Source organism: Seriola dumerili, unplaced genomic scaffold, assembly GCF_002260705.1.
Source record: "Seriola dumerili isolate Sdu_G_001 unplaced genomic scaffold, Sdu_1.0 BDQW01000068.1, whole genome shotgun sequence".
Lineage (NCBI taxonomy): Eukaryota > Metazoa > Chordata > Actinopteri > Carangiformes > Carangidae > Seriola > Seriola dumerili.
The window spans coordinates 9,609,855-9,731,750 of NW_019174323.1; the positions used below are offsets into that span (position 1 = coordinate 9,609,855).

Genomic DNA, 121,896 nt, shown 5'->3' on the forward strand with positions numbered 1-121,896 from the left:
TATAAAAACTGAGAAAATGTCACAGTTTTTCCTTAGCATTTGGATCTATGACCACTTTAGAATATTTTAAATGGCTTCTTTTACTATAGCGTTGTGCTGCTGAAAGCACCTGTGAGACTCTCTGTGGTCTTCTTTTCCATTAACTTGAAGACAGTGGAGCTTTTTTGTTGGAATAGGCCCCTCACTTGATGTTTCTGGTTCCTCCTAAAGCTCGCGCTGCACATATGCAAAACCGATGGTCTCTTGAAGTAATTGGACATTGTTCATCATAGAAATGAGACAAAATGAGAAATTCCAAGGAAGCCAGAGATCGCAGTGTTCGTCCTATTTGCCGTGCAACATTGAAGCATCTCATTTATTCAACTTGTTAATTAGATTGTAGCCTCGTCCACCTGGAAACCAGCAGAGCTGCACGTCATTGTGTGACCGATAGTGGACACTAAACTGTGGCTGTAATTACCAAGAATACAAAACAATGGTACATAGAGGTTGCTGTGAGATTTTGCCAGGGACAGGAATGTGACCCTCTGACATTTGACCCTAAAAGAGATAAACAGGAAAGTATGTAACTGAATAAACTCCATTATGTCCATCCTTCAAGCAACATTTACGTGGTACCACAGTTGGTGGTACAAATCAAAACAAAGGGATGAGGATGTAACCAAATATAAGCTCTTGTGTATATAGATCATTGGATGATTCAAAAAGACTTTGTTTGTGTCGACAGAGAAATGTATCTGTGGTTAAGTTTTACACAAACACTATTTCTTCCTTTTCCACTAAAACACAAAGTTAATGTGTGCAAGCGCCACATTATGAGGGACTTTAAAATTCCTACTGATATTTACACTGCCTGTCCTGGCATTGTTTTCTTATGTAAGTTTCCGCCGTCATGGATTTTTTCTTATAATACATCCAGTAATGATTGCAAGTCATGGCTCGTTGCAGGTTGTTAGGTAAATATTGTTGGCATTTCTCAGAGTTTGGGAGCTTGTATGAAGTTAATCTCAAGTAGCTTCATGTCCCAACTGAGCACCCACACACACATTCCCACACACACACACACACACACACACACACACATTCACATGGAGAGTTGTCCATGTGATCATTTGAGCAAAGCCACTCCCTGCTCTCTAAAAACTTGGCTTGATATGAGGAGGGCCCCCGCTATTCTTGTTGCCCTGGCGACTGTGCATTCTGCTGTGAACTTTGGAGCAGAAAGCACACAGCACTGATTGTGTCTGACCTCAGAGTGCTCGGTGCAGGGCAAACTTTTTTTTTGACTTTGCATGGCCATTAGTGCAGCACGCTGACTGTAGACGGTGAATTCAGAGAAGTGTTACATGAAAACTGGTTTTGCTGCAGTTGTGCAAAAGAGATAAATCTTATAAAGAGAGAAAAAGAAAGAATATTCTTGTGTTTGTAGATTATATATATATATATATATTATTGGAAATATCCTTAAATATCCTAAACTTGGGAAGACTTCGGGGTATATGTTGAATCCAAGTCTCATCATTTTTGATAGATTTCAGCCTGTCAGAGGAGGAGCCTGGTCAGGTGTCAGCAGATTGTGAAACATGAAACAGACCCATCACAGAACTGGACCTGACTGGACTGGATCTATCCTTCTTTAGTATAACTTCCAATAGATGTTCAAGTAGCTAAATGTGAGTTCATGAGTCATAGCAACATTAGAACTCGAAGGAGGCAAAACCAGAGCGGCCATTCTCTGACTCTTCACAACAAATACTTCAAGATCTGAAATATGAAACTACAATAAGATCATTAAGTCTTGTGACAACTGATAGTTTCAGTATCATAGGCATGAATATGATGTACAGAGATCAACATGTGTATTGAGGATAGATAATGTAACATTGTAACTTTAAAAGGCAAAGATAAAGGCTGGCGAAGCATGAGGCTCACAACAGGTAAACTGTGTTCACATTAGAGAAGTGACAAACTAAAGTTTACTCCAATCAGACGGCATGCAGATAAAAACCTTTGATTTTTGAGTGTGCTGCTGATGCACACTATTCTCCCACAATGCAATGCACGAAGGAAATGGAGGGGCCTGCTCACAGCTGGAAAAAATGAATAAATTGTGGGTGGCTCGTGAAACAATGCCAAAAAAATAGAGAAAACAAAACAGTAAAAAAAAGTAATAAAACTTAGGAAAAAAATTTTTTGTTGTCTCCTTGTGAAGTTCAGTTGGTCGTAACTTTTGACTCACATCCAACTTCACATGTTTCGTATCATTTCCTGTGAGTATAGAACGGCGAAGTATGTGGATATTTTTGTTTACTAACACAGTATAATATGAAGGATGGTATGTAATGTGGATTTGGGACACCTGTTCTGTGACTCCAGCTCCAGGTTTTAATGTCTGCCAGAGTGGTGGTCCTCCCTGGTGTGTGTGTGTGTGTCTGTGTCTGTGTGTGTGTAATCACAGTGGGTTCCCATCCATTCTCATGGTAATTGGAGCTCTGGAATGGAGTTGTTGCAGCAGGACGCACAGTCCTCCACAAGGCTCAGGAGCTGGACTTCAGATTGACAATGGACTATCTTAGAATGGATGGCGTTGTTTGAACCATCATGTGTGTGTGTGTGTGTGGAGAGAGAGGAGGGGCGTGTTTGTTTTTGAAGGGGTTTGAAGAAAGTTGCGAGCAGCAGGTGGGTGACGCCTCATCATCTTCTCCTTTCTCTCTCTCTCTGTACGAGGCAGTGAAAATGTAGAGGCTTGGAGGGCGTCAGTGAATTCTAGGGAAAATGTTTCTTCTGATGTTTGTTTTTACAGGAAAGCTGATAAAGGACTGTAAAATTAAATCTGCAATTATCAACATGCCATTCTTTGATCTTTTTTTTTTTTTTTTTTTTTTTTTTTTTTTTTTTGCCTAGTGATACCCAGGGATTCATCTCACAAACCCTCCAGTCGCAGTCTCACTAATCTTTTGGAAAGCTTATTTTCTCACTGAGCTGTCATTTGTTTGCTCGAGCTGATATCCACTACTTTGTTTTAGTCAAACCCTTGATGACCCGTGCTAATATATCTGCTGTGACTGTGACTGTAGTCATACTGGGTGTCTGAAGATAGGAGGCGAGGCGTAGTGGGAGATGATGTCTGGTTTGTGTCATTTTATGTTGCCATAAAATATACTCCCTGTTGTGACAGACCCAGATGAGTCTGCTTAGTGCGAGCTTAGTGTTGAACATGATTCATAAGGAGTTGGGTAAGGATAAAGAGCTGGTTTCAACTTAAAAGCATTTACAAAATTTTTAAGGCTCCTGTTTTAAGAAGCAGGTTTGCCGAAGTCTCTGGATAACTGAGTAAATCCAAACCTCCCCAAATCTGGAACATGGACTGATTTTAAAATGAGCTATTCCATGTTTTACTACTGCAAAGATATATGAGATTCTCTGACTGTGCTGTTTTTTTGGAAACCGGCCCCTGCTCTACTCTACAGTATTGATTCCACCTGTTGAAGCCTGTGACTTAGGGCTGGGAGTTTGTGTTCAAGTGAGGCTTGAGTAGGGCAAAAAGAAAAGATACACATTGTCTGATTATCTTTTACCACTTTGAAACAAACAGTCCACCAGGTTGCTTCAACATTTGTTGACTGCATTTATTGTGGGTTTTCTACATTTCCTCAAGCTTGTGCAAGTACATTTGTTAACATTGAAGCCTTAACAGAAAGTTTTTCCTGCACAGATGTTGTCTTTAGGGTTTTTGCCGTTTACATTTGTGTTCTTGTATATGCTGAGGCTTTCTTTTCAATGAAGCAGCTCAGTTTTTGCTCCACAGAGAGCAATAAAAACCAAAGTAATTCTGTAGGACCTGTCAGAAAAAGGGTACATAAAGATTCAGATGACAACTAATTAGTAATGGAATCAGAATCAATTAAAAGACTTTTTCAATTCCTGTCTGCATTACGGGTGGACAGGGAGAAAAGACAGAGTGAAGGGAGGGAATCAAAGGAGCACAGTTCTCCTGCCTTCATTAACCTAATTAATCCATAACCCTGTACATTTCAACAGACTACACAGGCAATCTCTTTGTTTTATTTTCCAAACTCTCTAATATGTGGAACCAGGTCAGTGTTTGAATGTAACTCATTTATTAACCCTCATGCTGCCAGATCTCTGTACAGACACCCATAACCCCCTGCAGAGTCATGGCCCCTCTTTCCCCCCTTCTCTAGAGGTTTTTCTCACCGTAATATTGATTACACGAAAACGTATTTCTTCTGTGTCGCTCTAATTCTTTATGTGTGTGTGTCTGAGTCTACTGTATAGAGCTAAGGCTTACTGTGTGCTGTACAAGGTCCACACACATCCAGATCTATTCAAACACTTCGCCCTCACCTCCCTTTATGCTGAGGTGAGACTACAAGAACAGCACTGCCATTTTTTGGTCGGTTTAATTAAGAGTGATGGATGCTGTTGAGTTTTTTTTTTTTTTGTATAATTACTTCACACATTAGGTCCTCTATCCCTCACATTATTGCAGATATTGAATTGGTTAGCAATCAACAGGTGCTAAAAATCAGCCTGCAGCTAGACAGTAATGAAGTGACAGCTGACTGGACTTAATCGACAGGGAAATGAGCTGGCCTGAGTTCAGCTCAGAGATTTTCTGACTTTGGAGACTCAAGCAACAGCTGGGAATAAAATTCATAGAGCAATAATTCGAAAACTAGTTTGACTATTTGAATTTGCTGGCCTCGTACCACGTTGAGGTTTTCAACAGCAGGTTGTTGTTTGCACTGAGTAATTAGTCTCTCTGATCGCTGGCATTCATTCACAGGTGCGTGTGATTCACTGATACTAAGTGTTTGTCATACAGGTGTTGGCTAGGTGACACCTGACCGTATGAGCTCCTGTGATTTAGTGTTTGGTCGTTTATAGAACCTCATTTCTCTCAAATTCAGTTGTAAGATATAAAATACTTTGGAATAAATTCTCAATCACCAACTAATGAATTGCAGCTTTGCTTTAGGTTAGATTGTAAATGAACTGTGTGTGTGTGTGTGTGTGTGTGTGTCTGTCTGTCTTGCAGTCGTGCAAACGTGTGTGATGCCTGTACTCTCTTTATAATACTTCACAGAACAATTAACAGTGGAATTACAAAGAAGTGGGTCAAAACATGGCAATGCAGTTTCACATGTTGCTTTTTATGGAAATAACCACGTATTTAAGCATGTGAAGTGGAGCATATGATGTGGTTGTGTGCCTGTGTGTGTGTGTGTGTGTGTGTGTGTGTGTGTGTGTGTGTGTGTGTGTGTGTGTGTGTGTGTGTGTGTGTGTGTGTGTATATAGAGGATCAAACGTGGGAATGAGCCGATTGATTCCAATTAAATTCTGAATCTTTTGTTGTCAGTGTCTCTTTGTATTGTGCTGCCGCTCTGACTTTTGAAACCCATCAGCGAACTACTTTCTCACCAGAGGGGGGAAATGGTGGTGGTGGGTGGGGGGGGGGTTGCTGCGTTGTCAGAGCAGCAGCGATGGATGCTGCAGAGGGTACATGGTGCAAGCGGTGAGAAAAGCTCCTTTGAGTTGAGCTTTAGCCAAGTCACGTGAAAAGAGAGAGAGAGAGAGAGAGAGAGAGAGAGAGGGTGGGAGGGAGGGAGACAAAAGGCAGGTGGCCAAGTATCTGAAATACATTTCCGCTCACAAAATCTCATACATACATTTTGAAAATTTTGTCTGAAAATTAAAAAAAAAAAAAAAATTGGGCTATAAACTTTGATTCCTATTCAATATTCCCTTGAGAAATGGGGTTTTAATAGGGATTACTGCTTTTGTGTGAATTGAACAGCAAAACTGCAAGGTTGTAGCAGTCTGGTTGTGTGTGTGTGTGTGTGTGTGTGTCTGTCTGTCTGTGTGTGTGCGTGCGTGTGTGTGTGTGTTTGCAAATTCCTGCGTGGGGTAACAGGAGGGTAAGCAGAGTTAACTTCATTAGCCTCTGACAGCATCTGTTCGGTGGTGACGCCACCTTCATCCATCGACGCAACGCAGCACATGCTGAGTCTCCCCTCTCTCTCTCTCTGAGCTATTAAAGGTCCCCACACTGAAATATACACAACCTCTCACTACAGCGGTGATTCACTCGTGGTGGCCTCTTCTACTGCCCAGTACCTGTCATCGTCACAAATAACCCAAGATCCTATTGTGCTCGTTGAGCATTCAAAGATACTGTAAATACTGTATATAGATATATTATAATAGTCAGCAGTGGTGGAAAGTAACTAAGTATTTGTACTTGAGTATTTCCATCTCATGCTACTTCATAATACTTATTCATCCTGCTTAATGGGTACTTTTACTTTTGATGCTAATAACGTAATACTTTTTTTAATTGTAGAGTATATTTTTGTGGTGTTTCTTCTTTTACTTAAGAAACACACACAGCAGACGTACAGTACAGCGTCCGTGATGTGCCACACACACTGGTCCTGGTTCGCATCACTCGTCATCACTCTCGAGCGCCCTTATCTCTCTCCCCTCGGTCCCCTCTCTAACTGCCTCTTCTTTAATGTCTGCCCGGGGTCCCCCGAGAGCCTGTATGTCTGTAGTTGCTGTCACAGGCCATTGTGCCGCACACAAAGAGCCCGAGTCCACTCCAGTTTTGGGTCCATTCATAAAAAGCAGCGGTGCGTGAACCGGGCTCTCCCTCCAGTCCCAGGAACCAGTGATAGCAGAGACGTTGATCAAAAGCCAGTCAGACAAGACGAAGAGTAAAGGGCGGACTGGGTGGGTGGGCGGGAGTATGTTTGGTTGCAATGAATGAAGACATGGGCTGGGAAAGGTTTCTCTGGAGCTTAGAATAGTCCCCCTCTCTTGTCACTTTTTTTTTTGCTACAACAAGCTTTGTGTTTATGCCAGAACCATGGTAATTAATGAGCAGAAATGAATGCATTCATGAGAGGAATTCATATGTTTGCCTTAAATACTGTTTATCAAAAACATCATAATGCATTATATTTGAAAATTGTGTTTAATAGATCTTGATGAAAGAGAAGCAGCTGTAAGATTTAGCACCGATCTCAAAACATTTTCATTTAAAACGTCTCCTTTCCCGCCTTTCCAGAGATGACGCTCCTGTCGTCCCAACCCAAATCCCTGGACTCCACCCCAACCTCGGACTCCACCCCCACCTCCGGCACGGGCACCGAGGACCCAGAGCAGAGGATGCTGGAGAAGAGGTCGAAGGTCATCGAGGAGCTGCTGCAGACGGAGAAGGACTACATCAAAGACCTGCAGATGTGTGTCAAGGAGATCATCGAGCCGCTGCAGAAGAAGCAGGTAGAAAAACACGTGAACATTGTGCGGCTGAAGGTCTGACACCATACAAAACGTTGGATCTACATGTTCGATCAGATGCATTTAGAATTGTAGGATGGAGTGGACACGACGTGTGTGAAATACGATATCCACTTTCAATGGAAACTGTTTTACAATAGAGAAGAGAAATGAGCAGAAAGTTTGAAAGAGAGAAAGTTTTTGATCATATTTAGGATAAGGCGATTACCTGGGAAATAGAAAACCCTGGATATTTAAATAAAACAGAATAATAAAATAATAATAAAAGAAATTGAGAAAATCTCTCCGCACTGACTGACTTACCTTAGCAGCTGAGGATTAACTCGGTTTAGTTTCTGACTGCGTGGCCTTCTCCTCTGCATATTTCTTTTTTGTTTTACCGACCAACTGCTAACTTGAGTTGAGGAGGCACCTGGGAACGTGGGAGAGAATGATGAGAGACATAGATAAGGTGTTTACATACCACAGTGTCATGCTTTTTATCTGAGCACTCCAGCTGGTATCACCACGTTTCTCAGAAGTGGAATAAGGGCTTAACACAAAACTGTTTACATGCACAAAACATAAGCAGGACACTCCAGGGTACTACTGTGTCAGTTAACAGCACATTGTTTTAACTCTTTCTTTCTGCCTTTCCTGAAGGTGAAGAACGTGGACTTTGATGGGCTCTTTGGCAACATCAGCTCTGTGATCGACTTGTCGCAGCGCCTGCTCGACACACTGCAGGAGACAGACTCTATTGGTAAGGAGCCAGTTTTTGAAAGACGCGTGAAGTCGTCTGAAGTTATTGTTTTACCAACGGGCCAATCAGACGGCTTCTTTCAGCATGCTGTGCTTGTACTTGATTAGTTTCAACCACGAGCTGTCACCTGATCATGTTTTATTGGCTGAGCAAGACTTTGAACACAATTTGAACCGTTAGAAGACGTAAAGGGAAGGATGATAATAAACAGTTATGTTTGATTATTCAATGATTTATGGAAAGAATGATCAATAATCACAGATATGTGTTTTTAATTCTTTGTTTACATGGAAACTGCCAACCCAAAAATTCAGATTTTTGTCTTTATTGACCCAATTTCTTTGTGTGTGTGTGTGTGTGGGTGTAATTATTTGTGTTATATCATTTTTGTCCTTTCCTGTTTAAATAAACTCTTGGCCTTATGTCTCTGTATCCTGTCGTCTCAGGAAAAGTATTTGTGGACTTCAAAGCCGAGCTGGAGGAGGTGTACAAGATCTACTGTCAGAACCACGACGATGCCATCTCTCTGCTGGAGAGCTACGAGAAAGACGAAAACATCCAGCGCCATGTGTTGGAGTGTCTGGACAGACTGAGGTGAGTCACTGAGAGGAAGGGAAAAAAAAAAAAAAAAAAAACAGTGTGAAAAGGTTCACTCACTAGTTTTAGCTCTGGATTTCTGCTTTGACCTGTGTGTTTGACTTAGAAAAAATTCTTGTGCATGTGCGTGAACAATGACGTGCACGTTCGTGTGTGTATAAGCATGAAGACAAAGCAAGACCGGCCACTAATACAAAGTCAAACATTAACTGTAAAAGGCTCGTGATCATGTTTGTAGCAAAGGGAGTTGTTCTGTTCAGCGTGTGTTACCTTAAACCCCGTCAAAATTGGACTTTGGTTTGAATAAGATTCACTGTAGTAAATAATTTTCCCACGGGGATTTTTCATGTTTTGAAAATGTGACATTGTTATGGAGTTCAAGACCACTGCAAGGTTTCCTGTTAGCACATATTCACATGGAATTAATTTATGACGGGATTTCAAAGCAGACTTTGAACTTTAATGTGTGGGCAGGTTAGGAGAAGGAAGAACAGTCACAGCAAATCTTTAAAAGGAAGAAATGCTTTTTTTTTTCTTTTTTTTTTTTTTTGTCTGAAACATATTTGTGCTTATAGTCTATAACCTGCCATTTTTCTGTGCGCACTCCATCTCATAGTGTTTCTATAGCTCTCAGTAATGCGGAGCAGTTAAAGAATGTGCCCTGCCCCGGTTTCACCTGTCTAGTTTCACCATCAGTGACTCAGACGTGTTTCTGGGAAATATGGTCAGCAATTCCTGTTTGAAGATAAACACAGGTTTGTTAGACCGGAAGCTTTAAGGAAAAAGAAAAAGAAAAGGGCGACGGTTCCAAGAACGAATCTGCATAAAGAAAAGTAAAAGGACAATATACAGCTCAGAGTGTCCACACTGACAAACCCCTGTTGTTTTTCTATACATTTTAGTAAATTTACCGTTAAGTTTGCAGCCTCATTATTGGCTGTGTGTGTGTGTGTGTGCGAACCTATTCAGCTTTGAGAAGGTCATGTGTGCTGCCACCTCTTAGAAACAACATGTTTTACTGCCTCTCTGGGCCTCTGTCCACGTTTAAGAGAGAATTCACGAAACAAAACCATAACAACCACGAGTGCAGTTGCCGTGAGCAAAGTCCAAGTGAAATTCTGTGGGTTTAAACTGATCACGGAAACACATCCTGTAGATTTTTTTTTTTTTTTTAAAGTTCTGCAGAATTAAAGATTTCATGAACGTTGTCATCAGGTCACGGCTTATAAATCCTGTCTTTGTTATCTTTCTATCCCTTTTCCATTCTTCCCCCCGACAGGGCCATGTACCGAGAGTGGTAAGTCGTGTCGTCATGATTTCCAGCATGAGAATCATCGTGACCGCATGCCTTTTGCTCACTAACCCCTGAGGAAATGACCCCTTTGTGTGTGTGTGTGTGTGTGTGTGTGTGTGTGTGTGTGTGTGTGTGTGTGTGTGTGTGTGTGTGTGTGTGTGTGTGTGTGTGTGTGTGTGTCTGATAACTAAAAATCTAAGTGTGCTGAGTGTGGAAGACTTTAAAAGCATTTGCGCTGGGATTTATCAGGCCATTTCAGTGTCCTTCCCTGGATCGAGATGGACTCATAACCATACTCTGTCGTTTGTGTTTGCATGTGCATGTGTGTGTTGTGTGGTATTGTTGTGAAAAGAAATATCCAACATTGTCCATGACACTGTTCTCTTCCCCTCTTATAATGTAACTGTTGATCCTGGGAAACACATTTAATGCCATCTTCTGGACTAAAACAGCATCAGCAATTCACAGATAATGTTTTCTTAATATTATGAGATGATTTTTTTTTTTTTTTTGTCATTGTTAGATCTTTTCTCATTTTTTATGAGAGTGCTGTAAACATGATTGTCTGAAAGTTCTCTGATTAAATGTAAAATGTGTGCACTCACATGTTTTACTTGTTCAGAGCTGGAAATGACTTTTCCTTGGCAAACAAGACGCCTTAAATCAAACACCAGTTTTCCAATAAAAAGATATTATCTTGTCCTAATAAGATCATTCTTTTCTGCCATGCATCAAATCAAATCCCATTTTGACTCTAAACAACCAAACTATGGAGTTGATTTGTTTGAAGTTCCTGAGCTGTTTGTCCTCTAGATTGCATTATAACTAAGCAAATCAATTTTGTTTAACATATTGTGCCTTCCCTGTTCTCTCATGTCTCCCAAAAACTCTATTTGTCATCATCAGAATATATGCATATATGATGATGTTGTATATCATTGGATCATGTAATCCACATGATACAAAGACGTGTTACATGAACATGGGAAGAAACATTTCACATTAGTTGTGCCTGTGACCTTAATGCTGCCTGTGTGAGAGGCTCTCATACTTATTCTCATTCCTCTGCGGTCTCCTAATCTTTTGTTTTTTCCAGGGGTAAAACGAATTACATCAATCTCGGTTCCTTCCTCATCAAGCCGGTGCAGCGGGTCATGCGTTACCCGCTGCTGCTGATGGAGCTGCTGGGGGCCACGCCGGAGAGCCACCACGACCGGCCCCAGCTGCATCAGGCTCTGCAGGCCGTCAAGGAGATCAACGTAAACATCAACGAATACAAACGCAGGAAGGACCTTGGTAAAAAAAAAAAAAAAAAAAAATCCCTCACAATCTTCTGTGCTCGCTGTTTTTGCCGTTGTATGTAAAATGTGTGAGTCCTGAGTTTCCTGTCTCAAGCTTTCCCTCTGCTGTCCACAGTGGTGAAGTACAGGAAAGGGGACGAGGACACGTTCATTGACAAGATCTCTAAGCTGAGCATGCACTCCATCATCAAGAAGTCCAACCGAGTCAGCAGCCACCTCAAGCACCTCACGGGAATTTCACCCCAGGTACATCACTGCCCCGAGCTGACGTCTTAACCCAAATGAAATTCCGTATCCAGGTTGAGGAAAGACTATCGGAGTGTTGTGAATGAAAACATGCCGGCTCAAACCTTCTGCCTTTCCCTCCAGATTAAAGATGAAGCATTTGACGAGGCTGAGAAGAAGTTCAGGCTGCAGGAGAGACTCATCAAATCTTTTATCAGGGACATTTCCTTGTACCTGCAACACATCAGGGTAAGAGCCTGTTACCATAGTGACAGAACAACTCATTTTGTGATACAGAACCTGAAAGTGGTTTTACTCAGAAATACTGTGTTTGTTTGTTTCATGCCATTTTGTGAATGTCCATGTTCGTATTTAAATATTTTGTATTAATTTACTGTTTGAGCATAATATTCATATGAGCAAAGACATACGGCGAACGTTAAAGGTGGAAAGTTAGAAACGATATGTCCAACGTTTGTAAATGACATATATGTTCAATAACTCTTAATTTATAATGATATGGCTCAATATTGTGTTATACTACACCAACACTGTTCATCAGAATAATAATGTAAAATTATCCTGCGAGAGGAAAAGATTCATAGATGGATTATCTGCAATATAAAATGTGCGATATATTTTATTTTAATTTATGTATTTAACACATACATATTTTGTAATATAATATTTTTGGATTGTAACTGAAAATCCATCTCTTCAGGAGTCAGCGTCCGTGAAGGTCTTGGCCGCCATCAGTTTCTGTGACATCTACACAGAGCGCAGTGTGCTGGACCCCGAGCGCTTCCAGAGAGCTCACCGCTGCATCAGCGACAAACAGTTCACACAGTTTGTAAGTCTTTCGGTTCAGCCTCACTCAGTTGCTGTAAAAGTGCATTTTTGGAATGACCACTGATCACATCAAATTATCTGTCAACCCCCTCCCCTCAATTGCCTGAGTAGAAGGAGCGCACAGAGGCCTTAGTCATCAACCCGCTCACCCAGCTGCTCCTCATGTTCGCTGGGCCGCACAAACTCATCCAGAAGCGCTTTGACAAGCTGCTGGACTACGACAACTGCAAGGAGCGAGCCGACCGCCTCAAGGACCGCCGTGTCCAGGAGGACCTGCAGGTGGCGCGCAACAACTACGAGGCGCTCAACGCGCAACTTCTCGATGAGCTCCCCAAGTTCCACAGTGCAGCGGAGGACCTGTTCACCGGCTGTGTGAGGGCCTTCGCTCAGTCTCAGAAAGACTTCATGAAGACGACGCTGGGAGAGCTGAAGCCCCTCCTCCAGGTTGTGAGTGTGTCTTTGTTTATGGGGGATTTTTTTTTTTTTTTCATGAATATTTGTGGACATTATTAAATGCACTCATTGCGCTACTAATGCCTTTCTCTTTACCCGGATCTCCAGTTTTCGAACAAAGTCGGCATGGAGGGCAACCTCATCGCACAGTTCCAAGAAGAGTACGGTCGAGTTCTCCAGCTTCTGCAGAGCTTTAGCTTCTGCCCGGAGAACCTGCCTCCAGCCGCCTCCACAAAGAAGCCCTTTGAGAAGAAGACCCTGGAGAAGCAGACCTCTAAAAAGCAACTGCAGGGACCCGTGAGTTGAACTCTCATCCCATTTCTGCAATTTCATATTTTTTAATAACCGCTGTCACATGAACTAATCGGGAGTCTCGTCCTTTTCGCTCTCAGCCAAACTACATCATGCAGACAGAGGAGCACCGCGCAGGACTTCTGGTACGCTACGGCCCTGAGAAGCTTTTCCAGGCTGAGAGGAACTTCAATGCTGCCCAGGATCTGGATGTCTCTATACTAGAGGGAGATCTTGTTGGTGTGATCAAGCAGCAGGACCCCATGGGAAGCCACAACCGCTGGCTAATTGATAATGGAGGTTGGTCATTTGTATTCCAAGACCTGACTTAATATATTTCACAAATCAGCCACTTGTTTTTATGCCTTAGCCTCTGCCAGTAGAAAAGAATGTTGCAGCAATAAAATCTATTTCCTTGTCTTTTTTTGCAGTCACCAAGGGTTTTGTGTACAGCTCCTTCCTCAAACCTTACAACCCACGCAGAAGCCAGTCAGACGTGTCCATCGAGAGCCAGTCCTCTAATGAGTCGGGCTACGGCGGCTCCTCCCCGGTTTTCTCCCGCCAGAACAGCAACAGCACTCTGACCTTTAACCAGGAAACAGCCACCGTCAGCTTTTCCACATCGCAGCATCAGAGCCATTCGTCGCCGCACCCGTCGCTGGACTCAGCCTCCTATCGGAGGAGTCACCACAGGGATGCGCTCAACCCCGACTCTGCCAGTCAGAGCAACTCCATAAACTCCTCTCCCCGAAATCCCTCAAACCGAAGGGAATTTTTAGACCAAACACACCGAAACTCCCCGAGTCACAGAGACACAGAGCCTTCATACCGCCACTCAGGCAATCACAGAGACTCCTATGATACGAGTTATGCAAGTTCCAGCAGCCACAAGGAAACGTCGGACCTCTCGGAGACCGACTCTTCCTCTTCGCACAGGAACAATCACTCACAGCGATATGGGCACACAGATAAATCCTACAGTTCGTACCAGTGGAGAAATGGAGATAATGGTGGCCAGAAGAAGTCCGTTTACTCCAGAGATGAGTACATCGAGCCGGAACCAGAACCAGAACCAGAACCAGAACCAGAACCAGAACCAGAACCAGAACCAGAACTAGAACCAGAACTAGACCCAGAACCAGAACCAGAACCAGAACCAGAGCATGACAGTGAATTGGATGGTCATCAGGTGAGATTTTGTTTGATACTAAGATGTATTGTGTGTTTATAATAAGACTTTTACCATACCAAAAGTTTTGTCTGATAAAAGTGGATTAACCAGCTTTTAAAAGATAAAATCTATTGAATGAAAGCGTATTATCACTTGACTCTGCGCTTTCTCTCAGATCTATGGGGCCTTTTAGTTTCTTTAAGCTCATTTTTTAAATTTTATTCTGTTCACGGCCTGCAGCTTTAAAGTTTGTTCTCACTGCTCTGATCAAGCTTGTTTCCACCAGAAGCAGGCAACTGTTTTCAACAGATCAAGAACAAATATGATCACAGAAAATCAAACATGAACAAACAACAGAACAGCAGAACAAACTAGCAAGCAAACAAATGAGGGAGACGGCTCATCTTGGCTCGACCGCTAATGAGAATGAATATGTTTTAAGCTGAGATTTGAAAGTGTTGATGGGTGGGGCAGATCTGATCGACATGCGGAAGCTCAGTCACCTCCAGTGCGTTTAAAGTCGGCACAAGGGTCGGTCAGGAGGTCCTTGTCTGACAATCTGAGGGGCCTTTAATAGGTCATTGATGTAGGGAGGGGCTAATCCATTCATGGCTTTTAACACAAACAGTAAGACCTTTAAAATCAATGCTAAAATGAACTGGCAGTCAATGGAGAGAGGTCAGCATAGGGGTCCAGTATACAGGGAGTTACACTAGTGAAGCCAGAATAGAATATGAGAACATGGATAACTTTTTTGTAAGTCACTGAATGAGAGGAAAGGTTTTGTTTTGGTGATGGTACGAGGCTGAAAGAAACTACAGCAAAAGGCTCCTGGGGGAGCCCCAGGAGCTGCTGGAGATCAAGAACAGAGCTACAATGAGAATAAATGTTGGACATAAATTTGTTAGGTGGCCAGAAACAGGGCTCCAAATGAATACTAATGTTACACTATGTCTGGTGATGTTTAAAACAACCGCTTATTGCTAACACTTACAACCTTGATTATATGTCAGTGTTGCTGCCACCAATCAGAAAAAAATGATTAATACTATTTTAAAACACAAACTAAGGATCACATTGTGTTTATTTTTATTTTTTCAGATTTACTACGCCCTCTACTCCTTCAACGCCCGCTGCGCCAACGAACTGAGCATCTCAGCCAATCAGCGGCTGCGGATACTGGAGTTCCAGGACATGAACGGCAACAGCGAATGGTGGCTGGGCGAGGCGGGAGGCCGACGAGGCTATGTGCCTTCCAATTACATTCGCAAATCAGAATACACATGAACAGCTGATATCACGCGGATGACACCTGAGACTGCACTTCGACCTTAAGAAGACTCACTCTGTGAGCGAGCAGAACAAAAAGACAAACAAGCATGTTTGCGTGGTGGCGTATTTTTGATCTGTTGTCATGCAGTTTGATTAGTGAGAAGGACTGACTTGCTGCTGACTCTGCTCCTGAAAGTTAGCATTATATGCCTATATTTATAGACTTTTTTTAAAGTTTTTTTTTTTTTTTACTTTCCGGAAACTGGACCCCACCCCCATTTGTTTCCAGTGGAAAACCTGTGAATTGCACCAGACTTTTGCCATATACTCTGGAGCTGAAGACAATGAATTGTATGTTTAAGAGAGCGGCCTTTAAGGTTGGCACGTTGGGAGATTACAATGGAAATGTGAAGGTTTTGGGTTCAGATTGCTTCCTGTAACATCAAGTGATATGCACAGAGACTGAACACCTGAACACTGTGTTAATTACTCTTTTCTTCATGTGGTTCATGACATCACTAGAATGACGCATGAATATTAGATACATTTACACCATACTGTTCAACAATCAAGGTTTGAGGCACTTATGATGGTCATCCATTGGTTGCAAGTTTGAAGTGTCTGTGGAGCCATCAACAAGAATGTGGAGTGTTGTATGAAATTAACATTGACTGTTTGAATGAAGACCAAGGACAAAGTTGAATGGCATATGTAATACAGTTTACAAATACTCCCCTTGAACTTTTTGAATACATTTTTTTACTGGGTTGACACTGTGTAAACAGGTGATGACCCATTTTACCTGTAAGAGGAGGTTAACGAACAGGGAGAGAGAGACTGTGGTCTGATCTTAACTATGATTTCTCCACATGCTCCCCATGTACATTATATATATATATACATATATATAATGTAATATATATATATATATATATATAGTGCTGTACAGTTTAAAAATGCTATTGCACCCACTGTAAAGTGATCACTGTTTGAATAAAAGACAGCTCAGCTGACAAATATTGACAGTCTGAAATGGGTTTTTGTTCACGTTTTATCTGTAATATCAAAGATCAGTGTTGGCACACTGTCATAGTGTCATATACTGTTTATATACTTGGCTTTTTTTAGGGTCATTAATGACAGACCACAAAATGATGTAATCAGCCATCATTACATTTCAGAGCTTCCCAACAGCACATGAACTCACCACATAGACATTTTTAAAAATAAATCTACTCTTTCAACTGTTCAACAATGATGCAAATTTGACAAAAATAAACATGCATAACATGTTCTTCTGTGATATACTGTATAGTTTAAGCAGATTTCTAAATTGCATGTTCCATCTGAAAAATATAAGATATATATTTTAAAACATATTTAAGCAATTTAAAAAAGTATGATATAATCTGTAAGACGTTAAACAAATAAAGCTACTGTATGCTAAAACATCAGTATGGTTCTATGGTTCAAGTATAGTAGCAATTACTTTCACAGTTTATTATTATATTAACATTTTACTGCAGCCATGAAGAAGAATATGTACAGTTAAATACAGAACAATGGTGTTTGCATATTGCAAAACACAAAGAAATACATAAAGATTGCAAATTGCAAATCATTTGACAGAATATCAGCTGCTCGCTTTAGCAAAGCAAATCTCCTGTGCATTGAGAAACCTCAGGTCACTCAGTACAAAACTGATGACTACAAACAGACTTTAAAGATTTTAAGGAGAACTTTACTCAAGTCAATTTTTAAATCGTACAAACTGTGACAACAGTTTAGTCTAGCATATTTCTTTATAGTAAATGAGAGCTACTTGCTAATTAATTTTTTCTGATGACCTAAACAAAAAGAAAAGTCACAGGACAAAGAAAAATGCAAAGTGAATGACATGTAAAATCAATGTAAAATCAATGCAGGGTACTGATGATTAACAGGTGGGTGGAGTGGTTTGAGGTCCTCATGTTTGAGGGGGATTATTTAAAACTGCCTGAGCAAAAAGCAAAGCATAGTCTTATTCTGGCCCCATCATGGCCAACATGGTCTGCTTAATAGCTTTGCTCACACAACTGTGTGCACTCACTGCGTTTGGACAGGACCTATTTGTAAGTATGCATACATGCAGTTTGTCTGAAATGTGGAATCTGAGCATTTATTAATATTTTGGAAGGGATATAATGCTTCAGAGCAAAACTGAGTCAGGTTGATAAATAAGAGACACATTTTGATTTTGTTACAGGTAATCACAGAACCAGAAGACACTGATGGTAAAGACGCTTTAAGCTTTGCTTAGTTTGCAGTTAACCAAAATTCCACTTTACTGAACGTCTTAATGGCTCTTTTTCCTCACAGCTTATGAATACTATTATGATTATGGTACTGAAAGCCCAGCAGAAGATGCTGATTTGACTGCAGATGACTGGTTGTACGATCTAATGGATATCACAAGTAAGCACTCAAATAGGAACAGTGAGAGTTTGATTACCTGCATACACTGAATGCAGTTTAACTCAGATATCCTCTGTCTTAAGATGTATTGATCAAGTCATCTACCTGATGCAGATACAATCTATCGCACTTTGACTCCTGACTAAATTTTTTCTTTTTCTTTAGTCTTTTTGTCGACAGGTAAAACTTTACATGAGGAATCCATGTTAACAAGCATTTCACATAATTCTATCTCCATTTAGACGAGTGTGATCCAAACCCATGTTTGAATGGAGGTAGCTGTGACACTGCTACTCATGGGGGCTTCGTATGCGTGTGCCCTGAGCCTTACTCAGGGAAGAAGTGTCAGACAGGTAGGACTGTCTACCTGTGCTCATCCATGTGACTCAAGAGAGGGATCTGGTTAAACATCTGAGACGAATATGTCTTTGTAATTATTGTGTGTCGATATTCTTCACTGACATGAGTGGCAGAAAGTAACTAAGGGTTGTGCATTTACTGAAATATATTTAAGTACAATTTTGAGGTACTCTACAAATTAAAACTTCACATCGACAAACATATGATAAACTTATAAAATACCGTGTAACACTCCATACAAGAAGCAATCAGCCCCTTTTCACAGGTTCCATTTGTCTATGAAATGTTAGCAGTTCCAATAACTTTTTTTTAGATATCCAAAACTTTAATACAAGTTTGTGTAGCAGAACTTTTTTTTGTGGTCTTTCTGACCTTATTAATCATCTCACAAGCCCTGAGATTTATGCAGTGACCCATTAATGGGGCCCAACCCCTATGTTGGGAACCATGGGACTAAACTACTTAAAAAGAGTAGTTAAAACTACCTACACATTGACCAGTGACAACAGTAAAATGCTTATGTTCTTTTACTTACATGTAAGTATAGAATAAGGACTTTTGCTTGTAGTGGAATATTTTTACATTGTTGTGTTGGTATTTTTACTCAAGTAAAGGTTTAGAGTACTTTAGCTTTCAATTCAATATCCTGAGATTTTTAACATTTCCTAATTTAGGGCTGACCAAAAAAAATCTGACAATTTGTGAGAAATAGAAGCATAATTCTGCCTGTATACTACAATATTGCTACAGTGAAGCTGCAGCACTGTGTGTAGTATCAAAAAAATCCCAACTTTGGTGACCCCTAGTGGAAATGTCAAAAACAACATCCTGTGAGTAGGAAAAAAATCCTCACATATTATGTTATAATAAAAAGAATTTGTTCTAAATTCAGCTTTTAATTATACTTATTCCTGTATGGATCGGGTTAAAGTTAATATGAACTAAATCAAATGAATGTACCATGTGGTTTTTTTTTTCAGTGAAAGATGTTTGTAAGAATGTGAAATGTGGCCACGGAAGTTGTGTTGTCACATCTACTCCTCCATTCCACGAGTGCAAGTGCAAGCCTCCATTCAAACCACCCAACTGCAAGAAAGGTCTGCTTTATCATGGGATCATTTTAGTGAATAATTAACATGACAACATTTTGTTTGCAATAAAGTTCTTTGCAGTCAGAGGGAGACACTTATTCTTTTACCTGTGTCCACAGCTTCTCCCTGCAGGCCCAATCCCTGTCAGAATGGAGGCTCTTGCCTAAAGGGCCCTAAACGCTCCTCGTTCCAGTGTTCCTGCCCTGAAGGACACAGTGGGAAATTCTGCGAAGTTGGTGAATACAATTCTCTTCCTGTCCTAAATAGAAAAACCACACTTTAAAACCAGCGTAGCTTTTCCACCTTCTAAGAGCCCAGATATTACCCGGCTGCAGAGCAATTAAAAGTCAGTGGCACACTGTGATTCTAGGACCAAACGACTGTTACCAAGAGGACGGAGAGTTTTACCGCGGCATGGTGAGTGTGACACTTGAAGGGGAGGAGTGTCTGGACTGGAATTCCTATTTCATCCTGCAGAACGGAGGAGATCCCTTCAACGAGTATGCAGGCTATGATGGAATAGGACCGCACAATTACTGCAGGTGAGGAGTCATCTTGTGTAAATACTGCATATGTCAGCTATTGATATAATCTTGTGTGTGTCCATTTGTACATGTGAGGTATGCACTGTGCAAAACTTGTGTTTGCTGATGCAATTACATGAAAATGTGCAGCTTCTTTAAATGTTTTTGTTAAAATGAGATCATTATAGATTAAGTAATAGGCTGTTGAAATGCAGATTGTTTTTTGTTTTTTTGCTGTATCTTGTGACTTTAAAAAAGATGGAATAAATGTGGTATTGAGCTTTTTAATCCTTGTACTGAAATCTTTCTGCATTCAAGGAACCCTGATGGAGATGATCAGCCCTGGTGCTTCATTAACAAAAATGGCAAACTGAAGTGGAACTATTGTAAAGTCAGGAAATGTTCTGCAAGTAAGCACATGTAAACACACACACACACACAACACACAGATCCTTCCTCTCATTTGATCTTTTTACGTTTCCCTCCCAGCTCCAGCTACCTCGCCAACCATAAGTGTAACAGATCCAGTGCCAGTCAAGCCGGAGGTCACCATTGCTGAGCAGTTCTCCGAGTGTGGGAGGCCGCAGCCCGGCCGCTCGGCCAGGATCTTCGGAGGGAAGAAGTCTCTTCCTGGGGCTCATCCTTGGCAGGTTTCCCTGCAGACCAGACCCAAAGGCTCCTCCGGGCCCTTCAGCCACATCTGTGGTGGCATCCTCCTGGAGTCCTGCTGGGTTCTCACTGCTGCACACTGCATGTAAGCTCCAGTATCCCTGTTGTTTTGACATATACAAGCTGTTTGATCATTGTTTGATGTAGATTTGTACGTGGACACACTCTTGATTGAATTTTCCTTGGGGACGGTTTGTTTGTCCAGTAAAAATGGAGTGGAAATGCAGGTGGTGCTGGGAGGAGTGGACATAGAGAAGGATGAAGTATACGATCAGGTCATTGCTGTGGAGAAGGCCGTTGTGCATGAGGAGTACAAGGAGACGCCCTTTGCCCTTCATAATGATATTGGTGAGGTGCTGTTGTGTGTAATTATGATCGACTGATTCTGCAGCTTGGTAAATTTAATGCAAGAGATGTTACTGATGATCCGTTCTTTGCTGTGTGCCTCTCCTGTGCAGCCATGCTTCAGCTGAAAGTCACAGACAAACCGTACTGTGCCAAAGAAACCCGCTTTGTGAAGACAGCCTGCCTACCGAGGCAGACCTTCAGCAGCGGCACGGAGTGCGTGATCTCAGGATGGGGTGTGACTGAAACACGTAAGTGTCATTTCAATGTGTACTATCAGCTACTGACTGCACATCATCAGTCTGAGTTGATGGGGTCAGTGTTTGCAGAATGGTAGTTAGTATTTAGCCAAAACTATAGATTAAGTAGTTTTGAGAACATCAAATGAAAAGAACAAGATTAAACCAATAAAACGGACAATGTTTTGAACCTTGGCAGCTCATGGATATTCAGCCAATTCACCTAGGCCTATATCACGCATTTACATCGGAAAACAGGGTAATGTCATTTTTACTCATTCATTTCAAAGTCTGTCATTTCAAGTACTGTTATGTTTTCCTTTTCTAAATGTCAGAAAACAAATCACTGCAAAAGACATTAGTTAATTAGATAGTCAACAGCCATGAGAGTTTGAAAAATACTTATTAGTCTGCCCCAGAGAGCCGTTTAAATATTGACATGATATTGTATCAGATTTTGTTTTGATTACTAAAGTGAATAATATGATTGTGTCAGCAATGTCCAATGTGTATTTCTGTGCATTTATTATGGTGTACAGTTCATTTTCTTCTTCAAACCACTTACCTTGTAAGTGTAAAGTGTAAGTGCCAACAATGTATACACACTCTTAAGTATTTGCCAACACTGTTCACATGACAAAGGTAACCACAAGGCAAGGTATCATACCAAAATGACTTTTAAAATGTAGCATATGGGAAACATTTGCAGCACGTCAGAATGTTTATGAACCCTGCAATTACACAACTCACACAAAGGAAAATTAATGAAAAATGACAGTTGTTTCTTTAGTTCTCTAGCTTAGGACCTGACTAAATAAATGCATTTGAACTTCATAGTTAATCTTTCTTTTTCAGAGAAGTACGGTACCAACCAGCTGCTGGATGCTCGTGTCCTCCTGATCTCTCAGGAGAAATGTAAAGAGCCCCATGTGTATGGAGACACTCTGGACGACAGCATGTTCTGTGCGGGGAACATGAAAGGAGGCGTTGACTCCTGCCAGGTGTGTGCATGTGCATGACATGTTTGCTTTTTTTCTATGCGGGAGAGATGTGATCATTGTTAAGCCTCCTCTCTGTCCCCCCTCCCCCCTGCAGGGTGACTCTGGTGGCCCTCTGGTGTGTGAGCGTAACGGGACGCATTATGTTGTTGGTGTGGTGAGTTGGGGCGACGGCTGCGGGAAGAAGTACAAGCCTGGCGTCTACACCAACGTCCGCAGATTTGATGACTGGATCGCTTATCATTTACTCACACAATTTCGCACTTAAGAATTACAGACAAGCTTCCAATATCCTGTTGTAAAAAACAAAAACAAAACAAAAACAATCCCCTACCTCCATAAAAATGACTTAGAGCTCTCACTCCATCACCAGGATGACAATGCCAAACTTGTGGCACATTACCTCATATATGTATCATTGTTGTAAGTCATAAATACCTCACTGTGGTGTATTTACATTACTATTCCACTGCTATAGTTCTCTCAGTTTTTGTAAGCTTGCTTGCAACAACACCGAATAAAGAGTCATATAAAAGGAACTTCAGGATTTCCGAGTGAGTCACTTAATCCGACACATTTATCAATAATTTGTTCATCCTTGTGAATCTTATGAGTTCATATTAAAAGGGATACACAAGCTGTGTAAATTACAATGATGATTGCAATAATTGGTTTTTAAGATGTTGTGCCCACATTTGTTGAGTTTGCTTTGAACGTTATTGACCCTGGCTATCATATTTTTTAAAAAGCAAAGTCTCTGTCATGTGTGTTGAGTTTAATCCATTCTATTTACACGCTGGTCTATGTGGGCTCTTTCAGTTAAGTAAAGGCCTGGCAGCTACAATAATACCTCTTACAGTCACAACAAACTCAGCTTAAATCTCGCACTCTGGTGGAGTGAGATTTGATAAATGATTTTTCCCCTAAGAGACACATTTGTGGGGATTCTAGTACTTGTGGTTGTTTATGCCTGCTTTTGAGTTCTCTCTTTTTTTTTCTCCTGTAGCTACAGTAAGGTTTAAGTAAGGTGTAAAAGTTCTATAATGTTCAATGTTCTCAAGAAAGCTTTTTAAATATAATTCCTCTGATCATAGATATGCCCTGTTAATATTCATTCTACAAATGCAAACAAAACTGCTGAGTGAAAGTTTGCTCATAAAGAGTTTAAAGTCTGAATTGGCAGGCATTGTATAAAGGTAAGTAAGACAAGGTTAAATACATGAAACCATGGGCCAGAATGAGTGAGCAATGGCCTAAAACACACAGACTCCCACAGAATCAATGCAGCTAGCTAAAGATTGACAAGTATGAGGGCTGAGCAGGATATTGAGGAGGTTCGGGATATTAAAGTCAAACACAGGATCTTTGGTCTTACAAATTGAGAGAGTTACATTCAGCACCATGTTGGCTGCAGGGGCCCTGCTCATAAGCCTGAGTGTACTTACTGTTCATGGACATGACCTGACTGTAAGTTTCTTCATGTCTTTATGAATAAATCAATCAGGGGGATTTTTTGAATCATACAGATTATGTAACGAAATCTTACTGATTTGTTCTGTGCTGTGATTTTGTCATTTCAGCTGGACAACATGTGTAAGAATCTTTTCAGTACTTGATCTACTACTACTGATTTATATTTCCAAAAAATCCTTCTTCAAATCTTGGGACTTGTAATATTTTGTTTACCTCTTTTTTGAAATAAGAAATTCAATGGTTTCAATGCTTAAAAGTTGTATTTCTCTTTTTTGCCATATCTATGTTACCTATACCATGTGGTTTGTTTCATCCTGTATTGTATTATCCTGCACTACATGCTTGTATAAACCCCTGTGTTTAAACAACTATTTGCATATGGCAGACATAGATTATGCAGACTACACCACAGATGCCCCGGACATTCTTTTTGATGAAAATGACTGGTTGTTTGACCTCCTGGAGGAATCCAGTAAGTGGCCCTGGAAGACTGTGCGTAATTGTGTTTCCATCTTGTTGTTTAGATCCATCCAGAGTTTCACTTTCACACTTTTTTGCCTTTTCCAGATGTTTGTGACCCAAACCCTTGTTACAATGGTGGCTCATGCCAAACTAAACCAGATGAACAATTCGAATGCTCGTGTCCTCCACCTTACAGAGGCAAGAGGTGTCAAAAAGGTAGGTAGGGATTCATGATAAGGTAATTTTGTTATTTTTTCTTTTTTATGTATAGGTCTGGTTTAATTGGTTACAAAACATGTAATTGGATATAAAATGTTTATGTGCAAGACTAACACATATGGTGCTTATGGTTAACTGATGACTTGTTTTGCTCTTCAGTCAGAAACATTTGTGAAAATGTCAAATGTGGTCATGGTGACTGTGTCATCAACCTAAATAAATCCCCATATTACGAGTGCAAGTGCAAACCTCCATTCCAAGGCCCAAACTGCAAGTCATGTGAGTAATCTCAAAAATCTCTTAGACTAGACTCTGCACAATAATGTATTCACCCATTATATACAACCCATATAAAACAGGAAAATAACCAATAACCACATCTACATATAAACAGTAATTTAACCTCAAACGCTGGATCCCACATCTTGAAGTCATCAGTGTCAAACAACTGTGCAACTGTCCAGACTTCCTTGCTACACCCCTACTATTACATATACTAATCAATTGTTTGTCTTGTCTGCATCAGTGCCAGCTTCTCCCTGTGAACCCAATCCTTGCCAGAATGGAGGTTCTTGCGTTAAAGGGAACCGTCGTTTCCGCTGTGTTTGTCCTGATGGATATACCGGGATATTCTGTAAAACTGGTAAAGACTTTATAAAGGACACAGCCAGCCATAAGTCCCACTGATATAACCCCATTCCTTTAAAGGTTGTGTTTGTAGTTACATTTAAGATAATAGAATAAGAATCACATTTTCACAATCTTTTTCTATAGCTAGCAGTGACTGTTATGTAGAGAATGGAGAGACATACAGGGGTGATGTCAGTACAACAGAACAAGGGGTGGAGTGTCTGGACTGGCATTCCAATTTCATCATGTTACATGGGGAGGATCCTTTCAACATGTACTCAGACTTCACTGGACTGGAATATAACAACCACTGCAGGTATTAGACCTTTCACCTTTTCACCCCCCCCCAGGCATAAAAAATGTCATCAAAACGTTATAGTATAGTAAGGCATAAAAAATGTGATAAAAATGTCATAGTATAGTAAGGCATAAAAAAGGTAATACAAATTTAATAGTATAGTAAGGCATAAAAACATCATAGTATGGTAAGGCATGAAAACAGCATAGTATAGTAAGGCATGAATACCTCATAGTACAGTGAGGCATCAAAAACATCATAGTATTGTAAGGCAATAAAAAATGTCATAGTATAGTAAGGGATAAACACTTCATAGTATAGTAAGGCATGAAGAACGTCATAAAAATGTCATAGTATAGTAAGGCATAAAAAATTCATACTATAGTAAGGCATAAAAACATCATAAAAACATCATAAAAAGGTCATAGTATAGTAAGACAAAAAAAAACTTCATACTATAGTAAGGCATAAAGAATGTAATAAAAATGTCATAGTATAGTAAGGCATAATTCATCATAAAAACGTCATAGTATAGTAAGGCATAAAAATATCATAAAAACATCATAGTATAGTAAGGCATAAAAACCTCATAGTACAGTATGGCATCAAATACATCATAGTATAGTAAGGCATAAAAACATCATAAAAACATCATAGTATAGTAAGGCATAAAAACCTCATAGTACAGTAAGGCATCAAATACATCATAATATTGTAAGGCATAAAAAAATGTCATAAAAACGTCATAGTGTAGTAAGGCATAAAAACTTCATACTATAGTAAGGATAGGGGAACGTCATAAAAATGTCATAGTATAGTAAGGCATAAAAACTTCATACTATAGTAAGGCATAAAAAATCATAAAAATGTCATAGTATAGTAAGGCATAAAAAACATCATAAAAACATCATAGTATAGTAAGGCATAAAAACATCATAAAAATGTCAGAGAATAGTAAGGCATAAAAACATCATACTATAGTAAGGTATTAAAATGTCATAGTATAGTAAGGCATGAAAAACATCATAAAAATGTCATAGAATGGTAAGGCATAAAAACATCATAGTATAGTAAGGCATAAAAACATCATACTATAGTAAGGTATTAAAATGTCATAGTATAGTAAGCCATTAAAACTTCATAGTATAGTAAGGAATAAAAACGTCAAAGTATAGTGAGGCATAAAAACCTCATAGTACAGTAAGGCATCAAAAACATCATAATATTGTAAGGCATAAAAAAATCATAAAAATGTAATAGTATAGTAAGGCATAAAAAAGGTAATAAAAATGTCATAGTATAGTAAGGCATAAAAACATCATACTATAGTAAGGTATAAAAATGTCATAAAAATGTCATAGTATAGTAGGGCATAAAGAATTCATACTATAGTAAGGAATAAAGAACGTCATAAAAACATCATAGTATAGTAAGGCATAAAAACATCATACTATAGTAAGGTATTAAAATGTCATAGTATAGTAAGCCATTAAAACTTCATAGTATAGTAAGGAATAAAAACGTCAAAGTATAGTGAGGCATAAAAACCTCATAGTACAGTAAGGCATCAAAAACATCATAATATTGTAAGGCATAAAAAAATCATAAAAATGTAATAGTATAGTAAGGCATAAAAAAGGTAATAAAAATGTCATAGTATAGTAAGGCATAAAAACATCATAAAAACATCATAGTATAGTAAGGCATAAAAAAATGTTATAAAAACGTCATAGTATAGTAAGGCATAAAAACATCATAAAATAGTAAGGCATGAAAACGTCACTGTATAATAAGGTATAAAAATGTCACAGTATAGTAAGGTATAAAAAAAACGTTATAGTATAGTAGGGCATAAAAAGTTAGAGTATAGTAAGGTACAGTATATTAAAATTTATGATATGATGATTTTTTAAAATAGCATACATTTAAAAATTCTATGTTTTTCTTATTAATTTCATGAATTTTAATGTCTATCTTCCCATTCTGGGAAAGTGGTCTCAGACTCATGGACCCTACTGTATATAATATCAACATACATTGATGGGCTTGATATGTACATATATTACATTTATGTATGAGGGGAAACAATACTTTTAATAATATAGTTGTTTCATTATTTTCGCTACAATTTAGGAACCCAGATGGGGATGACAAGCCTTGGTGTTTTTTTAAAAAGCAAAAACAACTGGGGTGGGATTACTGCAAAGTGAAGAAATGTTCTGAAGGTGATCACTCTCACACACACAGCACCCAGTACACAGTACACAGTACACAGTACACAGTACACAGTAAACAGTACACACACAGTATATACTATGTTTGCCCAAACTTTACTATTTTCTGATGTTCCTCAGTCCCAGCAACCCCACCTACACCAGTCAAACCACAGCCAGACCCTTCCCAGTTCTCCCAGTGCGGAATATCACAGCCTTCTCGCACTAACAGGATTTTTGGGGGCAGCAAGTCCTTCCCGGGTGCCCACCCCTGGCAGGTGTCGGTGCAGACCAGACCCATAGGCGCGTCCTATGAGTTTAGCCACATGTGTGGTGGGATCCTGCTCACATCCTGCTGGGTCCTCACTGCTGCCCACTGTGTGTAGGTTCTGTGTTTTGTGTGTATGCCATTTAAAGTCTGTACAATTTTATAGTATAAGCATTTTACAGTTTTCGTTTTGTTCCAGTGAACCCACTGATGAATTCCAAGTGGTATTGGGAGGAGTGAATATAGAGAAACAGGAGGGGATGGACCAGACCATTCCAGTGATACAAACAATTGTTCATGAGAACTACAGGGATACTCCTAGAGCACTTTACAACGACATTGGTTTGTAACATTTTTCAAATAAAGTGTAATTTTTAAACTAGACAGACCATAAACCATAAGAATATATAGATTGTGTAATTATTGTCTCAGTTGTCTATCATATAACTGATAATACAATGTACAGTATACACAATATGTAGTGTAACTTAGATTACTTCAATCCAAACCTTCAAGTCATTCATTGATTAGTTTCTATTGTGTTTATCTTATTTCACCCAGATTGTAACACTATATAATTTTAAAATGTTTTATAAAACGTTGGGGTTTTATGCTTTGAGACCTGTTTCACGAAAAGTCATTTGATTACTTTAGAAATCAATGATTCATGCCACTCACTGTTTGTGTCAACTTCCTGTGTAGCTCTGCTTAAACTCAAAGTGACGGACAGTCCTTACTGTGCCAAGGAAACTCGCTTTGTGAAGACAGTGTGTCTACCAGACCAGCCCTTCCCAGCTGGAAAGCTGTGTGTTATCTCGGGATGGGGGGCAACTGAAAAAAGTAATGAACTATTTATTAAAAATCCTTTTTTTTTCTTAATGCATTTCTTCAGAAAAAAAAAAAAAATTGTATTGATTTAATGCTCCTACTATCTCTGACAAACCTGAATTATTTACATTCCTTAGCCAACTTAATACTCATTGAAATTTGCTTGGACCTCCACTTTTCAGAGGCGCACAGCAGCCAGCTGTTGAATGCTCATGTGTTGCTGATATCTGAAGAGCGATGCAAAGCTTCTCACGTCTATGGAAACCTACTGGACAACAGCATGCTCTGTGCAGGAACTATGAATGGGGGCATCGACTCCTGTCAGGTATGTATGTAATTGCATTATGTGTGGCATCTTAATGAAAATTGCTCAAAACATTTTTTTTCCTAACTGTTTTCAAGGCCTATTAAAGGTCCCATATTTTACAATTTTTTTATTTGAAGTTTATATATCCATAAGAAATATATATTTGTGTTTTTAAGCAACAAAAACCATATTAATAATATAGTAGATTTCAGGTAAACTCTCAGAGAAACCACATCCTGCAAGGTTGGATGGTGGGTGGCATGGTCGAGAATGGTGACTGCTTTTTTGTCACATCACAAAGTTACAGAAGTCCTGGCGGCTCGTTTTATTTCTGAATACAGGCTGTGTGCATTTCTCTGTGGACTAAGCGCTTTGATACTTAAACAGTAATAATATAGCACCTAGACCTGCTTTATAATCAAAACAGACACACTATACACATTATGTAATATGGGACCTTTAAGTTCAAACCATCAGGCATCAGGCCTGTGCTGATATATTAGTCCTGTAGCAGTGACCTTCCCCACAGGAAATATCATAATCTTAATTCTCCATAATTCTGCAGGGTGACTCAGGTGGCCCGTTGGTGTGTGAGCAAAATGGCACACACTACATCACTGGTGTGGTGAGCTGGGGTCATGGCTGTGGTGTGAAGAACAAGCCTGGTGTCTACGCCAACGTCCAAACATTCCTCAACTGGATCAAGAGCAAGATCAACTGAACATTAGTCGACTGATCTGCATTACTGATACACTGGCCTGAGAAATCCTTCTGACTTTGGAAAGACAAAGAGATGACAGCTTAGTTTGCCTTGAAAAAAAGTAAAACTGTTTATTTTTATTTTTTTATCAGTGATAAAACCAAGCATTTACTCTGAGTCCAGCTTTGAGTTAAAAGAGGCACTGTTACAAACTCACAAAGCTGAACCTGCCAGACAAAATGTAGATCACACATCATTTCAGTGGGTCTGTACTTAATTCTCACTGAGCCTAGCTCAAAGTGAACCACATTATCAGACCTCGTACGAAAATGTTTTTGCATGGCTGCAACAAGGTTTTGTCAGCACCTCCATGTGTTCTTCTCTAAAGATAAAAAAGAAAATGATGAAAAAATATTCTGAAGTGCTGGCCATATATATGCTCTGTATGTTCTGAACAGACCAATATACAAAAGTAATTGCAAACTTTCCTTCCAGCATTTCATCCAGTATCTAAAAAAATCTGAATTAATTCTTGATGTTTTTGCCTGAACTTAACATTCATGATCTCCTGGGCTGTATAACCCAGCCTGAAACTTTGATAAACAGTAAAAAACACTTGCATTGAATCTGAAAATAGTTTTTTTTTCTGAATTCCCTTTTGTTCACCACATACTTCGACAATCCTTTCAACAAACATGACAAGTCCTGTTCCAATTCCACATGCTTAATCGCCTTCGTAATCGTTTAAACAATTATTTTACAGTTCATTCTTGCACCTACAGTAGCTCTGTTGGACATTGGTGTGGCATCTTATGTAACTAGACTACAACAGTCAATTTCATCAAAACAGATACCAAAAACACCGCCTGGAAAGTAAACCCCTCAGTAAAAGTTCACCTCACCTTCCGAAAGTGGCCATCTTTAACAATCTCTAAACACTATCATCTATAAAACCTCCTCTGATCTATGCGTCTTCTATCGCAGCAGCTTTACTAGACATAGACGTCGTGACTGTGTTCTGGAGGGCAGCCGACGAGGAGGACGAGCTGGTGCTGGATTTCTTCTCCATGGATCTGAATGAGGTTGTGGTGCTGCTGGTCGACTTTTTCTGGACGGTCTGAATGGTCTTCTTCCTCTTGACGTGAAGGACCTCCATGGCGTCCATGTTGACACCTTGTTGAATTTCCTCGCTTGTCTCCGCCTGCTGAGACATCTGCTGCTGCTGCTGCTGCTGCTGCTGCTCCATCTGCTGCTGGTGATACACCTGAAACAAGGACAAAATGATCATTTAAAATTGATCGTTTATTCCATATAGAAAAAGTCGATCTACAGATCTACAAATTACTAGAATTCATCTTCCCAGTTCTCTCACCATCATCATGTGCTGGTACTTTGCGATAGCCTCGTCAGTGCTAACTCCCTCGGCCAGTCCCAGCTCTGCAGCCCGGCGGGCAAGCTCAGCCTTGTGGGAGCCGGGAGGGGTCCAGCCCACTCCCCTGATCCAGTTCAGGTCTGATTTGTAGTTCACCTACAACAAAATGCAGCGGCAATTGGATTGGGACATCGACATCGTACAAATTAAATCTGTAGAAGTGGGCCTGAAGGACAAAAAACAAAACCTTTCACCAATATGTGCTACTTGCACCATGACGTACATCACTCTGCAGCTTGTAGGCCTGCTTGGCATGCTTGACATTGAGCTGCTCGGGGTCGCAGGTGTAGTCGTGGAGCTTGTGGCGGTAGGAGAGGTCACTGGCCTGCGCCTGACTCTTCTTGGCCTGCAGAAACTCAGGCTGGTCAGCATGGATCTTGTACTGGCCGCGCTCCTCCTTGGACTGACGCTTGTACTCCAGGTTGCTCTGGAGCTTGCTGGCTGCCAGAGAGTGCACCATCTTAGGGTCGTCCTCCACACAGCGCAGCCCCACCTGCTGGCCCTTCTCTTTCAGATGGGACTCCTTGTAACGGAACTGTTGAAGGGAGAAATAGAGGGTTTAAATATTTAAATTTAAATTTAAATATTTAATATTTAATTTAGATTTAGGGGTTTAAATTAAGAACTGCATGTATCTTTTTCAGAATGCCTTTGTAAGATTAGTGAAATACTTTGTTATTTATGCCACTTTCAGAATACATGAGCAAAACTTTCCCATTGTAAATAATAAAAGTAGTAAATAAGTAAGTAAATAATAGTAGTAAATGAAATTTTAGCTGCAATTAAAAGAATGGGCTGTAAACATAAAATCTTAAAGAAGACGAATTTTCTGTAGATAAATTAAGCATTAGGTAGGAGTTGTTCAAGATTAACAGGCCAAGTAAAAAACAAAAGGTGCATACAAACTAAACTGCTCATAAATCCTTATTTGTGCTTAAAAATTTCTCAGGAAAGGCTGAAGGGACTTAAATCTTGTGACAAACTGAACTCACGTCACTGGCGATTTCTCTGGAGGTCTTGGCAGTTTGGAAAGGAATGGCGTCGAGCCTCAGGTCGTAGCCTGACGTCTTTACCTGCTCCCCAGACGCCTTGTAAACTTTCTTTATAGGAAAAGAATGTTGAAGGCAAGAAATGTCACAAAGAGATATCGACATCTTTCCATGGTGATTTTAAGTCGTTTGCGTGTATTTGTGATGGTGAGAAGTGTCTGAAGAGCGGCTTACATCACTAATCTGCTGGGCATTCATCTTGGCTCGAACAAAGTCCGGATCATCTGAGTGTAAGGTGTACTTATGCATGTCATCATTCTTTCCAGATTTGTACAGCCTCTGCAGTGGACAGAAGACAAATACATGATATCAAACAGGATATCAACAGGTTCTTACAGATACAATAACACAAGTTCCTTAAAGTAGCATGAATGATTTCTAAAGCATATTAATTTTGTCACCCTACCTCACTGCACTGTTGATAGCTCGTCTTGGCATGGACAATATCAGGAGAGTCAGCCACTGAGGTGAACTTCAGATGGCCAGGCAGCTGACGGTACTTCTTCTGCACGAAGGAAGACCACATAAACTTTAACAGTGGGAAATAAAAATGGCTGAGACTTGCGGTAAAGTCATATTGAAAGTGGGATGTCCTCCAGGCTTAATTAAATAAACTTCCAGCTGTCAGTCACTGCATTAGAATTTCCAGTAAAATTGACTCCCAAAAGTCAAATATCTCACCTGTCATAAAAATGTTTTATTAATGTCACACTGACTTTAAAAAGAGGACAAATTATAATCAACAAAAATAACAACGACTGTGACTTTATATACGAGCAGGAATGTAGCTACCGGCATCTATGGTTTTATTTTATTGTATTTCATCACTTTCCAGCAGGGAGCTTCATTAAAAACTTACATGTAATGGGTATTTTATGGACTAATTCCAGTATTTACAGATGCAACAACAACATCAACAACTTCCAGGCCAACGCAATAATAAATAAATAAATATTTCAGTCAGAAAGCTTTGAAATAGCATTTAGACCTTCATGTAAGGGAGTCAAATTTAGCCAAAGTAGAACTGAACACTTGAAGATTGAATAAATCAAATATCAAAAATCCAGATGATTAAAAAAATATATTTTTAGGTATTTTTACTTTTTGGTCCTATTATGACATAGACATGTATTTTAACCACTTAATACCATTTTTTCACATAAACTCACATCACTGATAAGTTCTCCAGCCTTCTTGGCCGACTCCAGCTGAGGTGCACCCACTCCGTCCCAGGCCACGCCCTTCATGAAACTGAGGTCTGACTTGTAGAGTTTCTAGACATAAGGCAATAACATTTGTACACAGAGTTTGCCTTATCAGTACAATCTCTCATCTTTTCTCTGTATCTCGTTCCCTCACCTCACTCTGCAGGTCGTAAGCCTTTTTGGCCCACTTGACCTTCATGTCATCAGGGAGCACTGTGTACTCATGCAGCCTCTTCCTGTAGTCCTGATCGCTGGCCAGGGCCTGGGCGTTCTTAGCTGTCACCAGATTAATCATGTCTGGGGTGAGGTGGTACTGACCGCTGGCTGTCAGTGCGTCCTTGCGGTATTCCTGGTCGCTGGCCAGCCGGCCCGCCTGCAGGCAGTGCAGGAGACGTGGGTCTTCCAAGACGCTCTTGACACCAATGTGTTTCCCCTTTTCCAGAAGGTGGTTGTGTTTGTACTGGTACTGCAGAGAGACGGAGGTTACAGCTGGAGTTAGTTTCAGTTTTTGACCGATAACAAAACACCATACAAGAAGAACACGCAAAAAGCAACATCTATAGGTTCTGATGCAGTCTACTTTGTTGTGGTGTTTTATTATACTCTTGTTCTTATGGTATTCTTATATTAATATATGCATTCAGTATTTTCATGTGGCCTCTCTTCAGGTGGATATTTTCAATTAATATTCATCTATATTTTGTGTTTTTTGTCTCTTACATCACTGGCGATGCCTGTGGAGCTCTTGGCAGCCTGGAAGGGGATGTCCTGCATGGTGAGTTTGTAGCCTTGAGCCCTCAGGGTGTGCCAGGACTCTCTGTACTTGATCTGCAGCAGAGAGACAAAGAGCAAATGGTCATTAACCTTAAAAAAAAAAAAACCGCGCACAGAGAGACAGTAGAATGAGTCATGGATGTTTACAGATGTTGTGCAGTGCTGAGGTCACAGGAACTAAGAGTACCTCGCTAAAGTTGGCTGCATTGATCTTTGCTTGTGTAATCTCTGGTCTCTCAGTTGTTATAGTGTAGTTGTGTTGGTCATTCACCCCCTTCTCTTTGTACAAACGCTGGGAGTGAGAGAGATAGAGGACATTTCATCATCATCATCATCATCATCATTAACTAAGAAAATCAAAAACAACAAAACAGAAAATCCTGGAGGAAGCTTATGAGAACAGAACTAAGAACAATAAGCTTATTGTCTCACTTCGTTTGTGATCTGTCCACTGAGTTTGGCGTGGACGATATCTGGAGAGTCAGCGACAGAGGTGTGCTTGAAGTTGTACGGCTGCTGGCGGTAATTTTTCTGTTACAGAAGAACCATCACAAGTTAGCCCCTGTTATGTTTTTGTAGGTCAAAGTATAAATCAAATCATCGCTTTGTATTCTGAACAAGGAAGTCATCATTCATAGTGAGTATCAACACACAACTATATACTGTAGATTGGACTTTTTAAGATCCGGGCCTACATGTAGGCATGGGCAGCATATAGTGCTGTATGTGCACAAAAAAATGATAAAAGAGGAACAAAAAAAAACAACAAGGACATCTCACATCACTGATGAGGTCTGTGGCCCTCTTGGAGCCTTCAATCTGCAAAGCCCCAGTGGCGATCCAGGCGGCACCACGCAGGTAGTTCAGGTCAGAGCGATACACATTCTGTGACAAACACATACGTCAAAAATAAATATTTTCAATGACACAAAACATTATAAAAATCTTACTTTCAAAAATCAAAGTGGCATACTTCCTATGATAAATTACTGATGATGCAACATTTAATTGCTGTAGTGAAAATCACATTTATTTCACCATGTGATGGCTGAGTAGCCCTTGAGACTTTATATATAATTAAGGTGGCACTGCTTTGTAAGTGCTGACTAAATCACTTGTGTAGTATTATAAACTAACCGTTGGTTCCCTTAATCAATTTTTTTTGATATTTTAGCCTAAAAATCTGCAGTGTTTTTTTTTTCACATTTCACAATTATAACAGAAGCTGTGCCTGCAGCAGTGCACTGTCCCTCTCACCTCGCTCTGGAGGGCGTACGCTCTCTTGGCCGCCTGCACCTTCATGTCATCGGGCAGGGAGGTGTACTGATGCAGGGTGAGTCTGTAGTCCTGCTCGCTGACCAGCGACTGGGCCTTTTTAGCATGGGCGACCTCCATCATGTCCATGGACAGGTGGACCTTTGAGAGCTCCTTCGTTGAATCCTGCTTGTACTTAATCTGGAGAGAGACAAACGGATAAAAGAAAGTCTTGTATGTATGTATGTTTTTGAACACTTTTTTTCTGCTAAGTTATAGTAAAAAAAAAACAAAAAACACTCACGTCGCTCTGTAGCTTGCTGGCATGGACCGAGTGAGCAATGTTCAAATCATCCTGCAGTCCCTTAAGTCCGATCATCTTCCCTTTAGTCTTCTCAAACTCCTCTTTGTACTTTTGCTGAAATTGCAAATCAGTGACATCAGCTGAGTAAAAATGAGATGTTTAAAGTTTGTGTAAAATTGTCTGAGATCTTGTCAGTGTGTTGAACAGTCAATTCACCATTAAACAAAACAAGTGATCTGCTACAAATTTTACAAAAATAATCACAGCTGTTGCAGATCAAGATTTTTTAAGCCATGGTGAAAATGACAAACATTAAAAAATGTTTATTTATGCAATAAATAAATATTACATGAATAAATATTCATCCAATATTAATTTGTCGTAATCTCACATCGCTGAGGATCTCTGCAGATGCTTTGGCAGACTGGAAAGGAATAGCATCCAGACGCAGCTTGTAACCACCATCACGTATCTTGGTCCAGGATTCCTTGTAATGGCTCTGAAAATACAACACAGCAGATGCACAAACTCAGTTCCCCCATGGTTACACCTCACAAACGCAGCTTTCATTGTCTGTTTTATAGATGTTTATGTGTGAGTTCTTAAAAACTTAGTTCTTTACCTCACTGATGTTCATAGCATTGAGCTTGGCCTGCACCATCTCCGGCAGCTCTCCACTGAGCGTGTAGTTGTGCTTCAAGTTTTCACCCTTCTCCCTGTACAACCTCTGTGAAGGAGAAAGCGCGCAGCATCACTGACTCAGTTTACCTCAGATATTTGATCACACTCAGGTGCTGCATGACATTATAAGCTTCCTCTGTCTGTTTACACACTTCATATTTACAGTATTTATTATGGTGAGCTGTGGTTAAGACAAGCTTCGGTTCAACCAAAAAAGTATAAAGAAGTAAAATGGTGAAAACCAGTGAAACAAATGCGTATTTCACAGCATTTTTTTATTGTGCGTCTTCTCCATTAAATAAAGGACAAAGAGCACAAACGGCAACTCAACTTACATCAATGGCCAGTTTGTTGCTGAGTTTGGCTTGGACCATCTCCGGAGTGTTTTCAACACTGGTAAACCTCAGAGCGCTCACATCCTGGCGGTACTTTTTCTACAGATAAACAAAATACCACATAAAGTACCAAAGTGACGAGTATCAAGACACAGCCATGGAAAACCAGGTGCACATGCATTTGATGAGCAGTAGAGGGCACAACAGTATGACAAACATTCCTACTAAAAAATATATGCCATGTGTCAAAATAAAAAACTATTTTGCTTTATTTTCTTGATAGATAGATACACACATAACTACATATACATATAGATACAAATATAGATGATAAAAACCTGTTCTGGAGGGACTCAAGGCTCTGTTCTATTTGTGTTCTGTCATTTCATGGTCTAATGTTGGTAACCATGACTGGAATGACTCTTAAAATAAGTGGCTGCTTATATAGAGGTTATGAATAGAGTCTGGTGTTGCCAGTCTGTCACAGATATGTCACAGAAATATCTTTATACACCATTTATAGGCATTTACAAAAAAGTGTTTATAAAAGAATCAATGGATAAGAAGGTTGTTTCATTTCAAAATATTTAAACTAAATGATTGCTATGCCAAATGGTATTGTGATAAAGTAGGAGCAGGTTGAAAGGACAGGACAATGTTTCACTATAGAGGCCAAATTATTATAATAATCATGATTCATCAGTTATCCCTGATCAGGATGTTTCAAACTGTTTGAGTTCTTCCGTTTTCTCTACTAAATCAGTTAAATATGAAGGTAAATCAAATGACCAAAGTTCATAATTAGAGACGATTTCAGAGTCAGGAAGTTTCTGTAACACAGCCCCCTGAGCCCCGTGTGGACATTGCGCACTAAGAAGATCTGGGGGCCGAGAAGCTTTTAGGAAACTGACACTCGACATTAATGGAGAACACGAACAGCTTTCTGTTTGAAGGTCTGGATGGCACAAATAACATACATCGATGCATCATGTATTTCCTCATCTACCTTTCTAAAAAACTGTAAGGCAATATATCAATGTAAGCAGTGTGGACCCATGAACCAAATCAATTTAGTAAAGATAAAGAAACCAGGAAAAACAAGCATAAAACTGATTTCACCTAATTGGCGAAGTGGAATCTTTGTGATACCTAATAGCTTCAGTAACTGTAATCAGCCTGGTCTCTTGTTATAGCTGGGGTGCTGTCCACGTACTTAACCCAGTTTCAAGAGAACAGGAATGATCCTGCGGCCGCAGCTCTTTAAATACAGTCTGACCTAAGCCGTAAACCTAGATATGAGCCTTCCAGTCATATGTTACACAGTCATGCTTATCACTTTCTCATGCTCTCTGTGCCAATTTACCTACATAGCTCTCATAGCTATTAATAATAATCATACACTGCATGATAAGTGGTTTAAATTACATTTGACTCTCTCTCTCTGTAATTACCATTAATGAGGGAAATGTTAATGAAGGTCAAGGACTGAAACACTTTTTTTTGGTCTGTTGCTGTGGGATAGTATTTAACCATATACTGTAAGTGGTGACATTTATCTTTTATTTAATATTACCAAGAATCATCACACCCCTTAACTTGCAGCTCATTTCAGCAATGCATTCTGGGTCACAGAATCAGAAGTTACCTCGCTGACGAGTTCTCCGGCTTTCTTGGCCTGCTGGACGTCCAGAGATTTTGAGGCCTCCCAGCCAACGCCCTTCATCCAGTTCAGATCTGACCTGTACTGTTTCTGAAGACACACATTCAGACACACGTTTCAATTTCAAAGGCCAAATTCTACATTCTTGTAGTTAACAAGTCAGCTTCTCATAAAAAACAAGTTGTTATTTGAACGTCAGACGATGAGACTTACATCGCTCTGTAGTCCATAGGCCTTCTTAGCCCAGGCAACATTCATGTCAGTTGGCAGCGTGGTGTACTCATGGAGGAAAGTCCTGTATTTGGTCTCGGTTGCCAGGTCTTGAGCTTTCTTGGCATGGCTGATGTTCATCATATCCAAAGAAACACTGGGGACAAGATTCATTTCATTAAGTAAATGGAGTTTTGTTCCAAAATGACAGAAGATTTAAGGGAAGTTTTGCTGGTAATAAACTGAATCAGAGCTCTTTGATTACTGGGGTAATTCCCCCTCACTACAGCACTTCATCTTGATTTGGACTTTATCAGAGTGATGACATGTGTGATCTTTGTAGCTTCAGCAAAGGATTCGTTTATTTGTAATAAGATACCTATGATTTTCACTCAGTGTTTTCCCCTTCAATTCATGTTGAATGTTGAAGTAAAACCATTTGCCTCTTTTAGACAACACACACAACCTCCCCCCTCTGAGGAAAACATTTCTTTCACCAGAGGTCAGAGAATGAGGCCTTAATGATCTCTCTAATTAGCAATCCATTCAACTAAGTGGATTTTATGTAAAAACCTGCTTTAAATCAGAGTTCACTGATTGAGCGCGCTGCTATTTATCTTACAGTCAAGTACACTTAACTTTATTTACCTGGTGTTTCAGGTGTGAAACTATTCCTGATCAGATGCATATGGGTGTGAGAGATGCACATTAGAGTTGTCTGTAAGTCACCTGTATTTGGTCTTTGTGTCCTCGTAGTTCTTCTTGTAGTGGCGGTCACTCTGTAGTTTGGTGGCCAGAGCAGAGTGGGCCATCTGAGAGTCGTCGCTGACTGACTTAATACCGATCACCTTGCCTTTGTTTTTCTCATACTTCTCCTTGTATTTCACCTGCAGGCAGATGAGATATCAGAGTTTGAAAGTGGAATATAAAATACACGATTGCAATTTTTTCTCCTCAGGCTAATATTAAAGATGCAGACTGTTTTTATAATAACTCACATCACTGGCCAGGTCCCTCTTAGCTTTGGCGGTGAGTATAGCGAGAGAGTCCAAACTCAGCTCAAAGCCCTTCTCCCTCTGCTTCTCCCAGTTGCTCTTGTACACTTTCTAGAAAAAAAAAATGAACATCAGTCACCTAACATGTACAGTATGCAAACAGAAAGGTCGGAAAACATTACAGAAATACTTTTTTTATATGTTGTGTGCTTTTTGCTTCAAATAATTATGAAGAAAAATGCAAGATGCAGAAATAACATGAAGACAAAATGGGTAATACACATTAAGCCTGATGTGTGATGATCTGATGAGTTTTTAGTCTTCTTCTTCTTCTTCTTCTTCTTCTCTCATAGTAATCTTTGTTTCCATTCATTTTAAGCTAAAGACTTTTAAGTAATCAGAAACCCAATGAGCACCTCAAATAAATATATTATACAATTTAACTAAAATGGATGTGTTTAAAGTAAAAGGTTTTCCAGATATTTTACCCCCAAGTGCACAGATAAACTACATGCAAAGTACTCGTGTGAAAACAGAATGCAAAGTTGCACAATAGCTCTTTACTGTACCTGTAAATGAACTGATTTTCTTTATGTTTTGGCCACATGCAAGGCAGATTGGCCATGAAAGACCAAACACTGTGTGTGGATCTAATGCCAGTTAAACGTCTCAACAGTTAAACTGCATTATGTCAGTCAGGATTTGATTGATTTTCAGTACTAATGTAATTGTGCTAATGTCCAAATAATGGACTAAGTCCTCGGTTAATCAACTTTATTTTGTGCCTCATGGGAAAAGTAAATAACTAAGAATCCTTAGTTTAAGGTTTGAATTTGGTTTGAAGTGATTCATCCTTCTGAGGGCAGCAGCCTGATGAACCAGTAGTCAGGTCACAAAATCCGAAATGTATGATACTCTACTGTGTGAGTACATCACCATGGAAACGTCTCGCTCAGTATTAATTGTTGACCTTCTGCAATTGAAGTGAAGGGGCATGACTCCAAGAAACAAGGTTGCTACTGTACTGTGAGTTCATTATATTACCAACGTAGGCTGTAAATGGAAGAGAGCATCGCAGTAATTAAAGTGCAACTGATCAAAAACCCTGACAACATTCTCTCAATAACAAAATCTAATTTTTACAACAGTAACTAAATCTCATAGTTCAACAGATAAGCAACTCACAAATATATTTACTAAAGTTCATTTTGCTGTAATCACAAAAGATATGATGCACGATGAAGCTCTTGTATACGCCATTGTTCTTATAAACAGTGTAACGCACACACAGTAACATTCACTGAACTTACCCCGCTGAGAAGCTCAGCATTAGCCTTGGCTTGTCTGAAGAGAGGCTCGTCCTTTGTCATGGTGTACTGGTGTATGATCTGCTCTGTGTTTGCCTTGTACACCAGCTGAAAGTCAGAAGCAGACGGACATATATTGTGAGAGCGCACCGTAGTTAGACGTACAAGATTACAGCTTTGAAGTGAAGACCTTACGTCGCTCTGCAGTTCCTGGCTCTTCTTGGCGTGTTTGATGGAGAGATCATCCGCCACCTGGGTGAACTTGATGCTGTCTGCCTTCTGACGGTATTTGGTCTGAAAGGGGGAGAGAGGGCAGATACAGCAGATAAACAGTCTGCCTAATACAACTAACTAAAATATGCACACACAAATCATAATCGTACTGACATCACTAAGCAGCTCTCCAGCTTTCTTGGCCTGGGTTATGTTCAGACATCCTTCAGCCTCCCAGCCCACTCCTTTCATCCAGCTCAGGTCTGAACGATACTGGTTCTGTGGAGCAAAGGACAAGAAGTTAATCATTAACCTGGTAAAATTCACTTGTATAGCATTAAACATATAAATGACAGCCTAGGGTTCATTCCTTTCTCCTGTCCCGTACCTCGCTTTGAAGGGCATACGCCTTTTTGGCCTGCTGGACCTTGATGTCATCCGGCATGACGGTGTACTCGTGGAGCTTTGTGCGATATTCCAGGTCACTGGCGAGGGCTTGAGCCTTTTTGGCGTGGCTCAGGTTGACCATGTCCATGGGGAGGGTGTACTGAGCCTGGCTCTCCTTGGAGCCCTTCTTGTATTCAATCTGAAGAGGCGACAATAAATATAAGTACATAAAAAGTGGTATGTGAATGTCTCGTTTGTGTCAGATAATTCTTAATGCCTGTAATCACTGATCAAAACAACTTACATCGCTGCTCATCTTGGCCACTTGAAGAGAGTGCAGAGTCTTGGAGTCGCTCATGTTGACCCCCACTGCCTTTTCCTTGTTCTTCATGTAGATCTCTTTGTATTTAATCTGAAACACATGCCCATCTGACTTAATTTCATTTTGCCACAAATTTCATTTGCCAAGTATTACACCCACTTTTTTTGCTCAGCCATTAGCTCTGTCCCCCTCAGATTATATCTCCTTGCAGTGGAGAAGAATGTGTGTTCACTTACATCACTGGCGAGGTCTCGAGAAGCTTTGGCTGCTTTGATACTCAGGTCGTCCATGCCGATGTCGCAGGCTTTAGACTTGGATTTTTCCCACTCCTCTTTATATTTAATCTGGAAAGATGAATATGAATTGTCAAATCATGACTTAATGAATGAGAAGTGATTTCCTGTGATCATGTGAATTAGTTTTGACGTGTGTATGAATCCTAAAAGCGTGAACGCAGCAGGCTCGTGCATGCATATTTGAGAAAGTGCCTGTGTGTTAACTTACATCGCTGCACAGAGCAGCGTTGGCTTTGGCCTTTTGGATTTGGGGCAGATCCTGGGACAGTGTGTACTGGTGCTTCGTCTTTTCATAGCCTGCTTTGTAATTCAGCTAAAGGACACACGAATTACAAATTCAAATACCAGGGTCAGCTCAGTGCTCGTAAGTAGTGTGCAGCTGGAAAGTGCTCATAGAAGTTGGTGTTAGTCAAAGTGCTCAATATCAATCATTGGTAGCTTATGTTGTCATTATGCTGTTTACTTACATTGCTGACAAGCTGAGCGTTTTTCTTTGCTAGAATAATCTCAGGCGTGTCTGTCACTGGACTGTACTTGACCTGGTCAATATGTTGCCTGTAGTTCTTCTGCAATCACATAGGAAATATTTTTGATAAACAAGAAATCAATCATAAAAGACATCCCTCTACTTGAGAAATATACTTAATATGTATTTGCATAAGGCCTATACATTGATTTCAACTGTTAAAAATTACACATGGATTTAATTTGAGAGAACTCACGTCTTTGAGTGGGTCCAGTTTCCTTTGGCTTTGGTAACCTGGTGTGAGGGTGGCTGGGTAGTTGTATTCACCCTGCTCCTGCTCACAGCCTTGTTTGTAAGAAATCTGAAATGTACAAGAGGACTATCTCAGCAAAATCATGGGCACAGCAACAAGCTCAACTTATATAGGTTTTACAAATCAGTTCTTATCAACCATATGTACGTATATGTATGTTAGAGTAAACATTTATGCATATGATGAATGTAATATTTGTAATTCATCATTCGATTAGTCATTCAATATGATAAGAAAAATTCACTTTTTTTTGCCAATGACAGAGAATACCAGGTGTAGAATAACTATTAGGAATTAAACATTCAAAATGTCAAGGCAGCCATTTAATATGAAACCGTATTAAAGCTGAGATAATATGTGGAGTTCACAAATATATTTTTTTTATATATTATGGCTAGTGAATAAAAAAACAAGACTTACATCACTCGCCAGCTTCCTGGCTTTCATGGCATGCATGGTCTTCTTATCAATTCCCGAGTCTTCATAGTGGCCCTTCATATTGCTGGTGTACTTCTCTTTGTATTTGTTCTTTTAAAGGTATAGAAAGATGAAGAAAAAATGAGTATACAGAACCCTCTAGTGTAGGTTTTGCTGAAAAGAAACATGGTGTTTTCTCTCTGCAAAAATGTAAAAAAAAGTGTCATACTTACATCACTGGTGAATTTTGCAACTTTGGCAGCATTTTGAAACTGTGGTGTCTCACAGAAATTGATGCTGTGGCCTTTGGTGTTCTCCAAGTCCTTCTTATACTCCACCTGTTGGAGAATACGTAAAATTAAAGCGGCTGTTTTGTAAAATTTTTCAGCCCTTACGTTGTTGTTGAACAGTCACAGCTCTGCGGTGCCAGCCATTCCAGTTCATGTTATGTGCTATATATACAGTAAAGTGCCTGCAACTAATCAGTGACCTCAATGAGTGACACTCCATCATAACTCAAGAGTCACTGAGACAAACAAGAGTTAAACAATGGCAGCGTGACACCATTTAATTTTTTTCCCAGCCAAACACTCAAGAAAACTTAAGATATTGTTCTTATTAAATCAAAAACTGTTGCGGTTGGATAATATCTCAGTACGGTTTTAGACATTGATAACATGTATATGTCATATTCCCTAGGCTAAGAATAGTTGCTCAAGACTGAAGCACTGTGTTCGTATGTGAGGTAACAGTAGTTTGACAGGACGTCCTGTGGCCTTGGAGGTAAGCTGTAACCCCATCGGACAGGCATGTCAGAGATGCCAAAAATGTAGGTTGAGTGGCTTCATGTCGGCTGGACACTGACACAGTATGCCCAGTATTTCCAGCTCTTGAAAAACACACACACACACACACACACACACACACACACACACACACACACACACACACACACACACACACACACACACACACACACACACTTACACTGAGCAGCAGGATTTCTATCTGGAAAATGCTTTGTCATAAACTTTAGCATAGATTTAATGATATTGATAAAACCAGCATCTTGGAGAAAAGCTAGAAATAAGACTAAAAGGCAGATGTGCTGACTGAAGATCTGGTCTTTGCCTTGAGAGCCCGACAATCACTGACAAACTGACCTCACTGACAAGCTTGTTGATCTTGCGGGCGTTCTTCAGAGCCAGGTTGTCCTCGGATGTCAAGCTGTGGAAATGCGAGGTGCCCTTCATCTTGCTTAAGTCCTTTCTGTATTTCAGCTGCAAAAGGGATGAAAGATGACTTAGAGCGCATACAGTAGAAGGACAACATGTTGTGTTACTGTAGGATCAGGAGATTAGCAGTACACACATATACACACAAACACACAGGGTCTAATTCAGTCAGGGTGAAGAGTTTAAAGAATGACGACATGGGGAGGCCCTCTCATTGTGGTTCCTCATCTATTCTGCCCAGTGATGACAAAGCCATATGATGGATGAAGCTGAAGCTCTTACACTCTACTATTGTTTTCACAGCATTTGCAACCTGTTCACATGGTTGCACAAGTGATCCAGGCTCCATTTTTAACTGCACACACCAACCTTTGAACTTCTGCATGTTTGATTCAACAACTATTTACGTCTTGTTAAGGATCTAGTTCATGTTTGCGTTGATACTCACATTACTTGCATTTTCCTGGGCCTTTTTTGCCAGATAATAACCAGGAGTGATCATTGCAGGGAAGCTTCCTTTGCCTCGTTGCTGCTCATACTCCTCAGTATATGCAATCTGCAATCAGAAGAATTGTTTGTCAGGCATTGGAAACTATTTTCCTTATAGCACTTAACACTGAGGTGCAAATGCAACATTCTGAGGGCTGAGTCCCAGAAAATCTCAAAAATAAAGATGTGTCCAGGTGATGTATTGTTCTAAGGAGCATACCAAGCAGTATTAAGTATTTGAATCAGTCTGTCCGTTGCATCCTCTTCTCTCTCTCTCTCTCTACAGTAGATTCTCTGTAATTCTCTGTCTTCTATTGAATAAAGGCAAAGCAGCATTCCATGATGAAGTGTCCTTTGTTAGAGTAACTTCCTCACCTGGCTGAAGTTCTCTGCATTTTCTCTGGCGTGAACTGCTTCAGCTACTGCAGCCTCGGTGCTGGCTTTACCCTTCATCTCCTGTTCATACATCTGACGATACTTTATCTGGTCGGATATAAAAACGTTATCCTCTGTAAACCAAGGATCAGGGCTCTATAACAGTGTTTGAATACATACAGTATGCGTTTTTATTTCGCTACTTACATCACTGGCCTGCTCACTGGCTTTCTTTGACATCTTGTATCCAGGTGTAAGATGTGCAGGGAAACTGCCTTTGCCTCTCTGCTGCTCATACTCTTCTGTATATGCATACTGGAGGAAGAAAGCAATGATTCAGGCACACAAGAATGTCTGCTTTTTAAGTTGACTGAGTTAACAGAAAAAGGCCATGTTTTATCTGATCTAATGTAAAATTAAAATAAAGCTTACATCGCTGACAATTTGTCCTTGTTTCTTGGCCAGAATCACCTCTGGGCGGTCAACAAATGTGGTGTACTTGGAAAGTCTCTCCTCATGTCCCTTTTTATATTCCAGCTGCAGAGGAAGAAAATGAAGAACTTGATGTGGCTCATTGGTCACAACAACCACCGACAAAACTGTTGATATGAATTACATATGACAACTTTGATAGTTTTTTTTTTTTTTGATTTCAAAAAAATCCACTTACATTACTGGCCAAGGTGTTGGCGTTCTTAGCAGCCTGGTAACCTGGTGTGATCATGGCAGGGAAGCTGCCTTTTCCTTTGGACTGCTCATACTCCTCTGTGTACTTCACCTGTCACCAAACAAAATCAGTCACGACATTTGACCTGTACTGAGAGTTTATAGTTTTAGCGTTGACCCAGTCTTCACCACAAAAAAAGACATTCGTATTAAATTGTGTTTGTCATACTAATTTAGAGCGTTAAATGTGAATCAAATAAAAACAGAATTGTCTCTTTAATTAGAAAATAAATGACAATAACCGTGTATTATAAAATTTATACCCTAAAAAATTTTGTTGAGGGAACAAAAAGTGTACTCACATCACTGACGGCCTTCTGTGCCTGAGACATTGTTACTATCTCCTGGCTGGTCACCATGCCTGAATACCATGTCTGCTGCTGTGAGAACTCAGACTGAGAATGAAAGGCCTGTTTGGACATTGAAAACAAAGCTGATCATTTTCATACATTCACTGTACTATTTCATTCCTTAAATGAATTAAATCAGCCACCCAACCCTGTCTACTTCTTCTCTGGTTTACGTAGCCTCTATCAAGTGATGGTAACAAGAGCAAATAAACCTGTGTCTGTACAGCAGAGTTGTGGAGTTGTTTACCAAATAGAAGAGAGAGGAGATGAGGTTTTATGCATTAAAATCTATTGTACAGCCTGTTAAAAGGCTTTACTATACCACTGTCCTCCACGATCACTGAAATCATACACTTCCAACATTTCCAAATCAAATTAAATCAAATATTACTTTTGATAATTGGTTGTAATATCTCGGATCACTGCACACATTTATTTGTAAAGATCAAGGGACAAAAGTGTAGAGGAGAAGGGTTGTTTGCTTTATATATTAAAGACATGTAAAACAAACGGATGAACTACTTTTTATTACTTGAGTAAAGATCAAGATTTGGGCTTGAACTCTTTTTGACTGGGGGTAAAGGCCAGCTGCTCTGCCGGGAGCTCACCTGGCTGGCCATCTGTTTGGCTAGGAGAGCCTTCTCCAGCTCCATGGACCTCATGTCATAGTGGAAGGTGGACATAAAGCGCTCGCCATCTTCGCGATACTTCAGCTACAAGTGCACATAGACGACAAGCATTAAGCCAAGGCCAGCACACAGTTGCACATGCGCGCACTAGACATGTGTTTGCAGCATCTACGTGCGTGTTTTAATGCACAGAATCAACAAAAAGTAATAATCAAAACCTGACAGCCCTGACTGATATTACCCTGACTTCAGAGCCACAGCACCAAACATCACTCTATTCTTATGTAGTCAGGTTGAACCCAGACAACCTGCAACTCCCATTCTTAATGATGAAGGGATAATATTAGCGTGCTGTTATTAATAACTAAGATGTTCCAATCGAGATGAAGCTGGACCTGCTAGGAAGGATCCAGAATGGAGCACTGAGTGATGGATCTCTGAGCTGTTTGCTAATCATCCTTAAGCCGTTGAAGCGTTCGAAACTAATATTAGAATAGTTGTATTGCAGGGGATACAAGACAGCACTGATGAATGACTTCTCTGGAGCATCATCGCTAAAGGGCGAACAATAAACTCATTCTTGTATCAGACCATAAACTATGTTAAATTTTACACCAGAGCCAAATTTTAAGAACTCAGCGAAAACAAGTCAATCTCATTAAAAAGAAAAAATAATGAAAATATAAAAACAAAAGCATTGCCTGTTAACTAGAGCATTTTTTTCAGCATGGTCTGAGGTCAGCCCTCAGATCAAATATCAACAAGTTAAGTCCTATGTCTCTCTAGTGGCATATAACAGTAGCTGATGAGCTCGCTAGCCTACTGCTAATATAAGCCTAGGAGCACTGCATGAACTCGTAGACACAGGCGACAGACTCAGACAGACAGGAACAGGTGGCAGGGCAGAGGAGAGGAAGGGATGTGAGGCTGTTTTTCCTGACCTATAATTTTAGCCCCCTGAAGCATAAAGTGGGCTCAGCAGAGGGGTTGTCTCGCCTCTGTCACAGTCACAGAAATAACCCGAGCCGCACTCTCCATTCCACACCACTGCCGTCACCAGTGACTCAGAGCAGCAGTCCACCTCTCTCTCTCGCTCTCTCTCTCTCTCTCTCTCTCTTTGGCAACTTGTAAAGTGGGAATGAGATCTTTTGGATCTGACAGAACGGGATACATGTGCTTAGGATCGGCTCTTGAGCTTTCTGGCTATATGTATGTTTACAGGTCAATAGAGCTGAGTCCTCTGTGATGTCACCAGTGGCTTTGTGTGATACGGAGTGAAACACTGAAAAGCAGAATTGGCTGTTTTTCAACTAGATTTGGGGATTTTAAAACAACGTATCCATCAAAAAATCTTATCATTCTATTATGAATTTTATTATTATTATTATTATTATTATTATTATTATTATTATTATTATTATGAATAACATTGATTTACTATAAACAAATGAGGGTCTATTTAAATTAATTTGTAATGCATGTATCAATCCCTTTTTTTAAAACATCAATGATGATCTAAACCAACACAATGACCACTCTGAATAGCAATCCCCACAGCAAATCCAGTCATGACCAACCACTGATGAATGATCATTTCTCACGTGGCATAGACAGTGACTTATGTCAGCCTGTCAGTAATACACCTTGAGTTAGACCAAGGCCAAAATACTTCATCTCATGTTGCTGCTGCTGTGTTTTTGCGTGTGACATCATCATACCTCACTGCTCGCCTTGGTTTGCTTCTTCGCATTGATGTTGATGGGCGTCTCATAGACACTTGTGAACGTGTTGTTCCTCGGATTGTGTCTGACGGAGTATAGAAATGGTCATCAATAAGTGCCATTGTAAAAAAGGAAGGGATCTATTTTCATGCCAAAATGGAACCTAAAGGTTGATGTTTGATCAGATTTTGGGACTATGCTCAAATCAAAACTTAAAATATCAGGTGTTACTGGTGCCTCATACTTACACGGAGCAGTATGGCCTCTTCTTGTGGCTGACAAAGTTGTTGGCGGTGAGAACCATCTTACAGACATCGCAGTGAAAACAAGCTTTGTGCCAGTTCTGACAGATGAAAAGACAAATCACGTTATTCTAAGCATCCAAGCTCTTATCTCAAACTTAGGAAACGTGACTTCAATGTTGCTTATCATACTGGGAACATAAAATGAAAATAAAAAAACATTTTGCACAGGTAATTTTACACAGATTAATGAGATAGCTTTAATTGAACTAGGCCCAAAATAACGACAGCGGTCACAGTGTGTTCTTCCAACTGGACTCGCTGACTCGTTCTCAGATGTAGCTTTTATCTGGCTGTTAAACTGTATACCTCTTCATTTCTGTCTAACAAGTTTTTTTTTTGTTTTCTTTAAAAAGACATCGCATCACAGACACCAATCAATGTAAAAATACAAGGATGCTTTTCATGCTGAAGCAGTTACAATATTGCAAGTGGTAAAACATGTTACATCAATAATCTGTCTGTGAGAAGGAATCGCTTCGTGTTTTGGATCAAACATATGCTCAGACCCATATAGTACATTAAAAACTGTATATTAAGTGGGATGTAATTTTAGCCTTTATACACTTTTTTGTGTATTTTTCAAGAACAGTTTGGCAGATGCTGTATTCCATTATTGACACCTTTTTGCACACTGACACATGTGCTGTATTTGACACAGAAATAGATAAATTGCTGTGTTTTTCAGTGGTAAATAATTGGGTTGGATTATTATTATAAAATATCTCCAAATGCCTCCAAACACCTAATTTTATGTGTTTTGTAAAAGGTGGATTTTGAACATATTACATATAAAAACTAGTGCCACCATTCTCTTGTTTGGTCTCTGTTTGTACCATACTCTTACATGTGTAATGACTTTCCTGTTACTTTTACTTTAAAGTTGCTTTTGCTGAAAGTATTTCAGAATAGATATTTAAGACTAAATTTGTCACTCAAGCATCTCTAGAAACTTGTTCTAACGATCTTTCGGTTTTACCTGGTCAATGCAGTTGATCTTCTCAGCGGGGTAGACCACAAACCTACACCTGGCACAGGACTGCATGGTGACTGCTTGTCCTTTTCCCAAAAAACCTTCAGAAAAATGAAACTTGAATGAGATACTGGCCAAGAACCAGCGTCAGGTCAGGCAGGCAGGCAGGCAGGAGTTTAGTGGAGGAACTGGCAGTGACTCCCGGACAGTGGTGATAGTCCTTCTCTGATGGCGGTAAACTTAGCTCTGTGACTGTGAAACTCTGAAACTGTCTCTTACTTGACACCATGTCCGATGCTGGACCAACCCCCTTCCATGTCTCATGCTAGAAGACTGGTCGGGCCCAGCTGTCTGTCTGCAGGAAGAGAGAGAGAGAGACAGAGAGTGACAGGGAGTTCAGATGTCACTGTATATGTGTAATGATCCTGAGTTGGACAGCTAGTTCAACTTTGGGCATTTTGCCACGACACTGAGAAATGAGAGTGTAATACATTGTATAGTAGTTAGAATAGAACAAAGAGCAGGAAGAAGTATGGGCAAACTGTTACTGTCTGCTTGTTGTATGGTAATGCTGGAATAAATGTTGTGTTGTTGGGACATGGACATATATGGTTTATACAGTTTTTAAGATACTTTCACTGACATAAATGAGGTGTACAAAATAATAGAGATACCTGTCAGCGTTTATGGTACAATTTCAAAACATAGCTCCAAAATGAAAGTGAGTGTACAATAACTATACAATGTTTTGGGGTGTTTCTTTACTCTCTTATGATGTCTCATTGCTATTCAGATAGTTAACGATGTTTTATTATGGTGTATAATTTTAATTTCAAATATATATGACTGACTGCGTACCTGGTCTTCACATGTTCATATGAACATCAAACTCACATCCATGGTCAAACCTGGCAGACCTGTGTGACGCAGAGCTCTGACGTCCTTACGCACCATGGGAATTGTGGCTGAACGTACTTTCGTTTTCTTTACTAACTTTTCCAAGGAACAGAAACTTGACGAAAACTGTGAGTAAAGGAAATGACTCAGTGCCAACCTTTGCGCCATAACTACTCTGACAGAGCATAATACACGAATAATAGAGTGTAAGTTAATGCTAACGCTGAAAGTAGGTTTGTTTTAAACTAGCGAGTCTTGGCAGTTTGTGTTTGTGCTAATCGGACTGCCCAGCTAGCAAGTTGGGTTTCACTAATAACGTTAACTTATTACACTGATGATTGAACTAACGACTTAATGTAGTGGCAGTTTAGTTAGAAAATAGTTTATAATGCTTTTAACCCGTTTGAACAGCCGCTTATAACCGTTGTTGACGTTAGCAGTGATTAATGGGAAATAATGCAGCGAAGTTAGCATTAAAATAATGTTAGCCATAGCACAGTTGTTTTTGAAACAATGCAAACCATAATCTAAAGTGCAATACGTGTGGTAACTGCAGATGGCTGGAGAACCTACTGAGAGACCTGAACTGGGAGATGAAGGAGAAGAAGGAGACGCGACAGATGCCAAACCTGACCGCAGGGGGAGATTTCTGCTGTTTGGGAGGTGACTTCCTTTTCAACTCATTTACTGTGTCTGCAGAGGGAAACCTATACATCCATGAGGGAGACTCACATAGTATAGGCCTTAAGGGATTGAATTCACTTAAATTCACTTCAGCAGACCATCTATATGAATATGCGTTGTTCTTTAGCTTTAGCTTTCACTTTCATTATCATTCTCTCCCTAGTTAGTGAGAATAGAACAGTACCAGTGGAAAAAGGGGAACAAAAAAGACAAACCACCAATTGCTGAGCAACCCTGTCAGTGAAGAAGACAGTTAATACTGGACGAAAGGTTGAAAAAAAAAAAAAACAGAGTGACGTAATTTAATAGAGAATAACAACCAGAAGAAAGAGGAACAGGGTTGCAGCTGCAAAGCAGTCAAGTCATGCATATCTAGTTATGCACAGCCTTCTCAATGTTACACAAATGAAATTACAACAGATAAAAATAATCACTAGGAAAATATCAACAACCAAAATACACACATATTAAGCAACAGATGATAGTTTGATAAAGCACCCATATCTTGTTGTGCCATTGAAATAACAAGTACAGTTTACTGTTTTATTCTGCAGTTTAGAAGAAACAGAAATGGGCTGTGCTTTGTTTTTGGCATGTAAGTTTCATATTATAATTGTACCTCTTCTCAAATAATGTAAAACTAAATGTGCATAGACACTTATTTGCTGAAACAGTTACCTATTACAATGAGAAAGCATAACAAAATTCACACAAGGATGCACTTTCAGTAAGATTAACAGTTCTGTACATGAAGGTGACATTGGTTCCTCTTTGCCTCAACTAATCAAAACTTTAAAAAACAAGAGATATTCCCTTGATTTGACACAGCAACCTAGTTTTGGATAGTCTAATTAGTATAATGGGGCAAGGAACGTGAACACAATCTTAAAACTCAATTTTGGGACTGGGGTCAGTCCTCGAGTGGCTGCTCAAAATTAGACTGTACTACAGCAGGGTCTAAAAAAGTCATTAAATCCTAGAGTGTGGGCCTTGTTATAACGTCTTGTGCCTGACGTTGTTCTGTAAAGGTGTAAACAAGGCATCATTAAGGGAGTAGCCTCTGTTTATTCCAGTCTGACTCACAAGGTGGCACTGTGAGCCTTTGTATTGGAGGGACATTTGTCATCCATGTTTCTTCCAGACACTGGTAACCAAACGCAAAGTCTGTGTCCTCTGTCAGGTATTTAGGTTTTTACTCCAAACTGTCAGGATAACAATGGATGATTTTTATTTTTTTTTAAATCATAAAACTACATTAAGAAGATTCTCATATTATATACTATAGAGAGTGTCTTTATTAAATCAAATTGTTTAAATACAAAATATGTCATAGTATATGAAGAAATTAGCATTTAACATTTAACATTTAAAAACTGTATTCCCAATCTGTTGAGTTTGTGTTTTGCATAGCCGCTAGTCATGGCTACTTTATGACAAACATGGGCGCTATATTTACAAGTATGATGTAAGACTAATGTCACCTTATTTACAGTATGAGAGTGTGTTTCAAAAGATCAAATTGTGATCCCTCTTTAGTCATGCATGTCATGCTGAGTCATCTCTAAAGAAATTGTGTATAATATAATGAAGACAATGATGATAATCATGTGATAATCAAGACAATTATGATAATCATAATCATTAAGTGGTTGAATTTCAGCCAAGTCTTGTTTTAACCATCACAGAAATGATTCATCTCAAAGAGTCTTTGGTTAGTTGTAGTATGTTGAGGTGTTTAATGAGGGTTCTCAGGAATTTATGTTTTTTTAGTTGTATTCCTTATAGTCAGGCACTCACAGTATGTATGTCGGTACAGGTGGATTCTGTGCCTGTCAGCAGAGGAGCAACTTGTTGCCCTGTCTGACCTCAGCAGGGAGCGAGGTGCAGGGGCCATGTGTGAATAGGCCTTTAGAAAGCGCTGGTGTGGTGGCGAGGGTGCTGACTCAGGGGGCCACAGTGCGCCGCCCCTGTCCTCAGCACCCGCTGGACCAGTCAGGTCTCCATCCAGTACAGAGAGCATGTCAGTATCCTAGCACACAGCCAAAAATTAAGCTGCCAGGTCTGGAGAAACATACTCTTTTGGGGGAAAAAAAGAAACGAGACAAAACCAACGCATTTCAGATGCAGAGTGGCGTAGCGCTTAATGACGAACCCAGGTAAGACCGACCGAACCGCCTCATATTCCTCTTCACCGTCCTCCTACCTGCTGCTCTTTCTGCCATGCCCAGCCCACAGGAAAACAGAGTTGAAGCTCTTTGCCCACCCTCGTGCAATTGTTTGGTACGGTATGTTGGCACAATTCGGAGGCGGGAGGGGGGCTTCAAAAAGTTCTGGATCACATGTTTGTTAGAATATGGCTGTGCTGCCTGTGAGTGTATGTGCATGAGACTGTTGGTTCGCATTGCTGTGTATTGTTCCCATGCTTGAGTAACCTGATGACTAGGCTCTTCTGGAACAAGCCTGGATTTTGTGAGCCCCCAGTGGGCCACTGTTGGCTTAGCTATCTGGATGGATCTTTTAAAGAATGGAAATATGACAGGTCTGTGAGAATTGCCACTCGTGGAAGATTTCCTCTCGCTCAATCTACATTGATGTGGTTATAATTTTTTAAAATCTGCGCAGAGCGAAAATGTTCTAGTTTCTTCTTTAACCTGACGGTGGATTACTGCAACCAAATTTGGCCGTGACATTAATGCCTTATTTGAAAATGTATGTACTCTTTGGTTTCGGAGTAAGTGGTTCAGAGTGTTTTCAGTTTCATGTGAGTTTTACTTGTATTGGATGTACATTTACTTGTGCTGAAGTAACTGCTATGTGTAAAAACATTTCAGCTTAGAAGACACTGTCATATTCTTTAAGAGCCAAGAATATTTTCTTGGAAACTTTTGATGTACAAGACGCTGTCATGTACAGTAAGAGTCAACATTATGGAAGTTCTATCTGAGCTTATGGACTTAAAGATTAGCATGTTTTTCAAACTTGTAGCATCTAAGAATTTAGGCTTGACTGGATCATAATTTTTTTTTTTTAATTGAAAGGCCAGTGTATTTGTTATTCTTATGAATATTATCATTTTCATTCCTATTTTTAGTCTTATTTATGTTTGATCTAAAAAAAAAAAACATAGGAATATTGTTATGAATGTTATCTGTTACATTGTGTACATTTATTTTATATTCTGTCTTTTGAAAATGTAGTTGAACTTAAGAATGTCTGTGTTACTGCTCATAAGTAAATAATATTGCAGTAGTGTAGTGTTGTATTTTGCCTTAATATTTTATTTCTCTCTGATTCCTCTAGTAAGAAGAATAAGGATGGCCAGACGCGGGAGCAGGACTACTCTTCTGAAAGCCATTACAGAATTGTTTCACCAACATTCCAGTATAAGATGAGCCACCAGCGAGTGGGCAAGTGCATCATCATCAACAACAAAAACTTTGATGAAAAGACAGGTACAGCAAACATGTTTCAAAGACATCACACATCTAATTTTGCTCAATATTATTGCATAAAGAGCGCGTATTCTAAGCATCTTGTTTCGACAGGGATGAATGTACGCAATGGCACGGACCGAGACGCAGGTGAGCTGTTCAAGTGCTTCAAGAGCCTGGGCTTCGATGTCTGTATTTACAATGATCAGACATGTGAGAAGATGGAGCGTCTTCTCAGAGAAGGTGAGTAGTAAAGCCCTCTGTCGCTCAGTGTTGGCACCTAAGATTTTTCATCCTCGCCTCTTTCTCTCAAACTGGACAAAGTATAAAACAACCACGGTTCCCACGGTCACAGATAAGGTCATTTGAACTTTGTCTATGTACAACATGGAAAACATGCCCAAGAAAATGGTTGTTCCCGCGTAGTGTTGGTCTCACAGTAGTTGCTGGCAGATCTAGTAATCTTGAAAGGAATGATGGCCCACCATAAAAATGCCTTTATTGATGCACATAAACATAAACATTTTCTCTGGCTCAATATGGGCATGCATCTAGCCTTCATTATGTAGTGATTGCCGATAATTTGAACTTGTTGATAATTTGAAAATTTCAGCTATCCTCTGTAGCTCTCACTAGCGGCTGTCTACACACAAGTTCACTTTTAAGACTGTTAATCTTAATGAATGTTGTATTTTTTCCTAAAATCACCAGGGCAGACACCAGGTGGGGCCGTTGTGAAACTAATTGCCTAAATGCTAGTGACTAGCATGGCTTTGACCTTGAATTGTGAAGACAGTTGAAAGGTCACCTCTCATGACATCTGCCTATAGAAACTACAGTGAACCTTTTGTTTTATACAATGTGACATTTTAATGCCTGCCATTCTTTAGAATCTGTACAGTTGCTGGTAGTTTTCCAGTCTGTCTTTATGTCTGTCAGCCAGACAGCTACCGGACAGATGCCATTAATCTCAGTACTGATAATGTTGAGCCCTGGAGAATGAAACACAATAATTTTTTCTTGCTTTACAATCAATTCAAACCTTTATCATTATCATCACCTTTAGCAACATTTTGTCTCACAGTCTCTTGTAAAATTAATGGCTGGATTTTCATGACATTATTATTTATACTCATGGTGCCCAATGGACAGATCCTAATGATTTTGGATACGCATAACCTTTTTTCCAGTGTCAACAAAAAGCCAAAAAATTTGAGTTCTACACAAGAAATGTCAAAATCTAATAGAAAGATTACAATTAATTTTCATCTACACAATAATGCTCCCCTGAGGACAAACATGGCATTTTGTACACAAGTGGTTTTAAACTCTTTAATATCATTATAAATGTAAAAGGTGAACGGCTAAAGGAATTCTAGATGAGGCCATTAAGTTACTGAGATTGCACATTAATTTAGAGAAGTTTCACGAGGCCCGAGCTAAGCGTTGAGTATTTGTTTGTGTGTGTATGGGTCAGCCTCGGAGGAAGACCATAGTGACAGCTCGTGTTTCGCCTGTATCCTGCTAAGCCACGGTGAGGAGGGCATGATCTACGGCACAGATGGAGCCATGCCCATCAAGACCATGACCTCGCTGTTCAGGGGGGACATGTGCAAAAGCTTAGTCGGAAAGCCAAAACTCTTCTTCATCCAGGTACGCAGCTCTGAAGACTTTCATTTATAAATGATGACGTGATATACAAAAAAAAATGTAGTGGTTATCTAACATTAATGCTACAGTTGTTGACAACTCATAGATTTATGTATCAAACCAACAACCTTTGGCCCAGATGGTCAGCCTAGAGGTTGAATGACAAAAAATTTAACTTTTGCAGTTGCTGTTGTTGAGAGGACAGATTTGAATGGCTTGCAGTAGCTCCCCATGGACAGATGATGGTTGCTGTGTAAAAAAAAAAAAATTTGCCCATCCCAGCTTTTAAAAATAGTTAATGTTTTAATTGCTTCACCAGGTCATCGTTGAGAAAGCTACTCAGGATCACAATGAAATGTCATTTCATTTACTTCACCAGGCTTGTCGGGGTTCCGAATTTGATGATGGTATACAGACAGATTCGGGTCCGCCGAACGACACCCTGGAGACCGATGCTAATCCGAGACATAAGATCCCTGTAGAGGCAGATTTCCTCTTTGCCTACTCCACTGTGCCAGGTAAAGCGCTGATTTGAAGTGAAGTCTCATTTTAAAGTATATGTTTTTATTGCCAAAAGTGTTTTGGGTATGTATGATGTTCTTGCGCTGGACGTATCAGCATTGCTTCAGTGGTGACTCGTGTTGATTTTTCCAGGGTATTACTCATGGAGGAACCCTGGACGCGGCTCCTGGTTTGTCCAGGCGCTCTGCAACGTCCTCAACGAGTTTGGCAAGCAGCTGGAGATAATGCAGATCCTGACACGGGTCAACTACATGGTGGCCACCAGCTTTGAGTCCTGGTCTGAAGACCCACGCTTCAGTGAGAAGAAGCAGATTCCCTGCGTGGTCTCTATGCTGACGAAAGAACTGTATTTCAACTGACCGCCAACCTAACTGACCGGACTGTATGCTATCAAAGACTGACTGACTGACTGACTAGACTGACTGTTTCAGGTACTGGCTAAGCGGTCAAAGCATTCAGGGATGATTCAGGCCCAGCAGGACACTGCACATTCGGAGCACATAACATTTTGCATGTGTAGTTGGGCCCGAAAACCAGCACTCGTAAGAAAAAAAAAAAATTTTACAGTGGCACTCCGCGTTCATGTGTTGATGGTGAAATTTATTCCACTTCTTCAGGTTGTTCTTCAGAAAAATGGCGTCACATTTGATCTGATCTTTGTCGACAGGCATTGTGAAATATCCATGTTATTCTACCGGCCCGGAAAATTTGCTGCCAGTTTTTGTGGGTTTGGGGAATCATATCTGAATATGTGTCTCTCTATTTTCCAGCATTTGCAGTAGATGTTTTAAGGGACTGTACCTACTGGACAAGGGCAAGCAAGGACGGGTAAAAGTTGGCAGTAGCAATTACTGCCATGGAATCAGCTTCTGAGTAACTGAAATAATTGTTGTTCTGAGAGTAGTCTCTCCAGAAACTGATCATAAACCTGTCTAATGCAGTCCAGTGCATCTGTAGAGTGTACAATACTCTATCACTATTACACAGTAAAATAAATTATAAACTAGGTGAGAGTTGAATGTTTTAAAGCATTAATTCATCTTGTCCTTTTATATTTATACAATATGATTTTTTAAAAAACAATAAGTGAAGGCTCTTTTGAGATGCACTAAGAGGTGTATAGAAATTTTCTCTATGAGAGTGAATAGAGTGATTACAAATTCAAATGGGAGAGATGAGGGACCTGCCTTGATTATAAACACTGAATTGTTATTATCATCTGGAAAATGGATTAGATCATTTTCAGCTATCCGTGTTTTAATGTTTTCAGCTGTCAGTTGTCAAAAACAAAAGAGACAAAAGAAAAAGACAACACTCCTCTGAGCAGAAACATATCACGATGCTCTTGCCAAAGGCTCAGTGTCTCAGCCTTCCTAGCAAGTTTAAGTTGGTAGCAGCATGCTGGCATCCTCAGGTTCTTTAATGTCCCATGAAGTGGGTAAATGTAATGTTAAAGAATTTCATATACGTATGGCTAGGAAGGTGTGATCTTTTGCTGTGTAGTGATTAGTTCTATGAGATTTTGGGTCAAGTGCATAGTTCATAGTCCACCCCCATGAAGGCAATAATCATTTGCAATTTTGCGAGTTTTCACAGCGTGATGTTGAAGACTTCACTTGCTTGTCATTCAAGCACGAGAAGGTGAAGTTCGTGTATTTGCATCCGATCAAAAATAATGCACTTGTCTTATTTATTAGTCAAATCAGTTTTATGAATTTCCCTTTTTGAAATCTTTCAAATTAGACATTCCTCTTAAATACCTTTATGGAATGATAGAATACACGCTGCTGGGTTTTTACACCAGATAGAGAATTTAAGAATGTCTAAAACTGTTATAAACTTGGGAAATATCATATTGTAAAGCTGGACTGGGGCCCAAAGCACAAATGCCACATCATTTCACTGTATATTAGTGTTGTACATTGTCATACTCTACACTGTAGTAACAGGTGCCAAGCAATGTCTTACTATTCTAACTTTAAAAATTGAGATTTGCTTTCGAGTGATTTTAAAAACCCAAACGATTAAAAATAAAAAAATAAAATAGATTTATATATTATTTTTAAGCACTTTGTGCACTTTGCCAAGTTTTTTTCCAAAAATATTGCATAATTTAGTAAGTGAATTACTATGACAAATTATATGGTAAAATCTGAAAATATGTTGTTTCATATATAAAAGACATTTGCTGCTGGTCCTTACAATTTACACAAAGTTTGTTTATGCAGATACACTCTTATTGTTCCCAAGTCTGTCATTCACAGAGGCAGCTATTACTGGTGGTGACAAGTCTGAACATACACAATCCACATGTCTGCAATACACACACACACACGCGCACACACACACACTGTTGCTGCAATGTTTTTAAATTATTCACGATTGCATGTATATAATTTAGGGGGAAAGGTCAGCAGTAGCTTTCATTTTCTTATTACACTTTCTCCTTTTCTCGCTTTGTATTTTTTTATCAGTCATTTTTAATTATTTTAATAACACTTACATAATATTTATAGGTGCCAGGAGTGTGATCAATACTGGCATTGCCCATTCTTGTCCAATACAGCCACAACTCTTGAGCCCTCTCGACACATGGATCTCTGATCAGTGATGTGGTGCCCAACCTGTGCTGAAAGGAGTGTTTGCTCCACTTGTTTTGGAATGGAATTGAAGGAGGGAAAAAATTATTTTTAGGGGTAAAATTTTAATGCTTTCCGGTGTTAAATGCTGTTGTCCTCAGGAATATATTTGAAAATATTTGGAAAAATGAATGAATGAATTACATTGAAATTATAATCTGGCCCGATATTTTATTCATTTGGGGCAATACCTTGTTTAAATAACTTCAAAACAGAGGAATGCTTATGTAAACAATTTATTGTATTAAACATAAAGAATTTATTGTGTAATAAGTTGTGTGTCATTTTTTCTTGCACATCTGTAAACACAGACCACATTGAAAGGCTACTATTTTTTGACACCAGGATGATATTGATACAATTAACACATTTATTTTAATTTACTTCACCAAATATTAAAGACTCTTAAAAGTAAGAAGTTACTCTCGGCGTTAGGTTAAATTTTTAGCAGTCCATAGTTTTAATACTAGACAAACCATGTCAGCCTTCTGTTTAACCTTGAAGGATAAAGCTGGAGGTATTTATATTTTCCGTATGGTATACAAATCCCATAATAAACCAAAACCAACAATGAGTTTATAATATTTGTACATTTATGTAAAGAAAGACTGGTATAGCTTATTCCTCTGCCACATAGACCCTATTGCTTTGCAAAAACTATTAAAACACATCAGTGAGCCACACTGTTGAGCTGAGTGACATGTTGCTTCATTATGATAAATATGGCAGTGTTAATTTTGAGTTGAACACAGAGCATCTTGCTATTGTAAATAGTCACTAGAGCACTAAATGTGTATCAATCCACAACTAAAAGTAGTCCCCAACAAATGCACTGTTTACTGCTGTTTGAGTAATATGATAGCCTAATTAACATGATTCACGGTACCCAGCTGTTTTAGGAAATTACGTATGGCTGTTAATATACTGTATATCTTAAAAAATATCATTTTAAAAGTTTTAATGGAAACAAATGGGCTTGTGGCTGGGTTTGAAAGTTTAAAAGTATTCAGAGGTGGACTAATGCATTGTTGCTTTTTGTATTTTCATGAGATGAATTGATAAGAAGAAAAATATAGAATAACACCAGCTTTACTCCTAAAGTTAAAGCCATGGTAGACAAGTCCAAAATCTTGATCAGGTGCTAAAAGCAGGTCTGAAATAAAAGGTTATTTATTATTCTTTCTTTCTTTGGCAACTCAACTTCTGTCTTCCTCAATTCTTCATCTATGTATTCTGATTCATCATGGCTTAAAAATAAACTACCCTTTGCCAAAGGTGGAGGTAAGAGGGAGCAGCTCTTACATCACGTTAGCTTCGGTATGTCCACTATAAAGAAAGGCATGAATGACTGGAAATGAACCACACCTGATTTAACATTGATATAGACCTGAAAAGTTCACCTCCAAGGTATTTTGACTAACCTGACATGCACCAACTCTGATCAGGCACCTGATGCGCATGCCCCGGGGTGCAGCACATTCTTGACCACCTCTGCCCCCATTCTTCCTGCCTGAATGCCCCAGCTCAGAGAACAGGAGGTGATCGGGAAGCATCACAGATTTTAAGGGACTTCCAGTTTGTGCCCTCATTGTCATGACCAGGACATATCGCTTGATATAAAGTGGCAGTGAAGGTCCCGGCACAGAAGCAGTGGAGGGGGGTCATCGTATCAGCTCCAACGAAGCACACCAACCCCCCGGGGAAGCTGCAGTATACCCCAATGCGTGTGAACTGTCTTCCTGCCAGCAGAGGCAGCTCATGCTGCACACCACCATGCCACGCAGTGTAGTCTCCATTGAAGTATTCCACACACCAAGACTCTTTGCCTCGGCCCAGCCAGCATTCCTCCTCGCGGCCTTTGCGTGGGATGCTCGGGTAGGTGAGCCCCAGCTCCCAGTAGGTCTTCCCACTCACCTCCACCTCCCAGTACTGGCGGCCCTCGCTGAAGCCCTCCTGGCTGATTACGTTTAGGGTGTTGTTGAAGCGGGTGGGAGTCTCACGGACATCTTGCCAGGTGTCTATGTAGGTGGCTGAGTCACCTTTGGGAGAGATAATCAGCTTGGGGTGTGCGGTGTCAGCGTCGAGGACAACATCTGCAGCATCTGTGTGAGAGACATCAGAAAAATTGAGTGGAGTCGCAACCTTTGACATAGCTGGGAGCAAGACTCCTTCACATGTCAGTCTTCCTGTGTTTTTGGGTGAACTCACAGCTCTGAAACAGCTTCTTGGTGACAGGGACCTGGGATCTGATGAACAGCAGCAGGTTGATGGTAAGACTCAGCAGTTGTTCGTTCTTGAACTCATCCATCTGGATCAGGTCAGGGTCAGTCAGCTTCAGAGTCTCAGAAATTCTAAACACAAACAAAACAAAACAGTTGCTACCACTCACCGGGCTGCAAACATCAATTAAGTCTTCGCTTTTGTCATTTCAATTAAACCAGTAATAACCCATGTGACGAATTTCCCAATTACCGCGCACAAATATGAACATATACTTGATGCAAACATAACTGTGAAAACAAACAATAATGAGACATTTAGAATTGACACTGACAAATACTTCTAATGATAATTGTTCTATTATTTAACAGTTCTAACAACAAATAATAAATATACATGAGTCATAGAATTTAATAAGCGTAGCATTTTAATTTGAAATTTGCTATATGAGCGTGATCACGTGTAGTGTTAAATAGGAACCAGTCTGTCCTTCACATTGACAAGGAAATGTTGTTTATAAAAATAAAGTGTTAATATTGTGTCAGTGGGAAACTTGCTGTGCCCTGTGAGTAACTGTTCTAGATAAATTACGCAACTCCAATTTTGTTTGAATTTTCCACTTTGGTGTTTTCAGTTTGTCAGAAGAAAGGTGTGTGGTATGTTTGGTAGCTACTGATGCAGGCTGATCTACTGTAGGTGCCTAATCAAACATGAGCATGTTAACCTCACACAAGAGGATTCTGTAGCTGCTTATATTGAAGTGTAAACATACCTTTTTTCTGTTTCAGCAGTCTGTAGAAGATATAAGAGAGAAGACATAATCACTGATCTTTACACCACTGAAAGAGCCTGAGACACGCAGTAAAATGTGTTGCCTCAAATCACAACTTAAATTCGTCCTTGTGTTAACCTGAAAGTCAGTTTCTTGCGTGTCCTTTATCACGTGGGCGCTAAGGTTGTCCAGTTCCTGGTTCAGCTCCTGGGTGAGGTGGTAGCAGTCCTCTATCCTCTCCTCCACTAACTTCTCTGTGGCCTCGTGCTCTGTGTCCAGCTGAGTCAGAGTGATACGAAGATCCTCGTCCAAGACCCTCTTCATGTCCTCATACTTCTTCCTGATTTTCTCCTTCACTGCGTTAGTCTTTTTCTAAGATGAGAGAAATACATTTGTAACAGTGAACCATATTGGCACAATTATATCCATTGTGAGATCATGAATATAACCACCGAACACAATAGAGCTATTTTCATTCTCAGTTAACTGACAATTATTGTCTCAATCAATCCGTTAATTGTGTGGCCTATAGAATATCAGTTTCTACTATCACATATGATGAAGAAAAACAGCTGATCCTAACAACTGAGGATATACATTGCAGCAACTGTTGGATGTTTTCGCTTGAAAATGACTTAGATGATTGATGATGATTATCAGAATAGTTGCAGATTCATTTTCTGCCAAAAGACTTATCAATTAATTGTCTAATCATTTCAGCTCAGAGCACAGTATGTTAATTTGGCACATGAGCAACAAGGAAAGTAACTATAAAATGAGCTTCCAGGCAGCACAGATTCTACAGAGTGCAATAAACAAAAACAAGCCAGTCGATGGAAGAGCACAGGAAAATGGCAAAACAAAAAACAAAACAAAACAAAAAAAAAATTGGCAGGATCCATAACTCCACAATCCATAACTCATTTACCCTTGAGGTGAATGTGCTTCAGCAGCACAAAGACATATGCTCCACTGCTGTCAGCTAAAATCAAGAATATGAGGCACTGAACAAACTAAACAAATGAGGGCTTCAGGTTACACAGCATGCATCATGATTTTAGGAATGTGACAATGACCCTTGGGATGTTGTGGAACATAATGTCCACAGCAGACACTGCCTCTTATGGGACGACATTGGCCAACCTCTCCGTTGTTTTTGATGTAATACCCCAAAGAATTCAGACCCTTCTCACCAACGTTTATTACATTTTGATCTTATCTGTGGAGAAGGTACAGACACTACTGATTGCAAAGTCACATTTTCTCCCCCCATGTGGTGTTTGTTTGATGTTAGCCGGCAATCTAATGGCAAAAAAGGTGAGAAATGACTAACTAATCCCACATGTCAGCAAGCAATTTATGTTGTATTTGCAAGTCAAACAAGATGACAGACTTACAGTTATCTCCTCCTGCTTAGCTGCCAGCTTCTTCATCCTGTAGGCAATGACATCTCTTTGTCGCTGCAGGTGCTGCTGATGTCTCAGAAGGATTTCCTTTAAAAAAAAAAAAAAAAAACACACACACACACACACACACACACACACACACACACACACACACACACACACACACACACACACACACACACACAGGCAGGAAAATCATAAGAAAGAGTTCAAGAATTGCAGGTAAAAGGAAGTGAAAAGATAGGCCTTAGGGTGGTGGGTCAACAGTGTCATTGTAATTTCTTCTAAAGAGAAGAAAAAAAAGAGAAGAAAACAAAAGAAAAAAAAAGAGAGGAAGTGCTTACTTCGTATGTGACCTTCCCTCCTACCTTACTATTCATCTTCTGTAGAGTAGTGCAGATTAAACTCCACCAACCAGCGACCACACGACCACGAGGGCTTTTATAGGCCTGCCGCAGATGTGAAGGCTTTGTCACGGGGGAGGCGCATGCTTGCGAGTGCACTGTCCTGGTGCACTTGCAAGCATGCGCCTTGTTTTATTTAGGAGATACCATGAATCTAGATGTGGGAGACAAGAGGAAGGAAACATGGTTTAAGGCGGAGAAGGGCTACTGGAGCGGGACACGGGCAAACTGTCAGACTTGAAGAGTTATTTCATGTCCTACTGATCGAGATGCCCGTGAGAGCTCTCTCTATATTTATATACCAGCCTGACATGACCTTGATGCCATGATGTATGTGTGTGAGAGTGTGTGTGTGTTTATGTGTTGACCCACTTGCTATTTGAAGGAGTTTGTGGAGTGTATAAGACGCTGTTGTTGTTTTTGTTCATACACAGTGCTTTTTTCGCAAATATTACATGTACATGGGGGACTTAGGTTTCTTAAGAAATTATATTTGTCTCAGCTGATGCCTGTTTAAATACTCGCCATGACCCATGACCTTTTACATGCATTGCACAAATGGCCAGTGCGTATGCAAGAGCAGAGAGACGTCAAACGCACCAAAAGCAGCTGACTCCCGTTCATCTAATGACTAACATAACTAATGTCAAATTTTAGGCACGCTCACACAGAGTATCCCTTAAATCTGCTTCTTCAGACTCTAACTGACCTACTCCACTCTCCTACTCCCAGTTATCCTGACATATTTCTCATCACAGGACATGGGAAAAGTGGGATGGCATTGCAGGGCCACATGCTACATTGACTGTGATCACTCTACGGACTGACATGCCCATTTGCAAGATCATTTCTGAATTGGGGATGACTAAAGCAGCAGCTTCAGAGACAGATTTACTTGACTTCTTAGAGCATGGGATACATACGACTGTGACTCTGCAGATATCCTTATCAGTATTCATGAGATGTCAAAAGTTGGCATCAATCTTTTCTTTTGTGTTCAGAGATCTTTAATGTGATGCCTTAAATTCTCAAATCTTTTTCTCACAATAGTCTGTTGGAGCCCAGCCAAATGAACTTTAACACATTTTACTCTTGTAACACTGAAAGACAGACTTGTGTGCATAACTTTTTTTTGTTTTCTGAGGGGGTTTCAAAAGGTTTTTATACATGGATGTTACATGCGTCTCGCTTCAGTGATGAGATTTGTGACATTTTACACAACAGTACGTCTGTAATCTACATGAGCACGCAATCACTTCCTAAATTTCCCAAAAATATTCACTCAAAAAAGAGGGACTACTTTTTGTTGTTGTTTTTTGTCTTGTTTTTTTGTCGGGGGGGGGGGAGAGGTCCTTAAACCAAACAACACAGCAGGTACAGCATAAAAAGAACCAGAAACTCCAGTTCTAATGACGAATACCTTGTTACTGTTCGCCAGGAACAGGAGAGCATCCAGCTTCCTCGTGCAGCACTTACCTTTGTTAGAGCCAGTGAGGTGAGCAGAGTGAACAGGTGCTCCACAGGTAAGCATGTTATGTTTACATACATATTATAGCTTTTTTTTTTCATTCATACTTAAAGGCAACAGTCATAAAATCTTATTTTCCTCATACATTTACATGTGAACCTTACAAGGCTTCTTTTTGTGCATTGAGCTCTAGTTCCTGCTCTGCTTACACAGAGGCATGAGACTATTTTTAAACCCTACAGTGTTAGTTTAAAAGGTTAACTATTTACCCCTGGATATTTTATGCTGTTTTGAAGAGACAGAGACTGATTGATTCCTGTGTTATTTTTGTTCAGGTCCGGTGTCACAATGCATAAGCAGAAGAGCATAGGTAATGTGTTAATTCTGGAAAGCTGATTTATGGTTATTGTGGTTATTTTCTCGTGTCTTTGGGCATCAGAAAACCTGTTTTTACAGCTGATCTGCGGGAATGTGCTGATGTTTTAATCGCTTCCTTTTTGTTCTAGTTATTATCTTTTAGTTATTTTCAGTTACTTGTATTTTCCCCCTTTGTGAATCATTTGCTGGTTTTCCCAAATGGAGCCTACAGGAAGGTAAAGGTACAGATTTCTGTAAACAAAGATTTGAACAACTGATCACAAACAACGAGCTTTTCTTTTGCTCTTAGGCGGAAATGCGGTTTTCTACAGACCAGCTGAAGTATCGACTGAAATAAGATCTGGATATTTGTACAAGTCTCCTCCTCCAAAACGATTGAAGGCAGAGGTGACAGTAAGCAGAATTAATGCAATATATTGCGGATATTTATGTGTGTGTGTTCATTACATTTCATAATTTATTTCATTATGTTTGTCCTGCAGAAATCATGGAAGAAGAGATATTTCGTCCTGTTCAAAGTCAGTGATCAGGAACATCATCTAAAGTACTTCAGGAGTTCGGAAGAACAGGACAGGCCACTTGGAGGGATCGACTTAGCACAGTATGTCATCAAACAGGCCATTTAATAGCAATTTAGTTTTTATTTTCTATGTAACCTCTAAAGAATAAAACAATAAGAATATAAAACATACTACTTCAACTATTTTTTACCAAAATCTCCTTATAAGCCTGTATGCATGTTGTTTTTTTACATTCCTTTTAGGACTAAATGTTATTTTTTTCATTTCACATCCGTATCTTTTGTGTTCTTGTATTAAGAGTCTCACAGTTGCATGGGAGCCCTCAACACCACCAGAGATGGGGATGGATCCAGAAGAGCTTCAAGTGCTCCCCTTCATGCGTGCTCTTCATCAGGGCTGCAGACCGGGACTACTTCTTCGTGGGGGAAAACAGGTCAGTTATCTGATTTTGAAGGGTTATATAAAGCACAAAGATGGAATTTATAGCTCCTTTAACAACTCCAATGCATTTTATGATGCTGTGCTGTAAAAACACCTGACATACCACACATAAACAAAAATGTCTTTTATTATGAACCTTTTATTATGACTCACCCCTTTATTGGTGCTGGTTTTGGGGGAGTGTAGGAAAATGTGGGAGTGAAGTCAATGTCTGGATGAGCACCCAGCAGCCCAAAAACCCCATCTAAAATCTTAATGAATTAAAAGCCTGTTATTAATCCACATTAATCACACTTTATCTGTGTATTTTTCAAAATAAAGTTCCATCTCTAACCATTTTTGCTCTCACCACATTTGGAAGAGATTGGCTTTGTATTTTGCAGTGGCAATGTGCAGAAGAACAGTCCTAAATGCATGAATTGCATTGATTTGAAAGCCAGTGATGGTGTAACCAAGTTTAAGGCCACAGCTGGGTTGGCCAATCCTCCTCTCAAGGCCCCTAATGACACTTTCACAGTGCCTCATAAAACACTTCCCACTGCCCTTTATACCATCTACTATTTTGGGAGGTCTAACAATCAAAATTAAATTATGATGTTGCCTTCGTGTTTAGTAACAGTCTAGCAGCTGATAATGGCTTTGCCTTCCACTTTGCCCACAACTAAATTGTTGCAAAATGTCACTATTACCACTCTATATTTGACTTTAGAATTGAATTTTAAATTGAATGTAATAGCCATAATTTGTCCCTCTTTCTTCTAGTTATGAAGTGGACGGCTGGTTCTCTGACCTGTTTAATGCCCTCAAAAACCGGCCACATAAATTTATGAGTTCAGAGGTACATTTAGATCTTTTTTATGATATTTTGTAACAGCTTATGGAGTCAAAAGAATCTCTTGCACTGTACTTTTTTGTATCTATCATATTTGCTTACCAGCTACTTTTCTCACTTCTTAAGGAATTGTGTAATGGGCAGCGAACAGTTGAGGTAAATATTCAAGACACCAGGCTCAAATGAATGCCAACAAGATTTTTTTATGCAATAATATGCTTTTTTGTTCTGTCGCTCCTTTCCTTTTAATTGTTTCAGTTACAGCCTCTGCCTCCAATCTCACAGCACTACATGTGCTCACTTTAAATTCTCCCAGTGTCACTGATGAATTCATGTAAAGTCCTCACTGTACAGATTCATCAGTCCTCTACTAAGCGTGCTTATCCATCAGCTCTCTACTTTTAAAAATAGACTTTCTCTCCCTGTTTTACCAGGTTATTTCAAACCCTTTCATGCGGAAAAAGAATTCAGCCATTGAGCCTGAAAAGGTTGGTCCATTGCATCTAAAGCTCAGCATGAATTGGCAAATTCTTTCTGCATGGATCCTGTCAACCTATTACTAACTCAGGCTTACTGAGACTGTCCCAAATCAATCAATCACAACATTCCTTTGGGTGATGCACTCAAGAGTCAATTGTGCATACTCATCTAGAGAGCAAAGGGCTTGTTAAAAAGGGCTTGCCTACTTAGGGGGACGCTATAGCTTCTGTCTGCATGTTGACGGACTCCTGGAATTTTCATGGCTGCCTTTTTGAGTCCACCTGTTGGACGACTGGATGGCTCTGTGGTGCTGACTGACTTCTTGTTCCAATCCCTTTTTTCATTTCAACACATTTAACATTTCGCTGGCATGAATGGTTGCAGTGCATGTCACATAACTGCCACACCAATGGTTTGATCCCTGCTGGGAATCCATGTTGCATAACAAACACTCCCCTCTCAAAAAGTTAATTAAATATAAACTCTAATTAAATATTAACCTACATGCATTTATAGCAGCTTGTTGGCAGATTTGTTATTCAATTTTTGTGAAATTCCCCCAGAAGAGTCCAAGCGTTGTTATTCAGTGACTCACTGTTACATGACACCTTTATATATCTTGATATAGCCATACATTCACTATATTAACTTAAATCCACACTTATAACCAGTGCATCCAACCCAGGCACACTGAGGTGAAGGGGCTGAAAGCAGCACATACACTGCTTCCAGAATAATGTGGAACTTGCTGTAATCACACTAAAACTGTACACAAGCATGTTTTAATATGTGTTTTTGTTTTCTTTTTCAGCCAGCATTAAAAATACGGTCCACGTCTGATCCAACCCCAAATGTTCTGGGTCTCACTGGAAAATCAAAGGTGCAACATCTTGACCTGACTGTTTGTAATTTGTAAGCGTTATTTTCCTTCTGGTGACATACAGACACGTTGCTTTCTGATTGGCCAACAGGATGAAGATTATTCCAGAAGACCTTCATCAGAGCCTCCAATCTATGACTATCCGAGATCCTACTTGAGACAAGTACAAGTAGGGCTGCAGTTGTTAATTACTTTCAATATAAATTAGCCTGCAAGTTATTTTAATATATATAATTTGATTGATCAATTAAAAAATACATTAAAAATATATATTTTTTAAAAATAGAGGAAGGTGTCCCAGAGTCCACAGAGAGGTCTTCCAAAGGTCCATAATCCAAACATATTCACCTTTACTATCATATATGAAAAAGTAAAGCATCAAATCCTCACTGGACAAGTGGGAAGCAGAGAATGCATTTTTCCTTTAAAAAATGACTAAAACAATTAATCGATTATTGAAATAGTTGCAGATTCATTTTTTGTCCATCAACTAATTGATTAATCAACTTAGCCCTTGAACTTGGCCATGTGTCTCGTACCAGTCAAGCTGAATTTAATATTGTGATTAATTTAATTCAGCTTAGCTCCTTAATTGTGGCACTGTAACTAATGTGTACTGTAAGTAATAATATTTGTAACTTTTTCCTATTTTTGTGAATGAGGTCTGGGAAAATGGTTCCACCGTTGGCAAGAGCATGGAGTCAGTGTGAGTGTTAATTACTTTTTCCCTTTGTCAGAGAAAAATGATCACGCGTCACGTTTGTTCATGTGGAATTCTGACAGTATTTCCTGTTGTTTGATTGTTTGCTAATTAGAATATCTATCTCTTGTAGATATGAAACAATGGAGGAAATTAGACATAATGAGCAAGTAGCTCAGGCAGTGTAAGTTTGATACACAGAGTGCTAGATCACTGAGAAAAAAAAAATCACATTTCCTAATAATGATAATTGCTAATTATTGTTTAAGTGAAAGCTATTGATTGTTCCAAATGCCTCTAGGGACCGTGAAGTTGAAGAAGTTACCAGTGGCAGTCTGATGAGGTCTGTCACTCAGGCCTTTAAGAAACTGAAGACCCAGATTTCTCCACTGCCCCCGTTCAATGAGGAGACGGACACTGAAGACAGGTAGATCTCTGATTAACTGCATGGTCTTTTTTTCTTTTCTGTGGGCCTTATGTGTATTTTTGACTTTTCGCTTTGTCTCCGGTGTCAGTGCCCTACGCTCGTTGTGCGACATGTTTTGTCAGTGCCCTAGATACCAAAATAGCTCACTCATCAGAAGTAACCATGACCTCATTGGCTCAGACACCTAAACTGACAATAACAAGGGTGTTTTTATACCACGAAACTGTTGACACTCCAAGACGAGTCAAGAATCTAAGAGAGGCACCTGAGAGCCTGTTTGGCAACTTAGGCTCTTGGCTAGATATAAAGAATCCTTTCATGTTATTAAATGGTTTCAACTGAGCAAAATGGTACTGATAAGCTTCACTGATTTATATACAAATGAGCCATGAAAATATATCATGTGATGCTGATTCTTCAGACCTTGTAGGAGCAGAACTTGGTCTTACAGGTCAGGCGTGACTGATTAACATCTCCGCAGTGTTGGCTGTTATTTTGTTATTGTTAGATCCCCAATAAGCTACATGGCTTTCTGCAATCACAGTGGACTGCACTGCAACTCATATGCGCTAATGCTAATCAGATGCTAACCAGATGTTTTCACACTAATGCAAAGCACTGTATTAAGTATTTAATGTCAAATTTCTGGGACGTTTGCCAAAACTACAGACACTTTGGCCCACAAGTGATTATCATCAAATAATGTAAATATTAGCCACCATACACTACCACTCCACTCCAGGCTAAGTGTAGCTGGAAAACTCCTGTGTGTAGTGAACTGAAAAAAAGTTTGTTCAATTGTTTAGAGTCAGCTTTTAATTTGGAAGAGGAATCTCTTCCTTTAACGTTACTACCAAATAAATTAGAAAAACAAATCTTTTGAATTAGCGAGGCTCTTACAATGCTAACAATGCCGAGGGCGTAGATCCAGCTTTGTGTCTAGGGAGCATGTTAGGGCAGGTTTTAGCCAATCACATTTGACCTTCCTGTTTATTCAGACAAGTGTGTTATTCACCAGCACAACAGGCGATCACTTCCCCTTGCTCTTCCATGCCATCATCTCCTGTGTAAACATACTCTCCTCTGCTGTTTGCTTTGTTAAATGTGCTGTAATATCAAACTATGCGATAATGTTGTGCCTCACACTGATGTCTGATTTCTTTCTAAGTGGCCAACCACTGTGCTGCCACACTGAAGACCATCTTCTCCACTGCATTTGGCATATGGGTCAAAAGACTTGTTTCTAAAGTGCCTCTTAATTAGAATTCCTCTTGCGCCTCCACAGTGATTAGGGAATTATTTGCTTCTCCCATGCTGCTTTTATGAACTACTTTTTAAAAACCTCAAGACATCTGCTCCCCTTTTTAATGCAACTGAGAGAAACCTATTCTGGTTTTTGGCATATACAATGCTCTTGCACCTTTTATCAATCATCTCTTCCTTCTTTATTGCTGTTATCTTCCGCCACAAGGACAAATGTGGATTTCTCTCTATCTAAAGCATCTAATACAGTGCCAGAATCTGCTGTTATGCTATCCGTCTGTGAGTCCCCCCCCCCCCCCATGTTAGTGCATGCAGATTCAGATGGTTCTTCCTCTGTGTCATTCTGTGGCTTCAGTGGGAGTCATCAACATAAAGCATTGGCCTTGGCTCCTGATGCACGACAGCCTCTGTGCGGTTTATTCCCACTGTCTCCCCAAGCTGTCTCATGGTCTTTTGTTTAGGTGCCAGCCAAGAATACATAAGTGGCTACCAGCTGAATGTAACTGAGACATGTACCCTTATAAGATCCCTCATGATATCACTTGCTTTTACAGAGAAGAAACACATCTGTCAGACTTCAGCAGCAGCTCCAGCGACAACGGGGCAATCTCTCCTGTGGAGAGTCCAAATATGCTCACCCTGGAAAATCAAAGCTCTACTGAGAGGTGAGATGCTGAAGCAACTGACCTTGAATCCAAAAAACATAGCAGCCAAGTGGGAGGCACTGTTTGAATTTTGGGTAATAAGACAAACACTAGAGACATTTATGTAGGATGAGATGATCACCTGAATAAGAGACGTTAAAGTGAGGCATGAGTACGCTCGTTCAACAGTTGCTCTACTTGTAAATAGTACAAGCAGACATTTGAACCCCCCACCCCACTGTGGCACCATCTGTGCCAATCAAAAAGTCAGAAACAGCTTTGTAATGGTTCCACAGAACAAATAAAATATAGACATGGCCACATTTAAGGTGACTCAGAATCCTGGGACCGGCACTGACATGTTGCAGGACGGGTTAGAGTAGTTTCTGGAGGTTTCTGCGAGCAGACGGTGGTATAAGAATAGTCGAATAATAATAAGCAGCACTTGACATTAAACATTAATAACTCGTGTGACTTTGCAGCCAGAATTTAAATGAGTTGTTCAAAGAAAATTAGAGGTGCTTATCTATACAGACACTCATGCCTATATAATGGAGGAAGGAGAAAATAACTACAAATGTCTGCTTTTATGTTTGTTCACCACATATAAGCAGACTTTTTTTTTCTTATTAGAAGGCATTTTGTGCCTTTGAGTCAAGGAGTAGGTTTGGTAACATATGCCAATTATTTTACCAACCAATACTAAAATTAGTATGCAACGCAAACCTAGAGATGTAGGAGGATCTTAGGAAAATTTTTCTCCTTACAATGCTGACGAGCAAACTATTCTTAATGCATTAAGGGTTAAGATTTGGATGCGTTTCTTTGTAGCATGTCAAAATATATACAGTGCCATTGAATAAAGCTATTGTTATTTTTCTTTCTAGTCTTAACCCCATCACCCCAGAGGAAAGAGATATTGAGGTCAGGCAGGCAGATTTGAAAAAACACCTGACTCTAACAGAAGTGGATAGGAAACCAAGGTAAGTTGACATCTCACATATTAGATTTCTTTGACTGAAATATGTGGAAAGGCTTAAGCAATGCAACACAAAGAAAAGAAAATACAGATACAAATGTACTGTCCAGTAGTTTTTGTTTTTTTCCCGTGTCTATTAATATCAATGAAAACACAAAAACCCACAGATGTGTGCGCCACATTCACTCCTGACTGTTCTACTGCAGATTTGTCTTCATCCCAGAAATTACAGACTCCGTTTGTTTGAAAGCATAGTTCACATCAGGCAGTGCCGGTGGTGATGCTGCACGTCCTTGTTTGCTTTTTTTTTTGCATTTGAGAAAAGTCCAGCTTGATGCTGCGGTGCAGGGGCTGTCTTTTCATTTGTGCTGGATGGTTCAGAGCTTTCAGCTGTATTGTACCGTGTGGAAATTAGGGCATGTATCTACACTGAGATTTACAAACTGCTCTTTGGATTAATTCATTTATTTGCACAAAATCTAAATTCTCAATATAATGTAGAGAAAAAAATGTTAGTTCTTAGCTGCTTTTTTCATGTCAGGCTCAGTTAAGTTGTTGATTCTGCTTTATTATTATTATCTTGGTTGAGTTGTCATGTCAGGCCTGGCCCTTTATTGGACTTCTATCTATAGTTCTTAGTCTGCAGTCTCAACTACTTGAAAGGTTAAGGCAGCAGTAACTGGTAGTGAAGGCAGCACTGTTGGCAGAGCAGCCTGTCTAGACAGGATGTGTTCATGCACAGGGTTCAGTGTAGGTCACCCAAAATGCAAGCCGTTATGTGGCCTGTGTAGACAGCTGGATTGATCAAATAAAAGCACATCCGTTCTGTCAGACGTAGGAGACGGACAAGCCAACAACACGACCGAAACGCCTACTGTGTAGACAAGCCTTAAAACACGAGTCGAACCTGCAGTAGAACAGACAGTAGTGATCAAGTGGCTACAGCCATTACATGAAAATGGTGATGATTAAATAGGCTCACAGCTGGAGAGGGACGATAAAGGAGCACAGAATGCCTAGCTGTGCCTCTGTTCTTACTAGCAACTGCCTTGTCATACTGGATCTAGAAGGGTGAAGTGAAAGGCAACTTTACTCAAAGCGACAGTTTGTCATTAAAAAGCAAGAATGTCAAATACTGCGTGTATTGTGCATGTGTCACAGTGTGTCCGGGTGGACAGGCCAGCCACAGACAGTGTGTCTCTTCCACAAAGGAGACCAAATCCTGGCAATCAATGACTTGCACGTCAGCAGCGTGGAGGAGTTCAACACGTACATCAGCAAGTCACTGAAGAACGAGGTACATTCCTTACTCGCAAACTGCAAAGGCGCCAACACATTGTCCGTATTCATTGTGTCGCTGTTTTGTATGCATCCACGCAGTCTGTGATCTGAGAGGCAAATTTCTTCTCTTTTCAGGTGAAACTGACCATCCTGCGTCTACCAGGACACCCACACCTGCATTCTCCAAACTGTCCCTGCAGTGACTGGCCGCAAGCTGACAGTTAGAGATGAGAGTTACTTCTACTATTGTATCTGGGTGTGTTTAAATCAGTCTTTAGGAGCACTTCCTGCCTACAGTTGGTGAGTTTGTACCAAATTCTGTTCCTGTTGATCTGTCGTTCTACTACTTTACTCGATTTAAAAAAAAAATAAAAAATAAAAAAAAATAAAAGGGACGGTAAAGGTTAAACAAGACAGATATAACTTACTTTACCAATCTTGTACATGTCTCACAATGTATGTACACATATACAGTATGTTCTGTGTAAACGACATGCAGCTTTAACAGAGCATGATTTATGACTTGACTGACGACTGTTGTATTTGCTATAGATTGCCCCATTATAAGAGCCTATCAGAGAGGGGGGTAAACAATGCCTTACAAGGCATTTTTAAATGTAAAATGCCCCTAGAAAGTAAGACCATATATTTTGGGCATATACCTCAAGAGTGGAGATATTAATATTTAATGAATTTTCTGGTGGATGGTAAAAAAGTCTTACCAGGAAATTGTTATCACAGGAGGGCCCAGCTTTAAATGCATGAATGGACATTTACATAGAAATTAATGTTATCTGCTTCACACTGGGAAAATAGTCTTATTTTCACAAATCATTGATTATGTTGTAAAGAAACGATCACTTATACTTGTACAGCATCTCCCTTTGTTTTTTCTTTCTATATGTGTACACCTTCGATAAGTACTAGCCTATTTTGAAACTTGTGGCAAACATGAATTTATTATATATACACACAGTATCTGACATATATCTGATGGAAATATTTGTTTGATTCTGAAAGTCAATTAAAATAAAAGAAAAAAAAAAAAAAAAAAAAAAAATGTGTTCAGAGGGAAACAAATAGTTTTACCGAAACGTTTCCTCATAGCACTATGGTGCCAAGAAGGGGATATTCATGACACAAGCTTCTGTACCCAGGACAAAAGAGTATGCGGGACAAAACTCAAACAGTGCATGGCATGTAGTGGAAAAATGTCGGAATATGCAGACAACTTGTAAATACCCTGACAGCAAAGGTTTCTGATTTTTTTTAAACATTATTTTACCTTTATTTACCCAGGCAAGATGTTAGGAACAAATTCTTATATACAATGGCGGCCTGGCAAAAGGCAAGAGCCTCCTGAGGAAAAGGGGGTAGGGACCAACTCTCACTCTGTGACCTCTGCAGGGAAGCAATTTTTAATAATTAACTTTAATCTGAGATGACAGGAAGCAACAGTGATCATAATTGTTTTAAAGAACAAAGATTAAGTTATACATAAGCAAGGATGCGCTCTAACATTTATGATCCCACTATAGTAAACCACTTTTTATTCATATCTATTTGTGTCTTAGCTTGAGGAAGAACATGTGAGCTGCACCCAGCAATGCTGATTCATTTCCAGTTTGCAGCACGCGATTACATTTCTTTGTAGGCCATTTCCGGCTAATGACACCTAATGACATTTTTAGAGCACACATAGATTGGTAAACACAGCATGTTAAAATGTCTCCTCTATGTACATGCTGTTAGTATTTGTTTATATGAAAAAAAGAACTCCATACATCAGGATTTTTAACTTTACTTCTTATTTATCTTATGAATACCTCCCGACAGTAATTAGGGGTGGACGAATTACAAGAGATGTAGAGACCAGTGTTTAGTGTCGCCCACACCTCAGGCAGACTCTTGTGAACTGATGGGCAGACAGAATGGTGTTGCTCCTCAGGCTATGTTTCACCTATTTCTCTCTGATTTGAATAAGAAATGTAATCTTAACATGACTTGGGAAGATGGTTTTCCACTTTAAATTATGTCGATTGATTAATGTCACTCCTGAACTAAGACAATAAGACATCTAGTGACAAGGACAAAGCGCGCTTATAAACTAACATCACATATTACCAGATACTGTTAATATTGAGAGGAGTCCTTTACTCATGATGTCGCATCAGCCTTTCCATTGTGAATGTTTCAAGTTTTAACATTCAATAGATATGAGAAACTAGTCAGGACCTTTGTTTTTCAAGTCCATTCTTAAACTGTGATATTCAAGCTGTGCTGTATTATAAATACACTCCATTATAAGTACATGCATACTTTGCAAGGGTGTTGCAAATGCAGGTTACACTGGGAAAAAATGTTTTATTTGTAAAATGATTATGTATAAATTTGATTTGTTAAAAACACTGACCTTTTGTATTTCTTTACTAAGTTTAACTGGGTATGAGGAATGTAAAATACACTGTACATAAAACAGGCTGCCGAGTTTATGCAGTAAAATGACATAATTCACTGGAATTGTAACAAATTGATTATTTCCAGTTGCTCGACCTCCAAAAATCAATAAAGTTAAGTTAAATCTGCTATCTAGACTACACATTACAAACTTAAGGTTTATTATCTGTCATTTTTCTTTTTTTTTTTTAATCTTTGTGGTAACTTGTTAATAAAAAGACATCTGAACACATTCTTACACACAGCATTTTTGACCAGTTTCATAAAACCCTCTTATTTTTCAAAATATCACCAGTTCATTCGTTGTAACTGAAGCATACAGTAAGGGACAAAGGGTATCTACGTATAAAAAGTTGGCATGAATTCAGTGTCATGCTCAGCAGGGTGAATGTTTAGAGGTGAAAGAACCTTAACATCCAGCTTCCTTTTTTATGTCATCCTTCTTCACATCTTAATACAGGATAATACCACTAATAACCTTTTTGTTATTCATATGGCAGACTCATTATTTGTGGACGCAATTCTTCTCTAAAATCAGACATCAATACATGAGACTACTAACTGAAATAGAAAGACATTTCAACAAGCGCTCCAGTCAATTCAATTTCAGTTTGGCAAGACTTAATACATTTCATTCATGCCTAGAGGAAGAATACCAAATGAAATTATTATTAGACATGGCTTACTGAGAGCCACTTACTGAGAGCACATAGTAATAGAGTGGTTATTATATCAGTCACCTACTAAAGTGGGTGAGACGCATTGTAACACAAGCATGATATAAAATAGGAAGCGAGGCAAGAGGTAGAGATTGCTTTAAAAAAAAAAAATAAAAAAAAAATACAATATCCTGGGCAACTTTTATCATCGACACTGCACGAAAGAAATAACACGTGTTGGAAGCTTACAAGAAGCTTTGGTGAACAAAAATATGCCAGGCCTCGCTTCATGATTTCTTTGCCGGTATGACATATGAAAATTAATTTGTTAGTAGGTTAAAATATAGTTGACTGAATACATTCAGTCTACAGTACAAACATTTTCAACATGTAGAATCTTTTCAATTTTTAGGACCAACAATTTCCTCACTTTGGCCCCTGACGACTGAAAACGCAACTCAGGCAGATGAGAAAAGATTTTCTACATGAAAGGAGAACTCACGCAGGGACTCTGTGAAAAAGCCTCATTTACAGAGAGCGACATTCAAAAAGCTCTCTCTCTGTGTGTGTGTGTGTGTGTGTGTGTGTGTGTGTGTGTGTGTGTGTGTGTGTACGACACATCTCTGCTGTCTGAGATACACTACTGACAGATCTGATAGCACCCCCTTCAAAACAAGTTTACATTTTTAAAAGCTACTATAAAAAGAGTGGCATTCCTCCTTAGTACTCTATTTGCCAGAAGCAGTACTGATGATGCTGCACAAATCCATCCGTTAGCATGATTTGAATAGTAAAGATGTCATTTGATGGACACTGGAAATCCATATAATGAAGCCTTGAAAACCCTTGTGCCAAGTTTGCAAATTTTTCAAGAAATAATAAAACTCACCTTGAATTTCATGTACAATGTTTTTTTTCTTGATGTGCAGGTTAATGCTGCTAAAAAAAAAAAAAAAAAAAAAAAAAAAAAAAAAAATTAAGGGGCAAAATTGTTAGCATAAAAATTTTAATTACGTACAAAAAAATACAGACATTAGGAAATAGGAATTGCACAGTTTCAAAGCAGCACTCACATCTTGGTGACGAACAGTGGTATAATTGGAAGTGGCCACAGCAGGCAGCAGCCGCACACATCCAATTAAATCAGTTCCAATGTAAAATACTTCTGGGTGACAGGGGTCTAACTGTGGTTCACAATACATGTAGGGCCTCAGATCTTGTTCACACAAAACCGCTTCCAAAGTTGTCAGTTAATTTAATTCAGCCCATTGTGGATGAAAGCAAAACCTTTATACCCCTTTTATCAGTGTTGATGTGCTTTTGTTACGAGCTCAGCTGTCAGAGGCAAGCAACGTTAATGCAAATAATAGTGTGTTAAAAGTGTGTTAAGATACATTTGTTCCCCATGCTCATACGGCATTTCAAGTAATGAAAAATAGTTGGTTTGCTTTCGTTACCAACGAGCAGCAGAGTTCACAGTTCAACAGTTTTCTGGTAAATAAGCTACAGTTTAGCTTTAGTTTCCATGAGCCACTCACTGAAACACTTCTCCATAGCCTTCCTGCTGGTCCAGCTGCCATTGTTGACTGTAGGAATGATCTTGAGAGGTTGGACCCACTGGACAAAACGCTTCAACTCCAGAAAGCTGCTGTGTTCACTGTATGGGATTCCTGTCAAGAAAACAGGAGTAACTATCGTCATGTCCCCAAACTTTTGCACTTGAGACAGATTTTTGCTTTAAACGGTGCATTTGTCAAAAAGATTCAAATGTGGCTTTGATGAAAATGACTTCAGCCTTAAGCCTGAAGATAACGCACATTTTGTCTCTACTCACAGGACAATTACAAGTGTAAGTTGTTCTTGTTAATTTACTCATTAAGTCCTACAAGGAACGAGGCTAGACGTGCTTTGGAACTGAACCAGGACTTTTCAGACATGATTTTCATTTTCGGCTCATCTGCGTTGATATTTTTCTCCTTAAATTTCTATTATGAAGTGTCCATCTCGGTGAACACAGAAGAGATTTAGTTCGAGGTAAAACACCGTCACTGAGCCAGATGTCTAAAAGTATGAGGAAGCCAGTCAGACAAGCAACAAGGCAAAGTCTCAGAAGAGGAATCAGATGCTCAACAGAGCGACCCATGGGCTCAGATTATCTGTGAGGAGACATGGCAGATTTCAGATGCTGAAACATTAAGACCATCAAATGTCGTCATATTCTTGTTTGGAAGTGATAATAAGAAAACAGCTTGAAACTGCTGCAGAGCTGTTGCCTCTTGTTTGTCCTCCTTCATCCCTCCACAGATTTTAATGTGCTCCACCACTGCTTTTAACAGATCTAGCTGCAACTAAGCCCACTGAAGTATACAGTCAATCCTCCCACATGCAGAGAACAATATTAGGAGGAGGAGTAGCAGCAGCATATGGCTGGGAAGGGCAAGGAGGAGGAGATAAAAAAAAGAGAGAGAAAGAGAGAGAGAGAGAGAGAGAGAGAGAGAGAGAGAGAGAGAGAGAGAGAGAGAAAATTGGCTTCCGCCTGAGTGACGCACAAACTGCTGAGGAGGAAGAAATTATATGCGAGTGTGTGTCGCAAAAGCCTCTAGCTGGTGATTGTAGGTTACGGGCCAGATGGCTGATGCTGTTGATGGATCTATTCAGAACATGAAACGGCGGACAGGAAGAAAAACAGGCCAAATCTGCAGTGGCAAATCAAGTCATGACCCATTTCAGCACCGGGCTTCAATGTGAGACTGCTCCCCTGTGGTGCTGTCCATGACTGAGGATACAAGACCCAGCATCACCCTTACTTCTGCCACCCTCTCATCACCTAGTTGATGTGAACCTGAAACTCAGACACGCTCTATTGTTAATCCTCATACTCCTTTCCCTGAGTCTCCTCCCCACCTTGCCAGAAGAGGGAGCTGTGGGCCAAACATAATAATGTGAGGGAACCTGTTTTTGGCAAGGAACCTGCCGCCGTTTTGATTAAGCCTTCGCAGCGTGTGGGAGGGTGACAATTAAAGATCATCTACCATTGTAAGGGACTGCTTTTGGTCAGTAAAAGAGAGAGGGGCATTCTCTCAGGGCAGACGGCTCTAAAACCTCCAACTTTGTAGAAGACCCTCAAATACCTTGAAAGAGCATCAACAGTCACAGCTCTGACAAATGACTGGACACTATATTAGAAGGAAAATAAATACGTACCATAAATGGAGACGTTTCCGCTGATCTCAGGCTGAATGTCTCCCACTGATTCCACCTGCTGGCTGAAGGTCCAACCAGTGGGTTTAAAAGCCACCAGCTGATCATAGCGCTCTGAAAACCGTGCCAGGTGATCCTGCAGTTTCTGGAGACAAAGTAGCCTTTGTGCTCAGTGAGATTCGACAATTTATTAGCAACACTTGGAAGCTTCATCCTCAGATTCCTAACTAAACTCAAGTGCAGGTCTTGTTGTGCCTTTGAGATTTGCTAATCAAAAACACTGACATTGAAATATAGTTATTTATTTTAGTCAAGCACTTGTTTACTGGATGATAAACAAAATAGAGGAAATGTGTCCAATTTACTATAAAAAGGTGCGCAAACCTCTAACTTAATGTTTTATACAGTTTTATCAATTTATTTCAATGTACTTTGTCCAAGTTATCGTGACTCTTTGTTGAAATTCATCATAGACTCTCTACTCAGAAGGCCTCAGCTCAAACCTAAACTGCATCCATTTCTCTCAAGTCAGCCTCTCTGTGCCTAGCAATGTGTGAATTATACCAAGCCTGGGACTTATCTGTGCTTATACAGAAGGAAAATTTAAATGCTTTAGAGAGATGATGTGCTAGGGTCATCATAATTAGCAGTTCCTAATTATTTTAACTAATTTCCCAGATACTTGCATATGAATAGACCATAAGCAGAATAAAAGACATGTTTGCACATCAAAGTTAAACTGTCCAGAAATAAGACACAGCCCTTGGTTAAACACAAGAGAAGTTTACACAAAGAAAGTCTGAGAATTTATTTATTACTATAATCACCAGCTCTATACCCCCTCATTTCTCTAAGTTTATTATTAAATGAAATTGTTAAACTCATCTCTCAGTGTTTATCACTGGAGTACAAGAACTCATATGCCTGAGGGATATACGTCTGATGTGATATATTTGCTAGTTGTTTTACTCTAATTGCTGATGTACTTTGTTTCCTAAACATGCCCATAAAATAACATTTTATACACCTGAGAGTTCTGGGTCCCATTGGAATGACTGCTCTTTTCAAAATCAGAAAATGAGATTTCTGCACCTACTTTGAAGGAGAGCTGCATCATGGGCAACACATGGACTCGGGCTGCCTTCCAGTCGGTGGTTATACGTTGTCTGACTTGCTCCGACTCCAGACAGCACATGGTGTTGTATTTGTCCCTAGAGAGGCACACTTTAGACCCCAGGACTTCTGCCAGTGCTACGAATGAAGCAGAACAAGGTCGGTGTAAGAACCAGGAATGTGGGAAATTCAGCTTTTTCATTTTAAGACCCAGTATGTACTTGCAGTTAAGAAACCCTTGTTACCCCCACTGACAATTTGGACATTTTATTACAGAATAAAGTTTAGCTGTTCTGAAGAACTTTACTGGAACACAGTGAATAAATGTGTAGCTTGTAGAGTTTGAACATATAAAACAAAGACAAAAAATAAAACTTTTGAATGTCTCCTTTTCAAACAAACAATCTCAATATAATGTATTGTGTTCCCTGCATTGTAAAGTGTGGCGCTGTAAGTGTACAAATACTCTTGTGAAATAACAAGTACAAAGTGGATGAGTACAGTCATACAGACAATTGAATCAGCTCTTGTTTTTTCCGCTCCAATGTCATGCAGAGCTTGTTGAAGCAAAGTTGATTACAGAATGAATGCATGCTGTTCACTCTGTGAGGACAACATGAGTTTTTGAGTACTTCACTACACCAATGAGGAGCAAACCAGTATTCAAGTGTGTCACCGGAGGACAGTTTGCCTCCACATGAGGACAACGCATATTGAGGGGCTCTTTGCTCAAAATACACTAAGCCACAAATTTTCAATAAAAGACATATTTGATGACCTTTCAATGGGAGGGAAGGTGAGGTAGTGATATAAGGCTACAGACAAAAAAGAAAAAAATTACTTTGTGTCCATCTGTTTGTGGTTGTGGCAATGCCTTACTTTGTAACACGGCAGTCATATCACCATTCCCAGAATTAAATGAATAAATTACCATGTAATTTTCAGTAACATAATTAGCCATCAAAAATGTCACTTATTACTCTGCCTAATTATCTGACTGATGTTGAATTATGTGCAAGACAGAGAAACCCCCCATCCCCAACTCTATTCAGTATAATCCAAGCTGAACTGGGTACTCAAGGGAATAGGTTGGATGACTACTTTGATTACTTTATTTGATTTTTAACCAGTAAAAATTATCCCAAAATAATTTTAATTTATGTTATGTGCTGTCTGAGTATTTACAGACCTCAAAATGAGGCAACAGTTTCCCTGATTTTAATAAGTCAAGGAAAAGAACTGCATAACAAACTGCTGCTGCTCTAAAGCTTAAAGTGCTTAAATCCTAAATACGAATGTGCACAAAGGTTGGAGAGCACATGCAACTTTAATTCAAGCTGTTTTTAATGTTATTTTAAGAATAACATGCCCATATTTGTGTTGACAAAATACTGTTTCTCTTTAGTGTACGAAAAGCTTTAAAAACCACACTTAATAACCTTAAATATGGTGGTCAAGCTGAGAAAAATGAATCTCTAAAAAACCTGACAATGGTTACATTTTTGGAGATGCAAGGATTTCACCCCAAAGAATAAAAATGCTTTTAATGTTCAGTTAGAAAATCAGCTGAGTCCAAAGGGTTACTTTCTTTGAATGACCTTCAGTCTAGACAAAACCCATTATTCTACAGTACGTAATAATCTGTAGTTATAAATCATGCCAAGTCTGCATGTTTTGCCTTCTAGTGGCAGACAAGCACTTAAAAAGCTGAGTGAAGACAAATATTAAGTATGTGCATTAAGTCCAAACACTTACCCAGAAAGACTTTCTCCTTCCCCACAGAGTAGGATCCACAGACCACAAGTGTACGTGGGTTGAGCGTCACCAGTTCAAAGGCTGTGCTGGCTGCAAAGTTGATGACCTCTTGCTGTCTGGGGAAGGTGTACTGAGGGCTGCAGTAGCTACAGGGACAAGAAAGTGGACATTGAAAATCTGAGTACCCTCAAGGCTTCTGCATCACTTTTACTGAGTTTAGTGGATTGAAGACATGAAGTTGTGGTACAGTTTACCCAAACTGGAAGTAAATCTGAACTCAGTACTGAGGAACTCATCCTCAGGGAGTGGTTGTTACTGTATGTTTATGTATTAGCTCATTCACATAACAGCAGTAGAGTACAACCACAATCCTGCCTTTGGTACTAGTATATAAGAGGTACTTACGTGGTGTCCAGGTAGAGCGTCTGCACCCTGCAGCTAAGTAACTCAGGGTAGGTTTCCATTGAGGGATCAGCTCTGAAGTCTCCAGTGTGGAGGACTGTCTGTCCATCAGGCAGAGAGAACAGCAGCATGGCAGCTCCTGGACAACTGAAAGAACCGAGACAGATGGAGGTGAAGCTGGACGAGAGGAGCATCAAGTGAGAACATAGATGATCTGGGGTAATAAAACAAAAAACAATCTTCTCTAATTAGGAAAATGGAAGGAAAATCTTAGTGTGGTAAACTATGGGACTGACCATCACAACTGTTGGTATAATTAGGTCTGAATTCAAAAGTAATGGTACAAACTGACAGAAGAAATTGCAATACAGAGTTAGTTTCCCTAAAAGTGTCTTAACATTCTTCAGTGAAAAGATAATCTAGGTAGTTAGCTTGGGGTTGTCTGAATTTGAAATGAATGTAAGGCATTTCACTCATGCCTCTGTATCCTCCTTTAAAACGCTTGTTTTAAACTTTTGACAATTTAATGCTCATGATAATGGCTGCTGTATCAGTTTTTTTTCCTTTGCTCATTTATAGATCTGTAAATTTTTGTGGTCTGCCTCCACACTCAATCCTCTGTGTCATCTTTACCAACAGTTACAGTAACAAGCCATAAACAGCTCAACATGAGATCAGTGGCTGGTCCAGCTTTCTCACCACAAAGCACTCCCTCCACACAAGCTGTGTGGACACTTCTAAGTTGATGATCACTATTCAGTTTCTGATGTTGATGTCAACTGGGTGACTCACTGGTTGGCGTCCAGCAGGATGACCTTGATTCCCTCCACAGTGACCTGGGTGTTCATGGGGAGGATGTGGACATACTGCTCTGCCACCTTCAGTTTGCTTTTCACCAGGTTCCCTGTAATCTGACCACAAGAGGTAGCCGTTAAGTCAGCTCACATCTCTGTGGCTTACTTACAGTGATTTACCAGCCACCACTAGCTAGAAAAACACAAATGCTACAAAAGGATTTTGTTTGTGGGTAAACACAGTATCATTATTCTAATGCCTCAGCATCAGTACTCATGTTGCTGTTTATTGTGTACTTCACCCATAACACCCTTATTCCCAAATCTACTTGGAAAAATTTCCTTGGTGATTCTGATCAAACTTTTCTGGGCTATGACCCACCTAGCACCCATGTTCAATTTCTGTGACCTACCAAATAAAGAAAACCCCAAAAGAGTCCGTTTTTAGTTTTAATCCCCACAGAACACACACTCCAGCATGATAAATCGTGTCCCATTTGACAGGAGAACTTACATCTAACCTCCTCTTTCACCATTATATTTTATTCTCTATAGGAGGTATGTTTTTAAATATCACAGTAAGCTTAACAGAAAATGCACAATGCAAAATGTGTCTAAACATGAAAGAGGCACTACAAAGTCTGAATATTATATATTTTTGGATGAATACCTCAATTCATTCAGTTTATTGCTTCATTCACACCTTAATTGGTTGCAACATTTGCACAGGGACAACAGAGTGAAGGAGAAGACCAACTGAGACCCAGACAAACTACATTTTGTGGATTTGAAGTGTTTTTTCCTGTACAGCTGACACAAAGGTCTTCAAATTTCAATCATCTCCAATACGGTCAGAGCCACTGGCAAATTAGTATTCATAGCTGCCGACTGCAAGTAAAATTTTCAATACTCTGAGTCAGTGCAGTGAGATAACAAATGGATTAGGCATTTACTTCATAATTTCCACGGGAAAAGAGCAGACGGGAAGCTTTTTAATAAGCAAATAAATAGTATTTGTAAGATTTGTAGCACCTTCTAAGTAGTGACTATCTTCCAGTGTATTCTAGTAAGGACTAACAGGCCTTTGAAGGGAGACTGCTATTCATTCACAGCATAAAACTAATAACCATCCATGACAATTTCCTAGCCAAAAAAGGCCAAAAAGGACATAGGCTTGTGCAGATCAATTCATAAAATAGGTTATATGATAATTAGCTTAACATATGTCTAAAGCATGCCACCAGATACAATGCATAGCATCAGCACCAACTAATGCAATGACGACACATTAGAAGTCATTTATATTTTACAAAAGCCAAAACATGACTTACTTTGTTACAGTAGATTGGAAACGTGGAGTTCTTGGTCAACCCTCCGTAGTGGTCTGAGTGGAAATGTGTTAGGAAGTAGGCAGTGATGCCCTCAATCTCCCCGTAATGAAAGGCGTCTATGACAAACTTTGTACCTGAACAAAATTTTACAAATATTTACGATTACAAACAGAAAACTGCTTAACCTTCAGATTCATGCAGCAATATAATATATGGTCCCTCACTGACCTGGAATCTTCTTGTAGAACGGACAACGCGGGAATTGTACTTCTCCATCAGCATTCACTCTGTTCCTTCTTCGTCCCCATCCTCTGGTCCAACCTCTCCTTTCTTCTCCCTGAGCTTTCACTACATCACTGCTATCCCCAGTCTCTGTCCCCCGTGAGGTATCTGTGGCTGTGTCAGCCTTATTTCTCCTCGTCCTGTCTCTCCTTTGTCGCCTCTTTCCTGAGTTCTCGCTAATTGTTGGAATAGAGATTTCAGCTGGTCCACTCTCTGCCTCTTTCTCCTTCTCCTTGAGGGGTTTGAGGCCAAAAAACACCCCAATGTCTGTCTGCTTGAGACTGGAGGCCTGACCGGCCTTGCTCTGGCCCTTCTGTGGCGGCATGGTTTGAGATGAAGGCGCTTGATGAGAATTCGCGTGAGGCTGCTCCGACTGAATACTGTCATTCAAATTTTTGAAATGCAGGTTATCTGGGCTTAAAAGTTTTTCTCTCAGGTGCTCTAAAACAATACTCTGTGGAGATTGAATGTTGGTCTTACAGGGATTGATGGCATAAGTAGATTTACCATGAGCTTGTTTTTCACCTGTGGAATCAGCTCTGTTTTCACCAGCTGCAGCAGCTGCCAGCTGATTAGCAGGCAGTAATGAGGCAACTGACTCCAGCTGGGTGTTTGAGGAAGACAGGTCCTTTACTGACACATTATTGTTTTCCAAATTATCTATAAATTCAGTCAGGAGTTCATCCTCACTTGAGAAGTCGTCACCTAACAGTAGCATTGAGTCTTCATCGTCATTTTCAAATGCATCACAATTAAAAAGGGCTTTTCTGCACTCACTATTATTGACTTCAGTCTCTGCAGGGAGCTCAGAAAGAGGAGAGTAGGATATGGCATCATCAACCTTTTCAGGAGGAGGGTCATTTTCGAGAAAATCTTGTCCTCCATTATCTTCCTTAATAGGAGTAGATGAAAACTCTGTTTTACCTTCTTGGGAAGCACTGATAGCCTTCTGGCTTTTGGTAGAAGACGACCAGCCCTTCTTTTTCTTAAAATCCTCTGGGCCAGGTGAGCGCAGAAACAGAAGTCCATTTGTAAGTTTAGACGGAGGTGTTCCAGTGATGTTATTTTGAGGGGATAAGATAGAAAGACTGACAACACTGTCCTGTGAAGTCTCTAAAGAAGACTCATCCACCTCATTGTTTGTCAGTCCTTGGAGACAACTGAGGCTGGTCTCCCCAGTGGTTTTGGCCTGCTGGGACAGACTGAGGAGGGCCATGTCACTGTTTGCTCGACTATGGGCCAGGAGTGTGTGGTTGAATTTCTTGTAATGGTTTGGGATGGTGGAGGAGCACTGTAGACCTTTTGGACACTCTATATGAACAGAAAAAAAAATAGAGAGCAAAGTACAAATTTATAATCATTCAAAAGCACCTAAATTCAAAATTTGAATTCTGTATTTTGACAATACAGATATCCAGAGACTGTGAGGTGCTTTTTTTTTAGTTTAGTTTGTTCCATTTATTTTTCAGGGATCATGTATAAAAAACAGTAGTCCCACACCATTTGTAGTCTCTAGGAAGAAAAACAAACTAGTTATGCAATTAATACAAGTTAAAAATACAATAAATACTAGATTCAATTGGAGTTCCCAACACTATTTTTAAATAAGCATTCCCGTAACTTTACACATCAGTTTACTTGTCATGGAAAGTACCACTCAGCAAATTGTATAATATCTGCTATGGCTCTCGAGGGAGCTTTCTAAAGAAAATAACACTGATTATGTTGTCTTGGTTTTCTTGAATTGGGCTTAGGACTTTAAAATTTGAACAAAGAGCCTGTGTTACAGACTGGGGGCGTGGACTTTGAAAGACATGGGCATTTACCAGTCACTGAGGATCTGATGCCATGTTCATGTCATGTGGGAATTATCATAATTACCAGTTTCTGATTTGTAAATAATATTCTCCCCAACATCCAAGTTGTAATCCTGACTGGGAGAATCTAATTTTTAAAAGTAATTAAATTCAAGTTTAATGGATATAGTACTATATTGTCAAAGTAAATTACTTTTAATCCTCACATGACCAATTCTGCAATTATATACAGTTGTCAGATGACAACTCAATACGGTATGTCATAAGCATGGGAATCTATCCAAGTATTATGGAATGACTATGAAGAACATCTTGCAATGTGTGACATTTCAAAGTGAATTATCTATGTTATCAATAACACATAAAATAATAAAAATCTTTTATCATATCCTCCACTGATAGAGATATGTGTGCACCTGAATGAAGGATAATAGGTGTATTTAAAAGAAGACCATAAATACATAGATATAGACAATTTGATGAGGGGGTTTCTGAAGTGGTTGTCATATGTTATGCTAATCAGAAACTGTGAAAGAGCTTTTATTTAATAGGTATCAAGAGTATTAGTCTACATTTATATTAAGTATATGAGGATCTCTGTACCTTTGCATTTGTCCCTGGCGGTGTCAAGACACTCAGCAACATGCCATCTTTGAGTCTGTACGACCAAGATGGAAAAGGGCATCTGACACATAGGACAAAAGTCTCCAGAGGACGGTCCCTCTGCAGCACTATCTGTTTGGGTTGTCTCATGAGCAGGAGATAACTTTGAGGGTACAGTATGTGTCTCTGAGCTGCCATGTCCGTCTACATGAACACCAGTACTAAAATCTCCACTTTCAGCTGTCTTGACTTTTTCAGTCCGTTCAGGTGCCTTGTCTGAGAAAACAGTGTCTCTCTTGGAGGTTTTTCTTGAAGTACATCTTCTTTTAGTGACGGTTGTAACTGCAGGCGGTGGTTTCTGTCTCTTTTTCTTCTTCTTCTCAAGAGGTTTATACTCCCAGATGTCATTTTCAGAGTCGTCCTTTTGTGACATTTGGAGGACGAGAAAGTGTAACGTCCCTTATGTTACCCAACGACCTCCTCAAAACCCCAGATATTACACAAGAGTTGCTGTTTAATAACATCCCGCGGTTGCCGATATAATAAACTTTACAGTAGATTAATGACTACTGGTAGATTCCTTAATGTTGCCAGTATAAATGGCGGTGCTGAAATAGTTTTTCATAATTAATAATTACAATATGGAGCTATTTTTCTTCTATACACACTGTGTGCTCCGATAAGAACATGTTAGCATCAGGTTAGCAGCTCGAGCACTTACCGCCACAGTGCAACAATGAATCTAGTAAAAACAGCTACAGAAACAAAGCAGCACTTTCCACAAATCTTGCAAAATTGACCTCATATTAGCGTTAATTAAATGCAGGGACAATCAAAAAGGCTTTTAGTCATAGCCTTTTTTATGTCAATGATTTAAAATTCAGAAAAATATTTCTAGTGAATTATATTTATGAATATTTTTAGTCGCATGAATCTACGTCGTGGATTTACCTAACAGGGTGGGTGTTGTTGGAAACATGGCGTCCCGGTGCAGCCTCTCTACTTTATTTCCTATCCAAAGTCAGCTGGATGTCGCCCTAGATGACGCCACGACGCCGCAGGAGAAAGAAAATTTGGTGCTTCAGTATTTGAAAGTACTAGACGAGAGAGACGACCTGAAGATACCTGATTTCCAGACAGGTTAGGCCATGTTTTAGCTTTAGCTCGTTTAGCACTGTGTCTCACTGCATAGCAGCTGTTCGAGTTGAGTTTGCTATCAAGGCATGTCATGACATGACTCTCGGTGCCGGTTCTGTGGTTTCCCAACCCTAACCCTTACACTCCCATCAATCACACATGACCCCTCTGACTTATCTTGGGACCCTTTGGGAGTAGACCGACCCCTCGATTGGGAATCGCTAGACTAGTTAAAACTAGCCTGAACTCAACCAGCAACAACTGCAAAACGCTCCTTATACATTGATGCATCAATGTTAACAATCTTTTAAATAATAATTAATCAAAGTACTTTTACTTTTCTACCTTTTGCTGATATCACTAATGTACTTTTACTCAAGTAAGATTTTAAATGCAGTGCTTTTAGTTGTAATAGTAGTATTTCTAAACTGTGGTATTGGTACTTTTACTAAAGTTAACCGTCTGAGTTCCTCTTCCAGCATTAGCAGCAAATACTGATTTCAGACGAAATGAAGAGCTGCAGTTTTGTGTTGCAATCAGCATTATGTTGCATAGTAAATAATCTACCAATCTATATAATGCATGAGAACGCAGACTTTATATTTATTATATTTTTCTTACTCAGGGCTGTGCGACATACTCCATTGTACAACCATTATGTCTTCCAAAATAAGGCGTTAAATGTATAAGAGGTGGTGTAAAATTTAACTTGCAGTACAGAAAAATGTTTCAATGTAATACAGCCTTAGATAGCAGTAGATACCAGGATTTCTGGGAAAAACTTTGCCCCAGTTTTTGTCTCTCATTTATTATCATTACAAAATATTGGACTAAATTAAAACCACCCACTACGTAGTGTTTACACTACAGATTATGGTAGCATGTTTGCCATTACATAAAAAAAATAGCATCAACAGCATAAGAACTAGATCAATAATATAGCTGCTATAACTACACCAAATGAATGAAAAATTAGAAAAACATTATATTGATGTTAAATTATTCTCAGTAACAGGTAAGTACAAGATTCTGGTCTCAATTAGAGGTTTATTGACCAGATGATTCTGACAGGTTGGATCTATAGTTTGGCCCTCTGTTAAGGGATGCAGCATGTTGGCAGTATCTCGACACACCAGTAGATGGGGATCTACAGTAGTACACCAAACAGCCTAATAAACAGGGTTTTATGGGACAATAACCTGGTCCTCCTATGAAACTGCAAAGTGAACACTGGTCTAAAATATTTGTTTTTTATATGTAGAGTACTTTAGGGTGACAAATTTCAGGATTTTCCTTGGCTCAACCTGAGGTTGCCTGACGGCCAACAGGGCACAGCAGCAAAAAGGTGTTGCTTACCTTGATTACAGTGTGTGTTGAAAATTTTATCATTTCCAGAGCAGCAAAATGGTCAAAAGGCATTCATAGCTGTTACTACAGTTTGCTTTTTGTCACTATAACCGTGTTCTTAACCCATGCATTTCAGGATTTCCTTAAATTTACCTAGTTACTTCTCTTTAGATACTTTGAAGATATGCAATATATAAATTTTCCTTAGTGCCATAATTTCTTTTTCACATTGGAATCAAACTAATAACAGCCCAGTTGAAGAAGAATAAGAAAGGGGTTGTGAGTAAAACAATTGCACATGGTACATGCACTAGGCACTGTGCACCAGGTGCAATCGCTCTCTTCCAACAGATAAAATCTTGAGACTTTGAAATCAAGAGAGCTACTTCTTTCTCCTACTCAGTCTGTGCTTGCATCATTCTTAAAGATGAAAATAAGAGAGATAACGCTTCAACTCTGTTATTTAACCTTAGTTTAACCAGGTCAAGTGCTACTGAGATTAAGAATCATTTTTCAAAGGAGGCATTGCAAAGCTAGGCAGCCACACAAGTTACACAAAGATTTTCAAACAGGCAATGTAATATTCAGAGTGCATGTGAGGGAAGAGTGAAAAAACTTATCAGACACGAGCTGTAATTTATTTCTGGTATTTGATAGCTTCATAACACTTCTAAAGCTGTGAGTATTTCAAAGTCAATGCTTTGATCAATCAAGTGGTCCAACTTTTTTTCCCCAAGTGACATGAATGCTGTGTAAGGCTTGAGACAGATATAACCCTTAGGTATTTTGTGACTACTACCATTACCCTCCTAGGACCGTGATGGGCACCATAAAGCGTCTGCCTACACTGTGACTAAACATAATTAATAAGATGACAGCGTCATTTTCCATTCTGTGATTTGCTCCAGGCTTGGAATGGCTGAACACGGAGGGGCCTCTGTCTTTGAACAAGGAGCTGGCTGGCAAAGTGGTGCTGCTGGACTTCTTCACTTACTGCTGCATCAACTGCATGCACATCCTGCCTGATCTGCACCAGCTCGAGAAGAAACACTCTGTTAAAGGTATGGACTTCAGGAGTTTATCTTGTAAATCAGCAGCCACCATGGCTGATCCTGAGGGAGTTGAGAGACTCCATGTAGGAAGGCTAACAGTGCCGAGTCTCACCATTTCTAATTTAATTTAATTAACGCCGAGAAGTATGTGAAGTGTGAAGAAATATTCAGTTTTACACCATAATTAACCTATGATTCGGAAAAGTAGAACAATCCTAACTGTCCTTCTCAAAGACTTCACATCACCAAACAGTCAAAATTATGCAGAAGCAAATCTTGTAATGAATCATGTGTCAATGATTTAATTAGTTAAATTGGCGTACCTCATGTATGTCCTTTTATTTATTTAGTTGGAAACATTTTGCACGAGCTTAATTCATTTAGTGCATACTGTATGTATTGTAATTTCACCAGATAGCTGCAAAATCTGGGTAAAATTAAACTGTCATGTGTGAATTTTAATCCTCCCCATTGTGAATTTCAAACACACACCCCCCCCCCCCCCACCCCCCCCCGTGTCAGTGGATTGGCTTTGATCTCTGAAAGACTGTGGCAGATTGAAATGAAGTTACAACACATTTTGCGTCTCATAGTAGAGCTTGCAGACTCCGTTTAATTATGAGAAACTGTGCCCGGTGTCTGTAAACGAAGAAATGATTGGTTCCTGTCCAGTAGTTAAATGTGAGCCAATTAAAAAAAGTATCTTCCTCTGGTGAGTTACCATTTCTTTTCCCAGCATATTGAATGGATGGGAAATCAAAAATAAAGCACATAAAGTAGGTAAAACAAAATAATGACTTGTATAAGGTCTGAATGAAGTGATATTCCTCCCCTGCTAAATTATTAAATGTAGAAAGATGCCTCTGCCAGACTGCATTTTTTAAATATATTCATTGAAGTCAGTCTGAAGGTACACTGGGCCTTGCAAGAGGCAGAAGCCTGGCAGGCCTTACTGAGGGAACACAAATCCATTAGTACCTTATTATGTGTAGTGCTGCATCATGGGAACGTGTAAGTTTACTGGGGCAGAAAAAGTGTCATACATCAACTTGTCCTCTTCTGTTCTATGAGTATGAAGGCTCTTATCTCAGCTGTGAAGAGACAGTGACTAAAAATATTTCCAAGCCGCAGTGTCAGTGAGTACGTTGGCCCCATAATTGTACCCTGCTGCAGCTCACTGTACGCTTCTCTGTATTGCCACTCCATGTAAAAGCACAGTCACATCCGAATGACTCTGGCATCCTGCTGGATCCTTCAAGGGATCATCTGAGGAAGCTTGAAATTCAGTTGTTAGCCAGGCGGGACCCAGAACACACACACTGCAGTGCCACCGCACATTATCATACTTGCCTTATCTTTGGCACTGCTATGGGTACATTCTGTTTGCTGCTCTGGCCAGTGAGGTGTGGGAGCCACCCTGTCCAGTCACTCCCACAGTCCACCCCGCCACCCACCCATCGTCACTACAATCTGTCCTGGTACTATACTGCTTGGCAGAGGCCATGGATGACGAAATTCACTGCAGGCCGTGTTGGGTTTGAAGGTTTGGAATTGTGTGCTTTTACTTCTGTTGAGGAAGTGTCCTGTGGGGTCCATTTATGGAGGACTGAGGGCTTTTGTTTGCTTTATAGCCATCTGAAATAGCATGTGATGTTATGAGCCAAAAAAGGCATTATGAAATCTAAATTAAAATATAAGCTTTTCCTGTTTTCTGTGACAAAGTCAAGACCAAACTAAATTCGAGTTAATGTATGCATCTTATTTATAGAAAATAAACAGATTTACAACTGTTTCTCTAAATTATGCATTTTTCTGCAGTTTTTCTCATTTCAAGGCCTTAGTGGTCGGGGGTCCAATTTTAATTTCTATTTTTAATGATTGTAGTTGCTATACTAGTTTCAGACTGTGCCTCAATCCACTGTTTGGAATATGAGCAAATAACATATGTATTGGTAGATTTAAAAAAAGAAAATGCACATCGTTGTCCTTTTTATAAAGAATACTCTGTCTTGACTCTCAATCGGGTAAAATGCATACAGAGTGTACAACAGAAACCTTATAAATGAAGGTGCGTCTTTACTTTCAAAGCAGTTGTTGTAAACTTTTATTGTTTACCAATAAAAAGAATAGTGCGTTTTTCTATATGGCACACAGTGGAAGCGTTTGTTAAAAGGTTAACAGCTACAATAATCCAATTCTAAATGGAAGTGATAAAAATAAAAACATTTATATATTATATAAATTATATTCTCTAGAAATCCCTTTATCAGCTGTCAAGCTTGGTTCCATGTGAATAAAGTATTGTCTGAATGACATGTTAGCTGTGACATTTCTGTAGCTCCACCCGGGCTTCTTTTTTTTTTTTGTTTTTTTTTTTTTTTAAGTATTGTCAAGTTTTTTTAATGAAGGAGTGACATGGGTGCAAACGTGACTGTTTCAACAGCGAGTCCCACACTGATGGGGAAACAGGAAGGAAACTTATCAGGGTATCTGCTCTGTAAGGCCAGTACTGTCAGAATGTTAGCACCACAAAAGGGTCTGTTCCAAAAAGGCATCAGAAACATGTATTTTCCACAGATTTAGGCCACTCAGTTACATAACACTAATGAAATGAGAACCAGTCGCTCTCATTGTCTGTACAATAAGCATAGTGTTAGTGGACTTTGATGACTACTGAGAAATAACCGAGATAATCATTTAAAGCTTCGAGGCACTGAAATATTTCCAGGAACCTCACTGAGAGCTATGTGATATTATGTTCGAGGGGCATTTATCTAAGGAAGATATTTAAAAGGTTTTCAGTTGCAAATCACATGTTTCCCTCACTTCACCCAAGCATCTTAAACAGCTGCCGCATCCGTGTGTGTGTGCGTGCGTGCGTGTGGTGCTTGTGTCTTGTGTTAACTTGTTATTGATCAGGCTTATGCAAGTTGTTGACAACGTGATTTAGAGAGAAGATTTTACAGAGATATTCGTGGGGACAACTAGATGTTTGAACCATTTCTCTGTCTTTCATTACCACCACTGAAACTGGGCGTTTTTGTGAAGGAATAAAGCTCAATAAGCAAAATCATGTCCTGAAAATTAAAAAAAAAAAAAAAAATGGCATTTTTCATTCTGAGCAATGTTAATTCAAACCACTTACTGTTTTGTTATGGTTGGCTGTTCTGATTTTTTTTTCTGTCTCTCTATCTATTCAATCTGTTTCTCAGACGGACTGGTTGTTGTTGGTGTACACTCTGCCAAATTCCCAAATGAAAAGGTAAGTGGTTTTTATTGCTCATCATTATTTTACCTTTGAGGAGGCTTTTCTGGTCATTCTGGGAACACTGGTAAATTTGAATCTGATGCAAGACAATCAACCTGAACCACTTTCTCCCCATGCAGTATTAATCTGTAATGTTACACTAGTATACCAGCATGAGAATCTGATTTTGGCAGCTCAGATAGTAGTTGTCGATTTTTTTGTTTAAGACCAGAAAACATGTTTAAGATCTTCAGAAAGTACTGTCAGCCTGCCCTTTTTTTTTTTTTATTTTTTTTTTTTGCACACAGTACACATGAAATGGTAACAGATTATATCCTTGCTTCTGTGCAGTTCTCAGTTTGAGTAAGAGTTCCCATTCCCACAAACAAGCTCTGAAGACAGAGGAACATGAATTCCTTCATCTTATAAAAGAAATTCCACATTCTTACACAGAATATGAGTGTGTTAATTGGCTTCATTTTAAGGCTCAGACGTTCATTCAAAACATGATGATTTAGACTAAACTGTAAGTTGTTGAAATGATGTGTTTAATAATTGATACGTAGATGAACAGAAAATGAAACTCCACCTAATATAGTCATCGATTAATCATTTATTACAATTATCAATCAAAATTGTCAAAATTATGATTTTAGAATTACTGTTTTCTCACATTTTATGGATTTAATAATGGAGAATCTCTTTGTCACATTGATTGATTGATTAATTCATTATAAACACAATTTATTAATGAATACTTCACTGCTCCTCTTTGTTTTTCCCCCAACCCTTCAAAGGTCCTCGCCAATGTTCGCAGCGCTGTTCTCCGCTACGACATCTGCCACCCAGTGGTCAACGACGGCGAGGCGCGCCTCTGGCATGAACTGGAGGTGTCCTGCTGGCCCACGCTGGTCCTGCTCGGACCACGTGGCAACCTGCTCTTCTCCCTGGTGGGCGAAGGCCACCGTGACAGGATGATGCTTTTTACTGACAGCGCCCTCCGTCACTACAGGGAGCAGGGCCTGCTGAAGCCTCACTCGGTGGGGATCAAGCTGTACAGAGACTCCCTGCCACCCAGCATCCTGTCTTTTCCTGGGAAGGTGGCCATAGACAACAGCAAGAAAACACTGGCCATAGCAGATACTGGGCATCACCGGATTCTGGTGGTGTCCTCTACCGGTCAGCTGTCGCATGTCATAGGAGGTAAGAAGTGGGATACAGGATAGAGATATACGGTCTCTTGAGGTTGGCATTAAATCCTCACACCTCCGCCCTATGCTATTTTGAAAGAAGGGACATTAATCTTTGTGATAATGTCCTAATTTAAATGAGTCGTGGATAAAAATGAAATATTGTTCTTGCTTTGTAAATAATAAGAATTCGTACAACTTACACAACACAAATTTCAGCAATATTGATATATTTAGATTACTCACATGCCTCAACAACCCTCAGAGGAGCCACATGGTTGTCTGTGTTGTCCCCAGACCAGCAGAGAGGTTGGCAGCAGCAGGGACTGGTACACTCTGGGAACTTGGCACTGACCTAAGTGTGGACAAAATGAGGGGGAAAAAAAGGATTTGTTATATTTTTGTGGGTTGATCTCATCCTTATACATACATACATATTATTTATATGGGCATAAGAAATTTGGATCAGAAGGTTATGTCTTCCATTTAACAAATTTGTTACATACAGTATAAGCACATTATATTAGATGAACCACAGTCATAAATTTAAGTAATTGATCATTGATCCATTTATAGAAATGAAAGATCACCCGTGCTCCAGTTGTAAATGGGCAAGTACGCCTGTACATATCCTTTGTATAAGTAAAAGTCATCCATCAACTCTTTTTTTTCTCTAGTAAAAGTTTAAGCAGGGACGATAAAATTCAATTCTTGTGTCAACTGAAAGATAAAGTAATTTATCAAATAGAATGTGAGAACAATTAAAGCACCTGTTTCTTCCTATCACTATTAAAGACTTAGTTCATTCGCTGGGTACCACAGATGTTTAGTTGCATAGAAAACAAATGTCACGTCTGAAGACTAATTTCCCCCCAAAACTCATTTATAGCAGCCCAGCAGAGATGATGACAGAGAAAATTTAGAAAGAGACATAAACACTGTCAATTTGTCATTGTAGATACAAAGTATCCATCGTGTGCAGGCATTATGCTTTTCTTGGCAAAAGTTTTCAAAAGGTGGAAAATTCTATAAGGAAGGTAGTGTTATCCAAACCACCATCTTAATGTCCATGGTATCGTCACATCTGTCGCAGGACCTGAAAGTGGGAGGCACGACGGCGACCTGTCTGAGGCTTCCTTTAACTCCCCTCAGGGTGTGGCCATAAAAGGAGACACGATATACGTGGCCGACACAGAAAACCACCTGGTCCGAAAGGTAGGATCCACCACTGTCTCGTTAAAATATCTGCATATCTGTTTCTCTCAGTGACTGTCTTTATATTTATGACTGTCTGTTTGTGTTTGCGTGTCTTGGTGTTAGATTGACCTGTTAGAGGGAAGAGTCAGCACTCTAGCTGGCGTAGGAGTTCAAGGCACAGACAAAGAGGGTGGGGCCATGGGACCTCAGCAGCCAATCAGCTCTCCTTGGGATGTGACTCTCGGCACCGCCGGTGAGTTTCGTGGCCCAAAACCCGGAACTCGAAGGGCAACATTTAACAACATTTTATTGTCTTTCCCCCTCTGCGCCTCACCCCCTAACCCCAAACCTAACCCCGCCCCTCTGTCAGATTCCCTGGCTGTTGTTGGGTCTCGCTGAGTTCAGGCAGGTTGACAGTGACAGTGGTGGAAAGAAAACAGGAAGAGGTACATTTCACCCCCCTTGAAGAGATTGTGGTGTGAGTTCTGGTGGGATCACACCTTCAGAGTCATTGTTTCCACCTTGTACATTTAGTGCAATTAGAGACAAATATACACACACACACAGATACTACACATCAAAATGTTCTTGAACAAAACAAAATGGCATCACATACACAAATTATGTAGCTTCTAACCTTTACATGATTCACCTTCAAAACACTTCTGCTTTAAGTGGACGTCCTGAGCTGCAATAGAAAACAAGCTACTTTTAAAAAGCAGCCCTTCATAAGCGATTTTACAGGACAGATTGGAAGCAAGTAGCCATTAACGTCTGAGTTGTTCACTTTTCAGACAGTCTTCCTGAACATGATCGTGAATAGAATAGATATCAGGGATCCACAGAGGTGGATAGACAATTGAAGGGGTAATTATGATATTGGAAGATACTTTCTAAAACTGGGATCTAATTTATGGGGGGGGTACTCAATAAGCCTCTTTAGCGAATTCCTCATCTACCTCTACTTTCTGATGAGGTCTTTCATATTCTCACAAAGTAATCTAAGACCTTTGCTTCAAGCTCAGCTCAGTCCCCCTTAATGCCTTGCTTTTATTATTTTGCCTTGGGCATTCAGAGTTCCTTTATTATTGATCTTTTTTTTAATATTTGCCACACAGTGATTTTTTTTTTATTTTTTAATCTAAGTCGAAAGCTTTTTTAAACTGTATCTTTTAAATCTCTCAGACCTTTTATCTCCAAGTGATAATGTCTTGTGTTGCCATCAAGCCTCGTTATCAGTGAGCATTCAGACTGCAGACTTAAAATCAGTCAGCAAAGAATTGTAGTCATGTACAGAGATGCCATACCGGCAGATCCCTCAGACACACTCATATATACACCTTTCAATCGGTACTGTCTATTGTTGCTTCATTTGGCAGAATTGTTTTGCTCTCCAGGTAGGCCTGGTATCATTTGTAAATATTGAATACAAGGTTATTATGTAATGCTTTAGCCTTATATATGTTTCAAGTTGAGTATTATTCTAAAATCTGTATTGATTTATATACTACATATATATATATATATATGTATTATTTAGATTATTGTCATCTGTTTTTCTTACAGCTATGATGCATCAGGTTAACATTGTTTACTTTTAGGTGGTTAAGTGCCTCTTCAAGCTGGAGATGTTGCAAGAGCTGGCGGTTGTATGTGAAGTAAACTTTAAGCATGTGTCGTACTGTCTTTGTGACATTCTGTACCAACTTAGAGCAAACAAAAGATGGCGGTTGGACTGGGTTGTTTATCTGCCTGTAGCGAGCACTGTACTCATCAGCAGGTCCTGTTTACATTTTGGAGTTTGATTGATCACAGTCATGTGGTCATTTTTTTTTTTTTTTTTTTTTTTTTTTTTTTTTTGCCATTAGCACCATTATTTAGTAGTTGCACCCAGCCTGGAAGCAAGAGGTAATCAGTCTTAGGTTACATTTCCTGCACAGGCTGACGGATGACACAACCTGCTGCTTTGGAACGTCACCACATGGTCCCAGGATGTGGCATCAGACCTTTAACTCCACTAACATTGTCCTTTGAGAGTACATGCTAACATTCATTGCATATTCATGATTTATTCACCATGGGCATGAATAATTAAATTGACCAAATCACAAGGAGGCTGCACCTTTTGAACTCTAAAGTGCTACAGTGTCATCGCTGCTGTTGGTGAGTCCGGTGCCGCAGATGTCAAATGTTCCTGACAGTCGCCCAGATGTGATCAAGAAGGGCAGAGCTCGGCGCTGCATTAAAAATACAACTGAGAAGCTGCGTGTCTGTGAGGGTTGTGTATCCATTATGATGGCAGTGTTGTCTCTAGCTGCGAGCGTCTGAGGTGGCATGTGGGCTTTGTCAGACAGGGTGCTGTCATTTGAACCTGTATAGCTGCATCTGTGAATTATGAATGGATGAATTTATTTATTTATTTATTTTTATTTCGATTATAAGAAAATCATATTAGTAACTCCTGGATGATTGAGGCCGACGCACACTTCCTGGTTCTAAACTCACAGTGTGGTTTTTCTTGTGTGTGTGTGCTTACATATGTGCATTTCATTTGCATGTGTAGGTGGCGTTGAAGATAACGTGCTGTGGATAGCCATGGCAGGGACCCACCAGATCTGGGCTTTGTTCCTAGAAGATGGGACTCTGCCCAAAGGGAGGTGAGAGACTGATACATGACCACCATGGCCACCTGGCAAGAAAAGCCAAGCATAAAAAGAATGAAGAGCAAATAAAGACATCTTCCCACTCCCCCACATAACTTGTTTTGTATACGTGTGGCTGACCCTATCACAGGAAATCAATGAAATGATGTAATAATATGTCCGGGTTAACCACAATCATAAATTTCCAGCCGAGGGGATCTCCAACTTGAGAAATAATCTAAGTTTTGCATCATCAAAGAAGCCATGTCTATGATGAATGAAAAGATTCCCCACCAATTTGAACTCTACAAGTGCAGCAATGCATTTGCAGTGTTTTGTCTTTTATCTTCTATTCAACAACATAAGCAGTGAGTCCAAGGCGGGGACATGCGTGCGATGGGCAGGCAGCGGCAACGAGGAGAACCGAAACAACGCCTACCCACACAAGGCCGGCTTTGCTCAGCCTTCAGGTCTGGCTTTAGCCCCGGAGGAGCCCTGGAGATGCCTGTATGTGGCCGATAGTGAGAGCAGCACCATCCGCACGCTCGCACTGAAGGATGGAGGCGTCAAGCTGCTGGTCGGCGGAGAGAGAGACCCGATGGTGGGTGTACATCAGTTGATGGATAGGTGTCTAGATGATGGATGAATTTATTACTCTATGGATGGATTTTTTTTTTTTTTTTACTAGATACGTTTTAGTTTATTTCTTTACATTAGGATGGTCAAGTGGTTTATAAAAATTACTTTTGAAAAAACCAGCCACAGAGCACAGGTGAATCCCATGTGGCTTTAAGTGAGCTTCCATCTTTGTTTAATTTAAGTAGGTTCATAAATTCTCTCGTACCTAGTAAATGTGGGGTTATTTTTTGTCCATTTTAGTGTTGTTTTTATTAATAATAGAGACAATACAATGAACAGCAGTTTGAACAGAAGTTGGAGGAAATTAAAAGTCCGTTCCCAAAGCAGATTTGAAAAACCTTCAATTTCCAGACACAGAAAACAATCGCACACTAGTTTAGACTCTTGGACATCACAAGTTTTCGAGGCCATTTCTCTATAGATAGAAAATATTGATTTAAAAAGAAATATGCCATAAATAAACACAGCCTCTCTTGTTTGTTGCTGATGCAAAGGCTGAAAAACAATTTTTGGTAGTACTTTCATGTCCGCACAGCCGCTATGCTGTGGTTTTATTCCTGCTACTTTGGTGTATTTTTGGAAAGTCCCAAGAGCTCTAAAGCTTGTAGTCACCCATGAGAATAGAGAGTAATTAACTGGAGAGTCATATACAGTTTATTCAACATGGCGGTGAGCCAGCAAAAACCATTAATATGCTCTATGGTCTACTGCCTGTAGACATTTTAGCCATTTAATTGAGACAATGAAACATTAAACCTTAAACGGGATTAAAGCTTTTACAAGTTAATGTGCATCTGATGTCTGAACTTTTAACGGCACTACATTCGTACACTCGACAAATTTTTGTAGTTGCACCTCGGTTATAGGACGGACTCAACAAACAAGATATAACGTGTTCATTAGTGAGCTTTAGAGGCTCTGGTAGGCGGATGTTGCTACCTTTAGACAGCGGCAGGCTAACTGTTTCCCCCTGCTCCCAGTCTTTTTTGCCAAGTTAAGCGACCTGGCCGCTGGCTACAGCTTCATATTCCACCAACAGTCATGAGAGTTGTTTTGATCTCTTCATCTCATATTTGACAAGAAAGCAAATGAGCCTATTTCCCAAAATGTCAAGCTATTCCTGTAAGCCCTTTGATTTATTTTTTCTCATCACAGTTTTTTTGTTTAAAGCCTATACGCATTTTAAAATGCCTGTATTTTTCAAAGTAAAATCTCAAAGTGAGGAAATCAGGAACAGAAGGCATCTGTGTTTCCCATAGTTCCACCAAATGCATTTTTTTCCCCTTCCCTTCTTCAGCCTTAGTTTGAGCGCTTCCATTGAACTATAGAGAGATTTTACATTTCTGCTGCGTCACAGTCAGAAACAGAGGGCACACTCCTGCAGTGAAGGTGAACACCTGAGCGCATGTAAACCCACTGGTGTTTGGAACAAACTCCACTGATGCAGAAACAGATTTTTTCCCAAAGATTAGTTTCTTTTGTAGCCACCATTGTCGAGTGAATGCAGCAACTGTGGAGAGGGAGTGGGCCGCAGAGAATCATGAGACTTTTGTTTATTGATTTGAGTGATACAGCGTGAAAAGCTATTTATTTCAATTCAGCCCAAGTTCTCACCAACTGGTTGTTGATTGGCTGTAATTGTAATTTGTCTGTTTGGGATCAGGTTAGCCTGAAACAATCTGTTCCACTCAAAATCAGTTTTTACTTGCTTATTATCATTTGCAGAAAAAAAAGAAATTTCCATGAGGAATCACCTTTTAAAAACAATTTCTTTCACATAATTTGAAAATGTTCCCCTTTGTGATATTTTAATGACATTTATCATTATTTTACTTTTCTGCAAAACTTCTCAAGAATGACTCATCCAACTATTTTTGTCACAGTAGCTATTGCAATTTAAAGATATTGTCTTCTTCCTGGTGTTTCTTACAAATGTGGCCTAATATTTCTTGTAACTGTTCTTGTATGAATTATTCAGAAATCCCCAAGATAATGAAGCTAATTTTGCTTTCATGTTTTCATTCCAAGTATTCCTCTCATAGAAACTCATCGTTTATAGTGTATAGAAAAGGCTTCATCATGTATTTTAAGACGAAAGTCCTTTATCTTGGTAAAAAGACTCCCTTTCTTTTCAAATATGAACATGTCTTAAGTTTGGTTATAGGCGGTTCACAAGTTTGGATTGGTTGTTCTGTACTTTGACCCACGTTGAGCTTAAACATTGGTCACAAGTTGCAGCTCGGGCTTTTGTATGTTTTTATATCTTTCATTTGATCTCATCTGAACGTTTTATCCACTTTGAACCAGAACCTCTTTGCTTTCGGGGATTTAGACGGGAAAGGGGTGGACGCCAAGCTGCAGCATCCTCTCGGTGTTTCCTGGGCTCCTGAACAAAGCCTGCTCTATGTGGCCGACTCCTACAACCACAAGGTAAGTGTTGCATGTCACAAGGCTGTTGTTCAAAGCTGTATTGTGCTCACAATTGATGCTTCTGTCGTCATGAGAGGTTCCTTTAAGTTGATGAGTGGCTACACAAAGCTTGTCTCTCCTTTTGATCTTATACCATACAGGGAACATAAAGGGCTTGACCTTTTTTTTTTTATTTAATAACCCTGGTTTTGTTTTTTGTTTGATGGTGTCTATTTGCCTGTGTGATTCAGATCAAGGTGGTGGATCCAAAGACAAAGCAGTGTAGCACATTAGCAGGGACAGGAGAGGCTGGAGATAGTCTGGGTCCTGAATTTAACAAATCCTGCTTCAACGAACCTGGAGGGATCTGTGTCGGCGACAACGGGAAGCTTCTTTATGTGGCAGATACCAACAACCACCAAGTGAAAATGCTGGACCTCGACTCCAAGACTGTCTCACTGGTTAGACCTGTGTGTGTGTGTGTGTGTGAGAGAGAGAAAATCTTGCTTCCAACCTTGAGAAAGTAGGCCACTTAACATTTTGTCCACGTGTGTGTAATTAATCTGCCCTGAAACTCTTCTTGTACTAGAAGAGTTTGAATAAAAGGTTACAAAGAAAGGACACTGTAAGTCTCAACAGCTTTCTCCTTGCTACTCTCTAATGTAAACACCCACATTTCTCTCCTCTCCAGTTCCCTATATCCATGGACTGCACAGACTCAGTACCCACAAAGCCTTCGGCTCCTGCCAAAGCCCCCACGCTGCCTAAATCAGCTGTCAGGAAAGCAATGCCACCAGTAGCAGTGTCTGCGGGCCAGACTCTCATCCTGTCACTCACACTGTCCCTTCCAGAAGGAAGCAAACTCACTGAAGAAGCTCCCAGCTGCTGGGCTCTGTCAGCTGAGGGTGAGACAAAGTTCAGTCATTGTTGCAAATGTCACGTTTGAAAATGTTTTTGTTCAGGTTCATCCTAGAGGTACATTTGACTTCATACACGTGAAAGGCATCGCGAGTGTCAGCTACGCCTCACGCTGTTACTGCTATATTTTCCGTTGTCGTTTTCCGTTTAAACTGATCTGATTGGCAATTGGTAATCATTGGTAAATTATTTTAAATAACGTGTCTTTGATTTCATACAAGGGAAGACAAAAGCAGGCCGCTGACTGCTAATTTCTATTGTAGCTAGCTTACTTAGCTAGTTAAAAATCATTAGCTCCATGAGTTGGTTGAAAACTACCAGCTAACTCATTCTGAGACAAGAACTCTGCGTTATGGCTACGTACATGACATCATGCTAAAACAGTGAGGCTATCCGTGCAGAAGGCATGGAAATAAAGGAGACCATTGTTTTTGTGTTGCAATGCAAAGCTTAGCTCTAGTATTACCGACAGAATAGTATGACAACGGAAAATGTATAAGATAGCCAGACATGCTAATTTTTGTAGCTTATGTTAGACCAGACAACACAATTCCTTACATTTTTGCTCTTGTGTTTTTGTAAAGGTAAAAAAAAAAAAAAAAAAAAAAAAAAAAAAAAAAAAAAAAAAGAATCACTTTTGCTACAGCCCCAATGCACATCACTTCAACATGTGGAGAAACCCAAAGCTAGACAGAGCTGCTGTGCTTCTCTGGGTTGCTAGGCAATGATTGGACAGTCGCTGTTCGGAGGACAGCTTTGTTAACAGTCCATTCTGAAAAGACAGCAGTATTTGACAAATACCTGCTGGAAAAGGTTTATTGAAGAAAAGTGGAGGGATTTAAGTAAGAGGACAGTCGAGGAAGTAACAGACAAATCCCGTTTCCACACTTCAGAAGTTGGCCACTCTTGTGGAAATGCATTTGTCTCTGCAGTTGCTAAAACTCATGCTAAGCAAGGCATGTTTAAACCATATCGCTATTATTTTCACTAATTTTCCCTCCAAAAAAGAAAAAAAAGGTTTCAATTGCCTGCTTTGTTGAAATTATTTCTCCCTGTGAACCTGTGAGGGAGTCAGAGTTGCGACCCAAACTTGTTCTCTATGTTTATAATGACCCTATTCTGGATGTGAGCCACTCAACCTCTCCTACTATGCTTTATTTAGGTCTGTGATCCATGATTCTGTCAAAAAAAATGGAAGTGAATGATGCTTAACCTTCATGTCCTTCTCACTGTACAACAAGCAGATCCTCACTCTGCCGGCCCACACCTGAGATTTTTAGTTCTCTGTTGAGGGATGGAAAAACACATAACTCAGCGACTCTTTTAAAGCACCAGCGAGCTTATACATGGCATGCAAGATTTTAATATATGATTTTTACTGCTACATACTATAGGAAGGCTTTGTCCAGCGTTCTCAGTTTGTAATCAGCAGTAGTCTGACCCTAGGATCAAGTGTGAAGTGATTTGAGATATCATGTTAGTGATGGTTGATGGTCTGTTCATTAGGTTTGGAACAAAAGTGTTTCCATCATTCTGAGCGATGCAGCATGCAGTCAGCGATACCAGCAGGCTATTTTTAGAACGTTCGATAAGACGACATGCCTTGGTTCACATAATTAGCTACCAGGCTATGTTACGTGATCCTCCGCTGTCCGATTATACCCAGTCTAGACTTATGCCGATCAGATCAGTGCAGAGGCAGGAATTTTAATGGATCAAGTTAGAAGTGCACGCCAGATCTAAATTGTTTTTTAGTGGCTTTTTTAGAAATGGCTTCCCTGGGATTTCACGTTAGGCATCAGCTTCATTAATCACCGCTGGCATGGATTTGACGGTCTCCCTGGCATAATAATATTTTCTCACAGTTGAAGCTCGAGCCATTTCTTTTCCACTTTGATTTATCTTTCAGTGCTCACGTCTCTTTAGATGAGTATTTGTTTCTAAAAATATCTCCTTTTGTTTCAGAAAATTCATGTCCTCGCTCTCACTTCATCTGATTCAGTGGGGTTATGTGGTTTTGGGGTAATATATTAGAGGACTCCATTTAGCAGTTCTGTGCATTGCTCAGGCTCGAGCCAGTCTAGTTCACAGGGTGCACATTGTTGCGTTCAACAATAAATTTAGATGTCAGACAGACATTTTCATACAAACAGTCTTTTGGAAGACTGTGAATGAACTGGTTCTTGCTTTTTGTGAATCACCTCCTTGCAAGAATATTAGTATTATTTACCGTTGGTGTCCAGGCAAGGCATTTATTTGTTTCTGTATTAGCCAGATTAATTCAGACTATTGATTTTTTTTTTTCTATTTCCTGTTTTTCACAGGTAACGAGTGGCTGCTTGACAATAAGGTGGTTACCGGTGACATTTTGGATCTGTCGAAGCCCCTCTCCATCTCAACCAAACTTCCAGCTGTTGTGAAGGAACCAAACAGCAATCCAAGCCTCACTTTGGGGGTATGGATGTACTACTGTATGAAAGCAGGTAACACCTGTACGATGAAAGCAGCTGCCTTCACTCAGCCTCTTCAAATAAGTGCCAATCAAGGAGGGAAAGAGGTCACTGTGGCGCTGACTCATGCCTTCTAAAACCGCTTACTCGTCTTTGTCAGAACAGCCTAAGAATTCACACTTTGTGCTGTTGCAACGTCAGTTTAACTTCGGGTCTCTTGTTTATTGTTCTGGAAGAAGGAAAGAAAACAGATTGTTTCTGAAGGGGCTGTCAACTTTTGACAAAAATGCATTTCACACAAACCTGATTTTCAGTAGAATTTCATTTCAAACTACTCAGAAGCCCTCTCTACAGAACATAATGCATCAGTGCTGTAATGTCCTTGACCATGCGTGACAGTTATTGATAGGAATGCAAACAGATACATCCACAGGCATCTTATAAAGGCGGTACAGCAAACACAGCAGCAGCCTAAAGATCTATATAGTAATATATATATACAAAGTCCCAAGGACAGGTTGTACCAGCTAAATGTAAGAAAACTGTCTCCTTTAGAAATTGCTGTTTTATAGATGAAAAAGTTCACCCCAAAGACACTTTCTTATTTATCAGACACTAAATGTACACTGAAAATAAAAGCAACTCTGCAGATTTAATGAGAAACTAAGAAATTATGATGATCTAACTGGCAGCTGGTGATGATGGTGTCAGTGATGGACAGACCAATACCCAGGGTTTCTGTCTTTTAAAACTGTGGAGGATTTAAAGCTCTTTCAAATATTAAAAGTAAAAGCCGAAGCCTCCGATTAGCCTCACGTTTTCACCTGAACCAGCAGATGTGAATTTCAAAGACACAAAAAAATTATTGGAAGCTTTCTGTTTGTGTTTGAAACCATTTCTCTCAAGAATTGTTAAAGACCTTTTTTTTTCTTTCAGTCCCAGGAGTAATTATATAGTAGGAATAAAAAAAAAAAAAAAAAAAGAGAGACATTTTATTGGAGCTGATATTTGATTCAGAGTTGTTGAAAGACGTTTTGTTCTGCCTTTGCTCGCCCAAGCATTTCTTTTGAATGCTAATAACGAGTTACGGCCATTTTCTCAAAAATATGATATTGAAACCCCAAGAGGGAAACTTTTCTTTAATCTCAGTCCAGGGAAAGAAGTAGCAAGTGGAAGAGGACAGAAATGAAACTTTATGAAAAATTATCTATGCAGAGACTCGCATTTTTTATTATCATTAATATATTAAAGATGTCCAGCAACAGAGTATTAATTCACATCTTTACTTCATGCTTTTTTTTTTAAATAATATATTTCAGTGTTTATGTGTGCGGTTTCTTTAGTTTACAGCCAACCGTCTTTAACGGTGCCTTCAGGCACCTCAATCAATCTTTCATAAATATTTGTCTACATATGACTGAGTATGAGTACCCTTATGTTGTTTACAGAGTTCATAGTCTCTTAAAGGTTGCACTAATAGCTTAAAGCTTTGTTCTGTGTATGCGCTCTCTGTATGGCTGAACATTCATTCACTCAACATTCATTATGTTTATTCAGGACACAAGGAGCCCTTTTGATTCAGATAGATCGTAAAATGTAGCTGTTGTGTAAGTGATGAATAAAGTGCCAGTGCCTTTTGATAACCGACCTCTTGAACTGATAACGGCGAATGACTACTGCTTGCTATGCGCATGGAGGGATATTGTATTAAGAAAGTCTTATTAAAATCTCTCTATCAAGCATCATCACTCCTCTGCAAAGGGAACATAATATGAGAGAGATTCTCTAATGATGAGACACTGTAATACGTAGTTTATTTTGTTGTGTAATATAATATGATAATATGGAAGTTGTTATTGTCATTTTCCCTTATTGGTTTTCAAAGTTATGAGCTGTCGTCAGAAATGGGCCGGAGAGTGTTTTGATTATCATCGCTGTCATCATGTCTTATAACGTAATTGTGCTTGTCAGACTGTTTTTATTTGGTTTGGATCGCTTGGCCCAAGTGCCTTGGAAACGTGGTGTTACTGTATGAATCGGTGTGGACCGATGACACTTTGACTGTATCAGAAGCAATAACAACATATTTGTGTTTTATTCCCACATTTTTTTTTCTTTTTTTTTTTTTTTCCAATGAACAGCAAATGTCTTGCCGGTGTGTTTTCTCTGCTCAGTGCTCCCTCTGGCATCTTTTTTAATGAGCAGTAATGAGCTTGAGTGGCGGCCGGTGGGCATTAAGTTCCTGATTGTGTTTTCTAGCTCTCCCTTGTTTTCTTCTTACTGTAACGCCTTTTCAGGCACATATTGGCATGCTTTTGTCTTCAAGGGTACCTAGTTAATACATCTTCTTTTAAATGCTGCACTTTAAGATTCAGCAAAGCAAGAAAAAAAACTAATAAAACATTTTATATATTCTGGTTTGTATGTCTGCAGTGAGAAGAAGGGGGGGTTTCACACAAAGAGCTTTTCTTTAAGATTCTTCTCATCAATCTCATATTCCTCTTTACATATTTCCAGCCTTTGTGATTCAGGTCACTTCGCAGAACTACAATTAATGCATTAATAAATTGAAAGACTACAGCTCCGCTATGTGAGATATTATCAAAAGCTTCACTAATGAGCTTGCTCCCTCATAAATCTGTTACAGAGCCAGGTTATGTGTGAGCTGACCTCAGATGACAGACTTCCTGTTCACAACATGCAGTAAATCCCTCCCATTTGTCTCACTCTCGGGCCAAGAAATAGTGTAAATGTCTCAATTGCAAACAATAGTTCAAGATTTTGCCCAAGCAGCACGTAAAATTTCACAGTAAAACACAAAAACACACAAATAGTCACACACTAGGAGGTGGCATCACGGATCTGTCAACGCACCTTTGATGATAAAGGACAATATACTTATTCTATGGTACAATACACCTAAAAGATAAAGCTGGTGCTGCCTTATATTTTTCCCTTGAAAAGACCAAAACCAGCATTGTGTTATAGTCCATCTCTCAATGCTGCCTGACTTCACTATACCCTGTCTGTGACACTCGGCCCCAAATCCAGTCCTGTCTACGGAAGACACGCATCTTTAAAAACATGTAACAAATATATAGTTTTATTTATATAAAAAAGCTGTTATATGTAATTATTTTCCAAAGCAGTTGGTTTGAAGTGAATGTTTCTTAAACAGGAGTTAAACCGTGCATTTGTTGGAGCTAACAGGACGGTATATATGTGATTGCCTTAAAGATAAACTACAATCCCCATGTTGTAAACAAAGTGCATGTCACCTAGTGCAAAGGTGGGGCTCATTTGGATTTACTGACATTTACAACAAAAGTATAGAATATCACCAGACGTACCTTCAAGAAGGAGAATGTGAAAATGAGCTTTTTTTTTTTTTGCATATACATACCACAAATATGGAAGTCAAAAAAAGATAACACAAATATATTTTTAGTGTCCAAATATAACTATAAAGAATAACAGATGAGGTTATGGAAATGCCATTAGACACAGCAGAATGACCCGGAGAAACACAGAGGCTACACTATCATGTAGAACAGGATCAGCCATTGACAATCAAGGAAGTCACTATAAAGATTTACATCCCATATCAGTGCGGGCATAAATTATAGCACAACATATTTCAAACTCATCATTAAAGCCCTTAGACTGTGAGGAGTCCAGGTTAAGTTATCATGTGGATAAATTGTGAAACATTATTAAACACATGAAAAATGTTTATCATTATGTATGAGAGGATGAATGTGGCAAAGAATGAGATACTTACTTTAAATCATAATGAAGAGGAAGGACAGAGCAGAAGAGGAGATATGACTCGCTCTCCCTTCTCCTCCACCACCTCTCTCCCTCCACTTTTGTACCGCTGCCTTCTGCCTTATCCATTCACCCCCCCCACTCCCCCCCGCCACCCCCCCCCGCCGTCGCCCTGACAGTATCATTAACCCCCATGTGATTCTGGCTGCTCGGGGCTACGCATACACACGCACACACACGCACGCACATACATCAACACAGGAAGTATACCAACACATTTACAGTCATAAAATACTGAAAGTTTTTTCACAATCACAAGTCAGGTGGTGTCATTGGGAGCTGGGCAGTGGCACAACTTCCTTTGGCTGCCATGTGACGGCCTATATGGTGATATAACATGTTCAACCAAATATTAATTTAAAAGTAGGCAAATCCCTCAAGTAAGCCAAGAGGATTTTTGAATCTGAGTGATTAGATAAGAGTCTCCACGAGCACACAGCTCCTTTCAGCAGCACAAAAAAAGGCTTTTAAAAGCTTTCTCGAGGGCTTGTAAACCCTGCGCCTCTTATGACACTCATATGATGCATGAAGCTGACACTGGTTAATTGTTAGCGACCTCTCTAAATTAATTGCTCATTCAAGATGACTGGTTTAATTGTGACTGAAGTTATGAAATGATGTTGGCGGGGTTGTTTGGCTGAAAGATGAAAACCATAAGAAGGTTTAGTGAGGGAGAAAATCACAGGTTTTTTTTTTTTTTGCACGCTTTTAGTTGCAAAAACATTTATTGTCTCGTCACTCTGGCTGAGTGGGCTCCATTAAGATCATATCACTGTTAAGAGATAAAAAAAATAAAAAAAAATTGTTTCCATATTTTTAGTCTGTGTGACAGCGCAAGGAGGAATGCTAACTGAAAATTAGTTATGCGTCACCTGAACACATCATACCAGTTTGTCTCCTTTTGCTGCTCACCGTCATCACCTCCTCCGCTGAGAGGCTCAAGCCCAAGACACCGCTTCAGAATCAACTTTGACCTTTGACCCGTGTCGGTGTTGGCACTTTAAGGTCAAGCTGCTAAGTCAAGTTGAACCTGCTCTACTTCCCTTTATTCCAGCATAGAAAACCTGCGTGATGGATATGTGGGAGGTAGCTGCTGCTCAGTGGTCAAGAGCACTTTGGTCAGCTTATTCTTGTGGAAGTGAGGGATCAACTGCACCAAAAAATATGGAAAGTTGAATTACCACAAAAAGGTGTAAACGCTATAAATGTAGCCTCTAAAGAGACACCAGCAAAGTTCAAAAGTTACTGAAGAGTTTGAGGGCATTGTTTCTTTTTTAAAAATGAAATTTGGTCGACATCCTAAAGGGTCACTTCACCCAAATCATGTCTAAATTTATTTTTAAGACATCTTTCTCTGAGATTTCTGCAGCAGAATGAAGGTGAATAGGAATTTCATTTGAGATGCTCACAGCACTTAGACAGACACTTTAAATATTCAGCAGCAGCAGCAGCAGCAGCAACAACACATCTGTCCATGTTACTCTGGATGATTATTCCACACTCGGTAAGCAGAGAAGGCAGGTGACTCAAAAACCTGCACGGGCACATTAATACCAGAACTCGCAATCGACGTGTCTAGGTAGCACTAGATGTAACAATGGCCAGGATTTTTGGAAATACTGTGAGTGCAAATCCTCCCACAGCAGAGAAAGCTTTCTAGATTGATTTCCTGCAGACTCTCACACCTAATCGTTTTAGATGAGAGTTTTTCCTTGACCTGTTCACAGGGAAACTCTGCATTGGGTGTTTGTTTCCTCGTCCTGCTAGTGTGAATTTTTAAGTGCTCTTCCGGCTGCCATTGGTTGTTATGACAGGTGTCTCTTGTTGACTAATCAGTCTAATTCCTATGTTTTACCACCACCTCCTTGTGGCCTGATGTCCGTCTGACAAGTAGCGTGCTAAGAAAGGACCCAGCATCCAAACATCCCGTGCGTTGAATAATGTTTTCTGCGTAAATCACAGTGCCCAGTCTTTTCACTTTATCTTCTAAATGCCTTGAACTTCCAGCTATTTGAATGTTTGGTTGCAAAACAAACAAACAAACAAACAAAAAAAAACACCTTCTTCCTGAAATGAAATGCAGAGGTTGTCATGTCTGTGTGGAGAAGAAAACGGAAAATGGTGTTTTTTTTTGTTTGTTTGCGTTTGTTATTGAGTTGAACCAACTTGATGCCACAGTCTATATGTGTTTATGAGGTGTAACGAATGGCTTCATTAATAATTAATAAATCATCTACTGATGCTTTGTGGATCAGTGGTAAGCCATTAATAAGAATACATTTTGTAATGCCAAGTTGTTTATTATTATTATTATTATTATTATTATTATTATTATTATTATTATTATTATTATCTGTTTGGTTCACAAGGGTTGATTTCAACTTTTTTTTTTCTAAGGGGGAATGGTAACCTAAAGCATAGTAAAGTGGGGTTGTGTTTAAAGTCACGCATACGTGGGAAAACTATAAGCACTCAGGTGTCATTGACCAAGGCACTGGTGAAGTGAAGCAGGATGAAAGTGTTTTAACAGGAGGCATTTCCTATGTGCATAAAGTAAACTCTATTAATGGCATGCGTTAAACTGACCTCCTGGGCCACGTGTTTGAACATCTGCATTTCTCAGATACCCCTAGACATTTAGTGAAGAGGCATTGGGCTATTTCAGCCCGCTCATATCTCCTCCAGCCCCTCCCTCCCCAACATGCAGCTGGCTGGGAGTTGCCTGAGGTATAGACCAGTGCGGCAGCGGGGTCGACACCATCAGATGAGCTTTGTGGCTTCGGGGGTCAGGCCGTGTCACAGCTTCTGGCGCTGGGTCGTCAGGTTCACGAGCATGCATGCAGAAGAGCACACAGAAAAACAAGGCGAGCCGCGTCATCATCCGTCCATGTGTGTAAGCCTGTGTGTGTGTCACGAGGCCCGGTGCAAATGCCTTCACTTAACCGCTCGTGAAGATGTCTGTCATTGTCTTCATCTTTCAAAGTCTTACTCTGAAGTGTTTAAATGAATGAAACCAAATATAATATTGGTGAACTCAATTCTTTGTCATCTTGTCAATTATTGCATACTACTTTAATGTAACCAGATTTGTCCCCACTGTTATTTATTTGTCTTTTGTCTCTTCCTCTCTTGTGTAATCTTGTTTTTGTTTGAACTGGGCTGTGTACAAGATCTGTCCGTCTGCCAGTCCCTCAGCCTCAGTGTCTACGCTCCTCAGTTTGTTGACATCCTGATGTTGGCCAGTGCAAAGCACAGACACTGCAAATCCCGTCTCGTCCCGTAGATAACAAATCATCACAGTTCCGTGTTTTACATGATGAGCTGACCTGAGTGATTTGTGTCTGTTTGGCTGTGAGTCAAACCCTGTTTTGCAGTTCACATGATTTAAGAAGTCTCCTGTAATACAGCTGCTGTGAAGCAAAAGGCAGATCTGTGGTTGGGCCTGACCCCAGTGGCCGTGGAATGTATTCTTACTGATAAAAATATAAAAATGGACAAGTGGAAAAACAAATATTGTTTGTGATGGCAAGTGATGAAAACAGGGAAATCCCTCTAGTTCACAATGTCATGGTGGATTCTGGAGGTCCATATTTGGCTTCTCATGTTCCCAAAGACTCGCAGATTTTTCATAGATAACAATCACACACAGTTTTGCATCAGTTTTGCAGCCAGAAATTTCCACTTCCACCTCAATGGAAGTGCTGTGTGTTTTATTTCATTCATGCGCATTTACTCGTAAATCATATGAAACTGAGATTGGATATATCTCCTCTTTGAGGTACAGGTGTTGTTTGTGTCCTCAACTTCACTCCCAGGACAATTTATCTGCTGAGCTGTCTGATTGGTCCTGAGGAGCAGTGATGTCACAGCCTGATTTGACGATCCCGGCCGGTGCAGCAGCTCGCGCAGGCTTGAGGGCGAGAGAAGAGCCCCAGATGGAGGTGGCGCGCGACGGGGGTAGAGCTGTGGGCTCGTGAGACAGCGACACACTGGAAAGGCTTGCTTGCACTGCGTTGATGAACTCGACCTGGTCCCGCACACAGCGCAGCAGCCCGTCATGGGGGACGGTGGCGCGTCCTCGCCGGTGAACTTCCAGAATGGCACGGGGAGCGAGGCGTCGGACGCACCGGGGTCCTCCGCGGCCGCGTCCGAGCAGTGGATGGCGGGGATGAGCCTGGTGATGGGTTTGATCGTCCTGTGCATTGTGTTCGGGAATATCCTGGTCATCGTGGCTATAGCCAGGACGCAGAGGCTGCAGACGCTCACCAATGTGTTCATCGTGTCACTGGCGAGCGCGGACCTCATCATGGGGTTGCTGGTGGTGCCGTTTGGCGCCGCGCTCGAGGTGCGCGGCTCGTGGCTGTACGGCTCCTTTTTCTGCGAGTTTTGGATCTCCGTGGATGTCCTCTGCGTCACCGCCAGCATCGAGACCCTGTGCGTTATCGCCATTGACAGGTACGTGGCCATCACCTCGCCTTTCCGCTACCAAAGCTTGCTGACCAAAGCTCGGGCCAAAGCTGTGGTGTGCATAGTCTGGGCCATCTCTGCGCTCGTCTCCTTCCTGCCCATCCTGATGCACTGGTCCCGGGACAGCGTGGACACAGCCTGCTACGAGGACCCCGAGTGTTGCGACTTTGTCACCAACAGGGCATATGCCATCTCCTCATCCATCATATCTTTTTACATTCCTCTACTGGTCATGATATTTGTTTACGCCCGCGTGTATAGAGAGGCGAAAAAACAGCTGAGGAAAATCGACAAGTGCGAGGGCAGGTTTCACAACACCTTAACCGGACTGACCTCCAAGTGCAAGAAGAGGCCGTCTAAAATCCTGGCGCTCAGGGAGCAGAAAGCACTCAAAACACTCGGCATCATCATGGGGACGTTCACCCTGTGCTGGCTGCCCTTCTTTATAGTCAACGTCGTGCGGGTCTTTTGCGCCGAGGTGGTGGACAAGGACCTTTTCGTGTTCCTAAACTGGCTGGGGTACGTGAACTCGGCGTTTAACCCCATCATTTACTGTCGGAGCCCGGACTTTAGGAAGGCTTTCAAGAGGCTGCTGTGCTGCCCGAGGCAAGCCGACCGCAGGCTGCACATCAGCTCCTGCGACCTGACACGGTGCTCCGGCGGGTTCGTGTCCTCTCTGGAGCCCGGCACTCTGGGGATATGGTCGGATTGCGCCGGCTTGGACAACAGTGACAGCAGCCTGGTGGGGACCGCAAAGCTGTCTCACTCTGAATCACAGCTATGAGGGAAAACATTCAACTTTTGTTGAGGTGGATTACAACAGCCTGGAGGAAAGATGCGTACAGCAGCGGGCGTTGACTCCTTTTAGCTTGTGCGTCTTTTGGGGGAAGAGCTGTACCTTACCTTAAAGCCTAAGTGGGTCGATTTTTTTGTTTTTGCATCAGAGAAAGCAAACATCAAATCATTAGACGTATCTGGAAGCCATATTTTCCTTTTTCATAAAAAAAATAAAAATAAAAAAAAAAGAGGCATCGGGGCCAATGATGTTTCCAAGATGCACCAAATCAGTTAAAGATACAGATAGGCTTAATACCGACCTTAAAATCCAGTTCGCTAAATCTGAATGAACCATAACGGTTGTATGCACTTTGCCATAAAACAGGTGTCAGTGAATTGACACTTCTGCCAAAGAGCGCTCAGACGCTCCAGTGGTTTGTTCCTGATGTTTTTTTTTTTGTTGTTGTTGTTGTTTTGTTTTTTTTGGTTATTTCTTATTCTATTGGGTCAGCTGTTCGGTTATATATTCAGGAAGTTAATGTATTAAGGGGAGGTGGATGTCTTGTAAGTTAACCCAGGTTCGTGATGGGTCACAGTTTAATCTTGAAACGAGGCGCAGTGTAATAAAAAGTGGTTGTTATTTAAAAGCATTGGACAGGAGCGAGGCATTTGTCGGAGTGACTGTACTGTAGTCATGTAGTGCTCACAATGTGTTTTTACCTCACAGCCATCGGCAAGTGCAATTTGTACGACAGGTATTTGTTTATATTAAACATTGATGTAAAATAGACGTGTATTTATTCCGCGCTGTCTTTTTCAACTACGCAAGTAACCGTGGGGCTGAATCCCACGAACCTTTGTATATATATATCGTAGTAGGCCTATGTGGTGTTTAGTACTGAAGTGAGGAATTTGAGCCTCATCCTTTGTCTTTCTCATTTAAGCTTTTACATGCTGTTGTGAGGTGGTGTGTCGACTCCTGTGAAATAAAAGGAAGTGTCATTGTTAATTACTGTTTGAGCTTTATTTGGAATTTTATTCTTTTTAATTATTTCATTTTTACAAATAATTTACAAGGAAGAAAATCAAATCTCGTGGTAAAAACAGCAGGACATGTAGAAGTAAACGGTTGGACAGGATTTGTGCAGACATGATGGGATGTTAAACTCTCCTATGTGCTGGACTTGCTGAGAGCAACTGGAATTTGATTGGCTTTCTGTGGAGAGATGAGCCATGTAATGTGATTTCTTTTTCTTTTTTTTTTCTTTTTTTTTTAGACAATGGATTTCTACACATTCATGCACAGTGGGTTAACAACGTTTTGTATTAAGTGTTTACATGTTTGCCATGCATTTGTTTTCAAGGTAAACATCTGGGTTATTTTAAGCAATGTGCACATGCATTATAGAGCACACATGAGGAAGTGAACTGCATTGTGGTTGGGTTGATACAATTTTCTTACAAAATAGTAATTCTCTTAATTAAAAAAAAAAAAAGCATTGTAAGTGCTTCTCATTCATATTAAATTGCACTACTTGATGAATGTATTTGTTGTATCTCACTATCTTAAATGCATTTTACCCCAGATAAAATGTGTCTTGACAGGTTTTTTTTAAAGTTATTGCACAAAAACACAAGTTGCATGTCATAGTGGTTTTCACACTGTATGCCAATGTTTTAAAACTAAAGGGACACTCCAGCTTTACAGGGGGAACTTGCACGGGAGAGATGTTTATAAAGACAAAATCGAAACAGCAGATATCTTGATCTTTTAGTCCCAGGTGTGGGTCAAGTTCCAAAAACACTGGATCCTACACTTCCCACAATGCAACTGGATAGCATCTTTCATTACCTCCTTGATGCCCATGTGTTTCAAAGCCCACATGAAGCGTAAGGCAGGCTTTCTGTTGTAGACTGGAAGACTCAAGTCCAAGCTGAGACAACCCAAGTGATGTCACTGTGATGTCATCAGGGTTGTATCGACTTGGACTTGAGGTGATTTCCTCAGGCTTTAAAAGCTGCGCAGGAAATATTGCACGGCTGTTTTCACAAGCTTAGCGGGGATGAGAAAACTGAACATGTGTAAAATTGGTGGAGTGTCCCTTTAAGTTAAATGGTACTGCAGGTTTCACTGGAACATTTCTCAAAAGTCTTCACACTTAAAACACATGATATATGTGTCATCTTGTTTATAATTAGCAATGTTTGCCTTTGCTATGTCAAACCTATTGAAATGATCTACAATCCAATTAATCCCATTGTTTCTGAACCTCTGGAGTTTGATCGCTGCATTTTCACGAGCCTCGGTTTGAAATCCTATAGAAAATGTTTTAGTAAATATTATGAAAGCTGGTGTTATGAAGTGGCTCTTACAGGAGAGATTTGCAGTTCTTTCTGGGGAATATTAATTAGCCCTTGAGCTGGATGTCTTTAAAATGCATTAGCATGATGTGTCCTGCTAATGATGCTCTCCCAGAAGGGCCGAGCCGTACATTTCAATTAGACCGGAAAAACTGAATGGAACTGAGCTCAGCTGTTTTGGCTAATGAACATTGTTTAGATCTGATTGGCTGAATTAATGTGTGTGAATGAGACCCAGCTTTTAGGGGGTGGTGGGGTGTGGAGGGGTGGAATAAAAATAATAACAGCAGTGCAGCCAGTACCACTGATGGCCTCCTGGCAAAGACCCACTTCATTATAAAGCATTGTTTGTTTGGCAGGAAGTTTGTGTTTGGGCAGATTAGCAGTGGGCTCACAGATGGAGAAGCTAATCAGCAGCTTTAAGAATAATTGTTTCAAATTGCTTGTGTATCAGGAGACATTTTAACTGCTCCAAGTCAAAGTAAATACATTGATATCAACATGACCTCTGCAGTAACATACAGTTTACACTCAGAAATACGACCAGTCACTGATTCAGGCCTGTTGCATTACTGCTAAAATTTCACAGGGGTATTTAACAATCCAGTTCAGGAAATATTCCTTTGACTGTTATAGGCCAATATACAGTACATGTTAAACATTGAATGATATCACTATACCTTATTTATTTCATTTACTTATACTTGAACTGTATTGTATTTGATGCTAACTTGGAAGGTGCAACCATATCCCCCATGAAATCTTTTTAATCCCAACTGCTAAAGGAGTCTCTTAAGATTTTTTGAAATTCAGTTATTTGCTTTTCTTTTCTGCTGATAGACGAAAAGACTTCACATCTGTCACTTTCACATCTGCACAGTATCTAGAGCCATCAGCTGGTTAGCTGAGCTTAGCACAAAGACTTGAAACAAGGGGATGTCAGTTAACCTGGCTCTGTCTAAAGGTAACAAAAGTGTAAAACCATCAAGTTGTAGTTTTGTGGGCGTCATGTATCCGATTATTTCTTGGCAAGTAGCAGTTGCAAGCCAACCAGTGGAGACTCCATGAGAAACATTGTTCAGCCAAGAAATAGTAGGTGGATGTTGTTACCTTGATGAGCGCACAAGCTGTTTCCCCGTTTCCTTGTAGCCTCTATGCTAAACTAAGCTAACCAACTGCTTGGGTTGCTTCACATTTATCATACATGTATTAGAGTGGTATAAATCCTCTCATCTAACTATTGGTAAGGAATGGAAGCATTTTTCCTAAAATGACAAACTATTCCTTTAACTGTGTTGTATTTGATCCTGTTCAATATAATGTATTTATTTATTGCCCCCCCCCCCCCATAAAATTTCAATATTCCCAGATGTTAATGTACCACTACAGTAATTCAAAAATGGTTTCACAGCAGAATTAAATCATTTTTCCATCATCTACACTGAGTTCTCTCAGATCCTCTCAGGCAACAGGTGTGAGATTTCATTCAGTTATTAAATGGACTGCGTCTCCTCCCGTCCAGATCATGAATACTGTCTCTGCCAACCACCTCCTACTGCCATCTGCACATGATTAAAGACCAAGACAAACATCATCATCAACAGAGAGAATTAAAAACATTCAAAACACGGGATGTTGCACTTCATTAATAATCTTCTCTTCTTCCCAAATGCTACTGTGAAGCTGATGCTACGACACCTTTGCTCTGCAACATGTTTTTCGGCGGGTGAGCCACTGAATAACAAGTCGTCCAAATGCTGATTCAAAAACAAAGAAAACAACACTGTAAATCAAAGGCAGTTGAAGGGGAATCACACAATGCATGACACTTGCTGAGCTCCTTTGGTGGGCTTCGGACTTAGAGGGAGCAAAACAATAGGAGTTTGACAACGGAGGTGCAGAGATCCAAAAGAAACATGTTGAGGAAACACGATACTGTAAAATGCTATGCAAATACTGTCATTTTCTTCAGGAGGTGGTTGGAGGGGAGGCGGTTACAATCTGTGAGGAAGAAAAACAAAACAGTAATCTCTGAAGGCAAGAAATGTCAGCACCTGGAGGTAATTATTGCTGATTGCTAATGATTACAACCTTATCAGACCCCAGCGGATGTGCTAAAATTATGCTGTGAGAGCAGAGAAGCGTGCATTTTGCAACCCTTAGAAAACCCTTAAAAAAATGTATTCCCTGAGCACCTTCAGCCCATCTATTCAAAACAATGTGATGGATTCAGTGGACATTTAGAGAGAAATTTGGCTAATGGGGAAACAAAACTGTAAATTAACAAACAGAAACACCTTTGGTGAGCAGAGCTGAAGAGTTGAGTTACAGCTTGCAGAGACTTCTGTCTCATTGATAAAACTCAACCTCCAGTGGCTAATAAATGCCTTGTAACCATGTAAGATATAAATCCCTCTGTGATTTTTTTTTTTCCATTCTAAATCACACTGCGAGTGTTGAGGTGTGGTGCCAAAAAGCAGGTGCTACGCTTCATGTGTCCATCTGTTTGGATTCCCGTGTGAACTTGGCGCGTAGAGGATGTCCATCTGCTGTGCCTGGGCTTGCTTTGCTCTAGAGTGAATGTGGTCAGTCACGTTCAGCGTTCCAAAATATAAACCGACGTTGTACTTACAGAAATATCAACTAAGGAACTGAATTTACATAAATTCATTTAGAAACATCTGCAGTAGGAACAGAAAAAAACATGATTATGGTACATTTTCTGTATCAAACATGTACACAAATACAGTAAAAAAAACAACTTCAGATCAGATTGCCAGGTTATGATAGCTGAGTAATGAAAGAGACTGGTCGCAGACCTTGGCAAGTCCAAGGAAAACACTTCTTTTAAATCTAAGAATTTGGCATAAATGGAGCTGGAAC

At 39.9% G+C, this 121,896-nt stretch overlaps 10 protein-coding genes across 14 annotated transcripts in view; 7 read left to right on the forward strand and 3 right to left on the reverse strand.

The window, feature by feature from the left end:
• Window positions 1-16,542, forward strand: part of dnmbp (dynamin binding protein) — a 46,975-nt gene extending 30,433 nt beyond the window's left edge. Inside the window, exons 5-17 of one of the 2 annotated variants that reach the window (XM_022743385.1) lie at window positions 7,094-7,308; window positions 7,969-8,068; window positions 8,515-8,662; window positions 9,945-9,962; window positions 11,056-11,255; window positions 11,376-11,506; window positions 11,630-11,734; window positions 12,207-12,335; window positions 12,446-12,781; window positions 12,896-13,084; window positions 13,180-13,378; window positions 13,510-14,267; window positions 15,351-16,542. In XM_022743385.1, coding sequence (XP_022599106.1) covers window positions 7,094-7,308; window positions 7,969-8,068; window positions 8,515-8,662; window positions 9,945-9,962; window positions 11,056-11,255; window positions 11,376-11,506; window positions 11,630-11,734; window positions 12,207-12,335; window positions 12,446-12,781; window positions 12,896-13,084; window positions 13,180-13,378; window positions 13,510-14,267; window positions 15,351-15,536 — 2,714 coding nt within the window. In that variant the 3' untranslated portion in view covers window positions 15,537-16,542. The remainder of the gene's footprint in view (window positions 1-7,093; window positions 7,309-7,968; window positions 8,069-8,514; window positions 8,663-9,944; window positions 9,963-11,055; window positions 11,256-11,375; window positions 11,507-11,629; window positions 11,735-12,206; window positions 12,336-12,445; window positions 12,782-12,895; window positions 13,085-13,179; window positions 13,379-13,509; window positions 14,268-15,350) is intronic. The other variant, XM_022743386.1, reaches the window with a different exon arrangement.
• Window positions 16,543-17,557: 1,015 nt separating this feature from the next.
• Window positions 17,558-22,469, forward strand: LOC111219612 (hyaluronan-binding protein 2-like). The gene is made up of 13 exons (XM_022742327.1): window positions 17,558-17,632; window positions 17,767-17,794; window positions 17,880-17,975; window positions 18,218-18,328; window positions 19,316-19,432; window positions 19,546-19,662; window positions 19,797-19,968; window positions 20,269-20,360; window positions 20,440-20,704; window positions 20,825-20,967; window positions 21,078-21,215; window positions 22,059-22,204; window positions 22,299-22,469. The coding sequence occupies exons 1-13, from the start codon at window positions 17,558-17,560 to the stop codon at window positions 22,467-22,469; spliced, it is 1,671 nt and encodes a 556-aa protein (XP_022598048.1).
• Window positions 22,470-23,560: 1,091 nt separating this feature from the next.
• LOC111219831 (hyaluronan-binding protein 2-like) lies at window positions 23,561-30,225 on the forward strand. The gene is made up of 13 exons (XM_022742649.1): window positions 23,561-23,668; window positions 23,782-23,794; window positions 24,060-24,146; window positions 24,242-24,352; window positions 24,515-24,634; window positions 24,882-24,998; window positions 25,130-25,301; window positions 27,417-27,508; window positions 27,638-27,878; window positions 27,964-28,106; window positions 28,467-28,604; window positions 28,775-28,917; window positions 29,465-30,225. Exons 1-13 carry the CDS (start codon window positions 23,603-23,605, stop codon window positions 29,618-29,620), a joined length of 1,599 nt encoding a protein of 532 aa, XP_022598370.1. The 5' UTR covers window positions 23,561-23,602; the 3' UTR covers window positions 29,621-30,225.
• A 94-nt stretch (window positions 30,226-30,319) lies between these two features.
• Window positions 30,320-50,091, reverse strand: nrap (nebulin related anchoring protein). The gene is made up of 43 exons (XM_022742648.1): window positions 50,026-50,091; window positions 48,993-49,087; window positions 48,742-48,829; window positions 47,003-47,107; window positions 46,347-46,454; window positions 45,989-46,096; window positions 45,751-45,855; window positions 45,526-45,633; window positions 45,319-45,426; window positions 44,903-45,010; window positions 44,383-44,499; window positions 43,453-43,557; window positions 43,223-43,330; window positions 42,746-42,850; window positions 42,491-42,589; window positions 42,232-42,336; window positions 41,964-42,071; window positions 41,710-41,817; window positions 41,407-41,604; window positions 41,193-41,297; window positions 41,001-41,099; window positions 40,809-40,913; window positions 39,502-39,609; window positions 39,233-39,390; window positions 38,507-38,660; window positions 38,279-38,383; window positions 36,634-36,732; window positions 36,240-36,344; window positions 36,009-36,116; window positions 35,618-35,731; window positions 35,317-35,514; window positions 34,840-34,944; window positions 34,492-34,590; window positions 34,247-34,351; window positions 34,006-34,113; window positions 33,440-33,751; window positions 33,250-33,354; window positions 32,487-32,585; window positions 32,255-32,359; window positions 32,024-32,131; window positions 31,255-31,566; window positions 30,972-31,127; window positions 30,320-30,800 (listed from the first exon to the last, which is right to left on the reverse strand). The coding sequence occupies exons 1-43, from the start codon at window positions 50,089-50,091 to the stop codon at window positions 30,564-30,566; spliced, it is 5,361 nt and encodes a 1,786-aa protein (XP_022598369.1). The 3' UTR covers window positions 30,320-30,563.
• Window positions 50,092-50,967: 876 nt separating this feature from the next.
• casp7 (caspase 7) lies at window positions 50,968-60,091 on the forward strand. Of its 2 annotated transcripts, none has more exons than XM_022742724.1 (7): window positions 50,968-51,044; window positions 51,473-51,579; window positions 54,901-55,052; window positions 55,146-55,274; window positions 56,509-56,684; window positions 57,061-57,199; window positions 57,336-60,091. In XM_022742724.1, exons 2-7 carry the CDS (start codon window positions 51,473-51,475, stop codon window positions 57,560-57,562), a joined length of 930 nt encoding a protein of 309 aa, XP_022598445.1. In that variant the 5' UTR covers window positions 50,968-51,044; the 3' UTR covers window positions 57,563-60,091. The 2 variants fall into 2 exon arrangements, with proteins under 2 accessions (XP_022598445.1, XP_022598446.1); XM_022742725.1 differs by having other exon boundaries at window positions 51,032-51,122.
• Window positions 60,092-61,238: 1,147 nt separating this feature from the next.
• Window positions 61,239-64,620, reverse strand: LOC111219613 (E3 ubiquitin-protein ligase TRIM39-like). Its single transcript, XM_022742328.1, has 6 exons — window positions 64,585-64,620; window positions 64,232-64,327; window positions 62,973-63,206; window positions 62,835-62,854; window positions 62,051-62,193; window positions 61,239-61,944 (listed from the first exon to the last, which is right to left on the reverse strand). Exons 1-6 carry the CDS (start codon window positions 64,618-64,620, stop codon window positions 61,367-61,369), a joined length of 1,107 nt encoding a protein of 368 aa, XP_022598049.1. The 3' UTR covers window positions 61,239-61,366.
• A 1,458-nt stretch (window positions 64,621-66,078) lies between these two features.
• Window positions 66,079-75,321, forward strand: plekhs1 (pleckstrin homology domain containing S1). Of its 3 annotated transcripts, none has more exons than XM_022743477.1 (17): window positions 66,079-66,167; window positions 66,448-66,482; window positions 66,780-66,883; window positions 66,973-67,091; window positions 67,310-67,444; window positions 68,215-68,290; window positions 68,411-68,440; window positions 68,719-68,772; window positions 69,576-69,644; window positions 69,736-69,813; window positions 70,307-70,350; window positions 70,478-70,528; window positions 70,646-70,771; window positions 72,589-72,699; window positions 73,566-73,661; window positions 74,819-74,954; window positions 75,074-75,321. In XM_022743477.1, the coding sequence occupies exons 2-17, from the start codon at window positions 66,461-66,463 to the stop codon at window positions 75,161-75,163; spliced, it is 1,341 nt and encodes a 446-aa protein (XP_022599198.1). In that variant the 5' UTR covers window positions 66,079-66,167; window positions 66,448-66,460; the 3' UTR covers window positions 75,164-75,321. The 3 variants fall into 3 exon arrangements, with proteins under 3 accessions (XP_022599198.1, XP_022599199.1, XP_022599200.1); XM_022743478.1 differs by having other exon boundaries at window positions 66,780-66,877; XM_022743479.1 differs by lacking the exon at window positions 68,719-68,772.
• Window positions 75,322-79,087: 3,766 nt separating this feature from the next.
• Window positions 79,088-90,081, reverse strand: dclre1a (DNA cross-link repair 1A). Its single transcript, XM_022742968.1, has 9 exons — window positions 89,353-90,081; window positions 86,879-88,243; window positions 86,651-86,784; window positions 85,318-85,436; window positions 84,529-84,672; window positions 84,124-84,269; window positions 82,352-82,506; window positions 81,259-81,400; window positions 79,088-79,724 (listed from the first exon to the last, which is right to left on the reverse strand). The coding sequence occupies exons 1-9, from the start codon at window positions 89,783-89,785 to the stop codon at window positions 79,558-79,560; spliced, it is 2,805 nt and encodes a 934-aa protein (XP_022598689.1). The 5' UTR covers window positions 89,786-90,081; the 3' UTR covers window positions 79,088-79,557.
• A 242-nt stretch (window positions 90,082-90,323) lies between these two features.
• On the forward strand, window positions 90,324-108,481 carry nhlrc2 (NHL repeat containing 2). The gene is made up of 12 exons (XM_022742259.1): window positions 90,324-90,492; window positions 92,745-92,897; window positions 96,101-96,150; window positions 96,933-97,338; window positions 98,419-98,540; window positions 98,646-98,775; window positions 101,086-101,179; window positions 101,534-101,765; window positions 104,111-104,233; window positions 104,464-104,673; window positions 104,904-105,117; window positions 107,455-108,481. Exons 1-12 carry the CDS (start codon window positions 90,330-90,332, stop codon window positions 107,715-107,717), a joined length of 2,160 nt encoding a protein of 719 aa, XP_022597980.1. The 5' UTR covers window positions 90,324-90,329; the 3' UTR covers window positions 107,718-108,481.
• A 6,833-nt stretch (window positions 108,482-115,314) lies between these two features.
• adrb1 (adrenoceptor beta 1) lies at window positions 115,315-116,881 on the forward strand. The gene has a single exon (XM_022742260.1). The coding sequence runs from the start codon at window positions 115,466-115,468 to the stop codon at window positions 116,657-116,659; it is 1,194 nt and encodes a 397-aa protein (XP_022597981.1). The 5' UTR covers window positions 115,315-115,465; the 3' UTR covers window positions 116,660-116,881.
• Window positions 116,882-121,896: the final 5,015 nt, after the last annotated feature.

Excerpts from the sequence above, each read along its gene's own strand:
- LOC111219831 (XM_022742649.1), top strand. The coding sequence starts at position 23,603 with ATGTTGGCTGCAGGGGCCCTGCTCATAAGCCTGAGTGTACTTACTGTT. Across the intron at positions 25,302-27,416 it reads GAATATAACAACCACTGCAG|GAACCCAGATGGGGATGACA; the intron begins GTATTAGACCTT and ends GCTACAATTTAG. Across the intron at positions 28,107-28,466 it reads AGCACTTTACAACGACATTG|CTCTGCTTAAACTCAAAGTG; the intron begins GTTTGTAACATT and ends CTTCCTGTGTAG.
- LOC111219612 (XM_022742327.1), top strand. The coding sequence starts at position 17,558 with ATGGCCAACATGGTCTGCTTAATAGCTTTGCTCACACAACTGTGTGCA. Across the intron at positions 17,976-18,217 it reads CGATCTAATGGATATCACAA|ACGAGTGTGATCCAAACCCA; the intron begins GTAAGCACTCAA and ends ATCTCCATTTAG. Across the intron at positions 21,216-22,058 it reads ATGGGGTGTGACTGAAACAC|AGAAGTACGGTACCAACCAG; the intron begins GTAAGTGTCATT and ends TTTCTTTTTCAG.
- dclre1a (XM_022742968.1), bottom strand. The coding sequence starts at position 89,785 with ATGTCACAAAAGGACGACTCTGAAAATGACATCTGGGAGTATAAACCT. Across the intron at positions 84,673-85,317 it reads ATCCTGCTGGACGCCAACCA|TTGTCCAGGAGCTGCCATGC; the intron begins GTGAGTCACCCA and ends CGGTTCTTTCAG. Across the intron at positions 79,725-81,258 it reads CGGAAACGTCTCCATTTATG|GAATCCCATACAGTGAACAC; the intron begins GTACGTATTTAT and ends TTTTCTTGACAG.
- plekhs1 (XM_022743477.1), top strand. The coding sequence starts at position 66,461 with ATGCATAAGCAGAAGAGCATAG. Across the intron at positions 68,773-69,575 it reads CAGCCATTGAGCCTGAAAAG|CCAGCATTAAAAATACGGTC; the intron begins GTTGGTCCATTG and ends TTTCTTTTTCAG. Across the intron at positions 69,814-70,306 it reads CCTACTTGAGACAAGTACAA|GTCTGGGAAAATGGTTCCAC; the intron begins GTAGGGCTGCAG and ends TTTGTGAATGAG.
- casp7 (XM_022742724.1), top strand. The coding sequence starts at position 51,473 with ATGGCTGGAGAACCTACTGAGAGACCTGAACTGGGAGATGAAGGAGAA. Across the intron at positions 55,053-55,145 it reads AAACTTTGATGAAAAGACAG|GGATGAATGTACGCAATGGC; the intron begins GTACAGCAAACA and ends TTGTTTCGACAG. Across the intron at positions 55,275-56,508 it reads GGAGCGTCTTCTCAGAGAAG|CCTCGGAGGAAGACCATAGT; the intron begins GTGAGTAGTAAA and ends TGTATGGGTCAG.
- nhlrc2 (XM_022742259.1), top strand. The coding sequence starts at position 90,330 with ATGGCGTCCCGGTGCAGCCTCTCTACTTTATTTCCTATCCAAAGTCAG. Across the intron at positions 101,766-104,110 it reads GCGGAGAGAGAGACCCGATG|AACCTCTTTGCTTTCGGGGA; the intron begins GTGGGTGTACAT and ends ACTTTGAACCAG. Across the intron at positions 105,118-107,454 it reads CTGGGCTCTGTCAGCTGAGG|GTAACGAGTGGCTGCTTGAC; the intron begins GTGAGACAAAGT and ends TGTTTTTCACAG.
- adrb1 (XM_022742260.1), top strand. The coding sequence starts at position 115,466 with ATGGGGGACGGTGGCGCGTCCTCGCCGGTGAACTTCCAGAATGGCACG.
- nrap (XM_022742648.1), bottom strand. The coding sequence starts at position 50,091 with ATGCAGTCCTGTGCCAGGTGTAGGTTTGTGGTCTACCCCGCTGAGAAG. Across the intron at positions 38,661-39,232 it reads GACACAAAGACCAAATACAG|TGTTTCTTTGGATATGATGA; the intron begins GTGACTTACAGA and ends TCTTGTCCCCAG. Across the intron at positions 32,360-32,486 it reads GCTATCAACAGTGCAGTGAG|AGGCTGTACAAATCTGGAAA; the intron begins GTAGGGTGACAA and ends TGTCCACTGCAG.
- LOC111219613 (XM_022742328.1), bottom strand. The coding sequence starts at position 64,620 with ATGAATAGTAAGGTAGGAGGGAAGGTCACATACGAA. Across the intron at positions 63,207-64,231 it reads CTAAGCAGGAGGAGATAACT|AAAAAGACTAACGCAGTGAA; the intron begins GTAAGTCTGTCA and ends CTCTCATCTTAG. Across the intron at positions 62,194-62,834 it reads ACTGCTGAAACAGAAAAAAG|AATTTCTGAGACTCTGAAGC; the intron begins GTATGTTTACAC and ends GTTTGTGTTTAG.